Raw genomic sequence first — 103,455 nt, 5'->3', positions numbered from 1 at the left:
GGTGGTGCCTAGAGCCAGCAATTAGCATGTCCTTCCTGAGCAGCTGGGAGGTTCTCAGGGATGCTACTTGGAGTTTCCAAATAGTGGTCTCTGCATGCTCCCTGGGAAATTTCAAGGAAGTTCGGTGTACTACCTTTTTCAGAGGTTTCTTTGACAGGTCTCTGGTCTATTGAAGCTGTACTGGGGAAAGGGGGAGAGAAAAGGAGATGAACCCCTCTAAAATTAGTAAATTTGGGTTTGTCTGATAGTCCTTCCAGTACAGGCACTTAATCTGGATTCTCTAACCCTCTGAAGCGATATGCAAAATATGAGTGGAAGTGCATTCTGGGGAGAAAGGCTTTGGCTTCTCTAGATTCTTGAGGGAGGATGATCCCCCAAGAAGAACCACTGCTGTATTATGTATTAGATTTGTAACCTTTTAATTTTTAAACATTTTAAATTATTTTTAATGTCCCCTCATTTATTTATTTATTTGGGGGAGATAGAGAGAGAGCATGAGCAGGAGGAGGGACAGAGGGAGAGGCAGACTCCCTGCTAAACAGGTAGCCAGATGTGGAGCTGAATCCCAGATCCTCGGTCATGACCTGAGCCACCAAGGTGCCCCGAATGCCCCCTTATTTAAGTAAACTCTATCCGCAACATAAGGTTTGAACTCGCAACCCCAAGATCAAGAGTTGCGTGCTCTATGGACTGAGCCAACCAGGTGTCCTAGGGTCTTAAAACATTAATTTGTATACAGAAATTACTAGAAATAAAGATGATCTTGGGGCACCTGGGTGGCTTGGTTGGTTGAGTGTCTGACTGGATTTTAGCTCAGGTCATGATCTCAGGGTTGTGGGCTCCACACTCAGTGGGGAGTTTACTTCTCTCTTTCTTCCTCTTCCCCTACCCCTTCCCCCTCTTCCTCACAAATAAAAAATACATCTTTAAAAAAAAGATCTTTAAACAGGGCATTGCTATAGACCAGTGCTTCCTCACGTTTTCACCTCATGACAGACACACACACACACACACACACACACACACACACACACGAAGGCATTTGTATGATGCTGAGATGGACTGAGGCACACTGGGTTAACCTGTTGAGGCTGCTTGCAACACAGAGTGACCAGTGAGACCCCCAGGCTCTGGAGCATACACATAATCTCATGTATGGCATTCCAGTTGGGAAACTTAAAGACTACCTTGGTCCCTCTCTCTTTTTCCCCTAAGCTTATATATATATACATATATACATACATATGTATGTATGTATATATGTATATACATACATACACATACATACATATGTGTGTGTGTGTGTGTTTTTAAATAATCACACACCCAAAGTGGGGCTCAAACTCCTGACCCCAAGATCAAGAGTCACATGCTCTTCTGACTGAGCAGCTAGGTGCCTCTTCCTTGGTGTCTTTAATTCAGCTTAGATCTATTGCTAATCAAAAGTCAGAGGTTTGGGTGTCTGGGTGGCTCAGTGGGTTAAAGCCTCTGCCTTCGGCTCAGGTCATGATCCCAGGGTCCTGGGATGGAGCCCCATATTTTGCTCTCTGCCCCACGGGAGCCTGCTTCCTCCTCTCTCTCTGCCTGCCTCTCTGCCTGCTTGTGATCTCTGTCAAATAAATAAAATCTTAAAAAAAAAAAAAAAGGTTTCTGGAGTACCTGGCTGGCTCAGTCGGTAGAGCGTGTGACCATTGATCTCAGAATTGTGAGTTCAAGCCCCATGTTGGATGTAGAAATCCCTTAAAAATAAAATCTTTAAAAATAAATTTTAAAAAATCAGCTTTCAACCTGGCCATGAACATGAACATGCTGCAGATACTGTGCTGGCAGTGCAGATATCCCAGTGTCTAGGGCTCCAGGGCGCCAGTCCCGTCAGGGCCGTGAAGCCTTCAGACTTCCCTCCCGCCTAACCTCACCCACTCGGAGGTCATGAGGAAACAATGATTGATCCCTTGGTGCCTTGAGGGGGAACAGTGAAACAACTGCAGTATGAGAATCTCATGATTGTAATTTTATTTTGGGCTTGGAGTGGTTCCAGGAATTACCAGGATTTAATGTTTTATCAGCCTGGTTCAGTCCACAGCTCTGGTGCCCTGGCCATGCCGCCCTAGAAGGGGTAGAGCTCCCGCTGAAGTGGATTAGTTGGGGCTCAGCTCTGATTCAGCTGAGTTGTTGAGTTTGCTGTGTGCTTCTTACTGAAAGCTACTCTCTAGATTGGCTCCCAAACTTGAGTTACTGAAATAGACGTTTGGAGAAACAAACTTCTAGTATTCAGTTTCAGGACTCTTCCCCACCCACCAAGCCCAGTCCCCTGCTATCTTCACTGGAATGGCACCCTGCAAAAGTGGCATAGGTTAACATGCTAGTCACAGGGAACAACCCTTTGCAGGAAGGTCCTCTGGCCAGGTAGGTTCTAGAAACCACACTGCTCTTCTGTAGAATGAACTCTCCATGTTAGCTGGTCTCTGGGCATATAGGTGGTCATAGTGGAGTTTGGTTGAGTGCCTTAGGATGTGATGCCTTGCCAGCTAATTGCTTTGCATTATCTCTCAACTGTCCATTGGGTTTGGGTTTGTCTGATAGTCCTTCCAGTACAGGCACTTAATCTGGATTCTCTAACCCTCTGAAGCGATATGCAAAATATGAGTGGAAGTGCATTCTGGGGAGAAAGGCTTTGGCTTTCTTGCTGCTCTTCTGCCTTAGTCTGGGACCTGTAAGGTCATGATGGGTAACTGTAGCTGCTCTCTAACTAGCCTGGGTTTGGTGTGAAGACTCAGAATTCGAAGTGACGGGCGTCAGGGTGGTGCAGTCAGTTAAGCATCTGATTCTTGGTTTTGGCTCTGGTGGTGGTCTCAGGGTAGTGAGATCCAGCCCACATCAGGCTCCGCACTCATCGCAGATTCTGCTTGAGATTCTTTCTCTCCCTTTCCTCTGCTCCTCTCCCCACCTCTAAAATAAATACATCTTTTAGAAAAGAAAAAAAAAAAAGAATTCCAGTTGACTTTGGGGGATGCCTGGGTGGCTCAGTTGGTTAAGTGTCAAACTCTTGATCTCAGCTCAGGTCTTGATCTCAGGGTTGTGAGTTCAAGCCCTGCACTGGGCTCTATGCTGGGCACACAGCATGCTTTAAAAAAAAAAAAAAAAAAGAATTCCTTGTGACTTCAAAGAAGCTGGCTCTCAACTTTCAGCAAATACTCAGTAACAATCAGGTGCCATGCCTTTGGTAAGCCATGAGAAAACAGAAGAGGACACAGTCCTTTTCCTTGATAGGTGCTCTCAGGACCAACTCACTTCCCGCCTCACTAACACACCCAGCAGGACACTGCCACTTCCTTAAATGAACATTATATTCTCGTGTTCCTGCTCCAGTCCCTAATCAAATCGAAGGCCCTGAGTCACCTAACCTTTCCTCGCTTTCTCTCACCTAGGCTCTTCAGTCACCACAAGCATCCTGAGGGATTTCTCTTTTAATTAATAGAACACATACTTTGAAATTGGACCCAGGTTCCTCTAGGCATCCTACAGAGATTTGGGGAATTTTCTCCCCAAGATAAGTGGGATGGCAAGATGATAGCAGCATTGGCTCTGTAGCCTGGCTTCAACCTTTGCTTTTGCTACTTGCTAGCTTTATGGGCTTGGGCATGTTCACATAACATTCTGACCCTCCATATCATAAGTATGAAACAGGAATAGTACCAGAACCCTCCTCAGCAGATTGGCGGTAAGGATTAAATTTGCTCACTGTACTATAAAGCACTTCTTGCCTGGTGTGCAACATAAGTGCTCAGTAAAGGTTATCTCAGACTGAACACTTAATTTTACACCATACTGTTTGCTTCTCCAGTTAGAGTACACATTCTGAGAGTAGGCACTGTATTTAAACTTGGCAAGTTCTTCCCACCACACAATCCCGCAGGAATGGCTTCTTACATACTTGAGTAGCAATTTTCTCTCTCTCTCTTTTTTTTTTTTTTAAGATTTATTTTTTTTAAGATTTTATTTATTTGACAGAGATCATAAGCAGGCAGAGAAGCAGGCAGAGACAGAGGGGGAAGCAGGCTCCCCGTCGAGCAAGGAGCCCAACACGGGGCTCGATCCCAGGACCCCAAGATCATGACCCGAGCCAAAGGCAGAGGCTCAACCCACTGAGCCACCCAGGCGCCCAAGATTTATTTATTTATCTGAGAGTGTGAGCAGGGGGAGGAACAGAGGGAGAGAGAGAACCCCAAGCTGACCCCTGCTGAGTGCGGAGATCCAGAGTGAGCTCGGGCTTGATCTCACAATGCTGAGACCTGAGCCCAAACCAAGAGTCAGATGCTTAACCAGCTAAGCCACCCAGATGCCCCTCAAACAATTTTCAAATTTCAAATATCTTGACCTTGCTATTTAGGTTCTCAGGCACCCATCTACCCATTCACTAATAGGACTGCCAAAAACAAAACAAACCCACAAAAACCCAAATTCTCCCTAAATTAAGCTTTTAGGACTGTTTCTTTGAAATGCCACTGGAATTTTTATTTTTTGTCCCCCACTGAGGCATTAGGCCTGGAGAAGTGTTGCTTCTTAGCCCTGGTGGCTATCACAATTGCCTGGAGAGCTTTTAAAAATGCTGATATCTGAGTCCCTCCTAAGATCAATTAAATCACCATGGGGAGGCAGGGAGGAGGTCTGCTATCTTCTCATTTTTTTTTAGGCGCTCACAAGGTGATCCTACTACACAACCAAAGTAAAGGTAGAGCAATGGAAGATGGTGTTCACGGAATGTTCATACCAGGACAGATTCTTAGAAAACCTCTCACCTACTGCTTGACTTCACAGATGAGAAGCTGAGGCCCAGAGCCAGGAAGTGATTATACTGTAGCCATCCCAGCTGCTTCAAGTCCACGCCTGAACTCAGATCTGCCAGCCCTGTCTTCACCTCCCAGAGCAATGTTCTCCCAAACCAGGGCTCAGCGGAGGAATTTGCCAGAGTGAGGAGGCTGAGACTGCCAGAAAGGCTCCAGCAGAAGTGGAGGGAGTAGAGGAAACCTCAGGGCTCCAGGACCTCCAACCAGTGTTTCATCAACAGCAGCTTAGTTTCTGACATATACGAGACTGGGGAAACAAACATGTTCTACAGTTTAAAAGAAGAGGTCAAAAACCAGTAACCCTCCCACCCCCATCATTTTACAGATGGGGAAGCTGAGTCCCAGAGAAGACTGCAAAGCCATTCAGCTGTGAAGTGGCAGAGGTGGTACCCAAAGTCAGGCTGACTAAACTCCCTGAGGTCCCAGCAGGGGAGGTGACTCTCCCAAAAGGCGCAAGACTAGTTGGGAGCTGGACAGAGATGCTGGAATGCAGTCTCTAGGGCTCCTCCTTAATTTCTCAACATGTAAGATGCTACCCTTTTAAGATCCCAATATCAGAAATATAAAAATGTGAATAGGATTGTATTTTAGAATCAAGGAAATATGGTATTTGCCGGAAATATGGTATTTGCCTGAAATCTGAGTTCCTTCAGGGACTGAGATCATGCTGAGAAAGCATGTCCTGGGTGGATCTTGGATATAAATCTCCTTGAACTTGCCCAGAGAAAGAAGGGGGAGCATGGGAAAGACTAGAGAATTTGGAACCTGATAGACTTGGGCTCAAGTCCAACAGTCGTGATCTTGAGTAAGCCTTTTGCTTCTCTAATCTTGGACAAAGTGGGGTTCTAATACCTCCTTCACAGAGTTGAGGTGAGACCAAAGTGCCGAGCACAGGCCTGGCATGGAATGGGGGCCCAGAATTGGTTTATGAAGCTGATAGTGGCATTCCTGCCACTGGTTTGACACACACACACACACACACACACACACACACCGCCTTCCCACTCCAAAGAGTGCAAGGCTGCCAGTGGAAGCAGTCCGCTCTCCAGGACCTGAGTTGTCAGGCCTGATCCCTGGGGAGAAGGGAGATGCTGGGTGGGGAGAGGAACATGACTCAGCCCCAAGGATCTTGGGAGAACAGCAAGTTCTAGGATGTGAGCAAGGAGGGTGCGTACAGAAGCCTGCAATGGGGGTGACTGGACTTGGCCTTGGCCTCAGATACTTCCCACCTGCCTGAGCCAACAGCTGATCTTCCAGGTTGTACATTATTAGGATGAAGGCATCATTGTTGGTAAGGGTCAGGTAGGAATACCATGTTTTACCTGTGACCAGGTAACACATTGCCCTCAATACCAACTGCTACCATTTGTTAACGGTGAGCACCCACCACTTAGAGTATTTCCTCATGACAGTGTCTTGTTCAATTTGATCTCCATGATAAGCTAGGAGACATCAGTTAGGTATTAGTATTATTCCACCCCCCCCACCATGGCTTTCCCACCCCATTCCCCAGAGAAAGAAATTAGAGCTCAGAGAGGTCGTACATCTTCCCCAAGTTCAAGTGAAGAAGAGGAATACTAAGTCAGCTTCCCTCATCCATTAGCAAGCAATATGAATTGAACAGTTGCCATGGCCTGGCTCATGGTGAGGGATCCAGGGATCTGAAGATGTTCAGAGGAGCCAGACACATTCTCTACTTTGCAAAGATTCTTAGTCCAGATGTGGAGATGGCCATGTAAATGAAAGATGACGAGTGCTTTGTGAGATCCCAGGAGGCAGAGCAGGAGAGCAGTCAGGAGTGTGGGCTTTGACCTGTCCTGACTCCCACTGAATCAATTCCTGCTGTGTGACCTTGAGCAAGTTACTTAACCTCTCTGTGCTTCAGCTTCCTCTTTTATAACCTAGAACTAACCATGATCCTACCAGATGGAGTTGCTACAGGCTCTGATAGGAGAAAATGCATGCCAAGCTCCTAGTATCTGTCACATAGCACTCAACAAAGAGGAGCTGTTATTTTTTTTCTGGGCAATGGGAAAAAAAGATGGTCAGGGAAGGCTGCAAAAAAGAGGTAGCATTTGGATTAAGTTTTGAAGAATGAATTTCCCTAGGTGGGAGGAAGTCTTTCCAGGCAAAGAGAACACCTTACACATGGGCATGAAGGGATAAAGCTGCAGGTGGGGGAGGTAGCTGGCTGACCGGGAAGTGGGGATCTGAATGTGTGTGTGGCGGGGGGAATGAAAGGAACAGGCAGATGGTTGGGACTGGAGTGTGATGGGCCTTGAATAATGAATGCCAAGGGGGCTGTGCCTCTGCCCCTCACTCTTTGCTTGCTTCACCTCCACAGGCTTCGTTTGCCTGAGAGACCACAGGAGAGAGTGGGTCATGGGGTAGACATGCTCTGGTGGGAAACAGTGAGGAGGAAAAGGTTGTTGGGCAGGACAGGCCTGGGCAGGGAGGATACTGGCTCCCAGAGGCTGTGGGTGGACACAGTCACCAGCAGGAGGAGGTGCAGCTTCCGAAGAGGACTAGATGGGGCACGGGGCTGGCTCAGCTAGTAGAGCATCCGACTTTTTTTTTTTTTTTAAGATTTTTATTTATTTATTTGACACAGAGAGATCACAGGTAGGCAGAGAGGCAAGCAGAGAGAGAGGGGGAAGCAGGCTCCCTACTGATCATAGAGCGCGATGTGGGGCTTGATCCCGGGACCCTGGGATCATGACCTGAGCAGAAGGTAGAGGCTTAACCCACTGAGCCACCCAGGGGCCCCAGCATCCGACTCGTGATCTTGGTGTTGTGCGTCTGAGCCCCATGTTGGGTGTAGAGCCTACTTAAAAGAAAAGGGCATGGGGTGGTCATCCCGCCAATGTCGGTGTGTTCAGCATCTGCAGAGGACCCAGAGCCTTGGGAAAGAGCGGGTCTCAGCCCCATTTTGCCAGATGTGCAAGGTTTTTGCAAAGGGGTACCAGAAAGCCACCATCTGAATCCAAGGCTTGCTGGGGCAGGCTGGCCTTGAGCAGAGGTGGGTGTGTGGGAGCATACAGGACAGGAGCTAGCTGTTGGGTGCAGCAAGGCAGTGATGGGAGTGGGGCAGTGGATCAGTGCTTGCCTGCAGCGCTGAGAAGGAGGGATGATTCAGGGCAGGAGGGCATCTGACTGAACCCTACAGAGAATTGTGTTACATTTTTTTCTTTTTTTAGGTTTACTTTTACCCCAATTTCACAGACACATAGCTTTATAGAGTCAAGTTCTAAAACAACCCTCTAAATAAAATGTGTGTAATGTTACTGACTTTTTCCAGTTTTCATGCATTATTTAGTGGCATTTCCACTATGCAAGCTTAGAATTTAACTAGTTTCCTTCCCATTTTCACCAAACATGCATATTTCCCATCCCCCTCTTCTTTTCAATATAGTTCCACAATAATTTTACTTAAACTAATATTCACTGCTTACACATCATTAAAACTATGCAAATGTATTTAGACATGAGTCATTTTCATTCATGCAGAACTTAGTTTATCTAGTTAATAATTATCTCTTTTTAATATATATATTTGTTACTCAATCCCAAACTTGTCACCCTTTCCATTGATTTTTCTGTTTTGTTTAATTGCCAGTATTTCCATTGTTTTCTGCAACACATTTTCATTGCCCACATACAGCATTTCAGATATTTAATGAGTTAAAGAGGTTTTGATTGGCTAGTCTAAGAACAGAGCCATCATCTGTCACGTCAGTTCTTTAGGGAAATATGTTCCGATTTCCAGGCAATTGTTTTATAAACATACCGTAGGCATGATCACCTGTATAATGCCAGTTTCTGCCCTCAGAGAGATTCCAGTGTCATCTAAGACACAAGACTGAGACAAACTAATTATGTAAATGAAGAAGTCGCCATACAAGGCAGAAATAATCCAGGATCTATTGAAAGATATGAGACCGTGGGTGAGAACCTGGTGGTCACTTTGAAGTAGGCAGGACTTGAGTTGAGTTTTAGGGGCCTGTATACAATTTTTCCATTATGGTAAAATGTACCTAACATAACATTTACCAGCGAGCCAGCTTTCAGGGTACAGTGGCTCTCGGTACGTTCACACTGTTACGCAACCATCACCACTATTTATCTCCAGCACGTTTTCAACATCTCAAACGGGAGATTATTCTTTTCGCCACTAAGTTACATTTAACATGTCTGATTCCAGAACACATTTCCCATGTCGACAAATTGTTAAAAACACAGAAAAGCACAAAGAAGAAAGGAAAAACATCCCATAAGTCCATAAATTGGTTAGCGATCTAGTGGTGAGGAGTGGAAAGGAACGTCAGGTGGAGAGGAGATGCCTCCCATGGGCTCAGAGGGCTTGAGCAGAGGCACAACTCAGGAGATACTTTTGAATGCGAAGGGTGAAGATACTGTAAACATAACTACCTTGTGTATCTTCCTTAAAAGGGGATGAATCGGGGAGGGAGGCAGTTGTGGTTCTAACAGTGAACCCAGCCCAGGACAGACCCCAGCAGCTGTCTGATTATCTAGGATTATGTAACAAACCACCCCAAACTCAGTGGCATAAAATGGTAGCAGCCATCTGTTATTTTTACCGGGTGTCCCAGTGCTGGGGATTAACTGATCTCGGGGTCTCCTATAAGGTTGTAGTCAGGGCCTGGGGTTGGACAGGGAGAAAGTCTCCTCCCACATTTGGCTCCTGGGCTGGAACAGCTGGGACTCCTGTGGTATCTCTATGTCCATGTGATCTCCCCTCATGGTCTCTGCAGCATGGCAGCTTCAAGGTGGCCAGACTTCTCACATGGTAGCTCTGGGCTCCACAGGCCCATGTCCCCCAGAGAAAGCCAGGTGGGAGCCGCATCTTCTTTTGTGACCCATCTCAGAAGCCATGCAGCCAAGCAATGTCACCACCACCACATCCTCTCCCTTAGACCTGAGTCCTTAAATCCAGCCTGTATCCAAAGGGAGGGCAAGTAGATTCTATTTCTTGATGGGAGAAGGGCTAGAGATCTCGTACCCATGTTTTAAAATCACTACAGTGGTGGATTTTGTCATCTACTCTAGAATGGTCTGAATGCCACAGACCCCCACTGTAGGTCCTGCAGAGCATGTGGTCCTTCAGGTCTGGATTTCAAGTCCCAAAGCCTACTGGGATCTCAGAGCTGCTCAGGCAAGTGTTTCCCAACATTGTTGGAAACTCCACAGTAATATGCTCTCTTGAGGACTCCCTTAGTGATTCAAAGCTTTCATGTTTTGCATGGCATATGATAAATGAGCACCTTCTTTTCACATTCACTTTTAAAAAAACATTAATTGGGATCTTAGTTGTTGTTGTTGTTTGTTTTTTGTGTGTGGGGTTTTTTGTTGTTGTTTTTTGTTTTTTTAGGATCGTAATTATTTATTTGACAGAGACGCAGGGAGAGAGGGAACATAAGCAAGTGGAGTGGGAGAGGCAGGCTTCCCGCTGAGCAGGGAGCCCCAGGCCGGGCTCCATCCGAGGACCCCGGGATCATGACCTGAGCCAAAGGCAGACGCTTAAGGACTGAGCCACCCAGTGGCCTCCATTAATTGGGATCTTACTATATGCTGTGCACTGTGCTGGATGCCAGGAAAACAAGAGTGAGCAGGACACATGTGGTCCCTGCCACAGGGAGCTTACTGTCTAGAAGTAGAGCTGGACAATTCCGTAAAGAACAGTTACAGTCAAGTGTGCTAGGTGGTCTGGTAGAGGCTTCAGCTCACAAAATAGTTTCTCCAGTTCTGATCTCTCTGCTCAGGTGAAAATGACATTTCTAGAGATTTTACAAGTTTGCCTGGATGCCATGCAGGTCCCTCCCCCTCAGCATGTTAAATTGAGTGCCCCACTCCGATCCTCCCCTCTTCCCCGAGTCCTTTTTCTTTGATAACATCCCATCCACCTGGTCAAACCAAGGGAAACTGCGGTCCTCGATGGAGACTTTTCCGGGTCTCTCGACTTCTTCATTGACGGGCCCCCAACATGTTATGTCTCAAAGGAGTTATTTTAGGGGCACCTGGGTGGCTCAGTGGGTTAAAGCCTCTGCCTTCAGATCAGGTCATGATCCCAGGGTCCTGGGATGGAGCCCCACATCAGGCTGTCTGCTCAGCGGGGAGCCTGCTTCCTCCTCTCTCTCCACCTGCCTTTCTGCCTACTTGTTCTCTGTCTGTCAAATAAATAAATAAAATCTTTTTTTTAAAAAAAGGAGTTATTTTAAGAAAAAAATTATAACAGTATATTGTTAATTGAAGGCAATTTTAACACATTTAATTAAATTGGTGATTTTTAAAGGATTTTGTTTTTATGTATGTTTTTAAAGATTTATTTTTTTAAAAAGATTTTATTTATTTGAGAGAGAGACAGAGACAGGGATAGCAAGAGAGAGCAAGAGCAGGGAGGAGAGAAGGAAGCAGGCTTCTGACCCAGCAGGGAGCCTGGCGCCATCCCTGGACCCTGGGATCGAGATCTGAGCTGAAGGCAGATGCTTAATCAATGAGCCAACCAGGAGCCCCAAAGATATATTTATTTTATTTTTAAAATTTATTTATTTATTTGACAGACAGAGAACACAAGTAGGCACAGAGAGAGGAGGAAGCAGGCTCTCCGTGGAGCAGAGAGCCCGATGCGGGGCTTGATCCCAGGACCCTGGGATCATGACCCGAGCCAAAGGCATAGGCTTTAACCCGCTGAGCCACCCAGGCGCCCCTCAAACTCACAATCTTGAGTTTAAGAGTCACATGCTCTACCGACTTATGCCAGCTGGTTGCCCCTAAATTGATGATTTTTATTTATTTTTTTTAAAGATTTTATTTATTTATTTGACAGACAGAGATCACAAGTAGGCAGAGAGGCAGGCAGAGAGAGAGAGGAGGAAGCAGGCTCACTGCTGAGCAGAGAGCCTGATGTGGGGCTCGATCCCAGGACTCTGGGATCATGACCTGAGCTGAAGGCAGAGACTTAACCCACTGAGCTACTCAGGCGCCCCAACTGATGATTTTTAAAACCCTCTTCCCCATTTAAGAAGTGGTACATGCTGATTAAAAAAAAAAAAAAAAAGCATGACTTGTCAATGAACAAGATTGTATCTCAAATTTGGGGATCGAATGTACACTAAAATCTAACCATATGGTATAGGATCAAAAGAAGACAAAACTTGCTTACACGATATGATTGCATATTGTGCTAACATTCAAAAAAGCTTTAACATTTTTTAGCTTTATTTATTTCTGAAATATAAGAGATTTTAGGATCTGTTGGAAGTATTTCTCTATGAATAACATTGTAGATACAGTCAGTCTGCCTTTCTGATAAGTGATAAGCCAAATGAGATTGAACTATCATTAGATTTTAGTTTTAAACATTGGCTTTGCATATTCGTGACCAATGACTTCTGATTAGAAAACGATATCATTCTTTTCTGATGAGGTTCAATCTGAGGCAAATTTGCAAAATTAACGTTCTCTCCTCAGCATCAGGTTTTTGTAGTATAGCTATCAGTGCTCCTCATACTTCCTGATGGTCCAGTATGGCTGTAAATTAAATAATGCATAAATAAGATTAACAACAATTTAACCTGTTTAGTGGTAAAAAACCATGATGGTGGTTAATGATGTTCACCTGAACATGCTCATTAGCCATCTGTGGTTATCTACTCATGAACACCCCATACCCCCTTGGAGGCATTCCATGGCACCATTTGAAAGGAGGGATATAATGGAGTATTTTATTGATGGACTTAAAAAAAAAAGATATTAAGATGAATACCACATCCACGTTTAGTGGTGTGAACTCTTTGGAGGACCTTCTCTGAAACGTGCATCAGCCCTCTTACTTTTCTCAATAATGAAGCTGAGGCCCAGAGAGAGGAAGGAAGCTGGGCAAGGTCACAGAGCAAGGTCACAAGCAAGAGGAAAGACAAGCACCATGACTCTTATTCCTTACAGCGATTTGGCTGTGGCTTGAGCCTGTTACACAGGTGTGGTATCCCCACCACAGTCTGTATGTTCAAATATGAATACAGAGAAATGAATTGGGGTTTTGTGTGTGGCTTATGGATTTAGTGACACTCTTTATATGGTGACATGTTGTTGGTTGACTCATTCATTCAGCGGACAGTTGAATTTATTAGTTGCTCCCCAGGCAACAGTACATGGCCTGCCTCATCTAAGCCTAGTGTTCTTGTTTGGCTTTATCTCCCACCCTGCCCTCCTGCCCCAGTTCATACCTGCCACATTCCACTTACACTGATTCAGGTATTTGTCTCCTCTAGAAACTTTCCCTTCTTCCCCCAAGATCCAGCCTCAATGCCCCTCCTCCCGGGACCCCATCACAGCCTATATCACACATAATAGGAGTGGCCTGCCTCCTTGTCTGTCTCCCTCATAGTGCTCAGCCTAGCAAGAACCATCTTTTTCACCACTATGCTCCTGGTGCCCAGAGCAGGGTCTGCCCTGTAAGGGCTGGTCCATGGATATCTGTGTGGTTAACTATCCGATCTGCCATTTCCTGGACTCTCACACCACTGGCCTCTGTAGAGTGTGTTTCTTCCCTCACCATCGGCTCTACCCTCCTGAAATTGTCAAGACCCAAGTCAAACATCTACAACAATCAATAGTTCTGGGAAGACTTCTTCCTCACCTACCACCCCCACCCCCTCCACACATACACCACACAGTTCCTCCTCTTGTTCCCATTCTCCTTGCCACCCATGTCACTTAGGACACTACTATCCCTGTGGGCAGGGACTTGTATCTTTTATGTTGGCCCGCTGGCATCTACAGAGCTCCAGGTCCTGGTCTCGCTGCTTGTAGTTCAGCAGGGAAGCCAGCAGACAAAAACCCCTGTCCTCATGAAGCTCTCATTCTGTTGAGTGGACAGTCTAAGAATAAAATAAGTCAAATGTAGAATATGTTAAAAAGAAGGGGGGTAAGGAGAAGGGGGATGTTGTGAGGATGGGAAGAGTAGGGAGACAGAGTTCCAGACTGAACTAGGTAGGCAAAGCTCTAGAGGATGGAGGGAGGGAGCTGGCCACCAGGGCTTCTCATCATAAAAAAGACTTTGGCTTTTGTGGAACCCGGGTGGCTCAAGTCGGCTGAGCATCTGACTCTTGATTTCAGTTTGAGTCATGATCTCAGGGTCCTGGGATCAAGCCCCTCGTGTCACTCAGCAGAGGGTCTGCTGGAGATTCTCTCCCTCCATCCCTCCCCCTTCTCATGCTCTCTCTCATACACATGCTCTCTCTCTAAAATAAATAAGTAAAGCTTTTTTTTTTTTTAAGAAAGACATTGGCTTTTGCTCTGAGATGGAAGGTACTGGTGGGGTTTGTGCAGACACGTGACATAATCTTTTGCACTTTCTAACAGGACAACTTGTGCTGTATTGTGAAAAGACTGAAGGGCACAGGGACAAGAAAAAGAGACTTTCGAGGGGACTCCTGCAAAACGCAGGTGAGAGGTGACGGTACTTGGATCAGATGGTAGCAGGAAGGATGGAGCTGCTGGGGCCTGAGTCAGGGAGACTCTGGGAGGGGCAAATTTAGCACGGAAGATCAGGCCTCTGTTTTGGACATGTTAAATCGAGATGCCTAGTAGACAGCCAATCGAAATACTGAGCAGGTGTTGAAATATAGAAGTCTGGGATTTCAGGGGTCCAGGCTGAAGGTATATGTTTGGGCATCTTTAGCATAAAGATGTCAATTTAAGCTCTTTTCCTTCCTGGCTGCCTGAAGCTCCACCACCATCATGAGCAACAATAGTTAATCTGGACTAGGAAGTTCATGACCAACAGACTACTTTAGCAGAAACAAATGGTCATTGATGTTCTTCACTCTGGAAAGGTAGAAATTCAGGGAAAACTAGCCAAACCATATAAGACCACACCAGACATCATCTCTGTATTTGGACTCAGAGCCCATTTTGGTGGTGGCAAGAGAACTAGCTTTGGTGTGATTTATGATTCCCTGATTATGCAAAGGAACATGAACCCAAACCTTGGCTTGCAAGACATGGCCTGTATGCGAAGAGAAAGACCTCAAGAACATGCAAAAGGAATGCAAGAACAGTATGCAGAAAGTCGGGGGACTGGAAAAGCCAGTGTTGGTGCTGGCAAAAAGTGAGCTGGAGACTGGACAACAGAAGGAGTAAAGATGCTGCAGGAACTATCTATAACGGTGATGGTGCCGATTTTTCATGAGAGAATAAGCTAAGAATTTTTTTTTTTAAAGTTGTTGTCACTTCGAGCCTTGTTGACCAGCTGAGATCACTAAGAGAAGCAAGTGGGAGTACTCACCTAAATCAAATGCTGCCAATGGGCCCGACAATAAATGAATATATGCCAGATTCTGTTAGATCTGCAAAGTATGGGTCATTATTAAGAGTAACTAGCAATATAACTAGCAATAAATGAGTAAGGCACCTACGAGGTACAGAGCCAAAATGGCTTTAAGTCATGGGAACACTGGAGACTTAAGGAATCATGGCATTTTGGTCTTGGAAAGGACCTTAAACAGGTCATTTAATCTGAGCTGCTCTCCTTATCCTAGCCTGATGATTAAGTCCCGGGTTTTAGAACAAGAATAATGTGTGGGATATTGAGGCAACCAGGCTGGCCAGTGCAGGGAAGGTATCACATTGAAGAATGAGTGGGAAATTACCTTCTGAGTCCGAAAACGTGGGTTTCCGGATGTAGGGTTCTGATCCTAGATTTACTGCTCCCTAGCCTCATGTCCTTGGGCAAGTCACTTCACCTCCTCCATCCTCCGTTTCCCCGTGCGTAAATGGGAGCAATCAAACCTTCCTTGTCCCTCCCAGGGTTGTAGAGAGGTCTAAGTGTGATAGTGCTTGGGGCAGAGCATCCTCTTGCCGGTTTGATTATTCCAAGAGGAAGAGGAGGAACCCAAAAGAAGTTTCCAGCCCGGAAAGGCAATGGAAATGAGGATGAGGAGGATATTGTCCTGTCCTCAGTGCGTCTCCTGGAGCAGCCTGTGCAGTAACGAGGACTCAGGCCAGGATTTGGGCTATAACGGACTGGGCTCGAATGGCAAGATGGGCCCGCGGGACAGAGACCTTGACTCTGCCTCCCCTGAGCCTGGAACCGAGATGGAGGAGATCCTGAAGCAGCGACGGGGAGATGAAAAGGACAGACCGAGGCAGAAAGAGACCTAGAGACAGGGAGTCCAAGGGACAAACAGACCCATAAACAAGCGGCCCAGCTGAGGCCCAAGGCGACCCGGAGAGGGCGAGGCACCGGGGCGCAGACCCCGGCGGAGCAGAGCCCCGCGCCGCGCGGGGTCACGGTGCGCGGGGCCGGGGTCCCCGGCGGGCCCGGCGGCCGCACTCGCTGGGCGCCCCCGCCCCGGCTGCTCGCCCAAGATGGCGATGGAGGGGCGGGCGAGGCGGCGGCAGCCCCGGCCCCCGCGCCGGCCCCCGCTCGGGCCCGGGCCCCCGAGGCCGCGCCCCCGCCCGCGGCGCCGCGCCTCCCCGGGCCACTGACGCCCGGCGCGCCCTCCCCCGGCGGCGGCGGTCGTGGCGCGGGGAGGCGGCGGCGGCGGCTGCGGCGGCGGCCCGAGCCGGGCCCCATGGCGCGGGGGGACGCCGGCCGCGGCGGTGGGCTCGTGGCGCTGACCTTCTGCCTGCTGGCCGCGCGCGGTAAGGGCGGGCGCCGCGGCAGTGGCGCGAGCGGCTGCGGCGTGTCGGTGCGCCCGCGCCCCGGGGCTGCGCCGGGCTACGGGGCTGGCGTGCGTCCCGGGTCCCGAGCGAGTGCGGGGCCGCGGGGCTAGAGCGGCCCGTCCCCGTGATGCCTGCGCTTGGGGGTCTGCGAGCTGTGGCCGGGGGTGGGGGGTGGGGGCTGCTGCGGCACGCACTTGGCCGCAGGGGGTGTGTGTCCTTGGTTTGCGGAGTCTGGAGTGTGAGTGTGAGTGTGTGTGTGCGCGCGCTCGGAGGGTGGGGACGGGGGGCTTCTGCGGGCGTACGTGTCCGCAGTGCGTGTCACGGTCGCGCCGTGGCATCGCGGGGCCGTGGCTGCGGGGTTGGTGGCTTGCACCGGGCGGGCTCTGTCTTGCCCGCGAGTGTTCCTGGGTTGAGTGCGTGAAAGAGGAGGGGTGTGGGGGGGTGTATGTCAGCACCTCCATTTGTGTCGAGATCGTGTGTAATTGTGTTTATGGGTCTGAGCTAATATTTGGCCTTGGCTTTTGGGGAGTGTCCTTGCCCGTGGTTGGGGAGGACTGGGCAGGCGATTCAGGATTGACTGGGGGTAGAGGTGATAAAACACTCAACTTTGCCCAGTGGGTGTGGTCCCTGGGGCTGGTTGGGGCAGGGGGTTGGGTGGTTAGTGTCGCTCCCCCAACCCGTGGCTCGGAGCGGGCTGGGGGAGGGGGGCAGGAAACCAGTTGCTTTCGTGGACTTGTCCAACACTCGCTCTCGGGATGGGACGCGTGTCACTCCTGCCCCACCCACCAGGGACAGGTCAGGAAAGCGTTGCCCAGGTCAGCAAGGCCTCCTTCCAGCCCCCCACCTCAGTGCCGGGTTGGGGTGGAGGTAAGAGAGTTATCCACTCTGGAGAAAGGGCCGGGACTGGGGTGACGGAATCCCAGTGCTCTGTGCCTAGGGCTCCTTCTTCCACTCCAGCTCTCTCGCTTTCCGTGCTGTGTGCGTTTAGGGGACTGCCCCTGGGGAAGGTAGGTGGCAGGGCTGGGGAGGGGGATGGGCTGCCCGCTTTGTTCGCTTAGTTCTTGCCTTCCCTGCCGAGGGGGGAGCTGAGGATGTGTCCGGGGCGAGTCGGGGAGGGACTTGGAGGTGGGGGTGGGGAGGGGGATTTCTCTCCAGCTGCTGCGGCTTTCCAGAGAGACTCAGCCAGGCCACGTGGGAGGGAGGCAGGGACGGCGGAGAGGGGAAGGAGCCTCCGTCTGGCCGGCCCAGGCCCATCTCCAGGAAACCCAAACAGCGGGTGGGAAAGTGCCGGGAAATGCTCGGACCCCTGTTCTCCGGACAAAGACACGTCCCTCTCCAGCCCTGGCTCAAGTCTAGGGATTGTCAGGTGAAGGGGGCGGGGAAGTGAGGGAGAGGCCTCAGCCCCCCAGGAGCCCAGGGGATTAAGGAATAGTTGTGCCTACCCTCTTAACGCTCTTCCAGGAGCTCCAGGAATGGGCTCAGAGTCACCCAGCCTAGTGGGATGAGGGCTAATAACTACTCTCTATCATTATAGTATACCGGTGGGGCATCCTGCAGGGGGCTCAGTTGGCCTCTGAGACCTGGCCTCTCCCTGCTCTTGAGTGCACAAGGCAGGGGCAGGGCCCTGAGCTGGGGCTCCCTGGGCAGCAGTGTGCATGGCTAAAGCAACTAGGCTACTCGCTCTCAGTCTCCCAAACCCGTTGAGTGTGCAAAGCTTAACAGGCCTAGAGACAGTCCTATAGCGTTCTGACTAGCCATCCTAATCTGGACCAAGGTCATTCATTCATTCATTTGTTCAACAAATATTTACTGAGCACCCTTTTTGACTTAGCATGTGCCTGGTGCCTGGAATATAGTAAATAAGGAGGCAGACCTTGTCCCTAACGCAGAGCTTGCAGTGTGGTGTGGGGGAGACTGACAGAGGGTTTGGAAAAGTCAGGAAAGGCATCTTTAGGAAGTGATGAATAATTGAGCTTGCGCAGAGGGTCAGCTAGCCCTGTAGGAGAGCCATGTGAACCACATGTATAGGTGCTCCAAGGTGACTTCATTTAGACCAGTGAATGCAGCTAACTCTGACTGGAGTTTAGAGCACAGGGTGAGAGTGGGGGAGGTTGGAGCTGGATAGGACGGGGCCCATAGAGCGTCAAGAGGAAGAGTGAAGGGGCTTCTGAAAGGCCTGATAAGCCCCACCAAAGTTTCTGCCTGAAAGCTCCCCACCACCACCACCACTGTGAGTCCTTGGCAAGTTTGTTTGTTTGTTTTTAAGATTTTATTTATTTTTTTGACAGAGAGAGATCACAAGTAGGCAAAGAGGCAGGCAGAGAGAGAGAGAGGAAAGCAGACTCCCCGCCTAGCAGAGAGCCCAAGATGGCGCTTGATCCCAGGACCCTGAGACCATGACCCCAGCCCAAGGCAGAGGCCAAACCCACTGAGCCACCCAGGCGCCCCCCTTGGCAAGTTTTAAGATCAGTTTTGCATCAGCTCACTGCAGCCAGTGTGGAGAATCGGTTGGGCAGGGCTGGAGGCAGGAAGCTCCAGCTTCCTGGGAGGCTGTTGTAGTATTCCAGAAGAGAGGATGGTGGCAACAAGCGTCATGGCAGTTGGTGTGGCCAGGGTAGCTGGCTTCTAGAGGTATTTAGGAAGTAGAATCAGTAGGATCTGAGGATAGACTGAGTTTGCAGGTGGGCAGGGAGGGGGAGGTCCAGAATAATAGACACTTCAGCAACCTGAACTGGGCAGAATACAGGGCTGGTGTCCCCCAACGCTGTTCCAGCCAGGGACCGGGAACTGGAGAGATTTATAGGAATGGGACTCCTGTCTGGGGGTAGTGGTAGAATGCTGAGTGCTGGGTTTTTTTGTTTTGTTTTTTAAGACTTTTGTTTATTTGACAGAGAGAGAGAGAGATCACAAGTAGGCAGAGAGGCAGGCAGAGAGAGAGAGAGAGAGGGAAGCAGGCTCCCTGCTGAGCAGAGAGCCTGATGCAGGGCTTGATCCCAGGACCCTGAGATCATGACCTGAGCCAAAGGCTGAGGCTTAACCCACTGAGCCACCCAGGTATCCCTGCTGAGTGCTGGTTTTTATCAGTGCAAGATGTGGGGCTCTCCCCTCCACTGAATCAGAATTGGGGGGGGTGCCAGAGATCTGTTACATAGGGAGGCTCACAGAACATGACAGCTGCTTTCTCCTCACCAGGAAAGTTCCTTCACCCCCATCTCTTTCTCGGCCCAGAGACTCAGAGGCCCACCTCAGTTGGCGTGGCCCTCTCTGATTCCATCTCCAGGTTAGGAACCAGGTCAAACAAGTTTCTCTTAACAGTGAATTTTGTCCAGAAGTTATCTGACTTTTAGGTAGTTTCATGGCCCAATTCATCATGTGTTGTGTGTAAATTACTAGTTCCTTTCTTTACTCCTAAAGGTACCTATTTCAAGTTACGATCTCTCACAATTAGAGTGTCATCCAATGTCAGCACTGAAGGGAACTTTTTTAATTTTAAGTTTTTATTTAAATTCTACTTACTTAACGTATATGGTAAAATTGGTTACAGATGTAGACTTTAGTGATTCGTCACTTTACATATAACGCCCAGTACTCATCGCAAGTGTCTCCTTAATGCCCATCACCTACTTAGCCCATCCCTCACCCAACTCCCTAGAAATAATTTTAGCATGAACCCATTTTCCGGATGAGAAAACTGAGTGACATCCCAAAGTTGCATGGCTAGGGACTGAGCTGAGACTGGAACCAGTCTCTTGGCTTCTGGAGCCACACCTTCCCTGGATTTGGTACACAAATACCCAAGTTTGGTCTCTCTGCACCACCTCCCCCTCACATGAGAAGTTACCAGATTTGGGCTTGGCCTCCCTCAGTTGGTGTGTCTGAGTCTGGGCTCTGGAATTCACCCTTCTGCGCTTCTCCCCACCCGCTACCTTCTGTTCGGCCTCCACGGTTTCTGAGGTACAGCAACCAGACTTGACACAGAATTCCAGATGCTGAACAGATGTCATTGCCAGGTGGGCTTGGGGGGCTCCCAGCTCCCTGGAGGATGAGGAGAGGGGAGGAGGAGGGATGGGGAGAGCTTTGATGGAGGAGGACGCCAGCCCTAGCCTGGTGGGAGGAGGGTGCTAGGAGCTGGGATTGGGAGGAAAATCCAAGAGATAATGTTCTGGCCCTGACATGCAGAGAAATAGAATCCTTGTATTCTGGGCTAGGTGGGCTGTTTGTTACTCACTGCTGAGGCTATGCCCTCAGGATTTGAGGGGCTTTCGGGTCACTGAGGTCAGAGAAGCAGAGGCTCAGTAAGCTCTGTTTCAGATGCAGACCTGAGCATGTGAGCTGGTGCAGAGCTAAGACTTCTGGATGGTTCGATAAGAGGCTCATTACCTTGTCATATAGTTTGGAGGACAAAGTTCCAGCAAGTAATCAGAGCATACAGGGAGAGAAAGGTGGGCGCAAAAGAAAGCTATTTTGAATCATATGAGCCATATGGCAGGAGAACAGGTGAGGTGAGCTTCCTAGTCCTGGTAATGTGGAAGTACAGCATTTTTTTCAGTGTGAGTTTGCTGTTCTGTCCCTGTGCTTTTTAAGCATTTCGTCAAGTGTCTGCTAGTTGGCAGATAGGCAGTTTCCACATGTATTATTCCCAACACATCCAGCCCTTAAGGGAGTTCCTGTAATTTTTACAGATAAGGAAATTGAGGCTTGGAAAAGCATAAGGGGCTGTGTCTCCACGTGTCTACTTACGTGTTCAAAGAATATTTATTGAGCACCTACTGTATACCAGGCACTGTTTCTGGGACTAGAGATTTAGAAAGCTGACTAGGACATGATGCTGAGTTTGTTGCCTGATAGGGGAGAAAAGAAAGTGTAAAACCTCAATAACTGCAGTGGCCGGGGCACCTGGGTGGCTCAGTGGGTTAAGCCGCTGCCTTCGGCTCAGGTCGTGATCTCAGGGTCCTGGGATCAAGTCCCGCATCGGGCTCCCTGCTCGGCAGGGAGCCTGCTTCCCTCTCTCTCTCTCTCTGCCTGCCTCTCTGTCTACTGTGATCTCTCTCTGTCAAATAAATAAATAAAATCTTTTAAAAAAAAAAATAAATAACTGCAGTGGCCAAGGTGCCCCGGGTCCTATGGGACAGAAAAAGGAGAAGCAACTCAATCAGACCCTGGGATGGCATAGCTACTGTGGGGAGAGGGAACAGCAGAAACAATATATGGAACAGCAGTGAGCTCCAGAGAGCTGAAATTGGTTTGGTCCAGTGGGGACAGAGGCACGCAGGGATCAGGAGGTAGGCAGGAGCTGAGTGTGGCTTTGCTGTCAAGTCCACTGAGGCTGGGCCTCTCAGGAGCACAGATGAAGGGAACTGTACAGCCTTCCCTGTGTCCCAGGCAACTGTCCCAAGCTCTCCTTCCAGCTGTTGGTGGGAGGGGATCAGCGTGTGGTAAGGGAGGTGGCCAAGGTGGGGGGTGGGGGAAGGAGTCTTCCCCTCCTCCACCCACTGGCCCCTTTCCTGAGAGTTTACTGGAAAATGGGACCCCGGCTCACACCAGGCCCCACTAACCCCACGAAACAGCATTGAGCGGGTCCTGGGGCTCAGCCGCAAATCTCCTCTCTGTCTGGGTTCTAATTGGCCTCATAAAATCTAATTTATCCTGTAAGTGGGTAAAATAATCTGTTAGGGAAAGATTGAGAGATGGCCTCAAGGCTCCCAAGCATAGAAGCTCTGTGTCTCTGACAGGGTCTCACCAAGGAGCCTGAGGAGAAGGAATTGTCCCCATCGAGGCAGAAAGCTGGTGGGCAGCCAGAGTCCACCGTGTCCCGAGTCCTGAGAGGGACAGCTGAGAACTGCTTGTGGGAAGGGCTTTGGGGGTCAGCCATGGCAGTGGGCCGGGGGTGGCAGGAAAGGGGTGGCCGGGAAGCCACTGGACAAACAAGGTCCACTCCTCAGAGCATCACTTTTACGAAAAGATCTGGTGGTGTAGGAACCACATTTATGTTAAAGGAAACATTGCTGTATAATGGAGAAGAATGCAGAATGTGCCAAAGGTTTAAAAATCAAAACATTTGCGGGACGCCTGGGTGGCTCAGTTGGTTAAGCGGCTGCCTTCGGCTCAGGTCATGATCCCAGCATCCTGGGATCGAGTCCCGCATTGGGCTCCTTGCTTGGTGGGAGCCTGCTTCTCCCTCTGCCTCTGCCTGCCACTCTGTCTGCCTGTGCTTGCTCTCGCTTCTCTCTCTATGACAAATAAATAAATAAAAAATCTTTAAAAATCAAAACATTTGGGGCATCAGCAAGGCTCCTACCTACGTTCCCCTCGGCTGCTGGGAGAATTTTGGCAAAAATGAGAATAGTGGAGACTTCTCCTTTTCAGGATGAGGAAACTGAGGCTGAAAGAAGAAAAGTTGCAGGCCCAAGGCCATATAGCAAATGACCCAGGAGGACCCTGACCAAGGCTTGTCCCTCCACCGCCCATACCCTATTGTTCATCTAGGCAAGAGGAGGGATGGCGAAGGGACCTGCAAGTGGCTATGTGATAGGAAACACATAAAGCTTCCTGGGAGGGGGGAGTGGACAGGCAGGGGCAGCCTCACAGAGGGCTGGCACTGGAGCTGAGCCTGGGGGGCGGGGGAGGCGGGGCGGGGAGGAGGGCATGTCCTGGGCACAGAAGTTGGGCTGGACTCTGAGGCAGAGAGAACCCTCTTTCTTACTCTAGAGCAACTTTCTAGTCAGTGCTGGATTCATCCCCAGAAGATCAAAGGATGGTTTCCCCACACTGTCTCCCAGGGAGAGGAGACCCCCACCCCTTTCTGGTCTTCAGTTTCCCCACTTACGTACAGTGAGGAATCCCCAGCTTCCAGGACATTTCCACCATCAGGGTCCTCTCCGAGGGGGACCCTGGTTCTAGGCACATCTACATCCTTGTTGGTTTCCCTGTGCTACCTTGTTGGGCGCTGGGCTCCTCAGAGGTGGGGAAGCCAGACATCTGCTGATCCATGAATATTCAGGAAGGGAATCGGAGCCTCCTCTGGGCTCCGCAGCCAGCCACCGGCCTCTCTGGCTGCCGTCCTGCCCGCCAGAGCCCAGGCTGCTGACATACCCAGCAGCTGCTCGGGCCCCAACTGTTCACATTGTTTGTTCAGCGCGGCAGGGGATTTTCCAGGCCCCGGACGTGCTGTGGGGGGCGGGGAGGCCGCCGGAGGGCTCAGGGATTCGTGTCATGTAGGGCTTTTCTCCCCTGAAGTGCAAACTGACTGCTCAGCGGCTGGAACCAGGCAATTGGAAGCCGCTGGGCTGAGAGCCCGGGCTTGCCTCCCCGCTACCCTGTGTTTGAATCTCAGAATCGAGGGCCGCAGAGGTAGAAGGGACTGGTTGTTAGAACAGTAATTAGCATTGGTACAATTTAAAAACAAACAAACAAACAAAAACCTTGCATTAAAAAAAAACCAACAAACAAAAACAACCCCAAACCCCTAACACTTGTACAGTTTCTGAAGTGCCTTTAAAGAATGAGCTCCCGTTCCACCGTTGATGGCACTGACATCCATCATCTTGTTTACTCCTCACACACAGGCTTGGTAGTGTTGCCTTCATTTTACAGATGTGGAAACTAAGGCCCAGAGAGGTTAAACAGCTGGTAGGTGGAGCAGCAAGATTGGAAACTAGATCTTCTGTCCCAAGGTCTAGTGCCCTTTCCACCACAACCAACAGCCCAAGTGACATGAATGCCAGTTTGGTTTCCCCTATCAGAATGGAGACTGGGTGAGGACAAGGCCTGCCTTCTCCCTGCACCCATTAGTAATGCTGAGCCCAGGCAAGCAGTGGGAGGGGCAAGTAGAGCCTTCTCGATGAATTAAGAGAGGCAGAGGCCCAGTTTGGGCCCCCTTGGTCTCTCCATCCTTCGCAAGTAGTGTCAGAGCCTCGCTTCGGCCCTGGCCTCCGTTCTGGGCCAGCTGGGTCTACTCTTTGCCACTCAGTCTTGTTTCTCTTCAGGAGTGCTGGGAAGAGAGCCTGGGGACAGACAAGGGTTCTAAGTGTGGGCACAGATATGTCCGGGTTTTGACAAGTGTGGCAGAAACTTGGGTGTGCGTGTTCAGGTGTGGAAGGTTGTGTATCTACTGTTTATATGTGTGTTTAGATGGTATTCTGTAGGTTTGCTCAGGAATAGGTATATCCAGGTGTGACTAGTCACTGAATCATCCTAACAGCATAGAATCTCACACATCACCTGATACGTTTGAGTAAAACTAACGTTCAGAAGAAGTGACTGGCCCAAGGCCACACAGCCGGACTGTGACAGAGCCAGGTCCAGAACTGAGCCGTTGCCTGATTCCCAAGCCCTTTGGCTTTCTGCGTGCCCTCCCAAGGCTGTCTGCCCAGACCTGTCTCATAGTAAGGATGTGCCACTGTACTCACCTCTGTCTTGGGTTCACTCTCAGATGTGCCATTCCACCTTTAAGCAAAGTGTCAGGTCAGAGGATGAAAAGGGACCTTGGACCATTGAGCTTGTATGGGACAGGAAGGCAGCAGGCCAACCTTCTAGTCGACACAACTGGGGAAACAACCATTTCTCTGTGAATAATGGCGACTGGGCCTTGTCAACATGTTGGTTAAAATGAGAAGCATTGGCCTTTGTGTGTTTTTGCCTTGATCCTGAAATGACCTTCCCTTCCTCCATTTTCCCCTTACTCTTCCCTTGGTGGCAGGGGGCAGCTTTGGAGCTGCAGGCCCTCCTGGGGCCCCTGGGGACAGGCTCTGGCTTGCTGCATGGCCTAGGAGAATCAAGCAGTAGGAAGGAGTGCTCAGCCCTGCCTGCCACCGGGGCACAGTAGGTTGAGCGATCGTGGTCAAGATGATCTGGAAGGTTCCAGGAAAGGAGGACCTTACTGAAAGCCAATTCTGTGCCAGGCCAGGCACTGTGCTGTGCTCTTTTCCTACCCTGCGTCTCACAACAGCCCTGAAAGGAAGGAATTCCTGGGTCCTTTTAAACTGAGATACAGTTCACACACCACAGAACTCACCAGTGTACACAACAGTGGTTTTGTGTATGCTCACAAGGTTGCACAACCATCTCCATGGTCTAGTTCCAGAACATTCCTATCACTCCAAAAAGAAGCCTCGCTTCTAATTCTTCCCTCTCCCCAGTCCCTGGCAGCCATTAACCTACTTTCTGTCTCTGTGGAGTTGCGTCTTCTGGACATTTCATAGGAATGAGATCATAGAATATGTATCATTTTGTGACTGGCTTCTTTCACTTAGTGTAAAGTTTTTTAAAGTTCTTCCATGAAGCAAGTATCAGTACTTCATTTCTTTTGATGGCTGAGTGAGATATTTATCCATTCACCAGGTGATGAGCCCTTGGGTTGTTTCTCGTTTTTGACTGTTAGGAGGAAAGTTGCGAGGCACTGTGCTTTTTGGTGGATGAGGAAACTGGGAAGGTGAGCCCAGAGAAGAGGGGCAGACTGCCCAAGAGTACAGTGGGGAGGGGCAGAGCCAGGATCCAGACTCAGGTCTCTCCATGAGACCTGTTATTCTTTGAGTTGCCCCAGCCCCTGGGTGGGTGACTCAGGCTCTAGAGACTGGGGGAGGTGGGAGGACACACGCTGATGGCCCTGGGACCTGCCCTCTCTGTGCAGGGGAGCTGCCGTGGCCCCAGGAGACGACCGTGGAGCTGAGCTGTGGTGCGGGGCCGCTGGAAGTGATCCTGGGCCCAGGGCAAACTGCAGTGCTGGCCTGTAGTCTGGGGGCTGCCGGACCCCCCACCAGCACCACATGGAGCAAGGACGGAGGCACCCTGCCGGAGCACGACCACCTGCGCCTGCTGCCCAATGGCTCTCTGTGGCTGTCCCAGCCGCCCGCACCCGACGGCAGTGACGAGGCAGCCCCCAGCGTCTCAGAGGTCATTGAGGGCAGCTACTCTTGCCTGGCCCACAGCCCCCTGGGAGTGGTGGCCAGCCAGGCTGCGGTGGTCAAGCTCGCCAGTAAGTGCCTGCCTCGGGGGCTGAGCTGAGACCCAGGAGGCCTGGGGTGTGGGAAGTGGGATCCCCATTAAGTCCTTGCACAGAGGCCCGTCCCTTGAGCCCACTCCCCTTCCCGTGCCTCTCATCCTGCTCAGCAGGCCCCTTCCTGATACGGCTACCTTCTTCCCACCTCTCCTCTTCTTCCTCCTCCTTGTGTTTCTCCCCCGGGGAAGCCTGCCATAAAGGCTTGTTAGAGTGTGGGGCACAGGAGCAGACCCCCTCGGTGGTTCTCAAGAGGCACAGATGACCATGAAATCATTTTAGGCCAGGAGAAATGTCCCTCTTACTGTGGTCTGAATCATGGTGACGTTAGGTGTGGGGCGCTGCAATTCATTCTGACCCAGCGTCTGACCAGGAATCACCGCTTCTTATCCCCCTGCTGCCTTTTCAATTGCCTCTGTCGGCTGGAATTTGCCCTGCTTGTGTTTCTGTCCCCCGACTGCCCGTGTTTCTGCGTGTGCGTGCATGCACCGTGTGCGTGTGTGTACGTGTGTCTCACTGTGTGCGCCCCCCTTTCCCGTGCTCCTCCTCTGTCCCTGCCTGTGTCTCGCCCCCCCTCGCCCCCCAGCACTCGCAGGCTTCTCTCTGCACCCGGAGTCTCAGGTGGTGGAGGAGAATGGGACTGCTCGGTTTGAGTGCCACATTGAAGGGCTGCCAGCTCCCGTCATCACCTGGGAGAAGGACCAGGTCCCAGTGCCGGAGGAGCCTCGGTGAGTATCCTGTGGGGGAGTGGGGAGAGGGTCCCAGTAGGCTGGCCAGAGAGAGCCCCGTCATGTGCTCAGGAACCAGGATTCTTAGAGCCACAGTAGCTCCATTTGCCCGAACTGACTTAGGAGCCAACTGTGGCCTGGCTCTTCTCTCACTAAGGCCCCAAAGAGAAGCTGGGCAAGCAGTTTTGTTCCCTGCAAAGAATGCCACCCACGAAGCTACGGAGCTCAAGTAGAGAGCAGTGGTAGGGTCCTTCAGAGCTTATCTGCCTTACTGAAGAGGAGACTGAGGGCCAGAGAGAAGCTCTGTATTGTCCAAGGCCACAGGTGAGTCAGTGGCAGGAAGTTTGTTGTTCCTTCAGAGCAGAGCATGGAGGCTGCTGGGAGGTTTTCTGTCTGCAGGGTTCCTCCGGCAGCTCTATCCTGGAGGCAGAACCTCTCTTGTCTCTTATGCCAACCCGTGGGTGCAGCGTCTGATACAGGGTTACGGAGGTCCTTCACTGTTTTACCCTCCTCCCTCCCCATAAAGCAGTGGGTAGGTGCAGTGATCCCAGGGAAGAGTTTCTGGGGTCAAAGAGCAGCAGAAACTAGACCCAGGACTTGACCCTTACTGTGGCCTCCTGGGAAGGCCCGGATGTACCTTCAGCACTAGTAGAAAGCACGAGGCTTGTTTGCTTTTGTGGACTCGGAGCTGGTCTCTCCACGCAGTTGTCACCCCTTGGATTCTTACATCTTTGGAAATGTGGCTCCAAGGCCTTTCCCAGCCCCCCTCCCCCGAACCCTCTCCCCGGCCCGGTCCTCTGCCTCCCTCTCTCCAGCTGTAGTTACCAGCTCGCCCGCTCTCGTCTTCTACTGGTGCAGGTAGGGCTCCACGGGCTCAGAAACACTGGTTTACAGGTCTCCCTGCCCTCAGACTAATCTGTCTTGAGTGTGTTGATCTGTCCCAGCTCCTCTTGATGAAGTTCTAGAACCTAGGGGAGGTTCGGTGGGCTGAGGTCCAGAGCCGATGACCAAGAAAGAATTCTTGAGACATCTTTGGTGCAAAATGGTGGTTTATTAAAGCACGGGGACAGGACCCGTGGGCAGGAAGAGCTGCTGCCCCGGGTTGTGAGGGATGGCAGCTTATGTACCTTGCGGTTGTGGGGGGTGGTGAAGGGATGGGAGATTCTTGGTGGGGTGTTATGATCCTGCTATCCCTTCTACCTTCTATCTTCTACATTCCCTTCTACCTCAGCCTCCTCCAGTTTATGGTGGGGAGGGAGACATTAGGGCTTCAGGAACTGAGAGTTATTTGCCTCTGGAAATTTGTGCTATTGATAAGGTAACCTCCCTGTTTGTAGATCTCTAGGACATCTGTAGAGCAAGGGAGATTCCTGTTCTGCAGGATTGTGATCCCTGCAAGTTAACTATTTATCGTTTTATGGCAGTCAGGGGTGCCTGAGGACTGCTACACATATTACGGAGGGGAGCAGGTGGAGAGGGGGTGCAAGGCGCCAGCTTTTGCTCTGTCTTCAGCCAGCCTCCTGCCCCCTCATCACTCTGACTTGTGCCCACATCTAGGTAGGGGAGAAGGTGTAGGGAAAACCTCTGGGTAGATAAGCCACAGGGCACATCCCTGCAACAGTTGTGAGGGAGGAAGCAGGTCAAGCTGCTGATTTGGACGATTGCTTGGCCTGTTGCCCCTCGCAGAGCCTGTCTCACTCAGCTTCATTCCCCCCATCTATAAAATTAAAAGAAAAAAAAAAAAATGAAAGGGTTGGATTAGATCACTGTTCTTTGGAAAACATTAGTCACTAAAGGTGCTTCTCGAGAAAAAGTATTCTGTGGTCAAATAACGTAGGGGAAAATGCCTATAAAATCCCCTTCTTGGTGTTGACAAGGCTCTGAGAAGTCCTGTATGGAAAGCCTGTTAAACTTGTTGAAGCAAGCACTTTCCTAGATTCATCTGCCCCACAGCCCCTTTGGCCACAACCCCCTTAACATCCCATGAATGAGCATTCTAGGGAGCGACCTTGGAAGTGCTGACCCAGCCTTTCTAGCGCTGACATTTTAACTTCTGTGCCTTGCAAATGTGGGCCCCTTGCTGCTGTCTGGGAGTTGCTGAGTGAGAACCAAGGGAGAGCCCCCTCCTGGCAGCCCCCAGAGAGAGTAGGAGAGAGCCGAGAAGTCGCTCCCTGTTGAAAGGCATGATAGGCCCCACTTAATGTGAGCTTTTTTTTCTCACTTAATCCTTCCTTTCATCCTTCAAGGCAGGTATTTCTTAATTTCCATATTTTCTTCTATTTACTTTTAGTTTATATTCCTGGAAGATGCCTTTTTCACATTCACGTAAGCAAAACAGAAGAAACAGTCATCATCCACAGAAAGTCTCTGTTAGTTTTCATGTCTGTCCTCTGGAAATTTCCCCTGTATGTTTATAAATACCCTCTTTTAAAATTTGGATTATGTTGTACACAGAGGGTTGTTTTTGTTTTTTTTTTTGCTTGTTTATTTGTTTGTGGCATTCTTTAAAAAAAAGATTTTAATTATTTATTTGACAGAGAGAAAGAGATCCCAAGTAGGCAGAGAGGTAGGCAGGGTGTGGGGGATGGGGGAGAAGCAGGCTCCCTGCTGAGCAGAGAGCCCCATGCAGTGCTTGATCCCAGGACCCTGAGATCATGCCTGAGCTGAAGGCAGAGGCTTAACCCACTGAGCCACCCAGGTGCCCCTGTTACTTGTTTTAAGTAAACTCCCAGTGTGGGGCTCGGACTCATGACTCCTAGATCAAGAGTCACCTGCTCTACTGACTGAGCCAGCCAGGTGCCCCTGTATGGGTTTTTTTTGCTTCATCACCTTTTTTCTAAAACATAAATGGGATTATAAAGCAACTTCTCCTTTTTTTTTTTTTTTTTCACTTCACATGTCATGAACCTCCTTCCAGGTCCACATACATAGTTACGGCAGATACGATTATCTGGACTGTTAAGTGAGAGACCCGGGGATCAGAGACAGAAGTAACTTGACCCAGGTCACACAGCTAGGACACAGAGTGTGGGATGCCAGAGGCCTGGCACGAATGACACACAAATCTCTTGTGATTCGGTGGTTGGGGTAGGGAAGCTGCAGGGTCTGGAGAAGTTGATGCTACAGATGGGCTCAGAGGTCAGCCAACTGTGGCTCTGTGTGGACAAGTTACTTCCCCCGAAGTTTCCCAGCAAACAGTAGGGCTCTGTTATCTCCCTACATCTAATTCAGGCTTCATTCTACGAAGCCACAGGCCTCTCCCAGAAGTCTGGAGCTGCCAGTTCCTGGGCTCTGAGAGTGCTGGCCCCCAAGTCCTCTGAAAAGTGATCCTTGGCTATAAATAAGCCAGGCTCACATGTCCCAGCACATTGTGTAGGGGAAATAAAAAAATGTCTTAAACAGCAACTTGATTATGCCCAAGGTATGTATTTTTACACAGGCCCAGATATAGGACATGTACAAATACGCTATTCATAAACTCAACCCAGTGGTTTGGAGACCGTGTGCCTTCTTGGGGACCGTGCGCACGTGCAGTTAATAAACACACTGTCAAGGTGTGGGTGTGTATTTTCAGAACTGATGGTGAGGACTAGAGCCCAAGGCAATTCCCTGCTGCTTACACTAATGTCTAATGATAGGGGATAATTTTCCTTCCATGGGAACCAGTAATCAATGAGCACAATGTTTCCCACATCCCAGGCACTCACAAACCCCCTTTATAATTTTGGCCATTCCTGGGCCATTTATTCAATCACCTACTTAATACATTTCTTTAACTCAGCTCTCTTCCGTAACTTTAACACATGCTGAAAAGGAACATTATCTCACTGCAGTAAAATGGAAAACCAGCAACGCTTACCATAAATACAAGGTGGCCATAAAAATAAATACATAACCGCTGGGATAAAATGTTTGCCTAGATCCACTTGCAATCATTTTTGTTATCACCATTCACTCACACTTTAAAAATGTGGCACCAATGGAACTCAGTCTGCAGGCTCCCTAATGTAGTCTTCTGCCCTACGCATCTCCCAGGGCGCAGGGTGTCTGTCAACCTCATGTGACCCTTGCCAGTGGCCCTTTTCCCTGGGTGGATCTATGAAGGGCTCAGGGTGGGAGTGCCTTGGCCCTTCTGAAATTCAGAGCAGCTGTGAACTTTCTACTGTGTACTTTTTTTTTTTTTAAAGTAATCTCTACACCCAAGTTGGGGCTCAAACTCATGGCCCCAAGATCAAGTCTCATGCTCTACCAACTGAACCAGCCAGGTGCCCCTTTGCTGTGTTCTTGAATCCCTGGTTCCAAGTGGCCTTTTGGGGTTGGGGCTCAGACACAGGCTTGGAAAGAGAATGATCCTTTCCTTTTGGACAGAGGTTGCTTTTCATTCTATAAGTAGCTATTTTGTTTTATTTGCAATCTGAATTATTATTATTTTTTAAAGATTTTATTTATTTATTTGACAGACAGAGATCACAAGTAGGCAGAGAGGCAGGCAGAGAGAGAGGAGGAAGCAGGCTCCCCGCTAAGCAGAGAGCCTGATGCAAGGCTCGATCCCAGGACCCTGGGATCATGACCTGAGCCGAAGGCAGAGGCTTAACCCACTGAGCCACCCAGGCACCCCTGAATTATTTTTAAAGTAATAAAACATACCATTTTAATGGGAAAAAATCACCTACCAACTGGACATAGATGGTTGTTACTCTTAGGATTGTTCCCACCCAGTCTTTTAAACGTGTACAGTTTATATCATTTAAACGTGTGTTTAGAATCTGGGATTCATAGATAGTGTTTCTGTCCATTATCTATTGTGAACTCACAACACAGTAGGGCTGGGGTTGTGAAGTAGGCAGGACAGGACTATTTAACCCATTTTTCAGATGAGAAACTGAGGCCCAGACATGTGATGTCACTTGGTACAATCACATCTGCTGGAACCAGCTCTCTCCATTATGTCACAGCTGTTTCTGTGTTAAGAGCCCGGATTTCCACAACAAAGGGTTTAAGGTCATGCTTTTATTCAATTTCAATTTTTTAAATTTAATTTTTAAAAGATTTTATTTATTCAATTTCAGTTTTTCAGGTTTTCTATTTCCAACCTAATAAATATTCAAAAAAAATTTTAAACACAACAAATAAGCATTCCCAGTACTCACACTGCCAGAGGAAACCTCCCTGAACGATGTAAGCTCTACCACCCTTGACTTTTTCTGTGCATATCCTAACATATCATTTATCAGGTTCCCAAACATAGAACTGCTTCATAAACACTGTTTGGTGACTTTTTTCCCCCACTCACCAATATATCTTGGACATCTTTCCATTGACAGGGCTCCTAAAAACACGTTTTAACAAAACAGAAAAGATTTTAAATGAACACTAAAAGTGATTCCATTGCCCTCTTGGTTAGAGGGTTGGAAAGTGGCTCAGGTTAGAAAGGTGTGGAGCCCTTGCTTAGGAGACAGTGCAATGCAGGCAAGGCTGTGTCCGTGCAGAGGACACTGGGGTGATGGTAAGCAGAGCAGACCAACTTCTGTTGGCTGCAGTGATTGTACCATATCTGAGAAAGGTACCCCTTTTTTCTCCCTTCTTTCCTCCCTCCCTCCTTTCCCACACATAACAAGGAAATGTTCTTTGTCAGAGAAGTATCAGCTTTTGGGTACCTGGAGCACAATTTCTATGGAAAGCCTGGGAAACTTTGGGGTTGCTCTGGTGGAAAACCTGCAGGCAAGTTCAGCTACGTAGCCTGAAAGAGGCTCTTGGAGGCGGGATTTATTAGGTGGAGGAGACCTGGATGGAGGTGGAGGTCTTATTTCCCAGATGGGTTCTACTTGTCCTTCTCCACTTGTCCTTTTCCATCAAATTTTCCTGGGCCAGGATCTTACCTCCCACCACCCTTTGCCTCCATGTCCCCTCTCCCCTGCTGGCCCCAGCACTGACGTGGGCAGCTGCTGGAGCTGAAGGTAAGACCCTGGGAGAGAGCTGGGTTTGCCTGTGGCATGAGGGAGGGAGTGAAGCAGGCTTATGTGCATTCTCTAAGTCTTTGGGCCACAGCAGGCTTCCAGGCCTGTGGCCAGAATTTTCTCCCAATGCCCTTGAGCTAGTTCTCCTTGGCTGCATTTAAATTGTTTCATACCCATTTCCCCATGAGCCAAGGGACCTTCATCAAGCACACTGCTGCTCCATTCCCTCTCCAACCTTGACCTAGCCTATATCCAGGGACCAGCATCATTTGCTTTGTTGAGAAACTGGGGCTCTCAGCCAGAAGCTAGCCCTGCAAGGATAGAGGTGGAGGATTCAGGAAGACCCCCCCCCCGACACATACAGTTGGTCCAGAACCTGCTCTGCTTACCACCACCCCAGTGTCCTCTGCACGGACACAGCCTTGCCTGCATTGCACTGTCTCCTAAACAAGGGCTCCATACCTTTCTAACCTGAGCCACTTTCCAACCCTCTAACCAAGAGGGCAGAGAATACCACCTTTATCCATCCTACCCCTCCTAAGCAGTGCGTGTGTTGCGTGCGGCTTCCTGGGGACCCTTCCTCAGGCATCCTTAGCCATCTGATGGCTGCTGAGACAGGCAGGTGAAAAGAACAAGGGATTTGGTACTGGAAGACCTGGGTTCAAGTTTTGACCCTGCTCCACCTGGGGAAATAATGCCCTTGTGCTTCCGAGCCTTCGTCTTGTCATCAGTGAAATGGAGGTTGCGATGCCCTCTGTCTCTTTAGATTGTTTTGAGGGTCAGATGATATTGCATGAACAAAAGGGATTTTTATCAGGGAGGGAGGAGTTAATATAGGCAGGGGGTAAACAAATTCACACCATATAGAAGGCTGTATAATTAAAAGTAAGTCTCTCACTGCCTGCCCTACCCCCATCCCAGGTCCCCTCCCCAGAAACAACTGCCCTCACTCGGGACTTCGGTGCAAGCATGTAAGCGTGCATAACCTCACACACCATTCCGCACCAAAAACACTTTAGAGATTGTCCCGTTAGAGCACACATGCAGCTGCCTCCTTTTTAACAGCTGCCTTGCATTCCGTTGTACAAATGTACCCAAACTGATTTAGCTAGCTCCCCCCCCCACAGATGGCCCCTTGGATTGTTTCCAGTCTTCTGCTATTATCCTCGTGGCGCTAGAGTGAATATCATTAAACAGGTTTTTGTGTACATGTCTGAGAATATCTGTAGGATAGTCCTTGAAGTGGGGTTCCTGGGTCAAAGGGCACGTGCAGGGTTGATTTTAACATATTGCCAACTTGCCCTTGAAGGAGGGTGTACCGATGGGCATGGCCACCAAGACTAAAGTACCTTCCCCCCATTCCTTCATCCACACTGTGTGTTATTAAACCTTCTGATCTTTGCCAATCTGGAAGGTGCAAATGGTATCTCACAGCTTTAATTTGCGTGTTTTATTATGAATGAGGCTTGAAAGTGAGATGCTGGAGGTAGTTCAAGCTGGGGGGGAGTGGGACCCAGGACAGCTCCCTGCGGAGTTACTGTCCACCTCATAGGTGCCCTCTCCCCTTCCCAAGGCTCATCATTCTCCCCAACGGGGTCCTCCAGATCCTGGACATTCAGGAGAGTGACGCAGGCTCCTACCGCTGCGTGGCCACCAGCTCTGTCAGCCAGCGATTCAGCCAGGAGGCCCTACTCAGTGTCGCCCACAGAGGTAAGGGGCAGGCCTGGTGGGGGAACCCCCAGGGGTTTCAGGCATCAGCCTCCTCAGAGTTGGCAGGTGCCTCGTGAGATCCAAGCTCTGCTTTCAAATTGCCATTGGGCAGGTGAGGCGAGGTAACGCAGAGAAGGCAGTACCACCCAGGAAGTCAGAGATAGAAGGGGTTGGAACCCCGGACTCCAGGCTCCCAGTCTAGGGCTGTTTTCCTACAGAGGCTCTGTGCTCCCTAAGGTTGGGTGGGGCATCCGGGCTAGGGGCAGAGGTGGGGAAGAGGGGAGGGGAGGCATCTGAAGAGGAGTATCAGGAAGCTCTGGTCCTGGCCCTTCTGGGCATCAGCGGATTCCCCCCTTGCTGCTGGCTGGACACTGCAAATCTGGTACCCAGCAGTCTGGTGCTCCTGTCCTCTCCATTTCTCTGAAAAACTCCTGTCCCAGTATGATGCAGTAGGAAGGGCGCAGGCTTTGGGGTCGGAAAGACCTGGTTGAAACCTGGCCTCTCTACTTACCATCTCTGCGACCCTGTGCTGTTATCAAATGTCTAGCTCAGGTGGGTTGTGGGAATAGCTGAGGTAAGAGTGGAAAGTGCCCAGCACCTAGCAAGTGCTCAACAGATCTTAGTGCGGGCCTTCCCCAAGGGCCTCTCACTTGCCTTCCTCTGCCATGGCACCCCCTCCCAACCCTGCCCTTCTGCACATCTCTTCCCATCCCCCTCCTCATCCCTCCCACCTCCAGGGACCCTACTTGCCTGTGGCTTGACTGGTAGGTCTCCTAGTCTGGTCCTTTCCCTCCTGCTCCGGGAAGTATCTGCCGCCACCTGCTGGACACACCCGGTATTCCTCAGGCTGACCCAGGGGACAGGGTCACGGGGAGAACTTGGCAGGGAGTCAGAGCTCAGGGAGCTGCCAAGATGGTGGAAACTCGAGCCTGCCTCCTGCCTTTTCCACAAGGGAACCCAAAGCCCTCTGGAGAAGGGACTTGCCTAAGGTCACACTGCATTAATGGCATTGAGGGAACCAGAAACTTTGTTGACTCCAACCCCAGGCTCCAAGTCTACCAGTGACTCTGATGATCCTCTGCCAGCAGGGTGGGTTCCATTTTCAGGGAAGAATGGGGGTGGTGTGCCAGACGCCAGGTTATTCCTCCCCTGGCTCCAAGAGAGAGGGCTCTGGGTTCCGGTCCCTACTCTGCGGAACTATGCGGCTGCTTTCCCCATCTGTCAGATGAAACCTCAGCTGTTCCCTGCCTCACCTGCCTCACCAGGTGAGCATCAGGTGAGGGACTGCAAGTAAAGACACCTCATGGTAAGGCTGCTTGCTGGCCTGCCCTCTCCACAGGGTCCCTGGCGTCCACCAGGGGGCAGGACGTGGTCATTGTGGCAGCCCCAGAGAACACCACGGTGGTTTCTGGCCAGAGTGTGGTGATGGAATGTGTGGCCTCCGCTGACCCCACCCCTTTTGTGTCCTGGGTCCGACAGGGTAAGTGGAGGGAGGGGACCCAAGGGCATGGGGAAGGAGTGTGCGGCATCTCACGTGTCCCCAAGGTGGGATGCTATAGGGGTGACTGCTCCATGTGGTGGGAGCTCTTCTCCCAGGGCTGAGCGTGGGTGGGGGAACTTGGACAGACTTAGGCATCAGTCCATGTAGCATGTTCCTTTAGGAAGCACTTTGCGTCTGCCACTCACAAAATTGTCACTGAGACCTTACTCAGGGTGGGCTCAACAGTGTTGCAAGTGAATGTGTGAGGGCTGGAGTCAGGGGAAAGCAGGCCCCCTCCGCTGGGCTGCAAAGCTGCCCTTTGGCCCCACTCAGATTGCTGCAGCCTTGTGTGCTTGGATTTGTGCTGGGCACAGTGAATTAAAAAAAAAAAAAATCAGATGGGGAGAGACAGGGACCCTGCCCTTTGAACTCATAGTCTGGGTGAGGGCAATAAAACACACACCCAAGAAGAGAGGTTCGACGGCATCGGGCAGCAAGTGCTGAGTGCCAGGCAGGACTGCTTTCCAGCAGGGGCTATCAGAGTAGTGAAGGCTGCTGGCCCCACGTCGCTGCCGTCTACTGAGCACTCAGCCCACCCTCCTGCCAGAGCCTAGACCAGCCCTTGGAAGGGAGCAGGGGTGAGGACTCTTATTCCCACTGGATGGATGAGGAAACAGAGGCTCAGAGAGCTAAGGCCCAAACTTTAGAGCCTGTTCTCTTTCTCATACACCACTTCCTACACTCCTGTACAGAAGAAAAGTAAAGTTTTGTTTTGGTTTTGTTTTTAAGATTTTATTTATTTATTTTAGAGAGAGAGTGCATGGGGGACACACATGAGGGGGCAGAGAAGAGAGAGAGGGATAAGCAGACTCTACACTGAGCATGGAGCCCATGCTCACTGTAGAGTCTTCTCTACCCTGAGATCCTGGAGATCATGACCTGAGCTGAAACCAAGAGTTGTACACCCGACTGGCTGAGCCACCCATGCGCCCCAGCAAGGATTATTTTTGTTTCTGTTTGTTAGTGAGAAGTGACTTGTCTCAAGTTGATGGCAGAAGTCTTAACTCTGCTTTCTTTTTTTTTTTTTTAAAGATTTTATTTATTTATTTGACAGAGAGAGATCACAAGTAGATGGAGAGGCAGGCAGAGAGAGAGAGGAGGAAGCAGGCTCCCTGCTGAGCAGAGAGCCCGATGCGGGACTCGATCCCAGGACTCTGAGATCATGACCTGAGCCGAAGGCAGCGGCTTTAACCCGCTGAGCCACCCAGGCGCCCCTTAACTCTGCTTTCTTTACCTTTCTTCCCTGACTCAGTCTATTTTATACTGTCTCCTTTCCATAAGTTTTTAATCTCCCATCCAAAAGAGTATATAATGAATACACAGAGTTTAAAGAAAAATAATAAACTGAACAACTATTTACCTCCCACTGAACTGATGAGATAAAACAGTGCTAGTATCTTTAGGCCTTCATGACCCGCACACTTCACTGGACTTGGGACACCGGCCTAATTAGGGGATCTTGGCACCAGCAGGACCCTCATAATATTATTGGGATAGGCTTGTGGCATTGCCCAGAAGTTCTAATATTAATGTTTCTCAAATCCTGACCTTGCGTCAGGATGACCCAGGGAGCTTGTTAGAACTGCAGGTTCCCTGCCTTCATGCCTGGACAGTTGTGACCCAGGAATCTTTTTTTTTTTTTTTTTAAAGATTTATTTATTTATTTATTTTTAATTTATCAGAGGGGGGGGGAGAGCAAGCACAGGCAGACAGAATGGCAGGCAGAGGCACAGGGAGAAGCAGGCTCCCTGCTGAGCAAGGAGCCCGATGTGGGACTCGATCCCAGGACGCTGGGATCATGACCTGAGCCGAAGGCAGCTGCTCAACCAACTGAGCCACCCAGGCGTCCCTATGACCCAGGAATCTTAAACTGCCTTAGATCCTTGCTATTGAAAGGGTGGTTTTTGGACCTGCCACCTGTACCTAGGCAGAAATGCAGAATCTGGGGCTTGCCCTAAGCGTCTGCATCTTAACAAAGTCCCCTGAGATTCTGTGATTCGAGTGCACAGTGATGATTTGAGAATTGCTGTCCCAGAGAATCCCGACACGGGTGGTCCTGGGAACTCCCTTGCGGAAAGTCTGCTAATAGCACTCCTGGACAGAGATTGGGAAGAGAAAGGCTGGAAAAGGACTTCCTTCCTGATACCTGTCACTGTCAGGGAAGGGACATGCCTTTTTGTTTTGTTTCCTTCTGATTTCAAAGGTTGTATGTTCATTGGAAAAAACTGGGAAAAGCAGAAACAGAAAACATTCCACCACTCAAAGAGATTGAAATAGTTAACATACAAGTGTATTTTCTTCCAGATTTTTTTTTCTGTGCACATGTACATTTCCCCCCTGAGTTTGGGAGCATGCTATATTTACAGTTACAAGTCTTACTTTAATTCAATAGTTTATCATAACCATTTCCCCATCTCTAAAACTTTTCAAAAAGTAATTTTAATGATAATGACTATATTCCATCATTTGAATATAGCCATAATGCAGTTTGCCAGTTCCTACCATTGAATTTTTAAGTCCTTTCCCATTGCCCACTGTTACAGTGATCAGTGATCAGACCTGTCCTTATCTCCCCAGGACAGGTGCCCACAAATGGGATCCCTGGGTCAAAGTCCAAGTGGAGCCCCTCTCAGCATTTACCCTTTCTCTGGCAGCTTACCCTTTTTTTTTTTTTTTTTAAAGATTTTATTTCTATTTATTTGACAGAGAGAAATCACAAGTAGATGGAGAGGCAGGCAGAGAGAGAGAGAAAGGGAAGCAGGCTCCCTGCCCAGCAGAGAGCCCAATTCGGAACTCGATCCCAGGACCCTGAGATCATGACCTGAGCTGAAGGCAGCGGCTTAACCCACTGAGCCACCCAAGCGCCCACAGCTTACCCTTTTTAAAAACTTTCTCAATTTGATAGGTGAAAATTAACATCTGTGTTTTGGTGTGCATTTCTCTGATTATGTGAAGTTGAACACTTTTTTGGTGTTTCTTGGTCATTTGCATTTCTTCTCTGGATCTTCTTTGTATGTTCAGAAAGCAGGGGCTTTTAAAATGGTTCTCAGGGGCGCCTGGGTGGCTCAGTTGGTTAAGGTGTCTGCCTGGGTCTCCAGTCATAATCCCAGGGTCCTGGGATCAAGCCAGGCATGGGGCTCAACTGCTCAGTGGGGAGCCTGCTTCTACCTCTCCCCCCTGCTTGTGCTTGCTCTCTCTCTCTTTCTCAAATAAATAAATAAATAAATAAAATATTTAAAATAAAATAAGATAAAAATGGTTCTCATTTCAGATTCAAGATAAAAATTCTTGCATATATTCAAATCTTTGGTTCTGGTCAGACCTTTCCAGCCATATGTTCATCACAATATTTGGAATAAGACCATACAGGAGGAGCGTGTCCTTCTTGACAGAAATGAATTTATTAATAATGGTAATAGTAATAACTGACGAGTGTACTGAGTACCTGTTCGGTGCCTGCGCTGTGCCTGGCTTTCTCACAAACCTTATGGGTCCCACCCTCCCAGCATCCTTCCAGCTAGGGACTCTCCTCTCGCCATTTTACAGACGGAGACAGGAGGGCTCAGAGACGGTCAGCCTCTAGCAAGTGGAGGAACTGAGGTTCAAACAAGGGACTGTTGTGTTGACACTCTTAGGCGGGTGTGGAAATCCCCCGGTCCCACCCCGGATCCTGAGTGTAGATGCAGGGGCAGTCCTCGGTGCCCTAATCCACCATTCTTCCTCTCCCCAGATGGGAAACCCATCTCCACGGACGTCATCGTCCTGGGCCGCACCAACCTACTCATCAGCAGCGCGCAGCCCCGGCACTCGGGCGTCTACGTGTGCCGCGCTAACAAGCCCCGCACGCGCGACTTCGCCACCGCCGCCGCCGAGCTCCGCGTGCTGGGTGAGGCGGGGTGGGGAACTGGGCAGTGGCGGGGTGGGGAGGGGAGTGGGCAGGTCGGCTAGGGCGAGCGAAGGGAAGTTGGGGACGGGGGATGGGCAAGTGGGTGTCTTAGAACGATTGAGGGGCGATCCTGGAGGATGAAAAGGGACAGAGCTGGGGGTCCGGCACTCCGGGAGAAGTCCTTCGTTAGGATGGGTACTGGAGGGGACAGGCTAGAGGACTGGCGGCGGGGGAGTGGGGGGAAAGAGATTGGAGGATAAGGTAGAGGATAAGTTGAGGCAGGGAGAGAAAGTGGGGATGATCAGAGCATGACTTGGGTGTTGGGGGGGTGGAGAGAGGAGGGCTGAGTGGGACCTAGGTCACGGGGGGAGGGGTAGGACTGAGGGTTAAGAGACAGTGGTGTGGTCCAAGTGACACGAAATACTGGACAGGGTTGCTCAGGGCTGGGGGTAACTGTGGAGAGAGGTAAGTCTCCAGGTGCAGGGGACACTGGAAGGAGGGGAGAAGGAGGTTACGGCACCTGAGGGAGTGTGGTGAGGCTCGGGAGGACCAAGGGTACTTAGGGGAGGCTCAGAAGGCCTGGGGACAATTCGGGGCGAGGAGGAGAACGGCCAGCGCGGGGCTGGGGTGAACCCGGGAGGAGCAGAGGTAGAGCGGCGCTGCCCGCGAGGATCTGGGGGCCGGCGACTCAGGGAGAGGTTGGAGCGAGTAGAGGGCGCGCGGGAGCCGGCCAGAGCGTCCGGGGAGGCGGCAGAGCCCCTCGCGGCCGGAGCGCGCGGTCAGCGTCCCCCTCCCCGCCCCCAGCGGCCCCGGCCATCTCGCAGGCGCCCGAGGCGCTGTCGCGGACGCGGGCGAGCACCGCGCGCTTCGTGTGCCGCGCGGCCGGGGAGCCGCGGCCCGCACTGCGCTGGCTGCACGACGGGGCGCCGCTGCGGCCCAACGGGCGCGTCAAGGTGCAGGGTGGCGGCGGCAGCCTGGTCATCACGCAGATCGGCCTGCAGGACGCCGGCTACTACCAGTGCGTGGCCGAGAACAGCGCAGGCACCGCGTGCGCCGCCGCGCCCTTGGCCGTAGTGGTGCGCGAAGGGCTGCCCAGCGCCCCAACGCGGGTCACGGCCACGCCGCTGAGCAGCTCCACGGTGCTGGTGGCGTGGGAGCGGCCCGAGCTGCACAGCGAGCAGATCATCGGCTTTTCCCTCCACTACCAGAAGGCACGGGGTACGTCCGCTGGGGACCCGCATGGGGGCGCCCGAGTGGGGGGGCACAGGTTAGCCGACGGAAGGGTTGCCGCGTGGGTGGGTACTCTTGGGGATAGAAAGGGATGGGGTGGGAGCCCGCGGGAGAGACCTGCATAGATGTGGGCTAGGTCATAGCCTTCGACGCCCTGCTGGAAGGGTTAACGTGTGTGGCTCATTAACCCCTAGTCACAGTCTGTTATGATAGATGAGGAAGAGAATACTTTTCCTCCTAGGGAAAATGCCTAAGCATTCCTGGAACTAGTTTATTAACTGCAGCAGGAGTCACTTCAGGTAGACACCAGAAAGAACTTCCTAACAGGTGGAGGAATTAATACAGTGAAACTAGAAGCTGGAGAAGTCTATACTCTCCAGCTCAGATGATCTGATGATCAGGTTATACACAGATTATTCTAGAGGCTGGGACAATATGAAGGATCCCTAGATAGCCTCCAGCTGGCAGACCTTCGAGGGTGGCTCTCTGACAGTCCCTTTGGCCCCTGTGTCACTGCCCCAGGCATGGACAATGTGGAATACCAGTTTGCAGTGAACAATGACACCACAGAGCTGCAGGTTCGGGACCTGGAACCCAACACCGATTATGAGTTCTACGTGGTGGCCTACTCCCAGCTGGGGGCCAGCCGTACCTCTAGCCCAGCACTGGTCCACACACTGGACGATGGTAGGGCCTCTCAACTTTCAGTGGGCACCTTGGGTTCCAGAGAATTCCCTGGGGGTGGTAGCTCGCTTCTTTTTAAAAATGCCAAGGCACTTTTACCTGCCCCGTGTCATCTTCTGTGCCCTGTGAGGGAGTGGGTGAGGGTTCTTCCCAACTTACAGTTTGGGACACTGAGGCCCAGAAAATGAGAGTGACTTGCCCAAGGTCAGTAGTACAACTGGAACTTGAGTCCAGGTCTTGATTCCCTGTGTCATATGTCCCTTCTCAATATCACTGTGCCATCTGGTCAGCAGGGGCCGGTGACATGAACCCACTGGATGTAGAAGATTGTGCCCCAAAACTTTTTCTGGCTTTGGGGTGGGAAGGATATCCCCTCATCTCCAGTTTGGGGCTCCCCTGAGAGGCTCCCTTTCCTCCCTCAGATCCTGGTCCTGGGCCTACTTCTGACTTGCTGTGTGACCTGGGCAAGTCTCTGACCGCTCCTGGGCCTCACCTTCCACGTCGGTGGAGCAGAGCTCACCCTGATGTTCTTCTGTCTCAGTCCCCAGTGCAGCGCCCCAGCTCTCCCTGTCCAGCCCCAACCCCTTGGACATCAGGGTGGCGTGGCTGCCCCTGCCTCCCAGCCTGAGCAATGGGCAGGTGGTGAAGTACAAGATAGAATACGGTTTGGGAAAGGAAGGTAAGTGGGCACAGGGTGAGAGCTCCACCCAGCTGGGACTTGTTGCTACGAAGGGCTGGCCAGAGCAGCTGAGGGTCCAAGCAGGGATGCGGGGGACGTCTGAGGAAATGATGTCTGTGGAATAGGGAAATAGGAACCTGGACAAGAGGAGTGAGTTCTGGGTGTAGGCAAAGGCAAACAGGCATAACTCAAGACATAGGGAGGCCCAGGATCTAGCTTCACTTCATCTATGGCTATAGTGGATAATGCTGTTAAGTCCCTGTCTCAGTTTCCTCATCTGTGAAATGAGGCAGGTAGCCTAGGTAATCTCTAGAATCCCTTCTATCTCAAAAAGACCCGACAGGGCTGTGGAGGGCGTGCTTGCGGTTTTGGGGAAACAGAGCATTGGGGAGGGCGTGTCAGGGCAGATATAAGGATCTAGAGGAGAGGGTATGCAACGGATAAAGAGTTGGGGGAAGACAAGTGGCTGGGGGTCAGGGTGAGAGTGAAGAAGGAGGGAAGAGTGAGGAAGGAGGCTTGGGCTCTGGGAGACAAGCCCTTGGGCCTGCACCCTACTGTGTGTGTGCATGTATAAGGGGACGGTCATAACAGCTCATGGAGAAGTGTGGTGTCCATGCCATGGTTCTCTCCATGCTGAGCTGAGGCTGTTGACCTGCATCAGCCCAGGCTGGAGGCCCAGGAGTCCACTCTGGAGCCATGGAGCCTGTCCAGGCACCGAGGGATCTGTGCTGAGAGGGCACTGAGGAACCAGGATCTGGGGTGGAACAGCTGGTATAGGGGAGTTTGGGGGTCATGGGTCTTCAGGTGGCCGCCCAGCAGCCATGTTTTCTGTCCTAGCAGATCAGGTTGTCTCCACCGAGGTGCCTGGAAACGAGACACAGTTGACGCTCAGTGCCCTTCAGCCCAACAAGGTGTACCGAGTACGGATTTCGGCGGGCACTGGGGCTGGCTACGGAACCCCCTCCCCGTGGATGCAGCACCGGACGCCCAGCGTGCACAACCAGAGCCACGGTACAGGGGCTGAGGGGAGAGGAAGGGTGGCGTGTGTGACCACGTGGGCATGTGTGTGCCTTTGGAACGCAGGCCCCAGCACCCTCTCTGTCAGAGACCCTCCACAGATTCCCCAGCTGGATGGGCCAGGGAGGATAGGTGTTAGAGGCGAAGGGCTGGCCTTTACAAACAAACCTGGGCTCCAGAGTCCCTTCTATCTGCTGTGTGACCTTGAACAAACCATTCACCGCTTGGAGGTTTCACTTAACTGCCACGGGTTGGGGGTGGCATTGTGAGGATTACCAATGCATTGTAAACAAGTGTTTAGTCCATAACAGGAACTTGGCAGATAGTAGTTGCTTCCAGAGTGGGACCGTTGAAACCGTTTGTCAAGAGGTCCAGTAATAGAATGATTGAGTAGACAGTACGCGTGCCACGTTCTGTCAGAAACTCGCACGCGTACTGTCTGTATGACGTTGGACAAGTTACTTAACGTCTCAGTTTTCTTCTTTGTAAAATGGAGACAATAGTATTTTTATCATTTTATAGGGTTGTGAGAATAAAGTCAAAATACACACCCAAGGAGCTTACTATGTCTGACGCATAGTAAGGCCCCACTCTTAGACTCCAAGTAGGCTCCCCACACCAATGACTCCTTCCGTCCTTCCCGGCCTCAGCAACCCTCGGTACCCCCTTGCCTGTCAGTTCAACTCTAGGCTGAGCTGAGGCCTGGCTCCAGGGGTGTGGCCGTGGGCCTATGCATTGTGGGGAGGCTGGCAAGGCTCTCGCTCAGTGCTCCCTTCCTCCTTCTGGCTTCCTCCTGCTCCGTTCTCCTCTCCCATTCCTGGCTTACTTCTCCTCATTCCTCCTTCTCTCTCTCCGTCTTGTTGTCCTGCTCCTCCGCCCCTAGTCCCTTTTGCCCCTGCAGAGCTGAAGGTCCGGGCAAGGATGGAGTCCCTGGTGGTGTCGTGGCAGCCGCCCCCTCACCCCGCCCAGATCTCTGGCTACAAACTCTACTGGCGGGAGGTGGGAGCCGAGGAGGAGGCCAATGGCGAGAGTCCTCCAGGGGGCCGCGGAGACCAGGCTTGGGATGTGGGGCCTGTCCGGCTCAAGAAGAAAGTGAAGCAGTATGAGTTGACCCAGCTAGGTGAGGAGGGCTGCGGGAGGGAGCGAAACAGATAGAGCCTTGGTGGGGAACTGGGCAAGGTGGGCATGGGAGCTGGGAACAGAATGCTCTCAGGGATGAAAGTGGCCTCAGGTCCCTCTAGCCAGTGACCCCCATGACCTTCCCCAGCCCCTGGCCGGCTGTACGAGGTGAAGCTTGTGGCATTCAACAAACATGAGGATGGCTATGCGGCAGTGTGGAAGGGCAAGACAGAAAAGGCTCCCACACCAGGTGAGAGGGCTGGGGAAGGAGAGGGAGGAGGGCTTTGTCGAGGGGTCCGTGGGCCGCTTCCTTTCACTTTCCTCTGGGCCAGCCCTGGTGGTCAAGCCATCTGGTAGCTCCGACCACACCCAGACCCATTCTTCTCAGTTTAAAGGTCCTCTTCTAGCCCCAGACAGCCTCTGGTGTAGAGAGAAACTTTAGTCCATGCAATGTCCTTCAAGCGAACTACCAGATTTTCATTACCCATGAACAGTGCTAATCGGGAATGTTTGGACAGAGAGAAACCTTGTGGCTGATCAGTGACTCCTGACCCTGTTTGATCTTTTTTTTTTTTTTTTTTAAGATTTCATTTATTTATTTGATAGAGATCACAAGTAGGCAGAGAGGCAGGCAGAGAGAGAGGGGGAAGCAGGCTCCCTGCTGAGCAGAGAGCCCGATGTGGGGCTCGATCCCAGGACCCTGGGATCATGACCCAAGCGGAAGGCAGAGGCTTTAACCCACTGAGCCACCCAGGTGCCCCGACCCGGTTTGATCTTTAAACGTTTTTTTAAAACACATCCACCTACAGCAAACTATCAGCCTGTCTCTTTATGCTAGGCAGGGAGAGCCTCCCTATGTGGCCCATCAGGGAATGGAGGCTCAGAGAAGTGAAAGGACTTGCCCAAGGTCACATAAAGCTTAAACTAGAACCGAGACCCCTGGTTTCCCAACAAAAGTCTGCCCACTGTATTACACTGCCTTGTGGCTCTGGGTGGGCCACCTTCCTTGTCCATTATGACACCCCCTCACCCCTGACTTACCAAGCTGTTTTTCAACGTGTGTTTTATCGAAGGGAACACTCAACCCAGAGCCAAGAAACCTGTTCGAATTCCAGTTTGTTCATTGAGCAAATCTTTTTTACTGTCTACTACCCTGTTGTAGAAATTTAGTGGTGAACAATACAGATAAAGTTCCCACTTTTGTGTTATTTTGTATTTATGTAATAAACACGTCATCCTATAGTACTTACTTACTTAGGTCAGCTGCTGTAACAAAAATACCCTAGATTGAACGGCTTAAACATTTTCTTTCTCACAGTCCCGGAGGAAGTCCAAGATCAAGGCATCAGCAGAGTCAGTGTCTGGGGAGGGCCCATGTCCTGGTTTGTAGACCATAAGCCCTCTTCTCACCGTGTCCTCACATGGCAGAAGGTGGGCTAGAGTGCGCTCTGTGGGCTCTTCTATATGGCACAGTTACAGACTGGAAGTTTGTGCCCCTCCCCTTCCCCCCAATTCTTATGTTGAAACTCCACCCTCCAGTATGCTGTATTAGGAGGTAAATAAAGTTAGACAAGATCAGGAGGGTGGGGCCCTTTAAAAGTCACAAGAGATTTCCCTTCCTCTCTCCTGTCTCCTCCATACGTTCATACAATAAGAAGTTGGCAGCCTGTAACCCACACGTGGGCTCTTACCAGAACTTGAGCATGCTGCTACCCTGGTCTCAAACACCAGCTTCCAGAGCTCTGAGAAAGAAATTTCTGTTGTTTGTAAGCCGCCCAGTCTGTGGTACTTTGCTATAGCAGCCCGGATGGACAAAGATATGCACTAATCCTGTTCAGGAGCCACCCCCCTCAACCACGGGTTCAAATTTCAGCATATGAATTTGGGGAATTCAGTCCATGACAATAGGCCAGCCCCTTTTCTGGATGTTTAACAAAAATGAACTAATTTAATGCTCCTAACAACACTATGAAGGATGTCCTGTTCTCAGCCCCACTGACATAGGGAATGGAGGCACAGAGAGGTTAAGGAGCTTCTCCCAGGCCACACAGCTAGTAGGCGGCAGAGCTGGAATTAGAACCAGGACCACTTGACTCCCAAGTCTGTGCTTTTAATTGCCATCATTTGCTGCCTTTCTGTAGAACAGTCTGCTTTATATATGACCTTGGCAAAAATCACTTAAATTCTTGGGAGCCTCTGTTTCCTCAGCTGTGTGGTGGGGATGATGCTGCTTAGCTCACAGGATCAGAAGACAGAGGGTGAAGAAAGAATGCCTTGGAACTGTGAACCACTACCCATCTTTCGGGATGGATGTCCTTCCTCCTTTCCTCACACCCTGTTTTCACCTTCCAGACTTGCCCATCCAGAGGGGACCACCCTTGCCCCCCGCCCATGTCCACGCGGAATCGAACAGCTCCACGTCCATCTGGCTTCGGTGGAAAAAGCCAGACTTCACCACAGTCAAGATTGTCAACTACACTGTGCGCTTCAGCCCCTGGGGGCTCAGGAACGCCTCCCTGGTCACTTATTACACCAGGTGGGAAAGCCAGCCCACGCTGCCACAGGCCAGCGGGGTGAGCGGGGGGAGGCAGCAGATGGGGACAAGGGGAGGGACCCAGGGATTCAGGAAACTTTCCTGGCTCACATATTACAGCGGGACACACTGAGGGTCTGCTGGGGCCAGGTAGAAAAGGGGAGTCCCTTCTATCCCATCCCCTCCCAGCAGAGCCTTGCACTCAACTTCAGGGAATGTGCCGCAGGACAGACCTATTTCTCCAACCTCAGAGGCCTCCTGACAGGATGAGGAGGAGACGGCTGTTGTCCTGAGAGAGTCCCCAGTCAGACAGGGAGGCGGAGCCGCTGCCCTGAGGAGCTGCCCGTTAGGCAGAGGGAAAAATCGCATAAAAATACTGAAGACATCATAAAGCACATAAAACAGATAGACCAAAACAAAGTAGGGAGACAGAGATACGTACAGCTGAAGCTGAAGTGCATTAAGTCAAAGAAAAGATGCGTCAGAGATGGATCCTTGGGTAGATAGATGATGACTTGGATGAATCCAGGAAGGTTTCCCGGAGCAGGCGCCTAGTCTGGAGATTTGGACAGACTGCCTTGGGACCTCCCTGTAGGAATCCTGGGTGGTGTCTGTGTCACCTCCCCCCCCACCCCCCACCCCCCACCCCGCACTGGCCAGTGAGTTGATTTACCCAGGGTAGGGCCTGGGGCTGGCAGAGCAGATTGGGATGGGCCTGGCCTGCTGGGAGGGAGCTCCTGAGAGCACCAGTCGCATTTCTTGCCTCGGCAGCTCTGGAGAAGACATTCTTATTGGTGGGCTGAAGCCTTTCACCAAGTACGAGTTCGCAGTACAGTCCCACGGCGTGGACATGGACGGGCCTTTCGGATCCGTGGTAGAACGCTCCACCCTGCCTGACCGTGAGTGGCTGCCTTGCCACCTATTCCATCTTTTACCCCACTCCTTCCTGCTCCGATGGCCCTCTTTTTTGACATGTGCCTCAAAACCCTATTTCTGTCTATCCCTGGCTTCCATTCATGCTGGCCAGTCCTGTGCTGGTCTTAATCACTTAGTCCTAAACACAAGGAGACTTAGAGGAGGGGCTTCTTGTATGAGACTGCCAAGAGCTCACTGAGCTGGTGACAAGGGGCCGGGTCAGGGAGGCTGGTGTCCTGGATTCTACGTCCTGCCCGCCCACAGGGAAGCTTGGGCAGGTCCCTTCCCCCTTGGGCCTCTTGTCCCCATCTATAAAAGGATGGAACCATTCGCTGTGCACGCCCGTGACTCTGGAACCTCTGGAAATGGCATTCCAAGACGAATGGACTTTTGTTCTCCCAGAAGAGGCTCTTTGGTTCTGCCTGCCCTAGCACTGTTCCCCTTCCCATGGACAGAAGATCTTTGTCTTGGGTGGGATGGGACGCGAAAGCCGTGCACTCCCTGGCGTTCGCTCTTGAAAAAACTGCTTACAGGTCGTCTCCCACCCGTCTATCACATCAGTTATTATGGTCTTAAACTGCATCAGGAGTTTGGGGGGGCCCCATGTTCTCTCAGAAGAGGCTTTGTGTCATTGGCTCCCCAGCACCGCTGGCTATGTGACAGATGGGGATGTTTTCTCCTTTTGCAGATGGGGGGACCAGAGCTGAGAGGGTGAGAGGCGAGGAGGCTTCTGCCAGCCTGTGATGCTGTGGCTGCCTCACGCCTTAGAGCCCTGGGTCCCCGGCCCACCCTCTGCTGGGCCTTGAAGCCCTGAAACCCCAAATCTCTGTCCCCTTCCAACTCACTGTTCACCTGTGTCCCTACTTCTCCTTCTCTCCCTTCCCCAATCACCCCTACCCCCAGGATCAGTTTCTTCTCTGAAAACAAAACCACAAAGGTTGTACTTCTCCTACTGGGATGGCCATGACCCTTAGAAACTGTGTCAGGGGCAAACACAGACAAAGGCTATACAGGGCATCAACTGATTTTATGTGAAGGTCTGTGGGTAGCAAGGGGAGTTAGGAACTTTCATTGATAAATAGTTTTAAACTCTACTTTATGTTAAACTTGACCATGGACTAGAGGAGAAACAGCATGGGAGTTCAAAATGAAATGTAAGCCTTCCAGAAAATTTTGAGCTCTGCCCCCAGGTCTCTGGACACCAGACAGTCTCCTCCAGCTTTGGAAGTATTGGGGTATGGAAGGTTGAGGTCTGCACCAAGGAGTGAAAAAGAGTTTCTGGGAGGGGAGGAATGTAGTGAACACCTCTCCCCTGCTAAATGTTTTCCAGAAACTCCTTAGTTAGAGATCAGATGTCATTTTGTTTTGTGGTTTGTCCTCACGCCCCTGTCTCCCGGCTGCCCCCAGAGCTGGGGCTCTCAGTGACGGTGCCTGTCCCCATCTCCTCCCATGTACCCCAGGGCCCTCAACGCCCCCATCTGACCTGCGCCTGAGCCCGCTGACACCATCCACCGTTCGGCTGCACTGGTGCCCCCCCACCGAGCCCAATGGGGAGATCGTGGAGTATCTCATCCTCTACAGCAACAACCACACCCAGCCCGAACACCAGTGGACCCTGCTTACCACGGAGGGTGAGGGCTCCTGCCCCAGGGCCTCTGAGCAAAAGCTTCCCCACCCCCTCCCTTTTCGAGCCCCTCCAGGGTCTGGGCTAGTGGTGAGAGTGTGGCTGAGGTTTGTTCCATGGGTGTCTGGGAGAAGCAGGCAGAAGCTGTGCCTGGGTGGGACAGCAGACCTTCTTAGTCTCATTTTTCCAGGCTGTCCCTTCATCCTGCTCCCATGCCCCCAACCCTCCAGCCCTGCTTTCCTTGCTTTCCCCTGCCTCCAGGAAACATCTTCAGCGCTGAGGTGCATGGCCTCGAGAGCGACACGAGGTATTTCTTCAAGATGGGGGCACGCACAGAGGTGGGGCCTGGGCCCTTCTCTGGCCTGCAGGATGTTATCACTCTCCAGGAGAAGCTCTCAGGTATGAGGGCAGGAAGGGAAGAATGGGTCCACCCTGGGACAGCTTGAGGTCTTCTGAGGCCCCTGGAGTTAACCTCTAAAGTCATCTCTTCCAGGGCCCCGCCCCGGGGCACAGCTACCCTTTTATTGTTTTGGGCAGCTGGCTTCCTGATTGGGTGGGCAGAGGACAAATCTGAAGGGGGTAGTTCAGTGGCGGTTCAGTCAAGAGGTCAGATTTATGGAAGACTGGCTTAGTTCTTTGAAAGAATGCTTTGATTGGAGGATTGGCTTAGAGAGGGGATGAACTTTAGGGGGTGGGAGAGAGCAGCAGAACTGGTTATGTGATTTGCAGGGCCAAGGGTGAAATGAAAATGTGGGACCCTTGTTTAAAAATTAGAATTGCAAGACGGTGATAACAGAACCTTAAACGGAGCATGGCATCCTGAGTGTGGGCCCCGTGCAACCACTCTTGTGGCACACTCATGAAACCAGCCCTAGTGTGTTTTATTGGGAGGCCAGGTTGACAGAGAGGGACCGGAAGTTCAGATGTCCACTGGGGAGGACAGTCGGAGAGGGAGTGGTGGACCCCTTTTTGTAGCAGAAGATTTTGTTTCTAGAGGGTGAGACTCAGGCCAGTGATCTCCTGAGGAAGCCATAGAAATCCTGGTCTATTGGGGCGCCTGGGTGGCTCAGTCATTAAGTGTCTGCCTCTGGCTCAGGTTGTGATCCCAGAGGGATCCAGCCCCGCATCAGGCTCTTGGCTCAGCCGGAAGCCTGCTTCTCCCTCTCCTACTCCCCCTGCTTTTGTTCCCTCTCTTGCCTCTCTCTTGCTCTCTCTGTCAAATAAATAAATCTTAAAAAAAAGAAAAGGAAAGGAAAGAAAAATCCTGATTTATGAACCCTGGACCTCGTCCTGGCCTTGACCTATTCTGTCCCCTCTCTGTCCCCTGCCAGACTCCTTGGATGTGCACTCAGTCACAGGCATCATTGTGGGTGTCTGCCTGGGCCTCCTTTGCCTCCTGGCCTGCATGTGTGCCGGACTGCGCCGCAGCCCCCACAGGTGGGTGAAGGAGCCAGTCTGCCTGCAGAGAAGAGAAACTTCCAGAAGGGCAGCGGAGATGAGAGGGTAGGGAAAGTGGCCATGACTTGCCCGAGGTACCCCCATAGGCCCCACTGAAGCTAAGACTCTGGAGTGAAGGGATTGGGAATGATGTCCTCATGAGAATGGGGAGTGGGTTAGGAAGCCCTGGCCTACCTCCTCAGCAAGGGCGAGCATAGGCCGAGCTGCCTTCTCTCACTGTGTCTGTCACTGACAGCGTCTTGGAAAGAGAGACCCCTAATCTCCAGACACCTGGACCTGGGGAGTGGGGCGGGGAGGGGAGGAGGAAAGGTCCTATTTGCAGTGTCACAGCTGTTTTGAACCTAGTTTCTTAATCATTGCCTAGACAGGGAAACCAAATTCCAGAGATGGATGGGAACCTGCTGGAGGACATAGGCAGGACTAGATCCCAGGCCTGCCTCCACCCCTTTCTGACCACTGTGCCCAATTCTCTGTCTTCCCTTCCAGGGAAGCCCTCCCAGGCCTGTCCTCCACAACTAATGCTGGGAACCCCGCCCTGTACTCTCGAGCCCGCCTTGGCCCTCCTAGCCCCCCAGCTGCCCATGAACTGGAGTCCCTTGTGCACCCTCGTCCCCAGGACTGGTCTCCACCGCCCTCAGACATGGAGGACAGGGCTGAAGTGCACAGCCTTATGGGAGGCGGTGCTTCAGACTGCCTGGGTCACTCCAAAAGAAAGGTAAGCCTGGAGCCTGGGTGGGTCACAGCCCCACACTACGACTCATTCCCAAACAGGACACCAGGGGGCGCAAGAGTCCAACATGTGACCCCTTAGAGACGCTCCTTCACCCTCCCCCTCCCTTTCCCAGGGCCAGCTGCAGGGGAAAAGGATCTCTCTCTCCTTCCTCCCTGAAAAGGTTGGCAGAGTAGGGAAGCAGATGGGCCTCCATCCCTGGCAGAATAGGTCATCCTGGTTCTCACGGAAGGGAGTAAGGGCCCACAGTGGACTGTTTGCTGGTAACTCAATTTGGCCACACCACCCTCCTCGTCCTGCGAGCTGGAGAAACCTCTAAGCCCCAGTCCCCACCCCCCCACCCCCCCACAGTATGAAGGACAAGTGAGACCAGGACCTGGATAAGGTGGGCTCACATAGGGCAGGTCCCTTCCATACTGCCAATGGTAGCTCCTCCTGCACTTCTCTGAAGAACCTGTTCAAACCCTTGTGTGCTTCCTCCCTCTTTCCCTGCCTTTGTGGTGAAGGAGACCCTGCCTGGCTTGAACACCTCTAGGCTCTGTGGTACTGGACTGTTCTGCAGGAGGACTTCTCCATCCTCATGTTCACCCCCAAACTCTTGGTCCCTCCCCAGAGCCTTAGCAGGGAGGTGGCCAGGAGGCCAAGAGTCTCCATCTACTTCCCTCTCTTCGGCTCCCCTCTCCCAGCCAAGCCCTCAGTGCTCCCATCCTTTCTCCCCTCACAGATCTCCTGGGCTCAGCCAGGTGGGCCAAGCTGGGCAGGTTCCTGGGCAGGCTGTGAGCTGCCCCATGCAGGTGCCATGCCTTCTCTGACCCGGGCTCTGCTGCCCCCTGCTGGAACGGGGCAGACACTGTTGCTGCAGGCTCTGGTGTATGATGCCATAAAGGTCAGTGTCCTGGGAGGGAGAGGGAGGAAATGAGAGAAGGGGCTCTGTGTTTGTGAAAAGCAAGTAGTGAGATTTCTCTTGACCCCTGATGATAACTTCCATGGGGATGGAATTCTAGTTAGGAGGTCCCTGGAGCCTCCGAAGGTGGGGGGGGGCAGGCAGTTTGCAGGGATCTGTCTCACCTGGGTTAAGGACAATCGCTCCTCTCCTGATGCCTTAGTGGGTCCCAGCAATATTACCATGGATCTGAGGGAGGGCCTGGATTGAGTGCATTCTACCCTTCCCCCTACCCACTGAGGCTCTGACTAAATCTGGTACTTTTAGAACTCTGGGCAAAGGCAAATGCGTAGTATTCCATTCTCCCCCTGCCTTCACATAGGCCTGATCATCATCTCTTAGAGGACAGCAGTCGCTGTGTTCTGGGGCTTGGGGGAAAGGGGTCAGTCCTTCTCTGCCCCAAGTATGTTGGCCACTTTTTTAAAAAGACATATTTATTTTAGAGAGAGAGAAAGATTGAGGGGGGGCAGTTAGAGGGAGAGAATCTTTAAGCAGACCCCCCCACTGAGCACAGAGCTGAAAGCTAGCTCAGTCCCAGGACCCAGGAGATCATGACCTGAGCCAAAACCACGAGCTGGGTGCTTAACCGACTGAGCCACCCAGGCGCCCCTGTTGATCATTCTTCTGATGATCACTCTCAGCGATGGTCACCCTGTCTTTACATTCTCGGCTCTGACCAGGGCAACGGTAGGAAGAAGCCACCCCCAGCCTGCAGGAATCAGGTGGAGGCTGAAGTCATCGTCCACTCCGACTTCGGCGCATCCAAAGAGAACCTTGACCTCCACCTCCAAGACCTGGAGCCTGAGGACCCCCTGCCTCCAGAGGCTGCTGCCCTCCCTTCGGGAGTCACAGATCTAGGGCAAGGGGTAGACTGGCTGGACAGGGAGCTGGGAGGGTGTGAACAGGCAAGCCCTGGGCCAGACAGACTCACCTGCCTGCCAGAGGCAGCCAGCGCTTCTTATCCGTACCCAGACCTCCAGCCCAGTGAGGCTCTGGAGGAGGCCCCCGGGAGCAGCTGCCAGCCAAAGGCCCCCTACCCGCTAGGAACCAGCCCAGGCCTGCCCAGAGCTCCAGTCCCCTCTTCTGCCTAGCTCCCCTAGAGGGTGCAGTTTGGGGCAGGCTAGGATGGATCATGGGACATGGCCCATGTGGCCGAGTAGGTATGCCCATGTACCTGCAGTTCCTGCGCATCGTCACGGTGTCTGAAGCCTCCCCGGAGGCTGTGGCTGTGGGGAGAGGAAGAAATGGGAGTATCCACTCCCCCCACACTCTGGCACCTGTCCTGTGGGAGGGACCTGTGAAGCGTGGCTCTATGTGACGTGCACATGTATGCGCTAGCTGGCGAACTGGGAGACTTTGGCCAGGTAGAGGTCCCAGTGGCCTAATTGATCCTCCAGGTCAGGATAGTGCCCCAGAGTGGTTAGTCCCTAGCCTTGTGGGCGTCCCACCTCCGTCACCCAGCCGTTTATTACACACTCTGAGAGTGTCTGCAATGCCCTGTCTGACAAAGACAGCCCCGGCCCATTTCCCCTTCTGGCTGGGCTGAGTGCAGTAGGCTCTGGTTGCCTAGCATCTTCGTCTTGTCACTACCCATTGGTCTTGTCACTACCCATCGCTGATGTCACTACCCATCGCCCAGTCCCTATTGCCCCAACTGAGAGGGTGATTCTGGCTCCCCTCAGAGCAACTCTGCATTTCGTTTTGTCATTTGGGAAGTGCCTGGTTTTGGAAATCCTTTGCCCTGGCTCTCCTGTCCTCCCTTCCCCTCCACTCCTCTTGTGCTCTGTCTCCAGTCAGCCCCCTGCTCCCAGTTCTGCCCTGCTCTTCCTCTGGGATCCGCTTTCCTGTCCACTCCCCTGTTTCTCTGTCTCCTGTCTCTGCTGTCTCCCACCCCTCTCCTGGACTGCGTCATGTGGTTCACCTGCCTGGGGTCAGTCTCTGCACCCTTCCCTAACAACATGACTACCTCACGTCTGCTCTGAGGCCACAGCCTGACTTCTGTGTCCGCCATCCACTTTACCCGCCATCCTCCTGCCCCTCTTCTCTTTGTGCCACCATATGCCCCCTGCCCCAGGCAGACTGCCCCTCTTAGGGGAAGATCTTCCAGTTTCCCTTGTGTCTTTCTCCCTGGGATTAAGGTCGGAGGATTCTCCTTGGAGTTGGGTGATGCAAGTCACACTGGGGGACTTCTGAGACAGGGAAAAGGGAATGTGACTTCTCCCTTTGAGGCAGGGAGGCAGGGTTGGCTGGATGGAGGGGGTTTGGGCTCTTCCTTCCCAACTGAAGCTGAAAGGGGAGAAGGAGAGTGGGGATGGGAGGCACCACAGCCCAGGAGCTTCCCTCTCACTCTGCACACCTGGAACAGGAGCTCATGGATGAGGGGTGAGGGGAGTTTCACCCTTTGGGGGCTGGCACTGAGGCCTTTGCACAGGACAAGGGTAATTGGCTCATTTCATTTTGTTGTTTTTTTTTTTTCCTTTAAATTCAATCCTAAAGTCCTTTTCCATTGACCTGTCACACAGGGACAAGCTGGACTTCTATTTCCTGTGTAGAGAAAACAAGGTCATTTATTTGATTTTGTACCCCAGCCTCTCCTTGGAGCTTAGGATGTGGGGGCTTTTCTCCCTAAATGCATCTTTTTTAACTGATCAGCACATCAAGGGTTAATGCTGGCTTCTGGGCCAAATTAGAAATAACCAGTCTATCTTTCCCCTCTTCTTCTTCTTCTTCTTCTTTTTTTAATGGTGACATGTCTCTCAAGCAGAGTTGCAGCTCCCTCAGACCCTTTCAGCATCTGTGTTTATTACTCTCGGGTGTCACTCCCGCCTGACATCCGCACCTACATCTCCCTCCCCTCCCTGCTCCAGCGGGGCTGGGAGAGCGAAGATTATTCCTGCTGGCTTGTAGCTCCCTGAAGATGGAATTGTCGCTTGTACTCTTCCTGTGGCATCCAGCGTCACCATGGCCGAGGCCACTGTCTGTGTTTTGCCTTTGCTCTGAAGGTCAAAAGCCTCTTTTTATTTTGCTGGTTTGCTCTGCTCCGCCCCCCCCAAAAGGGAGAGGAAAAAAAAAAAAAAAACTGCCCTGAATCAAATGGCTGTTTTAACAGTAGGCTCTTAGCATTACACCACATAGTCATTTTTCATGTTCTTGTTTAACAGGCACTGAGGTTCTGGTTTAAATTAAATAGCTGCAAATGAGACAATTTATAACCCATTAGGTTGGGTGGAAAATTGTTTCTCAAAAGCAAATAAGTAATAAATCTGGTATCTGCCTATAACTCACAGTTGATAAGAAAGTGGCCATTACTCACTAGCATTATATATTATTTGGGCTCTGGGTAATTTGGAAGTGTTAGGTTTGTGTCTTTGTAGCAGTATTTTTATTAGAAAAGAGTCTATTGGCCTTTTACAGGGTATTAATCCCTTTGTCACCTACCATCGATGCCTTGTGTTTTTTGAGTCTCATTTAGAAACCTTCCTTTTCTTGATGCATGACAAGTGTAATCGGTACCTGCTCATTTATTTGTCGGTATTTAGTTTATGCTATTTTATTTAATTCTTTTTTCCAGCATTTTTTCCTCTTCATAAATATGATATTCTTTAGTGTTAAGCCAAGGCATTGATCATGTATCTGTCCCTATAATGAATTAATAAACTATTTTCCAAAAATGTGGAATGACTAGAATTTCCTCAGCCTTTCTGTCCTAGAGAGTGTATTTCCTGCCAGGCTGGGAAATGCTGAGTTTCTGAGGGTAGAGAGCAGGTGGTCATGGGAAAGAACCAGACCACCCTTCAGACTTAAACTTTGGAAAGAGGCTTTCTTTGATTGCAAACTTACAGGCTTTCTTGGGGAATCTCTTTCCAACTGGGCACAGGCTTTTTTTTTTTTTTTTTTTTTTAACTTTCTTGGGTGCAAAGGAGAAGTGAACGAGCAACTCCAGAGATTTGGCCTTAACAACTATTTTTCTGTGTAACTCTGGTCTCCAGAGTTGCTCACGGCTGCATGGTAACACATATGGACACTGTGCCTACAAGCTTAGAGACCCACGCACACACACACTCACCTTCACAAACACCCTTGGATCCGTTAACTCAAACATGGGCATGCAGCCACGCGCAAAACTCCACACCCACGCCCCACATGCATCTCAGGATGATACTCTGCTAAGATCTTTCCAGAGCCTGGTAGGAAGCATGCTTTTCTACTGAGGGAACCAAGAACCAGAGGCTGCCCTGCCTGGGACCACCCCTAAAGTGGCTGATGGGCCAGACCCGTGTTAATTGACAGATCACAGGGAGAGATACTGCACATTCTGCAGGCAGGCGAATAGCCATTATTTGCATATCACTCTCAGACCAAGGGTTGTGATAAAGAAGAATTAAACACTTGTCAAAATGAATTTAAAATGACAGCAACTCAGGACACCAATTTGACCTCTCTGAGTCTAGGACAAGTCAAGAAGGGGTTGTTGAGAATTCAAGCCCTGCAGGAGGGAAGTCCAGGACTCTGGGCCCCGGCAGCCCCCCTCCCTCCCTTTCTTATGGCCAGTGGAGGCCCATCACTCCTGCCCCTCCTCATGGTGAAATTGGTTTGGGGTTTGGGTGTGTTCTCCAACCTTGAATTTCTCCACTGCCTCCCATGGCTCACTCATATACCTCAAGTCCTGCCTTCTAGACTCATCTTCCAACTGCTACTGGAGAGTCAGGAGTCCTGGGCTGGGCAAACCCCACCAGCAGTAAACTTATCTGATCTCTGGAGGCCTGCACTTTTTTACTCATCTGCACCAAAGTTAGGTTTATGGATGGTTAACACTCCTGACTCCAAGATTCCAGAGTTGGTATCAAAAGAGAAACCTAGTTATTCCTCCTCATCCCAGTCCAATGTTGGAAGAAGAAATAGCTGAGTGAGGCAAAGAGGACCATCTTTAAATCTCCTGATCTTAGAACGGAATAGATGGACTAGCTCATCACGCTGGACTCAACAGAAGATCATTTAATAATGAGTGGCCAAGATTCAAGATCTCTGAGCATTAACATGGGTATGTATCTCCTAAGAGGTAATACATAACTATCTTCCCTAAAATTCGTGCACTCCTTGGCTCACGTGTTCTCAGACATGAAACATTGAGAGTCTTCTTTGTGACATAGAAATGTTATTGGGAGTTTCGACTTTCAGTTTGCTTTCCCAGATACCAGGTCATTTGTTAGAACCCGTGTCCTTTAAATATCCCTGGCAACGAGCAGGAGAGATAGGATTATCTTTATCTCTCAGATAACCTCTGAGAGTGACTGCCTGGGTTGGCTGGGCTAGACAGTACTGGGGTCGAAACCCACGTTACTTTTGACCCACGGCCTCGGGGAAGCTGCCTTCCTACCCCTTCCACCTCCGGTCCACTCAATGCCAGAACTCTGTAGTTTAGAGAGGCCAGTCTTGCAGCGAAACGTCCGAGCCTTTGGGTGGCAGGACCAGAAACCACGGAAAACCGAACCTTTGACAAGTTTGTGCAGCTTTTAGGCGTTTATCTCCAAAACATATACTTGGACTCGGTGGTGCAGGGTGCAGCAGAAACAGTGGGTCAGAGCAGACCCCACGGCTTTGCGTGTTTCTCCGCAGACCGGACCCACTTGACAGTCCGCTGGCTCTCTCCACTTCCCCGGCCCCCCAAGTCCGGGGCTGGCCCGCGGGCAGGGGGTACGGGGCAGTAGCCCGGGACCGCGCCGGCAGCTCCAGCCACAGTTCAAAGCGCAGGGGGCGCGTCCGCCGCGCAGCCGGGAATGTCCGGCCGCTTAAAGCGCTCGCCGGCTCTTTTGTTCCCCAGACCGGGCCTCCGGGGAGAGGGGCTGGGGGAGGGGACCGGGAGGGGAGGGAAGAGGGGCGGCGGGCGGAGGGAGGAGGGCGGGGCGGGCGCGGGCGGTGCGAGTGCGGAGCGCGCACCCCGGGCGAGGCTGACAGATCGCTGGGGTGGGTGCAAGATGGCGCAAGCGGCGCTCCCCCTGCGCCCCCGGCGCTCCTAGGCAGGCATGTGGCCCCAGCCCGCCGCCGCCCGGGCTCGGCCCCGGCCGGAGCCCCGGCCCCGGCCCCGGCGCCGACCCCGCGGGACGCTGTGAGCCGCCAGAGGCCCCGGAGCCGCGCTTCGCCGAACCGAGCGGACCCAGAGCCCCATGGCTGCTCCGCGCGCCGCGCCGCGCCGGCTCCTGCTGCCGCTGCCGCTGCTGCTGCCGCTGCTGCTGCCTGCGCCGAGCAACGGTGAGCGCCCCGGGCGGCCGCGGACCGAGTCCCGGGAAGGGCGAGAGGGGAGTAGGTGGGCGCGAGGGGGCGGAACTGGGGAGAGAGGCGCAGACCCTGCGGGCGGACCCGGGGCGGGAGGGACTTGTCCGAGAAGGAGAGCCGAGCGGGACGGGGCGGAGCCGGGGGAGAGGGCCCCGAGGCCGGCGGCCCGGCCGGCAGGAGGATGCTGAGGACGCGGCCCCCTAGGAGAGACTCCGATTCGGGGCGCTGAGGCTCCGGGACTCGGGCAGTACGCAAGCCCAGACCGAGGAGCATGGAGCGCCGCAGAGCAGAAGCGAGGCGGGCGGGCGGGAGTTGGGGAGAGGAAGAAGCGAACCAGGGGGGCACCTCGGGCCGAGTCCGGTCCGAGGGGGCGGGCCGGGGTGCGCGGAGCCCGACTGCGGGCCAGAGTAGCCCGAGGCGGCCGAGACCGAACGCAGCCGAGCGTGGGGGGGAAGAGCGGGGGGACGGAGGCGGGTCCGACCGGGCACGTCCCGGGTCGAGAGTTGGCGCTGGCACCGGGAGTGCTCGGCGGAGACCAAGGCAGAAGAGGAGGCAGAGTCCCGGCGGGCCACGCGTGGGGAAGAGGAGACCCGAAGGAGACCGCGCCACCGGGGAAGGGGAAGAGAAGCCGACCGAGAGGGAGCGAGCTTCGGGGACGCTTACGTGCCCGCCCTTCCCGGGAGGGTGCGCGGGCAGAGCGCCCCTGACCCCGGGCTCCGGGTCTGCCCGCGTTGCTGCCCAGAGCTGCGTCACCACCACCCTGTTCCCTCAGGGGCCGTAATGGGCCCATCTCACGGGAGGGGAGCGCACATCTAGGCCCTTCCCCTCCCACCCCAGGTTCTCCGAAGACGCTGGTCTAGGCGGTGTTCTCCCTCTCCGCTCGGGAGAAGCAGAATACCGCGTCCGCATCTAGGAGAAACTTTATTCCTCGACTGCTGTACCGGGGTTGGGTTGGGGGCTGAAGCGGCTGAAATGCAGGGCAGGGGGAGCGTGGGTAGGGGTTTGAAAGGTTATGACCCTCAAATGTCTTAAATTATTACATATCCCTGTGGCTGGGGGAATCGTCGGTAAGGCGGGTCCCCCTCCTCCTTTCTCCCCACCCACTTTCCGTCTCCCCCAACCAGGGAGGGCGCTTGTCTGTTGGGGAGGGGCCAGCTCCAGGATCACTAGTTCCCTGGAAATGTGACGAGGGGATCTGTGGCTGCCCTTCCAGACCAGGTGGGTTCATTCCTCCCGGAGTGAGGTGATAACTGGTCTGGTAAGTTGCTCGTTGGAGAAGTTGGGAACTTGGCATCACGCCTGGGATTGGAGCTCTTGTGCTTCCTGTCGGGCTTCCCCCTCATTCCCCAATCACTTTCTTCTCTCTCTCCTACTTCCCCTTCTCTTCTTCCAGCTCAGTTTTGTTCTACGGGAGCCGTGAGGTCGGTCAGAGTAAGGATTCTAGAAACCTCCCTCTTCCTGAATTTTAGGAACTCTGAGTTGACGCTTGGTACCCCTCAATTCTCCTTATGACAACAGCAAAATAACCACATAAACCAAAACATAGAGTGCCCTAGGGCAGAGGCAGTGGAGCTGGCACATTGCCCAACCTGTACCTATCAGATGAGGAATGGGACGCTAAGACAGGTTGAACACTTTGACCTTAAAAGTCTGTGAAGCTGCAGTGTGTAGCCAGAGTGATCACAGAAGTGGTAGCAGCCATGTTAGAATCAGTCTTACTTTTGGATCTCAGATGTGTTACTATGAATTGTGACACCCTAGACAAGTTGTTTCATTATCTCTGGGCTTCAGTTCCCTTGTCTGTAAAACGAGGAAACAGTACAAATAATATCTCTCTCTGAGGTGGTCTGCTGATTGAGAAAGGTACTGCATAAGACAGAACTTTCTAATGCATAAAATTATATATGTAATAGAAATTTCTACTGACATTACTGAAAGATGGGGTGGGTGTACAGTTTTGGGAACTTGGGCCACCTATGTATGAAGTTCTTCCTGCCTGTTCAGTTCACACTAACCTCTCCTTTTCCTTCCATCTCCCCTGCCCCATACAGGTCTTGGCCACTCTGCCGAATTGGCCTTTGCTATGGAGCCAAGTGATGATGTTGCAGTTCCTGGGCAGCCTGTAGTGCTGGGCTGCAGGGTGGAGGGGACCCCTCCAGTGAGAATCACCTGGAGAAAGAATGGAGTGGAGCTGCTGGAGAGTACCCACGCCACCTTGCTGGCGAATGGGTCCCTGATGCTCCCTCACTTCCAGCTGGATCAGGGAGGGAGCCCCTCAGATGAGGGTGACTATGAGTGTGTGGCTCAGAACCGCTTTGGACTCGTGGTCAGCCGGAAGGCTCGAATCCAGGCTGCAAGTAAGTGGACACCCCTTACTGTCTTTTCCTACACTGGGGATCCAGGGTCTGCCCAGGGGTTGGGGGCAGGGGAAGCAATTCCCTCTTCTGCAGCCTTCTGGAGGACTGATTTCTCATAATGGATCAGTTGAGATGTACATAGTAGTCATTTGTGGCGGTGGAATTATATCCTGTACTCATTTAACTGACTGGAATGGGATTCGGCAAGAATACAGCCAAATACTGCTGGAGGGAGAGGGAGAGAAAGAGAGCAAGCTTTTATCCAACTCTTGGGTCGGTATGTCTTAGCTTCCACGTGGCTGCACTGGGAGCGTCCCAGTCCATCGAGTGGGATGCTCGTGTCTCAGGAAACAACTGTCATACTTTATGGGTGATTTAAGAGAATTTTGAAGGGCAATTTGGCTACATTGCAATTTTAAATTACGTGGTGACTTTCAGATCTTTTGGGTAGGATAATGATATTCGGAAGCTTGTCAACAATTCATTTTACAAAAAATATGGTAGGTTAATTTCAAGGTTATCACGATGATGACATTACTCCCACTCACCTTCATGCTAATGTGCCTCTTTAAAAAAAATTCAGCTTTATTGAGGGATAATTAACAATAAAATTGTAAGTCTTTAAAGTGCACGTGGTGGTAACTTGACATCTGATGTGTTTTGCATGGGAGAGAAAGAGCCAGGCGGAGTGTTTCAGTTTCAGAATTGTGCTTTGCTTACACTGATCGACCACCAGTAGTTGAGACGAAATGATGGCTGTGTTCTACTGCCCTGTCCCGCAAAAATTCAGTTGTTCTTTAATTTATGCACACTCGTGGTTGTGTAAGCCAGAATTATCTATGGATCTTGAAGCTGGCAAGCTGGGGATGTGAAGCAAGGTGCGTGTCAGGCTTGAAAACCACTGCTCTTGAGAGAAGGCGAAAGTTTTAGCAAGTGCTAGGTAGTTCTCTACCTCACAACTTTGTACTTCTGGGGGAGTGCCTCTTTTTTTTTTTTTTAATTTATTTATTTGACAGAGAGAGATCACAAGTAGGCAGAGAGGCAAGCAGAGAGAGAGGAGGAAGCAGGCTCCCCACGGAGCAGAGAGCCCGATGCGGGACTCGATCCTAGGACCCTGAAATCAGGGCCCCAGCCGAAGGCAGCGGCTTAACCCACCGAGCCACCCAGGCTCCCTGGGGGAGTGCCTCTTAAAGACTCTGCTTAAAGAGGCTATGCCTTGGGGCCCCTGGGTGGCTCAGTGGGTTAAGCCGCTGCCTTCGGCTCAGGTCATGATCTGGGAGTCCGGGGATCGAGTCCCACATCGGGCTCTCTGCTCAGCAGGGAGCCTGCTTCCCTCTCTCTCTCTCTGCCTGCCTCTCTGCCTACTTGTGATTTCTCTCTGTCAAATAAATAAATAAAATCTTTAAAAAAAAAAAAGAGGCTATGCCTTAAAGGTGTTGGCAATAATTCTATTTTTTAAAGATTTTATTTATTTCCTTATTTATTTGAGAGCAAGCACAAGCAGGGATGGCAAGGAGGCAGAGGCAGAGAGAGAAACAGACTCCCCGCTGAGCAGGGAGCGTATGGGGCTCCATACCAGAATCCTGAGATCATGACCCGAGGGGAATTCGGGCAGCCGCTTAACCAACTGAGTCACTCGGGTGCCCTGTATAATTTCAGCTAATGCTACCAAGCCCTTGCTGTGTGCTGGGTCCCCTAGGTGTTCTGCATGAAAGTTCAGTTATCACAATGGCCTGGAGAAGACAGGCAGTCTTTGCCCCCATTTGACAGATGGGAAAATCAAGAGGCAGAGGGATCCCGGGACGCTGCAGTAGGCAGAGGAGCCAGGCTGCAGTCTGGGCAGTAGAAGCCCTACCCGTCCTGCCTAACTCCCATGGCATGCCACTGCTCCCCAGGCTGAGGGCCTGCCAGTTTCCTCCTGGCTCTTAGGGCATTTGCCCAGTTGCTCAGAATGGCTGGTGAGTGATGAATCGTTCTGAGGCAGGAGGCTTCTCACTGAGTTGAAGATGCCCCTTTGTTCTAAAGAAGGCTGATTCAGGCCCCCATATGGAGCTCGCTGGGAGGCAGCCCTGGACCTAAAGACCCAATCACTTCTGGCTCAGCGACCCCTCCACGCCAGCTCTCGGCAGTGCAGGGAAGGCTGGTGCGGCCTCTCAGCAGATGGCGGGGTATGAGGAAGAGAAGCGTGGACGTGGATGCAGGGCAGGGCCCCCAAGATTGGCCGGGAAGAGAAGTAAGATTTCTTGGGGAGAGGATCCCCACACTGTCCCCAGCTTGTGTGTCAGCACTGGCCCCTACATTGCCAGCCTAGAATTCTGGAAGATAAATCTCAGGTATTTATATATAGCTAATTGTAAATGTGCTTTTCTATAAATGGTAATACCTTCAAGATGTCTGGTCTCCTTAAACTACAGTATAAGAAACTGAGCTGTGGGCTGGGAGAAGGGCCAGTGGGTGAGGTCAGCCTGGTTAATCCTTTGGGGTCCTGGGGACAGCTGGGGGGTTGCCTCTAAGCACCAGCGATCTGATATGGCCTCTCTCTCCCCTGCAAGGCTTGTGACCCCATGGGGGAATGCTTGGGTACCAAGCAACCGAGTGGCTGGATCTCCTTTTCTCACTTCACAAGCTGATGTCCCTAGAAACCTCCAAAGCTGATTAGCTGCCTGAGTTTTCTCCTTTGGTAATAAGTCCCTGCCCGTGTGCCTGCGGGCGCTGCAGATGTTGTGTGACATGGGAGGGTGCCTTGCTGAAAGGTGTGAGGAGCCCTTTGGAGCTCCTGCGTCTCCTGCCTGCTCCCTGGGGGCTAATGGGGAATCGCAGGCTCTGCACGACTCACAGCCACACAGTCTACCCAGCGGATTCACCAGTGGGGCACACAGGGGCCCAGGTCTGTGGGGGGAGCCCTGCTGGGGCCTCTGAGCTCTGGGTCTGAGGCCACAGCTAGAAAAGCCCCCTCTTGGGGTGCCTCGGTGGATTAGAGCCTCTGCCTTCGGCTCAGGTCATGATCCCAGGGTCCTGGGATCAAGCCCCACATCAGGCTCTCTGCTGGGCAGGGAGCCTGCTTCCTCCTCTCTCTCTGCCTGTTTCTCCGCCTACTTGTGATCTCTGTCTGTCAAATAAATAAATATCTTTTAAAAAAAGCTCCCTCTTCCATCCCAGTGGCCTCAGATGTTGTCATCAAAAGATGGCCTGACCAGGCTGGGCTACATTGCACGCTGGTTCCTTGGTGGCTTCTGTTCCCAGTATCTCCTTTTTAGGACAGAGTGGCTCAGGGTCCTAAGACCTGAGGTCCTAATTCCTGCTTCTGGCATGTCTGGTTTTCTGCCCTGCAGTTCCATGTGCTTGGGGTCTGGAGGCTGCAAACTGAGACACTTGTTAATAATGAGACAGACCTGGACAAGTTAGTCTCTCTCTGGGCCAGATTCCTCACCTGTGAAATGTGCATATACTCCTACATTTGTGGGATGGTTGGAAGGACTGACACATCCCATGATTTGCCAAGTATACAGGAGGCACATGGGAGCCAATACGGCATTCTTCATCGAAAGGTGATTTTACAGACATTGCCAGTGAAAGCAAACTGCCTGACTGTGTTCCCAGCCCCCAGCCCTCTCCCTCACTGGGATTCGGTTAGGAAGTACACCAGGGAAATCTACCAGGGAGTGGAATTATTGGAGCCAGAGAGCAACTTGTTCTGTTTTAACTCCTTCCTGGGAGGGCCTGGGGATTCTCTCAAGCCTCAGAGTATGGGTTGAAGCCAGGTTAGCCTCTGAAACCCTCTGCCATCCCTCTGGAGGGCCCCTGGGAGGGTATGTGTGTCACCTGACCCAGGGGGAGCATGTGCATTGCCTCACACCTGTTGAAGTCTGTGTACCTGGACGACCCCAAAGAGGGATGAGCAATGGGGCGCCTGGTTGGCTCAGTAGATGGAACATGTGACTCTTGATCTTGGGGTTGTGAGTTTGAGCCTCACGATGGGTGTAGAGATTACTTAAAAATAAAATCTTTTGGGGCACATGGGTGGCTCAGTCGGTTAAGCATCTGACTTTTGGTTTCAGCTCAGGTGATGATCTCCCAGTTGTGGGATGGAGCCCTGGGTCAGGCTGTGCTCAGTCCAGAGTGCTTCAGGTTCTCTCTCCCTCTTCGTCTCATTCACAATCTCTCTCTCTCTCTTTTTTAAAGATTTTAATTATTTGACACAGAGAAAGATCTCAAGTAGGCAGAGAGGCAGAGAGAGGAGGAAGCAGGCTCCCTGCTGAGCAGAGGGCCTGATTCGGGGCTCTATCCCAGGACCCTGAGATCATGACCTGAGCTAAAGGCAGAGGTTTAACCCACTGAGCCACCCAGGCGCCCCCACAGTCTCTCTTTCAAATACATACAAACATACATAAAACCTTTTTTTTTTTTTAAGAGAGAGAGGGAGACGTGGGGGGAGGGGCAGAAGGCGAGAGAAAATCTTTTTTTTTTTTTTTTTTAAGATTTATTTATTTATTTGAGAGAGAGAAATTCAAGCAGACTTGGTGTTGAGCCTGATGTGGGGCTGGATCGCACACCCCTGCGATCATGACATGAGCCAAAACTAAGAGTCGGATGCTCAACCAACTGTGCCTTCAGGGCCCCTGAGAGAGAGAAGTGAGCACCAGACTGGGCTGAGTCTCACAACCCTGAGATCATGACCTGAGCTGAAATCAAGAGAGAGAGGGATGTTTAACTGACTGAGCCACCCAGGCACCCCCAAAATGAAATCTTTAAAAAAAAAAAAAAAAAAAAAGATGGGCTAGATACAAGGAAGGGGAATGCTTGGGGGACCCACCCTTAACTCCCCTCAGGCAGATGCCCTCAGGCCCTATTCTTCACTTCCTGGTCCTATGCCCCTTGGAGAATCGGAGCAAAGATCTATGTGATCTAGAGTAGGACTTCACAAATGCTACTGTGCCCATGAAGTACCTGGGGAACCTGATAAAATTTGTATTTTGAATCAGTAGGTCTAGGCCAAGGCCTGGGGTCCTGCATGTCTCACCAAAGGCCAGGCGATACTGATGGATCCTGCTGGTTCACAGGTGCCAGAGCAGAGCCCGCCCCCCAGGCCATCCACCATCCCTGGTGTGGGGGTGTGTAGGCAACACAGTAAGGTTGGCAGAATGAGGTGTAGGAGCAAACCCAGATGGGTTTGAAGCCCAGCTCTGCCACTCACCGATGAGTTACTAATCCTCTTGAGCCCTCGTCTGAAAAAATGGTCATTACTCTATCAGCCTATCAAGGCTGTTGGAGGATGAAATGAGTAGATTGGGTGTAAAAACCTGGCATGGGCTTGACCTCTAGACATTAAGTAGTTTTGTCAGTGCTAGGTACTGACCACTAATTTAGGATGAGGTTCAGCCTATCTGGATGGTGGCCCAGTCCTCCAAGAGCCAGGATGGCCTCCCTCCCCACCTGGGGCTGTCCCCACAGGGCAGGCCGAGCAGTGGCTGTGAGGTTTAACTGCAGAAGCTACTGCCCCCACTGGATGGACATGGACAAGTCACTTACCTGTATGGAGTCTTTATTTTCTAGATATAATATTTTATCTTTTAAAATTCCAATGCAAGTTGTTTACGGTTACTTTTTTTAAGTTTACTTATTTTTTAGCAGTCTCTACACCCAATGTGGGTCTCAAACTCATGACCCAGAGTTGCATGCTCTACCTACTGAGCCAGCCAGGCATGCCTTAGCCTCAAAATGGGGAAATAGGACTTCCCAACAAAGAATGTTATGAGGATTACCTGTGACGGTCTGGGTGAAGAACTCAGCACTGTGCAAGGCACCTAGAAAGTGTTCCTCAAATATTAACATTATTATTCTGAGAAATGCGGGGTTCTAAGCTCCTCTTGTGTGGATTCCAGGAAGGCCCTTGGTGAGCCCAGACTCCTAGGAAGAGGCTGTGGGGTCGGGCAAGAGGGAGTCTCCTACTGCCTCCACCGACTTCTCAGACCCTCAGGCACCCACTTCTAAAAATCTTGATTCATTCTCAACCCATCTGAGGGAAAGCAGTTTAAACAGCTACTCTGGAACCCACTTTTAGCAGCAAGATCCGTGGTTGTGTGAATCTGGGATCAGGGTCTGGAGCCAGATCGGTGGAACCAACTCAGAGCTGGGGAAGAGGGGCAGTGGCAGAAGAACCACGGGCTGGAGCTAATGGGGAGAACAGTTTGTGTGGGGGGCTCAGTGTATTGAGGGGACCCCAAAGTGTTTCAGGGTAGGGCAGTGGGCTATGTAGGGAAGCGGTTCCTGGTGCAGTGGCTGGGAACCCCAGAGGCCTGTGTCACCTGGAGATTGGACACTCAGGCCTGGTATATGGAGCCCAAGCTTCTGTCTCCTCCTTGAAGGGCAGCTCAGCTGAGGTATCCCTGAGGAAGCCCCCACCAACTGCCTCTCAATCACACACATCTGCCTACCAAGTGGAGCAGGAAGCAGGTGTCGCAGGGGAAATGTCACTGGCTGACAAGCGGGCTGGCAATGCAGAGGCCGGCTCTCCTTTCCCGCAGCTCACGTGTAACTACACCAGAGTCAGGTGCAAATGGGGGAGGGTCAGGCCCTTTCCACATGCCAGTTGATACCCCACTGACGCTCCTCGGACAGTCCCTAGCTGCTGTGAGGTGTGATGGAAGGGCGCTTGCCCGGACACTGGGCTCCTGCGTGGCTCTGGGCAAGTCACTCGCCCTCTCTAGGGTTTGCTTTCCTTATTGTGAAAGTGGGTGCTTGGACTCAGGTTCTTGTCTACTCTAAGGTGTGAAGGCTTGTTTGCCATCCAGCGGGTCCTGGGGACAAGCTCGCCTTTGCTGGGCCTTTTCCCAGTCTCTTCTTGCCCCTGTTTGTCCCTTAGCCGATCAGTTTCCTCTCCCCCTGCTAAGGCAGGGTGGATTCATGGCCTGTGGCACTCAGGCTCAAGCTTCCCCTCAGTGATGGCTGCTTCCATTGTTAAGTACTGTTTTGTGGCTGGATATTCCATCTGTCTCCTCAACTAGACTTCAGGCTCCTAAAGGGCTTTGCTTTTGTATTTCTCACGTCCCCCGCCTGTGGAGCTTGGTAAAAACTAAATGAACAAGCTCGCTCTCCCTTGTTTCTCTTGCTGCTTCTCCCTTGCTTTCTCTCTCTGTGTGTCTCTCCTGGCCTTGTAATTGATAGCATAGCTCAGAGGAGCAGAAGCTCAGGAGCAGGAACAGAGCACACCCGGCAAGATCGGCAAGATCGCGGGCGGCTGCTGCTGGGTGTTTATCTGCAGAGGACCTGAGACTCTTCCTGGCCACGTGGGGTGTGAGGCGGAGACCAAAGCACTTGGCACCTTTCAGACGTGGGTCTCTGGGTCTCCTGCCTTGAACTTCAGTCCCTTGCTGGATGAGGTCCCTGTCCCTAGCCACACTGGCCCCAGCTGAGGCGGGAGGGCCCCACTCGCCCCCACCCGCAGGACTCGAATGTGGAAGTCGAATGCTTCTGGTTCCCACACCTTGGCTCCACTGTCGCAGGCAGCCAGCTGGCCCCTTGAACACAATGTGCAAATCTCCTCTGTTCCTGTTCCCGGCATTGTCCGTGGCCGGGCGCCTTGGCTGGGAATGTGGGCCCGTGAATAGGAGAGGCATTTGCAGCCTGCAAATGAAACAGGCCCCCAGCCCCCCCTTAACCCCTTGTCCCCTCCCCGCCCCCAGGGAGAAAGGACTTTTTCACTCCTGGCTTTCTTGTATTGCCTTTCCTTCTCCTCTCCAGAGTCCCTGCCGGCCAGAGAGTGTGTGTGTGTGTGTGTGTGTGTGTGTGTGTGTGTGAGAGAGAGAGAGAGAGAGAGAGAGAGACTTTTCACAGCAGCTTGGAGGCTGTTCTACACAGGCTTCAAAAACAGTAGAATGGAACAGAAGGGCATGTGGGATGGAAAACCAAACTGCTCGCGGCTGTCTTTGTTTAAACTGGACCAAGTGATTCAAAAAATGTCTGTCTTGTGTGATTCACCTAGGGCACCCAAAGCTTCTCTGACCGTAGCCTTGTTGCACGCAGGAATGGAGAGACCTGTAGTGTGTGTGTGCTGCCACGTGGACCTGTGTGGGGACCTGAGCGTGCAGGTGTGTGCCTAAAGGAGGTGTATGGAGCCCAGGATTGGGGTCCCTCTCTTCTCCAAGCACTTCCCTTGGGCATTGTGGCCAGACTGGAAGGCTAGAGTGGACAGAACAGGCACAGGCCAAGAGACAATGGCCGGTGATGTTTAGGTCCCACAAGGAGTGATACTCAGCCAGCTGAAGCGAGAGAAGAGGAAGATAATCCTCAGGTCACTGGTGGAGAGTGGGGGCTCACCTCATGGGCTTGCAGGCATGGGAGGACCTTGGGACTTGACACCGTATTCTTAGTTATTTATTAGGCAGTGGCAACAGTCTGACTGCAGTCCGAGCCCGCTGGCCTGTGTGGCTCCGTATCCCCCCCCCCCAAGGGTCACTCTTTGATTTCTCATCTTGCTTCCGGTTCACCGCCTCCAAGAAATGCTATCCCAACTCTTGTGACTGCCCTCAAGTATAAGGTTAGGACAAAAGACAGATGGGAGCAGTCCCAGTGGCTTCCTGAGAAGGGGTGCCTGGACACGTGCCACTGGGACCAGTGAGGGTGGAAAGGCAGGGGTTGAGCCAAGGCCTGAGGAGGGGCAAGCAGGAGGAGCTCCTGGCCAGACCCCAGACCCCAGGGAGATGGAGGGAGTCAGCCAGCCAGCAGGGGAAGAAAAATGTGATGCAGCGGGTTCACCTCCCAGCTTCTCCCACGCACTTTTCTCTCTCTCCTCTCTGGATCTTGGCTTTGACACTCTCCCACAGACTGCACTCCACCTCTGCCTTACTGTGGGGTCCTGCTTAACATCTTTGTCTTTGTTGTCCTCAGCCCTTGTTCCTCCCTCTCTGTCCTTTCTCCTGCTCCTCTCTCCCTTGTTCTGTTCTTCCTCCTGCCTGTTTCTCCAATTGTGGCAACCCTGTGTCCACCATCCTCTCTTTGCTGGGGAGGAGAGCCTCCTGAGAAGCTCAGTCCTGGGCACAGAGCAAAGAGATAAGAAGAGGAGACGGAGAGGGTGAGGTTTAAAGATGACCCCCATGGAAATGGTCCATGGCCTTCCCAGCAAGCCAGAGCCCCCTGGGGGCAGACCTTCCCTGGGAGGAATCTGAGAACACTGGCCCCTGCTTGAGGCTTGTCTCTGAGCCTGGACACTGACCACGGTGGGTGGTGGGGGCAGCCCCAGGCCGCTCTCTGGAATGCTGGTGTTGGGTTGCAGTACAGATGCGAGCAGTGATAATGGGCAGGAACTGGACTTTCTGGTCTGGCTGCTGCCCCAAGGCCACTGGAATGTGAAGGGGGGACCAAAGAGAGGCTCCAGGGCCTTAGGGTGGGCAGACGGAGACCAGACCTCCTAAATGGAGAGGAGGGGCAGACCACCATGAGAGAGAACAGAGTCCTCACCCTTTCCCTGAGTTGTAGGCTGCAGCAAAAGACCCTGCAGAACTCCCCCTAGCTAGGACCTTGGAGGCTTCCCAGCCTCCAGCGGGACCATAGGCATCCAGAGCAGAGGGACTAGTTTTGGAGCTCATCTGGTCCAAGCTTCTCATTTTACAGACTTGAAAACTGAGTCTCCAAGTAGGTAACCTGCCCAGGGACGTGGCTGGTTCTCCAGCCTGGGCAGGTAAGAGAGCCTCCTGGGCACCTCACCGCTCTCACAGGCCTGGTGCCTCTCCGGATGGGGAGGGGAGGGGTCTTTTTATGTGCTCCCTGCACCGAGGGGAAGCTGGTACATGTATACATATATTTCTCTTTTTCTTGTGCCCTGCCCTGCCCTAGGCTTTATCTGTGATTGTGGTTCTGGATATTTGTTGACCAGGAAACGTTGAGTGTGGGCTCCTGACATCTACGGCGTATTTCGGGGGCCTCCAAGTTTCCAGAGCATACTGGATGCTGAGCCTTGTGATTCGAGGGTGACCTGTGTGTGGGCACGTGCACTGAACTAACTAGTAGAAATCTTCCTAGTAATATGGGGCCGCACTGTCCTAAGGCCTTGATGTGTTAATTTACTTAATTCCCACAACATTTCCCTTAATAGGTATTACTAGCCCTATTTTACAGATGAGTAAACAGAAGCCCAGGATGGTTCATTAACTTGCCCAAGGGCACACAGTATAAGTAGTGAAGCTGGGATTTAAAGATTTTTTATTTATTTATTTGACAGAGAGAGATTACAAGTAGGCAGAGAGGCAGGCAGAGAGAGAGGAGGAAGCAGGCTCCCTGCAGAGCAGAGAGCCCGATGTGGGACCCGATCCCAGGACCCTGAGATCATGACCTGAGCCGAAGGCAGCGGCTTAACCCACTGAGCCACCCAGGCGCCCTGAAGCTGGGATTTAAACCCAGGTCTGCCAGACCCAAAGATCAATGGCCTGAGGGCCTTTAGAGGGGGCTGGAGTCCCTGGAGAACAGAATCCGAATTACTGCCGTAGAAATAGAGCTGGGTACCTTGACACATACAGGGTGGAGATGGGGAGTGTTGGGAGCAGAGCCTTGAACCCTGGCCAAAGTGGGAGCCACTTCCAGCTGGGGCAGGATGGGCTACACGCCCCCCCCCCCCCCCCCCCCGCCCAGAGCCGCTGCTGGAGGCCCACAGCGTGGAGGGCCAGTTAGGCTGGCAGGCTCTGCACAGAGAAGTCTTGCTCTGCCCCGAGTGCAGGATGCAGGTTCCTGGCAGGCGAGGAAGTTGAGAGGGTGCCAGGGCTGCTGGCGCTGGAGGTGGGAGCTGCTGCTTCCTGAGGAGGAAAGACAAGTTCCCCTCCCCCATGGGGCCCCCTCAACTCCCTTTCCCTTTCTTGTTTCCGCATAATGACGCTGATTGCTCCACATCTGTCATAATTACTCTTTGTTTGAAAATTCAGAACAAATCACAGGAGAGGAACTGGTGTGGCTAGAGAAGGATCCTTCTCCCCAGGGGTCCCATCGGGGTGGGGGAGAGGAGGAGGAGAGAAGAGCCATAATCAGCCTACAGGAACCAAGCTGCTGATTGTCCTTGTGCTGTCCCCTTGCCTAGGCAGGGTGGCCTAAGGCCTCCTGGGGTTGGATGCCTCTCTCCTGAAGCCCAAGGCTAGAGTCCCTGTCTGCTGGGGTGGCTGGGAGAATCCACCCCCACCCCACCCTGGAGGAGGGGTCTCCGTTTGGGCCCCCGCCCTCCTGGCCCCACTGAACAATGAGTTGGATGGCAGGCTTCACGAAGCAGGCTTCTTGGTAACCTGAGCAGCACAGCAAGGAGGGACAGGCTGTGCGTGCTGGAAGGGTGCAGGGAGCCTTACTGGCAAGGGGAGAGGGAAGTTCTTGCTGGGGTCCTTGGATCAGAGCAGGCACTGGGTCTTGGGTTGACAGCCAGAAACAGGGGAATTGTACTTCTGGGAAGCAGCTTCCCTGGGTGCTCAAGGTTTCCTCATAGTGGCCCCCCACAGACCTGACCGCTGCTGCTGCTGCTGCTGCTGCTGCTGCTGCTGCTGCTGCACTTCCTGCCCCCATGCCCAGCCTGAAGGCTCTTGGTTTGGGGAAGCTGATAACTCCTGGGGCATGTGCTCTGGCCTGCGGCCCTGCCTGCCACCAGCATGCCTCCATGTCCCCCCTCCCAACCAAGCCCTTTCCCACCTGGGATTGTGTCTGCAAAGCCTCTGCACAAGTTTGTGGGGAGAAATCAAAGACAGCCTGTAATGTGTCCCCAGACCCCACCTGTGATAAAACTCCACTTGCTCTTGCCATGGGCCGGTGGTGAGAAGACCGACACCCTCAAGGAGCAGAGCCATTGTGAGAGATGCAGACAGACTGGAACTGAGGCTTGGCTCAGCTCTGGGTTCAGGCTTTCTGCTCCTTACCCCCAAAGCTGCTGGGCCTCAGTTTGTCTTGGTGGGAAGTGGGAAGGAGTGCTGCCCTGCTTGGTCTTTGAAGGGGAGAGAAGGAGTAGGATCCAGGCATTTGTGGGGTGTAGGGTCCTACCTCCCCATCCCCTTGCCACCACGCAGCTGGCACTCTATTGGGACTTTAGTGGGCTTTGGTGTTAGCAGGGCAGGACGCCTAAGGGAGGGGGAGACTGAAGCCGGGCCCCACAAGAGGTACCTGGCTTACACTGGCTTGGAGGGGACACCTCCTGTGGCCCCACCACTATTGAGGGCCCTGGATTGACTCAGACACCATCATGCTTACTTCTGTGCCCTCCCTGGATCCCACCTCTGGGATTTTCTAGTGTCAATGTTCAACTCACCCCTGTATGACTTTGGACCTGTCAGTTCGCAGTGCCTCAGTTTCCTCATAGGTGGGGAGACAGTGTGAAAAGAGCCAGATTAAAAGATTCCTCAAGTCCCTTCTCCCTTCTAAGGTTTGGAGGCGCTGACTCAAGTTTGTCTTGCACAGCGTCCCTCCTCCCAACCCTTCCCCTCCGCGCCCCTCTCCAGGCTCGCTCCAGCTCTCTCCTCCGTCTCCCTCTCTCGGGCTCTCCTGGTGCGCTGGGCTTGGCCTCCTCCTTTTCTAAATGTTAGGATCAAAGTTTGGCAGAAAAGCTTCCCCGCCGTTCTCACTCGCCTTTGCTCCCCCTCGGCCCCGGTCGGTCGTGCACGTGTCCCAAGTCCCCGGACTGCGGGCCGTCCCCGCCGCGTTCCGGAGGGCTCGCGCCACAGCCGGGGCTCCGCTCCCCGCCCCGGGCCCCGCTTGTTGTCACCGCGGCGGGAGGAGGGACGATCCACCCCAGACACCAAGCGCGGCCGCCTCTCGCCCAGGCCGGGCCTGGCGGGCCAGGCGGGCGGCAGAATCAATGTGCATTCAATTAACCCCGCGCCGCGCAGTCGCTGGCCGCCGAGGCCCCGTGCCTCATGCGTCTGTGTGGGTGTGAGGGAGGACGTGTGTGCGTGTGCAAGTGTGTGAGTGTACACTGTCTGTGAGTGTCCGGCTGTTCTCGCTTCCTGGACTCGGTGCCTGGGGCGGGGGCACTACCCCCCAGGGCTGCGCTGGCCAGGGTGGGAAGGGACATTTTACCTGGTAACTTAGGAACTCACCCCTGCCAACCTGGGGCCTGGAACTGGTCTGGGGCAGGAAGATGGAGCGTGAGAGCGGAGGGCTGGAGGTCCTAAGGCCTCCTCCCCGTTGGCTTGGGGTTGTAGGCCAGGGATTTCTGATCCCGGGCTAGAGCTGCTTAAAGATTTGTGGGCAAATCTTTAAGCAGGCCACCTCTAGTGGCAAAGGAAGCAGAGAGGGTCCCAGAGCCTTTACAGAAGGACAGACTTGAACACTAGGACGGGTGCTTTGGGGTGTTCTCACCCCAAGTCAGACAGGAATGGGGAGTCGGGGAGCTCTCCAGGCTTTGCTCATTCACCCTGTTCCTACTTTCCCCTGTTCCTCAGCCTCCTGCCCACGTTTCTCATATCCCTGCTGTGGAAACAGGTCCAGAAGAGAGGGCATTGCCCCCAAGTTCTGGGTATACAGAGCTGGGACAGAAGGGGTGTGATGTTCTTTTCAACATGCTGATTGGCAAAATGGGATTTGGGCTCCTGCTCAGAGCCACAATCTTAGGGAATTGAAATCCAGTCTTTGGCCCATGACAAACAATTCTCGGATCTTTTTCTGCCATCTACACATCTGGTTTGTTTTTTTCCTCACTGCCCCCCTTTTGGGTTATTGTTTTCCCCCAACAACCTGGCTTATCTGGAACATCCCCCTCTTTCTGCAGCAATTTCTTTCACCCTAATTTTTTGAGGTCTCTTGAAATTGTATTTCAAACCTCAAGCACCTCAGAGAAGCCCTAATTTAGTCTCCCTTGCAGATTGGATTAGAATATTCTTGATTCCATTATGTCAGCTCACCAGTAATTTCACGTAGAATGAGCCTCACGATTGAGCCTCTTTGATATTCCTGCTCTGCTGTGTTTCTGGTTTGGCTTCTCAAATCAGTAATTTTCCCATCAAACTGTGGCAAAAATCAAGATCATTGCAAGTAAGCCGGTACGTGTAACACTGATGGGATCAAGGCTTTCCTGAAATAAAACGATGTGGTTTTTATTACATCAATTAAAGAAGCATTTTTATGCTTTTTTTTTTTTTTTAAAAAGACTTTATTTATTTATTTAACAGACAGAGATCACAGGTAGGCAGAGAGGCTGGCAGAGAGAGAGACAGGAGGAAGCAGGCTCCCCGTGGAGCAGAGAGCCTGATGCAGGGCTCGATCCCAGGACTGAATCCCAGGACTCTGGGATCATGACCTGAGCCGAAGGCAGAGGCTTTAACCCACTGAGCCACCCAGACATCCCTCTTTTTTTTTTTTTTTTTTTTAAAGATTTTATTTATTTATTTGAGAGAGAGAGTGTGAGAGAGAGCATGAGTGAGGAGAAGGTCAGAGAGTGAAGCAGACTCCCCATGGAGCTGGGAGCCTGATGTGGGACTCGATCCCGGGACTCCAGGATCACGCCCTGAGCCGAAGGCAGTCGTCCAACCAACTGCGCCACCCAGGCGTCCCGACATCCCTCTTTATGCTTCTTTATGGGCTTTATGCGCAGCTTTGTTTTCGGGTGGGGCTAATTCAGGTACACAGTCCTTTCTGGGACATTGAGTATATAGCTTGTCCCTCCCCACTGGTCTGCAAACTCTTTGAGGGGAGGGGCTAGCTTCGATGGGCATCCTCAGTGCTGGGCACAGTGCTTGGCCTGGAGTTGGTGCCTGATGAGGGTGAGCAAATGGGGAGCCGTGGGTATATGAAGCGGGAGGCTAGGAATACCTCCTGCCTGCTGGGGGTTACTTACCCTCTGGGGCTCAACAGCCCAGTTTGGAGAACAGCAGACAAAGTTACATCAGAAGTTATTCCTCATGGGCCTACAGGTGTGGTTTTACCTGTGCCATTCTCCGCTAGCTTTTGAGCAGAGAGTGGTCCTGTCTGTACCTAACTGTATCCTAGGGCTCCCATCCCAGCCTCTTCTGGTCTTAAAGAGCACCCGGCTCTCCCTGTTCTGTTCCCTTCTTGAAACATCCTACTTCCAAGGTCCCACCACTGGCCACCTTGGGGAGGGGAGGGATTCAGCTGAGCTACAGGTGCTATTCCTTAGTGCTGAATGGGAAGGGCAGACCTCGGTCCTGCCACTACAGGAGAGGTGACTACCAGTACTCAGTCACGCGGGGCGGGCATGGAACGGACACCCTCCCAGACAAGCTGGAGAAAGTCCCAGAATGCCAGACTAGTGGCCTCACCCCGAAAAGAACTTACAGACCAGGCCAGTTTCCATTTGAACAAGCGTCCCTCTGCCCTCCAGCTTCCTGTAATCCCCTTCAGAAACACTAGCCCTGCATGTCCGTGCCAGCCTTCCTGTTATCTTAAAAAGTCATAACCATGATAACAAAGTCTCCTGTGAATATTCACATGTTGCTGTGGGAATGGATAAGGGGGGAAAAGCCCAGTATCATTATTATACTCATTATCTTTCTGTCAGAATTCTCACCCATGGAGCATTTTTTAAACGTGCTTATGGTGTTCAGTTTGGGGAAAGAAGAGATATGAAGAGAAATAGGCTTCTTTTTAAAGCACTTTTTTAGTTAAAAGTATTGAGTCTCTAATTTGGGCCTGGAGGCTCCTCTTGGTTTTTGAACAGTGGATCATTTTACAAAGTATAATTTATCTGGGGATTAGACATTTAAGCATTCTGACTGAAATCTGGGCAAACCATAAAGGCACACATAGAGTTATAATTGTATTTGGGTTTCTATTTGAATGGTCATTTTAGTCTTTTAAAGTAAAGCTGGTAGCCTGTATGTCATCAAAATGATCTTTGATCTACCTAACTAATTACCTTTTTTTTCCCCAAGTTTTTATTTCCAGTTAGTTAACTGCTACTAACTGTCTTGTTTCCTTGGATAAATCCTTTTTTTCCTCTAACTCAGGGGACTTTAAGCATCATTCCTTAGAGTCCCTGAGTCCGTGGAAGGGGCACAGGGGTTGGAGATGGGGAAGGAGGGAGGCCAGATTTGGGGGGGCTTCAGGCCTCCCACATTTACTCCACCCACAGCAGCCCTGCATTATCCTTTGGTTTTGTTTTTGTTGTTCTCAAAACCAATTAACTAGGCAGATCAACTAACTAGGCGGATTGGCCTAAGTGGGGGAGTAGTTCACCAGCAGCAGGTGGGTGCTGTGATGCCCAGCAAGCTTAGGGTTGTAGACCCTTTGGAGGGGGTAGAAAGACTCTAAGATACAGAACTAGGAGAATTATAAAGAAAAACATTATTACCACATCTGAGGGTAGGACCAGGGTTAGATTAAACCTTGGTTCAGGATTGAGTCAGAAAAACAGTGAGCTATACCCACAATCTCCTCTCTTTTAAAAACATGCTTTTCCTGTATCACTGTTAACAGCTAGTGCTTGTTACCATTAATTATGATTGGTTGGTTGGTTGGTTGGTTGGTTGGAGCAAGGCAGAATTTTGGCTCAACAAGTGTTTTCCATTCTTTAATTTTATTCTCAAATAAAATTCTCAAATTTTATTCTCAAATGGATGAACGGGTAGTAAATGGTTGGTCCTGTTTAAGAGTCTGGCTATGCGTTGCCTGTAACGGGTTTATAATCCAGTTGTGGCCACTCAAGCACTAGAAGGGATTGCAGCCTCAGAAAGCCACGATGAGCATCTAATCATCAGTGCTAACTGAGGGCTACTGGTTCAGTCCAACAGCCTCCTGTTGATCAGAGCAACAGGCCAGACCCTTTTATCATTTGATAAGGGCATTGGAACAGGTGTATAACATTCTTCCTTTAGGCAGAAAGAGTCTAAGAGCCCATCAGAAGGGATTAGGAAGTGCATGCTTCCAGGAAAAGGATATGTGGACTTGAGGGATATTAAAGCAGCTCAGTTCTCAAATCAACAGCTCTCAAAGAGCTACTATCCTGTGCCCACCTGCCTCTAAGCTAAGGGCTCAGGGATAGAAAGATAAGACCCTTCCTGATGTTGAGAGGTGAAATCTCCTGCCCCTTCCCTTCTAAAAACAAAAACAAAAACAAAAAAACAAACAACAAACCAAAAACAAGCAAGCAAACAAAAAACCCCACCTTATTTGGTGGCGATGGTAAAGAGAAGGCAGCCTGTTGTAGCCCACAAAATCTATTGAATACATAAAGAATGTGTTTATCAGCTTATCTGGCTGCACCTTGATTGCCTTTGGTTCTGCTTTTTTTTTTTTTTTTTTTTTTTTTTTTTAGATTTTATTTATTTATTTATTTGACAGAGAGATCACAAGTAGGCAGAGAGGCAGGCAGAGAGAGAGGAGGAAGCAGGCTCCCTGCTGAGCAGAGAGCCCGATGCGGGACTCGATTCCGGGAACTCTGGTTCTGCTTCCTAAGCTGAGCTCTCTTACACCCTTTCCTCCTTAAAAAGTGGGGGGAGGGGCACCTGGGTGGCTCAGTGGGTTAAGCCGCTGCCTTCGGCTCAGGTCATGATCTCAGGGTCCTGGGATCGGGTCCCGCATAGGGCTCCCTGCTCAGCAGGGAGCCTGCTTCCCTCTCTCTCTCTCTCTCTCTGCCTGCCTCTCTGTCTACTGTGCTCTCTCTCTGTCAAATAAATAAATAAAATCTTAAAAAAAAAAAAAAAAGTCGGGGGAGATAGCCTGGAGCAAGTAGGATTCCTGATGCTGAGTGGGGTTTCCACCGGCCTGTGGTTGGAGCTGCAGTCTTACCCATCAGCCCGCCACTCTCCCCGGATCAGAACAGTGGCCTCGGTGCTTGGGGCACCCCATCCTGACCCTCTGTAATTCAGACCTCCCTTTTCCAACCATTTCCAGCTTCCTCCCGAAGGAGGCCATTGCCTCCGTCAGTCCAGGCTCGCCGCAGCTCTTCTTCCTTCCCCTTCTTTCCCGGGTCTTCCTCTCCTGCCTTCCGTACTCTTCTCTCCCAGCCATGCCCCGAACTTCCCCCAGCCCTGTGGGTTGGTGGCGCGCAGCTGGGCACCGACGCTCGGAAGCTGCGGCCTCCTCGCCGGTTGTCTCACGTGTTCCCAACCACGTTTACCCAGGCCGCTGAGCACAGCGCCGAGCCTGGTTTTCGGAGGCAGAGGAGAGCGCTGGGCGAGCCCAGTGGGCGCCCAAAGAACCGGCGGGTGGAGAAGGCAGGTGAGGAGCGGGTGGTGGGGCCGGAGGGAGCCGGGGGCGGTTGCTCCCGCGCGGCTTCCTCAGTTTCCCCTTCGCCGCGGGGGCCGGGCCCAGCTAGGGAATTTGCGCCGCCGCGGGGGGAGGGGGCGGCGGGAAATGGTGCCTCGCTCGCCCCAGCGACATCAAACCCTCGTTTGGCGTGTGAGGACAATGGCTGTCTTATTTTCTCCATTCGCCGCGCACAATGCCGGATTCTCTCATTCACCCGCGGCGGTGCGAGCGAGGTAATTAGCCAGCGCCATTCAGCGCGGACACTACCGCTATGCGGGGGGGCGAGGGCGCCCGCCCCGCGGGGATTAGCGGCGGGTCGGGGTGTGCAGCTGCGGCCACTTCAAAGGGGCCCGGCGGCCCGGCCGGCTGTGGGAACCGGCGCTGCCTCCCTCGGGAGCCGCCCGCCTGCCCGGCCCCGGGCCGCTGCGCTCGGGACCCCGCGCTCCTCGCGGCCCGGCCCTGCGCCCGCCGCCGCCTGCCCGGGCTGCTCGCACCCCGAGCTCGGCGGCCACTGTCGCTCCCCATCATACTGCCACTTTCATCACGACCTCGAGGGCTTCTTTCTTTCGAGTCCCGGGAGTCAGAGGGCACGGGGGTGGGCGCGGGGGGGTGGCTCGGGGGAGGAGCGAGGGGGATGGGAGCTTGACACAAAGCGCTGACCTCCGAGGAGAGGAGCAGATGGTCCCACTTACTCCTGCCGCCGAGAGAGCGGCTCTCAGGGCCCCAGGCTTGGGGCGCTGACCCCGCCCGCCGTCCCGGGGACTGAGCCTGGGGCCCCGCAGGGGCCGGGCTCCCGCACGCCAGTCTACCCGCCCGCCGCCCGCTGCCCGCTCTGCGCTTGGTGGCATCGCAGTCACACCGCGGGGATCAGCCAGTCTCCAGCAAAGCTGCGGGGGTGGGGGGGGGTGGCTGAGAATCTGCCCTCCTGGGATGCTGGAACCTTAGAGGAGATCAGATTCTCAAGGACCTGCCAGACCGGGGTTTCCCAATCCGGGCTGTGCATTTGAGACACCCTGTGAGCTTTAAGAGAGAGACAGATTTCTGAGCGCCAGCGCCTGACCAAAGGCTCTCCATCTAGGCATTGGAGTCCAGAAATCTGCATCGTTAGCGAGCCTCCTGGTGTGAGAACGGTGGCCCAGCCTAACTGCTTCATTTTCACTGCAGAAGCTGGGACTCCCATAGATGGGTAACCTGCCCCAGAACAGACACTGGATTGTGGTGGGGTGGGGACTTGTGTGGAAGAGAGGATGATTGGGGAGGGACCCCCCAAGCCATATGACTCTTAAAGTCAGCATTCAGGAAATAATTTGTGAGCACTTATTACTTACCTAGTGTTTGTTCTAAGTACTCAAGGTGGAAAGGTACCCTACTGTTCTCTGCCAGTAAGGAACTCGTGGCTAGAAGATAGATTGATGTGTGAACAATGGACTGTAATACAGATGAGGACAAGGAGAGAGGCACAATTAATTCTGCCTCCTTTGGGAGATGTGGAGGTTGGGGCTGCAGCTAGAGAAAGGAGCAAAGTGTCCCAGGCACAGGGGACAGCAGAAGTAAAGAAATAGAAGTGTGAGCATTATAATATGTCCAGGGAAGGCAAGCTTGTCTCACACGGTCAGAGTACAAACCACATGAAGGCAGAATTAGCTGGCTTTCGAGGCCAGAAAGATAAAACAGGATCTAATTATAAAGACATCAAATGACATCCCAAGGAAAGTGCTTTGATTCAAGGCAATGGAGAACCACCAAAGGTGTTTATGGGTCATATTGGATAGTTAGCAAGATAATTACGGCTTTGGGACGGGGGAAGAAGAGGGAGAGTGGGCTGCAAGTGGGAAGGCTTGAGAGGGGAAGCTATTACAGAAACACCTGAAAGTAATAAGCCCAGGCAGTGGGATGCAAGAGAGACAATGCACCAGGATTTGGTGACCAGTTAGTTGGGGGAGATAGGGAGAAGGAGGGGGCAGTGGCCCACTGGTTTGTTTATAGCTTGGCAGCTGGTGCATGATGATTAGTAAGAGAGGGAGAGGAAGAGGTTAGGGGTGTGGGTACATGTGGTGGGTGTGGGTACGTGTGGTGACTCCTTTGAATTTTATGGGAAAGCTTTTGAAACCCTTTGTGGAAGATGGTTCCTAGGGCTTTGGAAGACCTCTGACAACTAGAGGGCAAATAAGTCTATTTCCCAGAGTTGACAGCCCCATACCAACCAAGAAACTCTGTAACCTCTTATGGAATATAATCCTCCCTCTTCCCCCAAACAGATAAGGCTTATTCTGGAATATTGTTGGGGTGGGGGACCTGCAGGCCTTAATCTATTGTGGTTTGGTGTTGAGCCAACAGATTCTGTAGAGCTGTGAAACAAAAAAGCAACATCGAATCAAGGTGTGAGAATAGGAAAGCGTCCTTTCATGGATGCAGAGGGGACAACTTTACCCAGTGTTATCCTAGAATCTTAGTATTAGTATGGACCTTAGAGATGATCTTGTCTGTCCTGCCCCACTGCCATTTTACAGATGAGAAAACTAAGGTCAGTATTGGAAGGCCACGTAGGAAGTCTGTGACAGAGGCAGGCGTGATTGGGGTCATGGTCACCCGTCCATTACCCGACCCCTGCAGCGTTCATCCCTACAGATCCTAATATATGACTCTGGAAATTTGGGGGAAGTGTCTGTTTTTGTGGAGTTGTCCTCATGGTCATGTGAAAGCAATTTACTTAATAGCTCCAGCCTGGGCTGCCTAACCAGACGCCCTTCCGGGAGGTGAGAGAGATCCGGTGTCTTGACCAGAACGACGGGAAGTTAAGGATGTTGTGGGCTTGGGCGGGTTTACATAAGGAAGATTGGTGACCCTGACACGGGCAGAGACGTGCAGTCTGTGGAGAGGGGCTCTGCTGGGCCTGGACATTCTCAAGTCTAAAGCAGAGAGGGATTCCCCACTTGGCTCCCAGCCCCTGAAGCTGTACCCCTGGCTGGTGCGCTCAGAAGCAGACAGGCCTCAAAGGTGGACACTGGATGAGCCTTTACAACTCGTTCCACTCAACTCCCTCATATTAGAGAAAGAAACCGGCCCGGCGAGGGGCTTTGGTTTTCTCAAAATCCTACATCCAGTTGTGAACAGGGCTGAGTTCGTCTCCCAACTACTCCTCCTCTGAGCACGTCCTCCTCCCTGCCAGTCATCCCACAGAAGCCGTGGTATTTCACAGTGCTTTACCCTCCTGCCCCAAACTAGGAAAATAGATTACTCCTCTGGTTTATGAGGCCCAGGAGGACGGGAGTAGCCCTCCAGGCCCCACCGCTCCAGGCCCTGCCACTGGGTGACCCGGATTGCTGATTCAGAAATGCTCGGGGAAGAGCTATCCTGGGTCCAGCATCTGGGTTTGTTCATATACTTGTGTTCATAGGGCTAAGGAAACATGTGGGCTCAGGGAGCATTAATGGGGTGGTAACACCATCTTATAGTGGTGCTTATCTGCATTAGCTACTCTTGGGGAAACTTGTCCTGCGGGAAGCCTGCTGTGCCAGGGGGCGTCTCTGTCTCTGACTTTGAGTCGGTGCCCTTAAGGGCCTAGGATGTTGTGTTTTCCTCTAAGTGCATATGCAGGTATCCTCAGCCCTGTCTGAGCAGCGTTGGAATACAGGTGCCCGCCTCATCCCACCCCATCCCACCCCAGGCGTGATGCAGGGAAAGAGCACTTGGTGTGGAGCTAGATGGCTCCAAGTTCAAATGCTTGCTGTAACATCAGTCACTGGGTGTATCACATAAGCAGGGAGCTTATGTGATACAGACGGGGTAGCAGGCCCCACTTGCCAGGTTATGCCGATGTCACATGTAATCTCTGACACCCAGTGGCTTCTGCAGAGCAGTTATTACCGTGATCATGGGATCCTGGCTCTGGGCTCTCACCCTTCTGATATTTCTTAGGAGTGTGGGCAGGGACCCCTAAGGACAGGGCCTATGGGATGGGAGGAAAGTGGCACTAGGACATGGTCTCCTACACATTAGCAGCCAATAAGTATCTGTCGAATGAATGCTTCCAGTTGACTCCGTGGGTCTGCCGTGAAACACAGCAGATGACTCTATTTCCCACACCCCAAACCAGGACACATCCTCACTCTCTGACATATGGGATGAAACCAGGGCAAAATATTTGAAGTGCTTTCAAAATCCTAGCAGATGGAACAGGTAGGGTGGTCACGGGGGTTGGTGATACTTGTCTCCCTTCCCCTTCCCTGAATGTGTAAGGCAGGTGCATGGCTTGTCCCTCAGCACATGCGTCCCCACTGGAGGCTGGAGGGTGCAGAGAAGAGGAGCTCGGGGCTTGATCTGGAGGAAGAACGGGAGCCCCCGAATTATGGGCAGAATCATTACGAGTAGGGCTTTGAGAGGTTTTATTCCCCTGGGGTTGTAAACGCCCAGTGCAGAGGTGCAGAGAAACCCCAGATGGCCCCCACCCCACCCCCTGCATCTGTGCCTCGGGCCTTACAGTCCGATCAGGCCATAAAGTTTCGATGCTCTCGCCAGCCCTACAGCAGCGGACCAACAGCTGGAGGCAGGGACTTTCCCAAGCCGAGGCTGGCCTCCCACTGCTCCCCACCTCTCCCCATCCAGGCCCCCATTTGTCAGAGGTGGCTGCCAGAAGGGAGGGGAGTGATGTGGATTTATGGCTTCTGACTTGAAAGACAAAGTTGCCTTTTGTGTTAGAATTGGGGCTGGGGGGGCGTGGTGAGCTGGTGTTGGAGTGGGAGGGGCTGGGGTTCAGGGCTGAGGCAGGGGGTAACGGGCTTAAGGAGGCGAGGAGGCAGACAAAGGGATCCAGAGGCTTCTCAGAGCAAGGTCACCAGGCAAAGGCCCAGAGGAATCAATCACCCCCAGTGAAGCCGAGCATGGCCTCTGCATTGCAGTCCTCTGGGGCTGTTTGTAAGCAGATGTGGTCCACCCAACCCCAGAAGCACCCGCAGCCCCAAAACATACTCTTGGGATTCAGGACCTGAAGTCGCTCTCGGACTTCCTTTTGGAGGCTTGGAGAAGTGAATGTAAGTCTTCGGAAGTCCTGCTTTCCCCCACCCCAAATGGCAATGGCCAGTCAATGTGGGGGTTCTTCCCTAACAGAGTGAAAGGGGCAGCGTGGGGACGGAGATAGTAGGGAGATGGGGACAGAGTGCAGGGGAATGTGAGCCTGGGCCAGATAACCCCAAGGACAAGACCAGGATCCCACTGGGGGTTGTGGCAAATCCCCAGGACTCAAGGTTCTCTGCCACCACCTCCCTCCTTCCCGTGCAATCTAGAGATAGGACATTTATAAGTGCTTTGGGGAGTGTAAGGAACATTGGAGGTGGGACTTGGCTGGCCTCCTTATCCTCCAGGGGTCACTCTGCCTGGTGGGTCTGGGCGGAGGCCAGAGTAGCCCTCGGGTGCCTGAGTTCAGCAGGTGCTTTAACTATGCCTCAGAGAGCCACATCCATGCCCCAGAATGAGCCTGGCCAATAAAGGCACGAGTTTATGGGCTTCATAAACATTTTACTAGAAAAATCAAGGCCTCAATTACCCAATGGCCTCTTCCAGCTGACAGCTCACCTACTGGGGCCTCTGTGAAGCCCCAGGCTGCAGTGAGATAGAAGAAGCTGAGCTTGGTTTACACCTGACTGCCCCCTCCCCTGGCACGGACACCCCCTCACCATTCAGGCCTTGCAAATTCTGTCTTGATTGACTTCTCTAGAGGACTTGAGGTCCTACCACTAACTCTCTGGGCCTTAGCCTCTCTGAGGGAGATGGCCACCCCCTTGGAGAAGGTAGCTTCTCTTCCCTCTCCCCGTAAGCCCACTGTCTTTTTCCATAACTTCTCAGCTCCCTTTCACTCAAGATTCTACTGATTTCTCTCCCGTTAGCAAGGGTTTACTCTGTGCTAAGCACTTTACGATCTATCTCACTGGCTTAGCAACATGAGCTGTTTTCCTCCCTATTTTATAAGTGGAAAAAGAGAGGCTCTGAGAGATCGTCACTTGCCCAAGGACACACAGCTAAGAGTGGCAGTGTTGAGTTTTGAACGTAGTTCTGTTTGACTCCAGAGCCCATACCATTTACTGTCCCACCACCTCAAAAAGCTCTTAGCAACTATTTCCCCACTAGGAGCTAAACATCTTGCTGCATGAGGCCTTCTCTGTCACACAGTGTGCTAGCCCTAGGGTATGATCAACTATGGGCCTTGTCAGCCATCTGGGTCCATGTGGCCAAGGGCAGAGGGAGGCGGGGGTGGGGGCAATGCTAGGCTAGTGCTGAAGGTGGAGAGGAAGGGGATTCTCAGCAGGGGCAACAAGAGAGAAGGCAGCTAGGGGGTCTGAGGCCTTGTCTTGGTTTTAGACCAGCACTGTCCAGTGGAATTTTCTGTGATGATGCAAATATTCTATTGGCGAAGGCCCATAATGTACCACCTGTGGCTCTTTAGTGCTTGAAGGGTAGCTGGTAAGTCAGAGGAACTGAATTTTTCAGTTTGATACAGTTTTAACTTAAATGGCCACATGGGACTAGTGGCTACCATACTGGACAGCACAGGGATACTCACTGCGGCTCATGGAGGAAATTTGGTCAAGGTCCTACGGTGATAAAAGGCTCAGACCAGCCCCACCGGGTTCTGGCCATTTCTAGATGCCCTACTCTTGCCCACCTAGAGCTTGGCTAGAGGAGGGTCTCTGGGCTCAAGACATCTGAACATTGTTTCACATCACAAGTGGCTTGAAGGAGTGAAGGGTGTTTTACCTCTGAAGATGTTTCTCAGGGAACAACCCAGACCTCAAGTATCTGAAGGGCTGTTGTGTGAAGAACAAAATTGTTTGTCTTCTAGAGCAACACTGTCCAGTGGAAATAGGATATGAACCACATAGCTAATTTTAAATTTTCTAAGAGCCAGTCACATTTATCAAAAAAAAAAAAAAAAAAACCAGGCAAAGTTAATTTTAATAATCAGTTTTATTTTACTTAATATATCTAAACTACTATTCCAACATATAATCATTATTTTTATTTATTTATTTATTATGTATTTATATATATTTTTTAAGTAATCTTTTTGCCCAACATGGGCCTTGAACTCACAACCTCAGGATGAAGAGTCACATGTTATATCAAGTGAGCCAGCCAGGTGCCCCAATATAATCATTTTTAAATTATTAATAAGGTTTTTTGCATTTTTGTGAACCAGGTCTTTAAAATATTATTTGAGGGCGCCTGGGTGGCTCAGTGGGTTAAGCCGCTGCCTTTGGCTCAGGTCATGATCTCAGGGTCCTGGAATCAGTCCCGCATCGGGCTCTCTGCTCAGCAGGGAGCCTGCTTCCCTTCCTCTCTCTCTCTGCCTGCCTCTCTGCCTACTTGTGATCTCTCTCTCTCTCTTTCTCTCTCTCTGTCAAATAAATAAATAAATAAATCTTTTTAAAAAAATAAAATATTATTTGAGGGGCGCCTGGGTGACTCAGTGGGTTAAAGCGTCTGCTTCAGCTCAGGTCATGGTCCCAGTATCTTGGGATCGAGCCCTGCATCGGGCTCTCTGCTCCTCGGGGAGCCTGCTTCCTCCTCTCTCTCTGCCTGCCTCTCTGCCTACTTGTGATCTCTGTCAAATAAATAAATATTAAAGAAAATATATTATTTGAACTTGTAATCAGTATTTCAAATTTTTTTTTTTTTTTTTAAGATTTTGTTTATGGGACACCTGGGTGGCTCAGTCAGGTTAAGCAACTGCCTTCGGCTCAGTTCGTGATGCCAGGTCCTGGAATGGAGCCCTGAATCTTAGGCTCCCTGCTCAGCAGGGATCCTGCTTCTCCCTCTGCATGGCGTTCACCCTGCTTATGCGCTCGCTCTCTCTCTGACAAATAAGTAAAATCTTTACAAATAAAGATTTCATGTATTTGACAGAGAAAGAACACGCAAGCACAAGCAGGGGGAGCAGCAGGCAGAGGGAGAAGCAGGATCCCTGCTGACAGGAAGCCCCAGACTGATACTCTGAGGGTTGATCCCAGGACCCTGGGATCATGACCTGAGCCGAAGGCAGATGCTTAATGACTGAGCCACCCAGGCGCCCCAGTATTTTAAATTATTAATTAATACTATCAGTTACAATTATTTTTCCAATTTTCAAGTTGTGGTAAAATACACATAAAATTTACTGGTTTTTAAAATTTTTTTTTAAATTTTAGAGTGTGCATTGTTTGAGCAGGGGGGTGGAGGCAGGGAGGGACAGAGGGAGGAGGAGAGTCTCAAGCATGCTTCATGCCCAGTGCATAGCCCAATTCAGGGTTCAGTCTCATCATCCTGAGATCACAGTCTGAGCCAAAATCAGGAGTCTGACACCTAACTGACTGAGCCACCCTGGCACCCCTAAAATTTACTGTCGTAACCATTTTTTTAAGGGTGCAGTTCAGTGGCATTAAGTACCTTCATGTTATTATGTGAACCATCACTACCATCCATCTCCAGAATTCACCTTCCGAAAGTAAAACTCCATTTCCATGAAACAACTGCTCCCATTTCCCCCTTCCCCCAGGCCTTGGCAGCCACCACTTGGCTTTATGTCTAGGAGGGTGCTACTCTAAATGCCCCAACTAAGTAGAATCATGCAGTGTCTTTTGTGTCTGGGTTATTTCACTTAGCATAATGTCCTCCAAGTTCATCCACGTCCTAGCATGTGTCAGAATGTCTTCCTTTTTAGGCAGAATAATACTCCTTTGTATGTACATACCACATGGTGTTGATTCTCTCGTCCATTGATGGACACGTGGGTTGCCCCCACCTTTTCAGCTGTTACGAATAAAACTTATGTGTTTTACAACTGTCTCTTTGAGACCCTGTGTTTAATTCTTTATTTATATCCTTGTTTATACAGGGAGGTGTGATTGCTGGATCCCATGATAACTATTTATTTTTTGAAGACCCACCATACACTGTTTCCCATTATGGCTGTGCCATTTTGCTTCCCCACCAGTAGTGCACACAGGGGTTCCGATTTCTCCATATCCTTGCCAACACTTGTTATCTTCAGGGGTTTTGTTCTTTTTTTGTTTCTGTTTTTGCTTTGACAGTAGCTATCCTAATGGGTGTGAGGTAGTATCTCATTACGGTTTCGATTGGCCTTTCCTTCATGCTTAGTGTCTTTTTATTTTATACTAAATCTTTGAAATCCAATGCGTGTTTTTCACTTACAGCCCATCTCAGTGTGGACTGGCCACATTTCAAGCGCTTAATAGCTGGCTGCTATATTGGAAAATGTGACTCTAGAGGGGTCATTGAGGGCTGGTGGGTAGCAGCAGAGGGGACTCAGACATGTCTGTGGTATAAGGAAAAACAGGACGATCACCTGAGCTGTCTGGGGAAGGGCCAGGCATCCAGGTGTCCCTGATCCTCTGTGGGAACAGATAAGAGGAAGGGATGGCTTTGGTGGCCTCTGGAGGCGCCTGTAGATTGTGGTTGTTCCTCTTGAATAGCTGGCTGGGTGTGGGGGACGAGGGCAGGAGTTGGTGTCTCAGGCCCCCAATGCCACTGGCTTCTGCAAAGGGTGTGTTTGCACTCTCTATCCTAACATGCCCGCTGATCCTTTTGTCATCATACATCGGATAGGAGTGTGGCTGTAGTCCAAGAGTGGGAGGCCCGGCTTGGGGGTTGCTGCCAGCTTCCTTCCCAGCACTCTGCCTCGACCCTTCCCTGCCCCCCAGCGTCCCCCTGGAGCCTGTCTAATCAGATCCAGACCTGACCTCACCAGAGGTCCTGGACCAGGAGGCAAGTCCTCCCTCCCCTCCCTGAGCTGGTCTAGATCTGGCTCTCAGGAGACCCCCTCCCCTTGGGTGATTTATAGGGGGTGTCCAGGAGCTGTTTCCTGCCTGTTCCTGCTCCTTTCCAGCCCCGTGGACTGTTGGGCTCTCTCTGCCCACCTTGCCCCACCGCCTGGCTGTACCCATGGTTGGGGCAGGGTGGGACTGGGAGAGTCCTTCCCACACTGCAGGGGGACAGAGGTATTTTCTCCACGGTGGCCCCCAAGCAGGCCTTTGTCCTCCCTGTCACTCTAGCCCTCACACCGGAAGGGCTCCAGCCAATGCCCATGACCCCCTCCCATTACCTGGCCTGAAATGAGGGACCCAAAATAGTCCCTGCCTAACCAAAAGCATCAACAGCCACATGTCACAGCAGCACCCTCACGCACACCAGGCATGGACACAACGCTACAACAGCGGCCCGTGCATCCCCTTACCAGTCACACTGTGGTCTCCAGGATGAGTGGTTCAGGATTCAGCATGCTCAGAAGTCCTGTCCTCAGGCCCTTGTGCCCGTGGTTGCCCAGAAATCCTCTCCCCAGAGAGACCTGGCGAAGGACATCTTCCCTCTGACTCTGTGGCCTGCTAGCAGCAGCCAGGGCAAAAACAAACTTGTTGGGTTTTTTGGTTATGTTAGTCACCATATAGTATGTCGTTAGTTTTTTTTTTTTTTTTTTTTAAAGGTTTTATTTATTTATTTGACAGAGAGAGATCACAAGTAGGCAGAGAGGCAGGCAGAGAGAGACAGGAGGAAGCAGGCTCCCTGCCGAGCAGAGAGCCCGATGTGGGACTCGATTCCAGGACCCTGAGATCATGACCTGAGCCGAAGGCAGCGGCTTAACCCACTGAGCCACCCAGGCGCCCATGTCGTTAGTTTTTGATGTAGTGTTCCATGATTCTTGGTTTGTGTATAACACCCAGTGCTCCATGCAGTCCGTGCCCTCCTTAATACCCATCACCGGGCTCACCCAGCCCCCACTCCCCTCCCTTCTAAAACCCTCCGTTTGTTTCCTGGAGTCCATAGTCTCTCATAGTTCGTCTCCCACTCCAATTTCTCCTCCTTTATTTTCCCTGTCTCCTACTGTCCTCCATGCTATTCCTTATGTTCTACAAAGAAGTGAAACCATATGATAATTGACTTTCTCTGCTTGACTTATTTCACTTAACGTAATCTCCTCCTGTCCTATTCATGTTGATGTAAAAGTTGGGTATTCATCCTTTCTGATGGCTGAGTAATATTCCGTTGTGCTTATGAACTTCATCTTTATCCATTCATCTGTTGAAGGGCATCTCAGCTCCTTCCACAGTTCAGCTATTATGGCCATTGCTGCTATGAACATTGGGGTACATGTGGACCTTCTTTTTACTACATCTGTATCTTTGGGGTAAATACCCAGGAGTGCAATCGCAGGGTCATAGGGAAGCTCTATTTTTAATTTCTTAAGGAATTTCCACACTTTTCCAAAGTGGCCGCACCAACTTGCATTCCCACCGACAGTGTAAGAAGAGGTTTCCCCTTTCTCCACAACCTATCACTTGTTTCTTGCCTTGTTGAGTTTTGCCATTCTAACTGGTGGAAAGTGGTAACAATGTGGTTTTGATTTGAATTTCTCTGATGGTTAAAAAGACAGACTTGTGAACCAAACTTGCCCCACCCTGAGAGTGGGAGGAGGCCCAAGTGGCCCCTAGAATCTTTCTCCCATTTGCTAAAGAAAAAAAAAAAAATTGCCTGTGAACGAGGGGTGAATGCAGGTGGACAAGAGCCTGTTTCTGGAGGCAGTGGGAGTCCTGGTTGGAAGGGCCCTTCGTTTACAGATGAGTGGACCGCTGCCACCCCTGTCTCAGGGCAACCCCCCTTGGACATCTAAGGAATAGACAGGGTGCCCGGAGGGCTGGGCAGGGGTGTGAGGAAGGGGAAGCAAGAAGGAGCCTCAAATCAAGAAGAGCACCCCCTCCTACTGCAGCCACCTCTCCTGGGCCACATCTGTGTAGCCAGGGGTGGGACCGAGAGACTGTCTTGCTGAGGCTCCTTCTCTTCCCTCACCCTGCAACATGGTGCCAACCCCCAACCCAAGAGAAGAGGCTGGTCTGAACTGCAGTCCACCCTGGGGTTACCTGCCCTTGGAGAGTGACAAAGTGACAAAGTTGCTGGAGAATTAAGGGACCCCTGCAGAGGGCCTGCGCTCAGTGACCCCTCCAGAAAATGAAGGGGTTGGCTTTCAGATTCGTGCTTCTCAGGTACTTTTAAAGGCGAAGCTGCCCTTTGAGGACATGGTGGTGGGGAGGGAGAGCCGCAGTTAGTAGCGTTGATAGGGAGGGAGGGCAGGGGGGCGGCTCTGGTGGGAGGGAAATGGGGAGAGCCCTAGGCAGAGGGGGCTCAGCCTTATCCAGGGGACCCCAGGGGACCGTTAGGAATCCTGTTGTCCACTGTGTGAAGGGTGGGTCCTGGGCTGGCTTCTTACCTGTGACCACTTCCTGCTTGAGCGTTTTCCTCCACCACACACTCAGCCCGTGCTGTTGTCCTTGTTTGGTTTTGGGGGGAGGAGGAGGGGGTGAGACGGTAGAGGCCAGATTTTTCTCCATCCCCAGCGCCCTGTGAAGCAGCAGCTCTAGCCCTAGTCCTCTCCTCCCCGAATTCTCACTCCAGGCGCCCCTAGGGAGCCCAGGCTGGGGCTAGCAACACAAAAGGAGTCGGTTCCTTAATAAGCCGGCATCTGTAGTCAGCAGAGCCATCAGGCCCCGCCCCAGATCCCTGGGGGACTTGGAGCTCCTCTCCAGCTGGAGAGAGGAGGGGGCAGGCTGCTCCCTGGCTCCTGAATGGGCAGAGCCCTGGGCGTACAGGCAGCTAAGTCAGGAGCCTGGGTGCCCTCTCCACGCCCGAGGCCCATGTCCAGCCCTGCCTTCCTGGAGGCTGAGGCCTAGAGGTGGTAGAGGGCACCCAGCAGGGCCTCAGCCCCCCTGTCGCAAGCCCCAGGACTGACCAAACACAGCCTTTGGCCCAAGACAGGGCAGGCTGACCTCACAGTGCTCTCCAGGGACCCTCTCACCAAGTCTGATGGGGACACTAGCGGGGTACTTGCCCCCACCTCCTGCTCTGACAGGGCCCCCTCCCCCAAGCACACTTTATAAAGGGACATGGGAGCTGAGACCTACAAAACCCCCACGCATATCCAGCCCTGGACACGCTGACCAGATACGTGGGCACAGCCGCGTCCTCCCAGAAAACACAGCCCTGCACACGTGTGCAAGGAGCTGCTCACACCCATCAGCTGCACTCCTGGGAGGCCACGACTGAGGAGGAGGAGGAGGCCGGGCGGGGGTTTATGCATGTTTATATTTAATGAACTGCATGCAAATGAGTTGGAGAATGCGCCTCAGAGGAGTCAGTCCCCAGAGACTCTGAGAAGAAGGGCACAAAGGCTCAGCCTTTGGGGGCTGCCCTGGAGTCCAGAACAAGCTGGGGGATTGAGGGGACCTGAGATGGGGTGTGCCCACCCTCACCAGGGAGCCAGGGGTAGGAACCAGGATGGGCTCCAGTGCCCTCAGTGCTGTTGCTGTCAGGGGAGGGCTCCTTCTGGGAGGGGACAACTGTCCCAGTTGATGGAGTGCCGGAGGGGAGGGGCTGCCTGCCTGGACAGATGGTGAGCTGCCTTCCCGCACTTGAAGCAAAGTGGATTTTAATGAAATCGCAGCCCCAGTGCTGAAGCTGGGAACCCGCGTGGGAGGGGCACCTTCCCTGGGCTGCCGGGTGGGGGGTGGGTGGGGGATGGGTGGGAATGAGGGTGGGTAGGGACACTTAACTAGCCCAAAAGTGGGGTGTGGGGGGTGCACCATAGCCCCTCTGGCCCAGCCTCTTCAGACCAGAGTTCAAGCAGTTCAGATCCCCAAAAGGTGGGGAGGGGAGTCCCTGAATATTTATGATACATTGAAATGCAGATTGTAGGTCTGACAGTATTCTGAGAGGCTGTCACCTTGGATGGATATACCACCCTCTCACCCTCTTGGGGTGCATCCTGACGCTGTGGATCCAGAGCTGGGGATGGGGGTGCTGAGGAAAGGCAAAAAAAGGGGGGGGCTGCTGGGTGCTGGTAAGCAGGGTCTGATGACTCGTGTCCCCGCTGGGCACCGTGGGACCAACCACTTCCCCTCTCTGGACCTCCATTTCCTATTCTGTAAACCAGGCAGCATAATACCCAGGCCTTTGATGCCTTAGGGGGAGTTCATAAAGATACGTCTAAAAGCAGCTGAAACAGTGGGAGTAGGACTTGGGAACGGGGACTTTGTGGATCACCAGCCCAAGATCTCCTTGTTAGAGGCTTGTTGTCTGACACTTTGTCCAGACCTTTCTCAGCGTGTCCCAGCCATATACCAGGGGAGATGCCTTTTCTGATGGGAGGCAGGGTCAGTGATGGTGTGTCCTCCCTGCCCCAAGCCTTTGCCCTGTGTCTGCCAGCTCCAGGAAAACTCCCAGCCCCCCTCCCCGGGGTGCAGGGGTGGTGAGGTCCAAGGCTCCAGAACATGGGACTGTGACCCCCCCACACCCCTCTGCCCCTGGCCCCTGAGCAGTGTGCCTCTTCCATACACACGTCCTTCCTTTTCACCAGCCATGTCGGACTTCCACGTGCATCCCCAGGCCACCGTGGGAGAGGAGGGTGGTGTGGCCCGCTTCCAGTGCCAAATCCATGGGCTTCCCAAACCCTTGATCACGTGGGAGAAGAACAGAGTCCCCATTGACACGGACAACGAGAGGTAAGGTATTCATGGGAGAACTGGAGGGAAGACAGAGAGGCAGGCTGCCTCCAGGGTGGTGCTTCTGCAGCCATGTTGAGATCAAGTGTCTGGATGGCCAGCATGGCCCAGATTCAAGGCTGGTAGATTGATACATGAGGACTGTGCGTGGTTGTTGTCAAGGCTGGCATGAGAGTCCCAATGTGTGTCTGTGAGGATGACGGTGATTTTGGGACAGCGCCTGGGGACCGAGCAGTGTCTGTGATGTCAGTGTCCCTGTGACTGATGGTACCCATGGTTGTGCTGGTGGTCAGCTGTGCCTCCCGCCTCAAAACAGGTACACATTGCTGCCCAAGGGGGTCCTGCAGATCACAGGACTTCGGGCTGAGGACAGCGGTGTCTTCCACTGTGTGGCCTCAAATATTGCCAGTGTCCGGGTCAGCCACGGGGCCAGGCTCACCGTGTCAGGTGAGGGTCTTTTGCTCTGACTAGTTCTGCCCCTCACCAGCCCCCTGACTTCTCACTCTCAGATCAATCCCTGTTCAGCTGAGCCCTGGAGACCTTCTCCACTCACAGCGAGGTGCTCCCTGGGGGGTGGGTTCAGGAGGAATGCAGCCCGCTCTCTGGCTCAGCTCTCCCTGGGGAAGCCCTTCCTCTGCTCACCCCAGGGCTCTCCCATTGCTAGAGGGCCCTGCAGGGACTGGAGCAGTGGGATGGAGGTGTGCAAGGCCCCAGGACCCCTAGCATCCCTCTCTGGCCCATAGGACCTGGTGTCCGGGCTGGATCTTGTTCCCCACTCCACATGTTGTGGGCAGGATGAGGTGGGAAGGGTCACAGCTGAAGTTAAAAAACATGGCCTCTTCCTGCCAGGCTCGGGCTCTGGGGCCTACAAGGAGCCAGTGATTCTCGTGGGGCCTGAGAACCTCACCCTGACAGTGCACCAGACCGCTGTGCTTGAGTGTGTCGCCACGGGCAACCCGCGCCCCATTGTGTCCTGGAGCCGCCTGGGTGAGCCTTGTCCTACAGCCCCTGCCTCTCCCACCCCTGTCCCACCCCCTAGGAGGCCAGTCTCATCACCCAGCTGTGGGGGGGACTTTGAATCCTGTTTGTTCTCCATGGGGGTCTGTGCTCTCTGGGGCCTTATGGAGGGGTAAGCTTCCCTCTGCTTGGCAGGACTGGGGAGGTCGGCCTGCCCACAACATTCTCCCTCCCCCTGCATGGATGGCTTAGCTCCCTGGGTTACCTCATCCAGTTGGGCCAGTCCTGCCTTGCTGGCATCGGGCTCTCCAGAAACCCTCGGCAGCTCTCCTTCCCCCAGGTTCCTTTCCCTTCTGCGTGGCCCTGCCCTCATTACCGTGGCTGTACTCCCCAGCAGTACAACTCCAGACCCCTCAAAATCTCAGCCAGTTGTCACACCCTGTCTCCGGGCCCCCCAGTCTCTAGCCTGGCCCCCTAAATCCCCAGCCTAAATCCCTAGGCAGCTGAAGGAGAGAAATGAAAGGGTGCAGATGGGCCCACATTGTCTGAGCGGAAAGGTCACTAGGGGAAGGAGAGTCTGGAGGGGATGGGGTGGGGTCGCATTCACAAGGAGACTGTGCCACATTGTAGCAGCTGAGTGATCGGGGAAGGAGGGGGCAGCAGGCAGGATAATGGAGTAGATTTCACCACTTCAGCGCCTGAATGGGGAGCTGTCTCCTAGCATTCTGACTGTGCTAATCTGATCCTTGGGTGGGGGGAGGGCCCAGTCCCTGGGAGAGGCTGGAAAGAGTGGCCTCACCATTAGGAGGAGCCCATAGGCACTGCAAGGACCATCTGGTCCAACACTTCCCAAAGCATACAGGGAGGAAAGAATGGCTTGGTGGTCTAACGTCTAACGACTTTGGGAAACAGATTTAACCAGGTCCCTTTGCTGTGGGACTTCTCAGAGCCTTTATATTAAAGGGCAGTGTGACAGTCCACAAGTGGAATGAAAAATTTGAACACGGAACTATTTTCAAGAGAGACAAACCAGGCTGGGAAACGCCCATCTAATCCAAACCACTTAATTCCCTGAGGGGAAGGAACTTAAAGGTTGCCAGCGAATCGGTGAAAATGCCAGAATTAGAGCCCAGGTCTCTGCTGCTAGGCAAGTTTTCAGGGCTGCTCCAGCTTCTTCCACAATGCCTTGATGCTTGGGAGGAAGGGTGCAGAGTGAAAGATCAAGGCTCCCTGGAACACGGGTGGAATGCCAAACAATCTGGACCATTCCTCACTTGTCCTCTTCCACATTCTTCCTCCAACCCCCAGATGGCCGCCCCATTGGGGTGGAGGGCATCCAGGTGCTGGGCACTGGAAATCTTATCATCTCCGATGTGACGGTCCAGCACTCCGGCGTCTATGTCTGCGCGGCCAACAGGCCCGGCACCCGGGTGAGGAGAACAGCGCAGGGCCGGCTGGTGGTACAAGGTGCGGAGCTCCCCGGCCCCACAGCCCTCTCCTCCTGCCCCATTCGTTCCTGGCTTCATCACCAAGCCTGGCCCAAGCTCGGGGCCCTGGACACCTCCCAACCCTGGCCTCTGCCCCTCCCCAGGCCTCCAGGCCAAAAGGCAGCTCCCTCCTCTCCTCCAGGAAGGCGTGTGCTGAGAAGGGGATGCAGGTCTTGTCTAGGTTATGGGCCCCTGCATGCCTCTCTGGGTGCCCGTGCCATCCACCCCCCCCAGCCCCCGCCAGCCCCCGCCAGTCATTCCCATTTATAATCTCCTGCTTCCTACACCCCTGTGTTCTTCACAACGTGTCCCTGTTTTCCTTCACAAACATGTGGCACCTGCGCGCTCACACCTGCCTGCACGCTCAGGTGTTTGTCATTCTCACACTCACACCCTAGCTCCTGCCCCGCACACGGCTGATCTCCAATGCAAAGGGAGGGGGCAAAGAGGGAGGGGCGGGTGTCAGCCTCTGAAGCTGATGACGTCCTCCTGTCCATCCTCCTGCGTTGGGGCTCAACTGTCCCTATGGACTGGGCTGGGATCCCAAATTCAGGGGCTTTCTGGGGTGGTTCCCGCCCAGAGAGCTGGGGAAGGGGTGGGAGATAGGGGAATTAGGAACTTAAATGCCTGTTTGTTTAGCATTCCATGTGCCGTTAATCTGTCCAAATGAAAGTGATGGAGCATTTCATTTCTCGGGTGTTAATGGAAGCTGGAGGCCTGGGATTGGAGGAGGGGAGGATATTGCATGTAGGGGCGAGGGGAGCTGGTGCTGAGGCTCATCCATCTCCCCGTCATTACAGCCTTCGAGGTGCAGCCAAACCTATTAGCACATTTATTTATTTAACAATTTCCTGAACAGGGAGCTCAGCTTGATTGCTTTCGGATATAAATGTCAGTCTTTTAAATAGTCATTAAAATGGAGTCTTCTCCTGGGTCTGCCTCTCTGGGGCCAGTGAGATGGAGCTTGTCTTGTCATCTCTCCTGCAGCCTGGGCAGGGGGTGGAGGGCGGGCCCCACCTGGAGGGTTCTCAAAGGATCTGACTGGACACTTGTGCAAGACGAGCCCATCCTGTCCCTATACCCTCCCCATCCCTTCACTCACAGCTGTCTTGTCCCCGTCCACCTACCCCTCATGGCTGCTCCTGCTTCTCTCTGCCCCCCAGCCCCAGCAGAGTTTGTCCAGCACCCCCAGTCCATCTCCAGGCCAGCTGGGACAACAGCCATGTTCACCTGCCAAGCCCAGGGTGAGCCGCCCCCTCATGTCACATGGTTGAAGAACGGACAGGTGCTGGGGCCGGGAGGCCACGTCAGGCTCAAGAACAACAACAGGCATGTGTGTGGGGGGTGAGAACAGGGAAAGATGGAGGGAAAGATGCGGGGAAGGGGGCCTGGATGAATGACCTGAGCAGGCTCTGCCCTCCTGTGGGGAAAGAGAGCTAAATTGGATCCGGAGGCTTGGGTTTGAGTTTGAGGTCTGCCCCTGACTTAGAGGGACCTCAGACAAGTTCTTTGCCTTCTGGAGGGGCTCAGTTTCTCCATCTCTCAAATGGAGTGTTCTGGCCAGACTTCAGGGATCCTCTGGGAGGAGGAAGGGATCTAAGGTTCTCCCTCCCCCTGCAGCACTCTGACAATTTCTGGAATTGGCCCTGAGGACGAGGCCATCTACCAGTGTGTGGCCGAGAACAGTGCTGGCTCCTCCCAGGCCAGTGCCAGGCTGACCGTGCTGTGGGCTGAGGGGCTGCCTGGCCCCCCCCTCAATGTACAGGCGGTCTCCGTGTCATCCACTGAGGTCCGCGTGTCCTGGAATGAACCCCTGGTCAACACCAAGGAGATTATTGGCTATGTCCTGCACATCAGGAAGGCTGCTGGTGAGTGGGAACTCTGTAGCCCCTTCTTTTTAGTGCCTGTTGATCATCCCTTTGAATCCTGAGTGTCCTGACCCAACCCCTTCCCTCCCTTGTCCTTCCTGCACCTTGGATGCCCTCAGCTCACCAGTGCTGGTAGGACTGCCTCACGTGGCTTACTCTGCCCTACCCTTCACCTCCCCAGACCCTCCGGAGCTGGAGTACCAGGAGGCAGTCAGCAAGAGCACCTTTCAGCACCTGGTGAGCGACCTTGAGCCCTCCACTGCCTACAGCTTCTACATCAAGGCCTACACGCCGAGGGGGGCCAGCTCCGCCTCTGCCCCTGTGCTGACCAGCACCCTGGGCGAAGGTGAGGCCTGGGTGCCGCACATACTAACAGTCCAGGAATCAGCAACAGTGTATGCAAGCTTGCTCACCCCGCTCCACCAGTGGAAGCCTGGCCCCGAGGCGGAGTGGGGTCTGGGGCTACCTGAGGAAGGGGCGTCCTTTTCCATTTCACGTAAAGGTGTCCTTGAGCAAGCAGAGGCCCTGGGTCAGAGAGGAACTACCAGGCTCGTGGGGGTCAGGGTCCCGGGGGGCCACCCCCTCACATCTCAGCCTCCTCTGCCCGTAGCCCCCGCCCCTCCCCCGCTGTCGGTGCGGGTCGTGGGCAGCTCGTCCCTGCAGCTGCTGTGGGAGCCGTGGCCCCGGCTGGCCCAGCACGAGGGAGGCTTCAAGCTGTTCTACCGCCCAGCGAGCAGAGCCTCCTTCACCGGCCCCATCCTGCTGCCTGCAACCACCTCCTCCTACAACCTCAGCCAGCTTGGTGAGCCGGACACAGACCGTGCTGGGGGAGCGGGCAGGAGTGCAGTGCCTGGTGCCAGGAGGTGGGGCGCGGGGATCACCTCTGTTGCCCTGCTGCACCAGAGCTGCCACTGGGGCCTGGGGAGGTCACTCAGCACAGCACTGCCTTTCCCTCAGACCCCACTACAGTGTATGAGGTGAAGTTGCTTGCCTACAACCAGCACGGGGAGGGCAATGCCACAGTCCGCTTCGTGTCCTTGAGGGGAGCCTCTGAGAGGACAGGTAGGTTGGGGAGGGGTTGCGGGGCTCAAAAGTGGTGCTCAGGAAGGGAGGCCAGGCTCTGGGAGGGGGTGGGGGTGGAGGGGGACAGGGACACTGGGAAGGTGGGAGAGTGTAACTGCACATGGAGCCCTTGAGAACAAGGGCCCAGAGCTGAGTTTGAGATTCGACGGTATGACATTCTAGCTGTGTGACCGTGGGCAAGTTATTTAACCTCTCTGAGCCCCAGTTTTGTCCTCTATAAAACAGGGACTTTATACTTTATAAAGCCATGGTAAGGATCAAATGGTCCTTTCATCAATGGTGTAAAGTGTTATTCCCAGTATTGGGCACAAAGTTAGTACTCAGTAACTTGTAAAGAGACCCAAAAAAAGTTGGGCTGGGTTCCCAAGGGCAAAGGGGATGTAGACATGGAGGCAGGTACAGCTGAGGAAGGAGGCGCCCCCAGAGGCCTGGGTGTCCACAGGGGCTTCGGGCCAGAGAGCCACAGCTCCCTCCCTTCCCCTGCCCGTAGCCCTGAGCCCACCGTGCGACTGCCGGAAGGAGGAGCCCAGTAACCAGACGTCCACCACAGGCATCGTCATCGGCATCCACATCGGGGTCACCTGCATCATCTTCTGTGTCCTCTTCCTCCTGTTCGGCCAAAGGGGCAGGTGGGTCCCAGGCAGGAGGGTGGGGGTAGCCCAGAGAAGGCCTTGGCGCAGGGAAAGCAGAGTTGGAGCTCACTGTGTCCGGCCTTCTGTTTTTGCTCCCCCCCCCCCACAAAACCTCCTCCTAATTCTTGGCTCACCCCTTAGGGTCCTCTTGTGTAAGGATGTAGAAAACCAGCTCTCCCCTCCTCAGGGCCCCCGGAGCCCAAGGGATCCTAGCATCCTGGCACTGAATGGGGCGGGCCAGGGAGAGCAGGGCCAGCTGGGCCGAGATAAGAAGCGTGTGGACTTGAAAGAACTGGAACAGCTGTTCCCCCCAACTGGGGCAGCAGGGCGGCCAGACTCCAGACCTGGCCCCAGACCCATGGTGAGTGCCCCCACCCCAGGTTCAGACTACCTCCCAGTCCTGCCCTCCCTTCACCTTGCTCATAAGCCAGGGTCACTGGCCTTCACTAAGTTCCAGGTACAGAGCTTGGGCCAGTGCTGCTCTCTGAGTGCCTGAACCAGGCATGGTGGCCCAGAGTTCCGAGTGGGATTGGGGGCAGGGCCTGACCCTCTAGCTGGGGGCTTTGGGCTCTGACCCTCATGCTGATGCTGGTGGGACTGGCTTTTTCCCCAGCAGGATCCCGGGGACCCTGCCCTGTGTGAGGAGACCCAGTTCTCTGTGCTGCCACTTGAGGGATTCAGCCTTCTGGAGGAGATGGTGTCAGAAGCCAAGGACCCCAGCGCAGGCCCTGCAGCCTCCCTGCCACCCCAGGACGTAGGCCATGGCCGCCTCGGTGAAGGACAGGCTACCCGGCCTCCCCTGGCACCAGCTGCCCAGCCAGCTCGCTCGGGACAGTAGCCAGTGTCTGGCAGGCTCTGGAGGGGGCAACCCCCCATTCTCAGGTCAAAGGCAAGATTTCTCCTGTCATGTGGGACTCGGATGGGGCTTCCCAGCATTTCTGTCCTGACACCCTTAGGGGGTCAAGACCTAAAAGTAGCCTCAGCAGGGATTCCCCGCCCCAGGACCTGGAGGGGTTCCTGCAGGAACCTCTCCCTTGGACTAATGTCCCCGCTCACCTCTGCCTCATATCCACATGACATGGAACTGAACTAATGTTTTCCTTTAAAGAAAAGCAAGAAAGATGAATTAGACTCCAAAAACACGCCCTTGCCGTGGCTGGGCCCCTGACACTGTCACCCTCCACCGACCTTGTTTTCTCAGGATGGATTTTTGCTATTTGGCTTTCAGTACCTACCTCAGCCGGAATGAATGTTCTTGAGGGAGCTGGGCTGTGGCCTCAGCACCCCCACCCCACAAAGCCCCAAATGCATTCCTACCTCAAGCCCCTATAGGGGCATCCCCTCTCTTTCCCCAGATTATTATCCAGAATTGAAAAAAAAAAAAAAGAAAAAGAAAAAAAAAAAAGCACTTCCCCATTTCCAGGTGTGAAAGAAAACATCTACCTCAAGGCTCGCCAGCTCTCCGGGCCTGTGTTGTATCACTGGACCCTCCTCCTGGCTCCTCTTCCTGCCCGAGACCTTCTACCCCTCCCCGAGAGAGGAGGCCAGAGGCTAAGTCACCAATGGTGGGCCTCTCAGGACCTACAGAAATAAAGATGGAATTAGTCAAAGAAAATGTGAAAAAAAAAAAAAAAAAGCCAAAAATGAGAGGAAATGTGTTCCTTGACGTCTGTCGCTCCACACACCATCCAGCAGGCTGCTGCCACCGCTTTGCCCTGTCTCCTCTGCCCGCTCCGGTTTCGACCTTCTCAGCCAACTGATCTTGACTGGGATCCCCACAGCCGGCTCCCTGCCTGGGCCTTCCGAGGGTGGGGTGTTGCCCTGAAGCCTGCCTCCTATCCCGTCCGGCCCCAGAGCCCTTGGAGCAGACTGTCCTCTGGAATGTTCTGTGTGTGTGACCGCTGTGTGTGGGTGTTGGGTCGGGAGGTTCCCTGGCAGACGTGGCCTGGCCCTCTAGCCCATGGGACACAGCCGGCCTGACCCAACCCCTGGACAGTGGAACGACCACTGTCAGCAGATGTGGCTGGAAGATATTTTTATACAAGGTGTGTTTAAAGATTTATGTTCTTGTGACTTCTTGTTTCTCTTTTCTGTTGTGGTGTTTTTTGAAATACTTAAGGTAGGAAGGAAAAAAAAAAAGGAAACAAAGACCTATTTTTGGTTAACTCATTTTTTTAAATAGAAGGAAAACTTTTTTTTAAAGGAGAAAAAAAAAAAATAAGTGTATTCCTTAAGTCTGAGATTAGACCATAAAGTCCCTGATCCCTAACCCTCTAGGGAACCCTCCTCCCCCAAGTTTAGTTAATTAGATGAAGAAGGTAGAATTTGTGGTGTTTTCCTAGAAGACTGGCATCATGTCCGTGTGGATTCGGAAAGGGCAGTCTTCCCCTTCTCTCAAATGGTGGGCCTGTGCCAAAGGCCCTCAAAACTCCCACACAGTACCCCCTCTGTCCCTGCATTGGCCTCTCGGCACCCCCGGCATCCTGGAAACCCCCTCTCCCATGGGAAGAGTGGTCTGGGGTTGGAACCGCCTGGCCTGACTTGACCTGACTTTTGTCACACTCGACTCATTTTGACTGAATAAAGTCCTGTTGCCAAAGTGAACCTTGAGTTTTTTGATGGCTGTGTCAGGTCCTGGGGAAGGGTGGGAGTGCTGGGATTAGGGTGGCCCATGGTGGGGCAGGCTGACCCTCCCAGAGCCAGAGCCCAGAATAACAGCTACTCCCTGTGTACCACTTACAGGCACCATGCACCCTGGCCTCCACATGGAGGGAGTGTCCTTGGGTCCCCACAACCTTTCTGGGTATACCTTCTATACCTCCT

At 52.5% G+C, this 103,455-nt stretch overlaps 2 protein-coding genes across 2 annotated transcripts; both read left to right on the top strand.

Annotated features, from left to right (window-relative positions):
- Window positions 1-16,441: 16,441 nt before the first annotated feature.
- Window positions 16,442-56,954, top strand: IGDCC4 (immunoglobulin superfamily DCC subclass member 4). Its single transcript, XM_044230485.1, has 20 exons — window positions 16,442-16,511; window positions 26,161-26,505; window positions 27,113-27,254; window positions 34,785-34,921; window positions 36,261-36,401; window positions 40,192-40,347; window positions 41,152-41,565; window positions 42,100-42,264; window positions 42,803-42,940; window positions 43,781-43,951; window positions 44,841-45,077; window positions 45,225-45,326; window positions 47,429-47,612; window positions 48,381-48,508; window positions 49,985-50,155; window positions 50,410-50,547; window positions 51,480-51,585; window positions 52,093-52,321; window positions 53,061-53,222; window positions 53,960-56,954. The coding sequence occupies exons 1-20, from the start codon at window positions 16,442-16,444 to the stop codon at window positions 54,368-54,370; spliced, it is 3,747 nt and encodes a 1,248-aa protein (XP_044086420.1). The 3' UTR covers window positions 54,371-56,954.
- Window positions 56,955-60,620: 3,666 nt separating this feature from the next.
- Window positions 60,621-103,220, top strand: IGDCC3 (immunoglobulin superfamily DCC subclass member 3). Its single transcript, XM_044230714.1, has 14 exons — window positions 60,621-60,770; window positions 61,604-61,909; window positions 94,461-94,605; window positions 94,922-95,052; window positions 95,455-95,592; window positions 96,871-97,029; window positions 98,213-98,378; window positions 98,670-98,917; window positions 99,099-99,263; window positions 99,528-99,719; window positions 99,875-99,979; window positions 100,491-100,629; window positions 100,774-100,993; window positions 101,249-103,220. Exons 2-14 carry the CDS (start codon window positions 61,636-61,638, stop codon window positions 101,468-101,470), a joined length of 2,304 nt encoding a protein of 767 aa, XP_044086649.1. The 5' UTR covers window positions 60,621-60,770; window positions 61,604-61,635; the 3' UTR covers window positions 101,471-103,220.
- Window positions 103,221-103,455: the final 235 nt, after the last annotated feature.

Source organism: Neovison vison, chromosome 13 (assembly GCF_020171115.1).
Source record: "Neovison vison isolate M4711 chromosome 13, ASM_NN_V1, whole genome shotgun sequence".
Taxonomy (NCBI): Eukaryota; Metazoa; Chordata; class Mammalia; order Carnivora; family Mustelidae; genus Neogale; species Neogale vison.
The sequence above is the reverse complement of the archived record's forward strand: the minus strand, read 5'-3'. Positions and strand labels throughout refer to the sequence as shown.

What these genes read in the sequence shown, in the direction of transcription:
- IGDCC4 (XM_044230485.1), top strand. Translation starts at nt 16,442, where the DNA reads ATGGCGCGGGGGGACGCCGGCCGCGGCGGTGGGCTCGTGGCGCTGACC. An exon ending in AGAAAAGGCTCCCACACCAG is followed by an intron (nt 45,327 to 47,428) that starts GTGAGAGGGCTG and finishes TTCACCTTCCAG; the next exon opens with ACTTGCCCATCCAGAGGGGA. An exon ending in ACGCTCCACCCTGCCTGACC is followed by an intron (nt 48,509 to 49,984) that starts GTGAGTGGCTGC and finishes CATGTACCCCAG; the next exon opens with GGCCCTCAACGCCCCCATCT.
- IGDCC3 (XM_044230714.1), top strand. Translation starts at nt 61,636, where the DNA reads ATGGAGCCAAGTGATGATGTTGCAGTTCCTGGGCAGCCTGTAGTGCTG. An exon ending in GCACATCAGGAAGGCTGCTG is followed by an intron (nt 98,918 to 99,098) that starts GTGAGTGGGAAC and finishes TCACCTCCCCAG; the next exon opens with ACCCTCCGGAGCTGGAGTAC. An exon ending in GACCTGGCCCCAGACCCATG is followed by an intron (nt 100,994 to 101,248) that starts GTGAGTGCCCCC and finishes TTTCCCCAGCAG; the next exon opens with GATCCCGGGGACCCTGCCCT.